This window comes from Myxine glutinosa, chromosome 8 (assembly GCF_964187855.1).
Source record: "Myxine glutinosa chromosome 8, kmMyxGlut1.1, whole genome shotgun sequence".
Taxonomy (NCBI): Eukaryota; Metazoa; Chordata; class Myxini; order Myxiniformes; family Myxinidae; genus Myxine; species Myxine glutinosa.
The window spans coordinates 35,552,386-35,687,342 of record NC_136268.1 but is presented as its reverse complement, the minus strand read 5'-3'; the positions used below and the strand labels follow the sequence as shown (position 1 = coordinate 35,687,342).

Here is a 134,957-nt window from a genome sequence, read left to right as displayed (position 1 = left end):
TGAACCCCGCAAAGTGCCGGTTCGGCGCCGCCACAATCGATTTTCTGGGGCACCGTGTCACCAGGCATGGAGCCGTCCCCCTGCCGGCCAAGGTGGAGGCGGTGAAGGGGTTTCCGCGCCCCCGCACGATCAGAGGGCTGCAGGAGTTCCTGGGCATGGTGAACTTTTACCATCGGTTCCTGCCCCGTATCGCCCAGCTCCTGCGCCCCCTGCATGAAGCTCTCCGAGGTAAGCCGGGCAAAGGCGACGTTACCTGGACCGAGCAGATGGACACGGCGTTCACGGGCGCGAAGCTCGCCTTGGCTAACGCCACCATGCTCGCGCACCCGGCGCCCGATGCACCGATCGCCCTCACCACCGATGCCTCGGACTACGCGGTGGGCGCGGTGCACGAGCAATGGGTGCGTGGAGCTTGGCAACCGCTGGCGTTCTTTAGCCGGCAGCTTCGCCCGCCCGAACGCCGTTACAGTACCTTCGACCGCGAGTTGCTCGGACTTCACTTGGCGGTCAGGCACTTCCGCCATCTGCTCGAGGGCCGGGCGTTCACTGCCTTCGTCGACCACAAGCCGCTGATCTTCGCGATGGGCAAGGTCACCGAGCCCTGGTCGGCCCGGCAGCAGCGTCACCTCTCGGCCGTGTCCGAGTACACGACGGACATCCAGCACGTCGCGGGGAAGGACAACCCGGTGGCGGATTGCCTTTCCCGGGCCGTCGCCCACGCAGTCCACCTCGGCATCGACTATGCCCGGATGGCAGCGGACCAGGCCGCTGACCCCGACGTCCAGGCCTTGCGGACCGCCGTCACGGGCCTCCGCGTCACCGAGGTGCCGTTCGACGGCGCGGGCGCGGCCCTCTTGTGCGACGTCTCCCTCGGGCGTCCTCGCCCCATTGTGCCCGCGGGCTGGCAGCGCCAGGTGTTTGACGCCATCCACGGCCTGTCCCACCCGGGCGCAAGGGCCTCCCAAAGGCTGATCGCCGACAAGTTCGTCTGGCATGGCCTCCGGAAGGCCGTCCGCGGCTGGGCCAGGACGTGCCTCGCGTGCCAGCGCGCCAAGGTGCACCGGCACACCCAGGCCCCGTTGGCCCCGTTCACGGTGCCGGAACGCCGGTTTGACCACGTCCACGTGGACCTGGTGGGACCTCTGCCCCCCTCGCGGGGTTTCACCTACGTCCTCACCATGGTGGACCGCACCACACGGTGGCCGGAGGCCGTGCCCTTGGTGTCGACAACGGCGGCCGATGTCGCGCAGGCTTTCATCGCCACCTGGGTCGCCCGGTTCGGCGCCCCCTCAGACATCTCATCCGACCGCGGCCCCCAGTTCACCTCGGAGCTCTGGGGGGCGGTTGCGCAGGGGCTCGGGGTCTGGCTGCACCGAACCACGGCCTACCACCCCCAGGCTAACGGCCTGTGTGAGCGATTTCACCGCTCATTGAAGGCCGCGCTCCGGGCCACCCTCCGCGACGGCGGCTGGGTCGACAGGCTCCCCTGGGTCCTGCTGGGCCTCCGGACGGCGCCCAAGGAGGACCTGCGCGCATCCGCGGCGGAGTTGGTCTTCGGGCAACCGCTGCGGGTGCCGGGCGAGTTCCTCCCCGACTCCACGGCACCATGGTCCGCGGCACAGCAGCGCTCCGCTCTGCAAGAGACCGCCCAGAGGTTCGCCCCGGTGCCAACGGCATGCCACGGGCACCCACCGACGCACGTCGCCCCGGAGCTTCGCACGGCGGAGTACGTCTTCGTCCGCCACGATGCCCATCGGACACCACTGCGGCCCCCGTACGACGGGCCTTTCCGCGTGCTGGAGACCGGGGCGAAGCACTTCACCCTGGACATCGGCGGTACTCCTGACCACGTTTCGGTAGACCGCCTCAAGCCGGCCCACCTCGATGTGGACCATCCACCGCCAGTGGCCCGACCCCTACGTCGGGGCCGCCCTCCTGCGGGCGGACCCCCGGCACCGCCCAGCCCCGCCGCCACGGCGCCCCCCGGTCCTGCACCCATCCCAGGGGCATCCCACCTGGTATCCCTGCACCCCGGACGCCGCCGATCGCCAGGGGGCGCTTCGGCCGGGTCATTCGTCTGCCCCGCAAACTGGCCCTCCAGGTGCGCGGGAATTCTGGGGGGGGCGCGTGTGGCGGACACAAAAGCCCACTGGCGTGGTGACATCATTCCACGCACCAAGTGGGCGGTGGCCACGCCCGAGGGGTAGGCGTGGCCTCATGATATACACCGGGCGACCAGCCCGGAGGAGTTCAGTGTTACAGTGTAGTCTTACAATAAAGACGTTTATATGTTACCGCTTGTCCGCTTCCTCCTTGCTCACAAGCAGCGCGCGTAACGCCGCGCTTTAATACTATGTAGTTATGACTAACCCTTCCATATAAGCATACCTATGTCTCCAAATGTCGATAAGTGTGGAATAAAAGCTGAAAATCAGTGAAAAGTTTGGAATAACCCGCGCCATTTTGTTTTACGCACAGTGAGACGCTGCACTTGATACCGAGGAGAAGAAGAAGACGTCCCGATGTGTGCCGGACGCGCAGCGACTCGAGAGGCATGCTATGCCTTTTAATACAAATATAAATGCGATCAGAAATGTAAAGTGGATACTTACCAGTAACCACACTATAAGAGACAATACTGCAGTTGAATACAAAGCGATATTCAGGAGATCCGCCAGAATGAATGTTGGTGCCAACTGACACAATTGTTTTGAAGGGAAGCGGAAAGGAAGAGGAAGGGCAAGTTAGTTTGTATGAACATAAACACTATTTATGCCCGTGATTTTCACGGGTTACCGCTAGTTGAACATTGTTTTCTTAAATTTTAATGTTTCATGTATTATTGTGTTCCATCTGCTGATGATTAGACAAACTTTTGGTGACTTTATTCATTGGATCAAAGGGGGAACTTTCCAAGTACATCTTATTGACTCTGGTCAACCATCCCATTTCATGGCATATTACTTGCAAAATCGAAGATTTTTCAAGGATATTGGTCGGTTGCGTTTGTGGTTCTGTCTGTCTGTCTGTTTGTCTGTTTGTTACTTGCAAAATCGAAGATTTTTCAAGTATATTGGTCGGTTCCGTTTATGCTTCTGTCTATCTGTTTGTCTGTTTGTCTGTTTGTTTGTCACCGGCCTACAGGTCACAATTTTCAGCCGATCTTCACGAAACTTCACCAAATGGTAGAGTTGGTCAAAAGCAAGAAGCCTATTGTTTTTGGGGTTAATAGGTCAAAAGGTCAACATAGGCTAAAGGTCACCAACTTTGCTAAATTTCTAAAATCCTCAATTTTCTTCCAATTGACTTGTAATTTGAAGAGGACTTGCATATCTGGTCACTGAATTCAACCACCAAGTGTATTTGACGTCAACATAGGCCAAAAGGTCAACATAGGCAAAATTTCTAAAATCCTCAATTTTCATCTGATTGACTTGAAATTTGAAGAGGACTTGCATATCTGGTCACTGAATTCAACCACCAAGTGTATTTGACGTCAACATAGGCCAAAAGGTCAACATAGGCAAAATTTCTAAAATCCTCAATTTTCATCCGATTGACTTGAAATTTGAAGAGGACTTGCATATCTCGTCACTGAATTCAACCACATAATATATTTTAGGTAAACAGAGGCCAAAAGGTCAACATAGGCCAAATTTCGAAAATCACCAATTTTCATTTGATTGACTTGAACTTCTAAGAGGATTTACATATATGGTCACTGAATTCAACCACCATCTATTTTTGAGGTCAACATAGGCCAAAAGGTCAACATAGGCCAAAAATTTTAAGTCCTCAATTTTCATCCGATTGACTTGAAAATTGAACAGCATTTGCACATTGAGTCACTAAATAGGGAAACCAACTATTTTTGAGGTCAAAAGGTCAACTCAAGGTCAACCTTCCAAAATCATCATTTTTCATCTGAAAAATCATCACTTTTCTTCCTATTGACCCGAGCTTTGATCAACATTGTCAATTATAATCTTGATGAAATGGACAATTTGCTGTATCAATGGAATTTTTTCCTTGAGGGGGGGGGGGGGGGGCGATTTTGCAAGTATCGTGCTTCGCATGACGTCTTCTTGTTTGTCTGTTTGTTTGTCACCGGCCGACAGGTCACAATTCGAAACCGATCATCAGGAAACTTCACCAAGTTGTATAGGTCGTCCCAATTGAGAAGCCTATTGTTTTTGGGGTCAAAAGGTCAACATAACGTCAACATAACGTCAAAAGGTCAACAAGTAAAAAGGTCAAAAGGTCAATATATGTCAAAAGGTCAACGTTGGCCAAAGGTCACCAACTTTGCCAAATTTCTAAAATCTTCAATTTTCATCCAATTGACTTGAAATTTGAAGAGGACTTGCATATCTGGTCACTGAATTCAACCACCAAGTATATTTGAGGTCAACATAGGCCAAAAGGTCAACATGGGCCAAATTTCCAAAATCCTCAATTTTCATCCGATTTACTTGAAATTTGAAGAGAACTTGCATATCTGGTCACTGAATTCAACCACCAAGTGTATTTGACGTCAACATAGGCCAAAAGGTCAACATAGGCCAAATTTCTAAAATCCTCAATTTTCACCCAATTGACTTGAAATTTGAAGATGACTTGCATGTCTGGTCACTGAATTCAACCACAAATTATATTTTACGTGAACATAGGCCAAAAGGTCAACATAGGCCGAATTTCTAAAATCACAAATTTTCATTTCATTGACTTGAAGTTCTAAGAGGATTTACATATATGGTCACTGACTTCAACCACGAAATATTTTTGAGGTCAACATCGGCCAAAAGTTCAACATATGCCAAGTTTTTAAAATCCTCAATTTTCATCCGATTGACTTGAAAATTGAACAGCATTTGCACATTGAGTCACTAAATAGGGAAACTAAGTATTTTTGAGGTAAAAAGGTCAAAGGTCAACTCAAGGTCAACCTTACAAAATCATTTTTCATCTGAAAAATCGTCACTTTTCTTCCTGTTGACCCGAGCTTTGATCAAGATTGTCAATTTTAATCTTGATGAAATGGACAATTTGCTGTATCAATGGAATTTTTTTTCTTGGGTGTAGGGGGTGGATTTTGCAAGTATCGTGCTCTGCATGACGTCTTCTTGTACAATTGTTCGGTCTTTACGCAAGACCAATGTGAGAGTTACAATGTTTGTACAACACAAAACTGTTTTCAGTCACATTTTTGGTATGCCCATTATACTCACAGACAGCATTATTATGTGATGGCATCACAAACTCAAATAATATTCCAACAAATATCACACACACCACCTAGTGGTAGCCAGTAGTACATGTTATCTTTTTTCGACTGAGTACCTCTATAAAGTGTGTACAATTAGAATGTGAGTACATCTATAAAATATGTACAATTAGAATGTGAATATGTCTATAATATATGTACAATTAGAATGTGAGTACCTCTATAAAGTGTGTACAATTAGAATGTGAGTACGTCTATAAAATATGTATAATTCGAATGTTAGTACATCTATAATATTGTTACGGTTCGCGGTTAAGGATGTAATGTTTGCCGAGCGGAGGCACCGCGACCTAACAGTTTCCCCGATTCACCCAAACGTTGGCCGTATCGCGCCACAGATATTCAATGTGGAAAACTCTAAAGCGACCGAATGTAAAGAGGAAGAAGAAGAAGACGTACTGAGGAATAACAGGTTTTATTAATTATTTTCACAAGCCAAAGCAACGAGAGCAGTTAGTTATATACAGAAAATGGAAGGAGCAGACACACAGTGAAATCATTAGCTTACCTATACAAGCTTAATTAATAAACCCCAGGACAACGTTAAAGACAGACGGACGATCACACTTACACGGGGAAATGCAGGCAGGAAGGAATGGCTTGGAGATGGGTGGCTTTTAGAGGCAAGGAAGGTTCAGCGGGTACTGGGCACGGTCGGGCCAGAAGGCACCGCCGTCAAGAAGCCGAGCTTTGGTCCCAAACTGCGCGGGCGAAGTTCCTTTCTCCGTACTGCTGCCTCGTGCGCTCCTTGCGTTGCCCCGGTCCGCTTTTCCTGCAGCGCGGCACGTCTCACGGCGGCTCGGTCACACCTGCTCGTTTCCAGCGCATCTCCTGGACCCAGAACTCATCCCTCCTCTCAGCTCATCTCCTTTTGGGAGCGTCCCGTGGCGGGTTATATAGGCCCCGCCCTTCACCCTTTTCGAACCTTCCCCAAACGTTCTCTCTCCGCCCTCTCAAGCCAAACCCCTCGTTCTGGGTTGGATGAGCGGGGCCGCCTTACTCCTCCCCTCTATGACGAGGTGGAGACCCGCCTTTCTTCTTCGGCGTTACCTCGTGCGTAATGGAGTCAAATGCAGCAAAGTGGACGGCAGCTGAAAATGCAGCAAAGTGCCTAAAGAGCCAATTGCAGCAAAATGCAAACCTGGCACTTGGAAGCTGCCATGGGGCGTCGGAGGGCCTACTCTTATTTAATTCGGTGCAATGAAGAGTCAAACTAGTGGGAAACATCCTTAGCCTACACAGAGAATAAGGGACTAACTATTTAAAAGGATATATCGTGTCCTGTGTGTAGGTTTATGGAATTAACTAAGAGGACGAGCTGCGACCATTATTTACATTACGAGGGTCAGTTACACACAACAAAACCATACTTTTCACATTCGTTACACTTTCTCAAAATTGTTACACTTCTCAAATCCGTTACAATATATTGTTGCGGTTTTGAGAACCCACACAGGTAACATCATTAAAGGTTAAAGGTTGCAACCCATAGTTAGGCCACATGCAACACGTAGGTCACCTTAGAACGTTAGTTATTTCATAGTATGTGTTTAGGATAAGGCCATTTCCAATAGTTGCATCTGCGTTGTGTAAAACAAATAGGAGTAGGCCCCGTCCATTTTGCAGCCTCCCTCCAACCGACTCCATTGCGCCTATCCTGTCTGCACCCCATTGCCCCTCACAGTTTGTTACGCTTTGGCTGCCAGCAGCGTTTGCTGCTCTTGCTCGCTCAAACCAGCCCAAAGGCCACGAGGTAAGGCCTGAAAAGGGGGCGAAGCGCAAGGGTGGGGGTGTGGCCACGTCAAGCAGCCGTCAAGGGCGGAGCCGGTAAGACCTCAACAGCCAATCAGGGCTGAGGCGACATCGCCTGACAGGGTGTGGCTGGACATTCGAGAGGGTTCGCTGGGCGTGGCAATAAAACCCTTCACGCGAGGCCCCCACCTCAGTTCAGTTATGAGGAGAGAGCTCGAGTTATGAGACGTGAGTTCGCTTGTTGAGTTATGAGCCGGGGTCCTCTGCTGAATGAGTTTGAGGAGAGACGCGCTGTGGCAAGCATTTGGAAAGGATTGATTGCGCTTCACAAAGGGCTGGCGAAGGACTGCAGCGCTGTGAAGGACTTGTGAGGGGAGCCAAGCCTTGGCATTCGGGCAGAAGGACGTTGGTGGAAGGCGCTTTGGTAACATCATTGGGGAGCGGCGCATTGTACATAGTGATACCGGGAGCGCGTATAAAGGCGCCGGTACACCTATTGCGTACGCAATATAATCGCCAGCCAACCGACCTTTCCCCTGTATATAATTGTCCGCCTCGCGCCTACGCCACGCGGAGAGCTGCCTGCCGTCTTCCATCGCCTGCACGGTACGAGTCGGGGACCGGACGAGCTGTGGACCCTTGGACCCTCAACCCGACCATCTACAAACCCCGTGTGAGTGAGTCTGAGTGTGAACGGGCCCGTGTCCAGGGAATAAGTATAAGACTGTATAAGGCTGCCTTGTGTATCTGCTTCTTCCTCTTCACTGTACATTACTTTTCTTCCTCTTCTTCTTAGTGTACAAATTGTTAATAAACCAATCTGTTTTTCCTGTCTTTCCTGATTCGACCGTCTTAGTGATTTCTCCATTGGGTAAGCGTGGCACGATTGACAACCGCTCGAATCAGGTTTAGTACCTGTTAACGGGCCGAATCGCGGCTCGCTTCGCTCGGCGTGTCCACTAACGCCGTGGTTCGGGTGGGGTTATTTCCTTCCTTCACGGCCGGTTGTAGTACTTAGGTAATAGGACTAATTCGACCAACAACCCTATTTAACACCAACCGGAAGGAACGTGATAGCCAAGGGATCGCGTCGGCCAGTAAAAGGACAAGGGGATTCATCCCCCCTTGATAAGGGGGAGGCCGACGTTGGAGATCCGCAACAATATGTACAATTAGAATGTGAGTACGTCTATAATATATGTACAATTAGAATGTGAGTATGTCTATAATATATGTACAATTAGAATTTGAGTATGTCTATAATATATGTACAATTAGAATGTGAGTACATCTTCAATATTGTTACGGATTCGTCACTTCCGTTGTTGTGGTTTTCCTCCACTTTAAACATTTCTGATTCTATGTACTATTATTGTCTTCAAAAGGTTTATTGTTCATAAACTGCTTGCAAAGGATAAAAGCGTTAATGTTAAAAAGAGACAGGAAGCCGGATCGGGAGCCGGAAGACGAAGAAGAAGGCGTGGCGAGTGAAGTCAGACAAGACAAGACGCGTGGCTTCCAGCTCCGTAGCGAGCGTTATCGAACGAAAGTCGCGAGTAAACTTTGAGTTTCCTTGAAAGGAATTTCCTGCGATAGGTGTTATCGCTGGAGGATTGAGAAACCTGCGTAGTCAGGTTTAGGCGTGGAGATTCTGAAGAATCCTCGCCGGGTCGCTTCATCTCAAGTAAGAGCCGTCGGCCATTTTGACCCTCGCGCTTCATTCACCGAAAAAGGTTTTGCTACGCGTCAGCTTTTCTCACCATCCTGTCGTCTGTCGGGGATGTGTGTGCGCAAACGCTGCGTTTGAAGATTACGCTGCGGTTCGCTGATTGAACTGTGAACGTGCACATCGAGTTTGCCTTTGGTTTTGGACCACGTGACTTGCTACGCTTTGCCTACGCTTACGCCTCGTCAGCATCAACGGGGTGCGGGTCTCGATTCGATCTCGCTCTGACACTCGCTGGAGGGGATCACCTTTGAGTTATAGAGACATTGAGGAGTGTTCTTTTTCACTCACGTGGAGCTCAGTGAGTTACCTTACTTTAGCTGATGGTACCATCATAAAATGTATTGAGTGTACTTTTGATTGCCATTGGTTGTATCGTTATTCCTGTGTGATTTTTAATACAATATTTGTTCGTTTATAATCATTGGTGTGGTTTCACTATTGATTTCTGATACAGAATAATATATTTTTCTGCCGTGGCTCCTCTCGGGACTCGGAGCTACATCGCGACCAGGGGGTCGGGGAGGAGCACGTCACAGAAATTGGGGGCTCGTCCGGGATAAAATTCCCTAATAACATCCGTTCGGGATTGACCCAGATTGAAATTGGGGGCTCGGCTTTGCTGATTAAATTCCCCAAATCTCGTACTGTGGATTAAATTCCCTAAATTTCGTCTGGGAAAGAATTCCCTAACATTCCCAAAATTCCCAAATTTGGAATTTTTTCCAACATTCCCAAGTAAAAAAAAAAAAGATTGGAAATTTTTTGTGTGAAGGTTACCAGGTGTTAACTGATCGTCACCATGGTGTTTGACGCAGGAAAGTTTGCAGCGTCCCCTAGTGAGGCACAGTTCCAAGCGTTAAAGAAATCGGAACTCTTGATATTGGCCAGACATTTTAACTTGGAGGTCCGAGCTAATATGAAGAAAGCAGAGATGCAGACATTGGTGATAGAATCTCTGGTGGGGCAAGGAACATGGAAAGAGGTAGCCTTGGATTGGTTACCCGAGGAACAAGAAAATGTGGAGCTCCACATTTGGAAAATGGAGATGCAATTGCAGAGCCAGGAAAGGGTAAAAGCACAGGAAAGATAACTCGAGGAAAGAAGAGCAGCCCAGGAAAGAGAATTCGAGGAAAGAAGAATAAAACAGGAACGAGAACTCGAGGAGAGAAGAACAAAGGAAAGGCAAGTGGAAAGAGAACTCGAGGAAAAAAGAGCAGAACAGGAAAGGGAACTCGAAGAGAGAAGAGAAAAGGGAAAAGCAGAGGAGAGAAAAGCCGAAAGGGAGTTAAGGGAACGTGACATGGAGCTTCAGAAGGAAATTAAATGCAAAGAGCTGGAGTTAATGAGAGAACGGGGAGAGGTACCATCCATGCCGGCTAGTTCGACAACTAGTCAGAACACCTGGGATGTTGGTAGACATGTGAGGCTGGTTCCACTCTTCAATGAAAAGGTGGTAGCCAAGTTTTTTTTACACTTTGAGTAAGTGGTTCGAATGCTAAAATGGCCTGAGGAGTCCTGGACCATGTTAGTGCAACGTGTTCTGGAGGGTAAAGCTCAAGATATATTTTTGGCTCTACCGGTTGACCAATGTGCAGATTATGAGATAGTGAAGAAAACCATTCTCAAAGCCTATGAATTGGTCCCTGAAGCTTACCGGCAAAAATTCTGGAATGCCAGGAAGAGGGAGAGTGAGATCCATGTGGAGTTTGCCAGAATGAAAGAAACCATGTTTGATCGGTGGTGTGATTCAAAAGGGGTTGGGAAAGACTTAGAACTATTGCGACAATTGATCCTGGTGGAGGAATTCCAACAGTGTTTCCACGAGGACATTAAAGTACATCTGGAGGAAAGGAAAGTACCAAAGTTGTATGAGGCAGCAACCATGGCAGATGACTATGCCTTAACACACAGGATGAGGTTCCATAAACCTAACTTCCCGCCTAGAGTTCGCCCGGAGAGTTATGATACATCCGGTGCGGAGAACGAAGATTCATGGGGATGGCCTAGAGATGACTATGAGGACAGATCTGATACCGCGACTCTGAGGGATCAGAGGTCTACCGTTCCAAGACAGTCTTATCCTCCGGGGGGCTCGAGACAAACCACGAGTTTCTCCTCCGGGCCTACTTGCTCGTTTTGCAAGAAAACTGGACACTTGATGTCCCGATGTTATGCTACGGAAAGGCAAAATCAGGAGCGGAGTCAGACTAGTACAACTCCGAATGCAATGGCAAATGTGAGAAATCGCCCTCAAAAGGGTTACCAACCATTTATTTCAGAGGTGTTTGTGTCACTGGATTGAGACTCGACTAACCAGAAACCGGTTAGGGTATTGAGGGACACAGGAGCACATCAATCTTTGATGCTTGAAGGCATTTTGCCATTGTCAGAGAAGACGGCAACTTGTGTTAGTGTTCGTTTACAGGGGGTTGGTGGCTGTGTTAAAGCTCCACTTCATGTCATCCATTTAGAGTCTGATTTGGTGTCAGGACCGGTCACCGTAGGTCTACAAGCCACTCTTCCTGTAGAGGGAGTATCTTTTGTTATCGGGAATGATTTGGCCGGTGGTCAAGTTTCTGGTAATGTTTGTTAAAAAGCCGACTATGGAAAATAACACTACCCAAGTCAGGGATGGAGGCAATGTTGGCAAGCTCTTTGTAGGTGGACTGAACTTCAAAACAAGGAAAGATGTTCTGGCCTCTGTCTTCGGCAAATATGGCCCGCTTTTGGAAGTGCTGCTGATAAAAGACAGGGAGACACAAAAGTCAAGAGGGTTTGGCTTTGTTACGTTTGAAAACACAAAGGACGCCAGAGAGGCAGAAAAGGATCTGAATAACAAGGAGTTGGAGGGTCGGACCATAACAGTAGAGAAGGCATTTCATAGGTGTTGAGGGGGCTACAGAGGAGGACAACGTGGAAGTAGTGGATTTGGTGGTGGCCACAGTCGATATTACTATGGAGGCTCCCAAAGTTACGGCAGCTCCCGAAGGAATGATTACATCAGAGTAGTGGCCGAGTAGGAGACCGCTATTCATGTGACTACAGTGACAAGCGGTCCAACCGTGATTATTATGAAAGTTCGGAAGAGTTGAAGCACTGAATGCTGCGGAGCAGCAGAGCCAAGATTCCTACACGGATTAACCGTGAACGCCACGTTCCTAAAGGCGTCCATGTAGTGAACGTTCCTACACGGATTAACCGTGAACTCCACGTTCCTAAAGGTGTCCATGTAGTGAACTTTCCTACATGGATTAACCGTGAACTCCACATTCCTAAAGGTGTCCATGTAGTGAATACTTCCAGGCCTCACCACCCAACCACCATGGAACCTGGCTCTCAGCTCGGCCTCCCGGAAAAAGTGCTGTAGATTTGCTTGACTTTGGATTTTTGATCACCATCCCTTAACCTTCATTCAAAAGAAACTAAAAGTAAAAAATCAGAGGGTGCTGAGATGGAGTTTGGCTTTGCAGGAGTCCAACTGGGAAATTGAACATGTAAAGGGCAGGGACAATGTCGTTGTTGATGCTTTGTCCAGAGTGAATTAACTTTGGAAATCTCTGTGGGTTGTTCGAAGTTTTGTTGCTTTATTTTTGGGGAATATTGAGTATTGTTGCCCACGGGAATTGTTGATTTGGGTTGTGAGTTTACTTTTGTTTGTTTAAAGAGTTTGCCTGCAAAGAAAGTTTTCGCTGTGTTCAAACTTTCTTTCTTGTGGGGGGGTAGTGTTACGGATTCGTCACTTACGTTGTTGTGGTTTTCCTCCACTTGAAACATTTCTGATTCTATGTACTATTATTGTCTTCAAAAGGTTTATTGTTCATAAACTGCTTGCAAAGGATAAAAGCGTTAATGTTAAAAAGAGACAGGAAGCCGGATCGGGAGCCGGAAGACGAAGAAGAATAAGAAGGCGTGGCGAGTGAAGTCAGACAAGACGCGTGGCTTCCAGCTCCGTAGCGAGCATTATCGAACGAAAGTCGGGAGTGAACTTTGAGTTTCCTTGAAAGGAATTTCCTGCGATAGGTGTTATCGCTGGAGGATTGAGAAACCTGCGTAGTCAGGTTTAGGCGTGGAGATTCTGAAGAATCCTCGCCGGGTCACTTCTTCTCAAGTAAGAGCCGTCGGCCATTTTGACCCTCGCGCTTCATTCACCGAAAAAGGTTTTGCTATGCGTCAGCTTTTCTCACCATCTGTCGTCTGTCGGGGATGTGTGTGCGCAAACGCTGTGTTTGAAGATTACGCTGCGGTTCACTGATTGAACTGTGAACGTTCACATCGAGTTTGCCTTTGGTTTTGGACCACGTGACTTGCTACGCTTTGCCTACTGTTACGGATTTATGTGAATTTATGTGAATTACTATTCAGGTCATTGCTTATCTATCTATAATTCCAGTAATCTCTGTCTGTCTGTCTGTACGTCTGTACGTTTGTCTGTGACCGCTGTTTCTCGACAACCACGGGTCCGATATACTTTTAACTTGCCAGGTATATTGCTGGGGACCCGAGGATGTGCCTTTTCAAGGTTTCATATTAATCGGACAATTACTTACCGAGCTATGTCCAAAAAACGATTCAACCAATCAGAGAGCAGCGAACGATCGCGTGTGCCGAACGTGGCGGGCACACTCTGCCTCGGATGGCACATTTGAGAGCGTATTCATTTATTTCACGTTTGCAAACTATGTTGGCGTTAAACTATGTTTTACAACTAATAAAAACGAATTTGCGATTCATTCGCTTTCCTGCGCGTTTGTGCACGCGATGGCGATTGCTTTACCAAACTCCGGAAGCCGTTCGCTTTGGACCAAACCATTGCATGTAAATAGAGGGGGGGGATTGTCACCACTCGCAAGCCGTTCGCTTTGGACCAAACCATTTCATGTAAATAGAGGGGGGGGATATAATTTTAGATATATATATAGTACGGGCATGCCCTAGTTAATGTTTATTCTATTAAAGGTTGTTGTGGTTAAATGGTTAGAGGCGCTCTGGATAACAGGAGACCGGAAATGGGATGGGGAAACCGGAAGAAAAGAAGAAGACAAGGTCCGGGAGAAGCGGCCATCTTCTTCTCATCGCCCAGCTCAGACGTGAGCGGTGTCGATATTGAGCAGCGTGGGGAACGCTGCGTTTGAAAGCCCGTCTGGCGAGAGGAGTTACCTGTGCGGGGTAATTACCGGTTACATGTCAAGTTGCCGTAGGTTCGTGCACGGAACCAAGCGTCCGGCACAGTTCGCCTCCACGTCTACAAGGACGCGTACGGGTCGCACCTTGGGCCTCGCGCGCTTTGCGAGCCGCGCTTTGCTTTGCCCGCTTTGCTTTGCAAGGAGGTGTGCGCTGCAGCAGCTGTTCCCGGTACGCGACGTACACGTTTGGAGCACGTCAGCCAGGGGCTCGTTCAACCGCCCGTGTGCGGAGAAGTCGACCTTCACCTTGGTCTGGAGGGGCCCAGAGACATTGTGAGGGACAGTGACCATTGAGGGGTCGTGAGTGGGGAAAGGGGGGAAATATATGAGATGGCCATCTTAGTAATATTGGTGATTGATTGTTGATGGTTGTTGATTGATTGGGGAATATATTATTGAGTAAGCCGGATCCTTGGTGTGGGGTTTCTTATTGACTTGAATTATTGTGTCTTTCATATTGATTGCGCTACGAAAGCGTATAAATCAGAGATCTTTCTGGCGGGGTCCTCCCACGGTCCGGGGGTCACCAAGACCAGGTAGTTACCGGGAGGACCACGTAACACTACGCTTACGCCTCGTCAGCATCAACGGGGTGCGGGTCTCGATTCGATCTCGCTCTGACACTCGCTGGAGGGGGTCACCTTTGAGTTATAGAGACATTGAGGAGTGTTCTTTTTCACTCACGTGGAGTGCAGTGAGTTATCTTACTTTAGCTGATGGTACCATCATAAAATGTATTGAGTGTACTTTTGATTGCCATTGGTTGTATCGTTATTCCTGTGTGATTTTTAATTCAATATTTGTTCATTTATAATCATTGGTGTGGTTTCACTATTGATTTCTGATACAGAATAATATATTTTTCTGCCGTGGCTCCTCTCAGAACTCGGAGGTACATCGCGACCAGTGGGTCGGGGAGGAGCACGTAACAATATGTGTACAATTATAATGTGATTATGTCTATAATATATGTGCAATTAGAATGTGAGTATGTCTATTAATATATGTACAATTAGAATGTGAGTCCGTCTATAATATATTGTAACGAATTTGAGAAGTGTAACGGTTTTGAGAAGTGTAACAATTTTGGAGGAAGTGTAACGAATGTGAAAAGTATGGTTTTGTTGTGTGTAACACCCTCGTAATGTAAATAATGGTCGCAGCCGTCCTCCTAGTTAATTCCATGAAACTTACACACAGGCCACGATATATCTTTTTAAATAGTTTATTTCCTTATTCTATGTAGGCTAAATATGTGTTTCCCACTAGATTGACTCTGCATTGCATCAAACGAAATAAAGCGTAGGCCCCTCCGATGATCCATGGCAGCTCAAGTGCCAGGGATTCCCCCACTTGAGCTTTCACAGCAAACGTTTATTGCAGTACTGAACTGCTGTGCAACGTGACGGCGCAGTACCTGCAGCTGCTGACCGGTTTTCGCCATTTGCGGCCATTACGAACAAGGGGAGTGGCTAGAGAAGACGGGTCGCCCCCCTTGTCATAGGGGGGAGGAGTAAGTCGGCCCCGCTCATCCAACCCAGAACAAGGGGTTTGGCTAAGAGAGGGTGGAGCGGGAACCCCCGAGAAAGTGCGCGAAGGTTCAGTGAGGAAACCAATATAAGTCGCCGCGGGACGCACTCCACTGGCTTGCTCTTGCTCCTCTTGCCCGTGCTCTTGCTCTGACCCCGTCATCTTGCTTGCTGTCCCTCGTTGTTGCTGGGGAGAAGGAAGACGCCTGAACAAGCAGGTGTGTGCGAGCCATCGTGCGACCAGCTGCGCTGCAGCTAAGGGGGCAGCTAAGGGGCCGCAGGCCACGAAAAGGACGCGCCAGGCAGCAATCCACGCTGGACCCTCCATTGCCTCCCAAAAACAACCATCCATCCTCAAGCCATACCTGCCTGCAATATCCCCCGTGTAAGTGTGAACGTCGTCTGTCCTAATCGTTGTCCTGGGGTTAAGTAAATTGACTAGTATAAGCTAACAATTCACTGTGTGACTGCTTCTTCCATCCATTGCTTGTAAATAATTTTGATCGCTCCTTCTTTTTGCTTGTGTGTATAATAAATCCTGTTATTCCTCCGTACTCTGTCTTCTTCTCTCTTCCTTCTCTTTCGGTCGCTTTAGAGGTTTCCAAATTGAATATCTGTGGTGCGATCTGGTCAACGTTGGGGGAGTCGGGCCAATCGGGGATCCTGTAACGGTCGCGGTGGACCATCCGCTCGGCCCAAAGTAACATCTAAACCGCGTCCGTAACAATATGTACAATTATAATGTGATTACGTCTATAATATATGTACAATTAGAATGTGAGTACGTCCATCATTTATGTGCAATTAGAATGTGAGTACGTCTATAATATATGTACAATTAGAATGTGAGTACGTCTATAATATATGTACAATTAGAATGAGAATACATCTATAAAATCGAGTGAGCCTTGAGCCGAGGGGCCTCCGAGCTTGGATGTGTCTCACGAGTTTAAAACAGGTAAAATACAACATAAATGTAGATTTTAAAATAGATGCAATACCGCATAAATGTAATTTGTGAAACCTATCCATGAAACAGATCATCGTGCAGGATCATCATGCATGATGCAGGGCGAATGGCCCCACAAAGATCAATATCATTGATGATGATGAGATCCAGTCGTTGAGGACGCCAGAACTGAAAGTCGAACTCTGAGATTCTCAAACGTTCACAACATTGGGACAAGAAATAGAAAGTGAATTAACAAGAGAAAGTTATATGTAACAAGCATTCTGAGTATTGCGCTGCAATACATGTCCCCTACCGGCAGTCTGTCGTCCGGAAAACTGTTGGGGAAATTACAAAGGGTTATTTATCCGCAGGTTCTGAATCGTTCCCAATCGCTAATTACCTCAGGACGGGCTCACCTGTGATTCGCACTCGGGACTTCGATTTATACACCTTGCAGACAGGTCAGCAGAAGCACGAGAAAATAAGTTGTTGATAAAGAACCTTTCGAGTTGCTAAATATCTGTAATTTATTATATTTTCCGGTTCACGATCAATGATCGATGTGTGTATATATGTTGCTCGGTTTGGCTCCGCCCCTGCTGTGTCGCGCTGTTGACGTTCGCGAGACGAGGCTGAGGGAGCGCGGTGCAGCTTGAGGAGAACTCTAGAATAAATAAGAGATATCCATTTAAAATATACACAAAGAATTAAGTTAAGCACCCCTACACAACGAATTAAGGTAAGCACCCCCTAATATATATTCTTTGTGTATATGTATACATTGGCATATATTCTAAGGTATGTGAGATCAAATAATGATTGGTATGACATTAGCAATTATCCATTGATGAAATTGAGTGATCAAAGTGAAAAAAAGTGATTGGTTGAGTCAGTGATCCGATCACGTGGGTCCTACACACGTTATTGACGCAAAGATCGCGAGAGGTCTTCTCAGAACAATGACTGTACGTTAGAAAACATAAACGTCATCCACACTGTCCGTGATGGACCTATAGCTCCATACTTAAATTGAGGTGAAAATATGCCTAAAATTCCCAAAAAATTTCACCTTAAATTATTCAGAATAAAATATTGAAAACGGCATGATTGTTATGTTTTTATGTGACCATAATATCACTTCTCCAGAAAATATAGCAATATCATGGGTATATTACACTGTTTTGACGACAACAAACTTGTAATGTGCGAGGTTGTAAAAAAACGGGGGGGGGTGCTTAACTTAATTCTTTGTGTATATATATATTTTCGTTTAATTAACGATATCTGCCCAACCACGTGCCCTATCGCAAATTCCAAAAGGACATTTTAGTAGATTGACATGCTGAACAGATGTGTGAAGTTTCCCCTTGATGGGATCAAAAATGAGGGAGGGGCTCGGTTTTAAAGGTTCATGCTTAAAAAGGTCATAACTCTGAAACCATGTGACGCATGACGTCACGCTCGCTGACGTTTTTGTTGGTCATGGGTATGCGATTCTGCCTGCAAAGTTTGGCCTCGATCTGTTCAGCCGTTGCAGAGAAAAAGGGGTTTCGTGTTTTCACGAAAAACAATATGGCGACCGAACCACGTGACCCGTGACGTCATAATTACCATTAAAATATTCTACAGACTGAGTCCATCATATGGTGAAAATTTGATCTCAATCGGTCCAATTATTGCAGAGAAAATGGTTTTTAAAGGAAATTAAAACTTAAAATGGCACTGAGTTAAGGATCATCAGAATTATCAGAATTACCAAAGTTCAAAGTGCCATAACTTTGACAAAAATGATCGAAACGTCGTGAAGTTCGAACTCGATCTGTAACTTATCATGAGGAAACGATGTGCCAAGTTTGAAATCATTAGCATTAAGAGTTTAGAAAAAAAGTCCGGAAAACTGTTCTTTGCGTGACGGACTGACTGACGGACTGACAGACTGACAGACTGACAGGCTGACGGACGGAGGGAGGGCGTGCAAACCTATAGTCCCCTCCGGTGTACACCGGTAGGGGACTAATAAACAGAGAGATGGAGGGTACAAGAACTGAAATTTTGGGAATAAGCGAACTTGGATTGGTTTGGAGCAGTTTCAATGTGGCAATTGCAAGGTGTTATTTTCTGGTCACGAAACCTGCGAAAGAAATGGAATGGCGGTGATTTGCACTATTTGTTGCGGCCGTTTGCAGCGCTTCCGCACATCAGCCTGGATTTGATCCTGCCACGACTCACGTGTCTTGAGTCGTTACTTTGGCTGCTGCTGTGACACGGCAGTACTTGATGATCTGTAAACTGCCTATTCACATTTGCTGTTTCGCGGAGCTGCTATATGTCACGTGTTTCCCTTAGCCAATCATCCCGTTTCTTATGACCCTCCGCCATCTTGGTAATGAACTCCTTCAGGGTTTAACCTGTTTGCACTTCATCCCTCGGGACAGGGGGAACGCAAGGTTAGGGCAGCAATTTGGGATTTTTTTTTTGGCCATGGTGCTGGTGATTGCTCGCATACTCTTCACGAAGGACACTGTGGGATCCTTAACGTCCACAATCTAATGCTGGCAGATTGGACGCCCACTTAACGTCCCGTCCTTCCGTGGGACGACACACACACTGATGGATCATCTGCCTGTGAATCACCAAGATGACAGTTTATATCTGAGTCGAGATTCAGGCTACATATCTCAGAGGTGAGCGTGTGTACCTTAATGCATTCTTGCCAGCCCATTAATAGAGACTGGAATGCAAGAATTGGAGAAGCAGGAGCACCAGGGATTGCAGGAAAACACAGACTTGATATCTGAAATGAGCCAGGGGAGCATATGCTCGAATTATGTGTCGAGAATTATCTTGCAATTCAAAACACATGGTTCAAACATCTCAAGCGCAGACTCTACACATGGACTTCATCTGATGGCAACATAGAAATCAGATTGACTACATTATAATCAATAGAAGATGAAGAAGTGTTGTTCAATCTGCCAATACTTTGCCAGGTGCATGCATGACAGATGAAGGCCTCCTTCTGGCAAAGCTATGAGTCAAACTGAGAAATGTGAAGAAAAAAAAAAAATGACCACATTTGATCTTGAAATCATATCTAAACAAGAAAGAGCAATCAGAGATTGCAGACCCTCGCCTGGACGTGTTTTTAGTGGGTTTAAGGCTTTTATATTAAAACAAAGAAGTCGGCTAAACCACGTGACTGATGACGCCATCATTATTTTTCTTTCTCCACCAATTTATCTTGATCAGACGAAGTTTTGTACTTGTCAAATTATGACGTCATAACGGAGGCACCTATGACATCATCATTCACATATTTTATTCCCCATGGATAATTTTTTGCAATGAGCCATGTCTCAAATTTTTTCTTTGCAGTGCTTTCGGAGATATAGAGGTGCAAAGTTTTTTGTTTTTTCCAAGATGGCGCCCGTCCCACGTGACTTATGAAGTCATAATTATCACTAAAAAAAATTGCAGCAGGAGGCACATCTATGGTGACAATTTCCTGTCAATCGGACCAACGGTTGCAGAGAAAATCATGTTTATTCTGTGCGGACAAACACAGACAAACAGACAAACAAACAAATGAAAAATCGGTCACAGACCGAGGACTTGCCGGAATGTACTTTTTTATCGGCCATTTTGGATCAAGTTTTTCGGTTTTTCCAAGATGGCGGCCGAACCACGTGACCGATGACGTCATCATTATTTGTTTTATAAACTAATTTATTCCTAGATTATGCTCAATAAATTTCATCTTGATCGGATGAAGTTTTGTACTTGCCGAATTATGACGTCATAATGCAGGCACCTATGACATCATCATTAACATATTTTATTCCCCATGGAGAGTTATTTACAATGAGCCATGTCTCCATTTTTTATATTCAGGACTTTTGGAGATATAGAGGTGCAAATTTTTTCGGTTTTCCAAGGTGGCGGCTGAACCACTTGACTGATGACGTCATCATTATTTTTTTTCTCAACCAGTTTATGCCGACATGGCGCTCAAGAAATTGCATCTTGATTGGATGAAGTTTTGTACTTGTCGAATTATCGAATTATGACGTCATAATGGAGGTCTTGGGCCAAGAGAGTTAAAAATTGGGCACAGTCTATTCCAGGGCAAGGCAAATATGTGTGTAAAGTATGGCGATGTTATGTGCAATGATGTAGACGTAGTACTGCGCACAGACAGACAGACCAACCAAACAACATACTTGCCGGAATTTTTTCCAGCAAGTAACAAACAGACAGACTAGAAATCGGTCAGAGACTGAGGACTTGCCAGAATGTACTTTTTTTTATTGGCCATTTTGGATCAAAATGGTGGGAAATCTATATCTATACATGTATACTCTTGAAATCTATACATGTATACTCTTGCCGGCGGTGTATAACTAGCAGCATAGCCAGCATAGCTATTTGGGCGGTGTATAAGCTAACATCACTTCCGTTTCCGGTCTTGCTGGCGAGGGTTCGTTTATTCTCAGCTCTCCATGCTATCCATCGAAATCGAAGTTAAGTAATTGTTCCCATTTGTATTTTCGTTATAACTATTTATTTTATGGTGTATATATTGTCTCCCGACGAAGATTTTCGGTGCAAATCTTTCATACCTGTATTGAAAATCGTGTTAATTCGGGTCGTGTTTTGAGGCCTTGTAGTTGTACAGTGAACACTGTACAACCTTGAGGCTTTGTTTTTCTCTCAGCGGTCCGTGTTTTTGTGATCCAATAACTTTCGTTCTCTGTTTTCCCAATCTTTTCACCCCATAGCCCTCTTCCTTGTGTAAATCACAACTCAAAAAAATCCAAAAAAAAAACATTTCCTTCTCTGTTCTCATTCGTTTATTCATTCTTATTAGTTCGTTCGTTCGTTCTTCGACCACGTGTTTCTCCCCCATTTCCCCAGATAGATTGTCAAATTTCAACTCGTTATTTTATCGTCCATGCGTTATTGTTTTGATTATAGTTACTTTTGGTTTGAATTTCCTGTAACTTGTAATTATTTAATCGTGTGCGGCCTTGTAGTTGTACCCCAGTCGGTGTTTGTTATCTTAATCGTGTTTTGCTTGGCTCTTAGTTTTTTTCCCTTCTACCCCGAACATAATACTCTGTCTAACGTTCTAAATCCCCACCTCCCCCCCCCCCACCCCCAAAAACCAACCAAACAAACAAACAAACAAAAAAAAACATTTATTTTCCTTTCTCCACGTGTACTGTTGACTCATCCTGTATTTTCTGTCCAGGTGTGCTGTTCGCCCCGCCCCCATTAACTCCTTGCCATCCACCGTTTGCCCTTCACGTGACTCGTGGTGGTCCCTCTCGGCTCTCCCCCCGTTGGTATTTTTGTGCACATAAGATTGTTCACGGTTCTGTTTAAATATTATTTAAATATGTATAACCTTTCCCCTTCTGTGTTTTACTCAGTGGTATTTTACAACACGCTGTTTTTCTTCCTATTTAAAAGGCTTTTCTCAATTTCCTCTCCAACTCATTCCACCTCAAAAAAAAGAAATTCAATATCTTATACGTCTCCCTCACTACATGGTCTAAATTCACATTCATTCCATCCCTCCTCCATCATTCTGAACCGGATTGCTAACTTGAAAATCACAACAAACCCAATTTGTTTTCAATGTTCGTCTTTCATTAATCATCCACTTTCTAAACTCCCCTCTTGCCCCTCCCATCCAAATCCCTCCCCTTGCACCTACACTCCTAAACTCCCCCCTTGCCCTGCCACTCTTAAACTCCCCCCCTACCCCTCCACTCCTGAACTCCCCCCTTGCCCTTCCACTCCTGAACTCCCCCCTTGCCCTTCCCCTCCTAAACTCCCCCCTCACTCCTCCCCTTCAAAACTCCCCCCCAACCCCTCCCATTCAAATCTCCCCCCATACCATTCCTCTCCAATTCTCCCTCCTCCCCCCTCCTCCTCAAAGCTGCCTCCTCCCCACTTCGTCTCCCTTCTATCTCATACCTCCACCCCCCCAACCTTCTTCTTTCCTCTGCCCCCCCTCAAACAACCCCTCTCTGTGCCTCATCCCTTCACCTTCAAACCTTTCATCCTCCTCATCCTTCCCTTTCTTGGAACTCTTCTGCAATCGCTGACACACTAACAACTGCTCTCCCTACCTCCCCCTCTCATCCTTCATCTTACCCTACTCCTCCCCTCCCCTGTCCTGTACCCGATGCTCCTCCTCTCTCTTCATTAACGGTATGGACCTCAAACATCCGGGGCCTTCGCTCAAACCTGACTGATCTCTCCATACAGGTTGCTTCTGACAATCCAGACTTGATCTGCTTAACAGAGACTTTCCTCCTTCAAGATGTCTCTGATTCCTTAATATCTCTTCCTGGTTACTCCCTCCTCTGGTATGATAGACCTGAGCCTCGGCCTGGTGGTGGGGTGGCTATCTTTATCAAAAACTCTCTTCCTCACTCTCCTTGCACTGCCCTCTCTCCTCCTCACCCCCAGGAGTACCTTTGGCTACGGCTTCCTCTCCGCTCCCACCTTTTGTTCATATGTGTTCTGTACCGTCCCCCAAACAGTGATGACTCCATCTACATTTCACTGTCTGACAACATGGACCAACTTCTATCCACTCATCCCAACTCTCTCTTCCTCATATGTGGTGACTTCAATTGTCATCATGCCACCTGGTTGGGTGTGGGTTCCTCTCTCACCAGTCATGGCACCTCAGCAAAGGACTTCTGTGACTCACTGGGATTGACACAATCTGTCAATTTCCCGACCCGGATCTCAGCCAATGGAGTATCTTCTCTTCTAGACTTGGTTATGACTAACTTCCCTGCTAATGTCTGCTGCTCTTCTTCTGCTCCAATCGGTTCTTCTGATCATGTGCTTGTCAAAGTGGACATCTCTCTGGCCATTCTCAGAGAGCCTCCTCAGCGTCGACGAGTCTGGCATTTCACTCAGGCCGACTGGGACGGTCTTCAAGCAGCCATCAATCGTCTGGATTGGTCTCCCATCTCCACTGCCTCTGACATCAATTCTTCCTGGGAATTCTTCCAAAGCAAACTGATCTCTCTCATGCACAGATTTATCCCATCTCGCCTTCAGTTGTCTTACCCTTCCTCCCGTCCATGGTACACTGAATCTTGTGGTGAGGCAGTTGCCCTGAAACAACTTGCCTTTGCCTCTTGGAAGGCTAATCCAACTGAAGGAAATCTCAGTTCCTTCCACCAAGCTCGGAACAAGTGTGTGTCTACCCTCAGGAGTGCCAGGAAGCACTATCTCTCCTCACTCAAGAATGAACTCTCAAACCTGTCTCCTTCCTCCAAATCCTGGTGGCGTCTGGTCAAATCCGTTTCTGGTGTTTGTTCCCCCTCCATCCCCTCCCTTACCTCAAATGGCCACACAGTTGACATCGCACGTGACAAAGCCGAATGCCTCAACTCTGTGTTTGCCTCAAAATCCTTAGTCCCAAACCCATCTCTCTCTGTTCCCACCTTTCCCAGTCGAACCAAACTGCTACTGGACTCTGTGACCTTCTCTCCTGACAAGGTGGAGGAGTTTTTGTCAAACCTCGACTCTGATTCTGCAACTGGACCAGATGGCATCAGCCCACGGGTCCTAAAATCCTGCTCTGCCGCTCTATCTCACCCTCTCTCTGTTCTTTTCACCCTATCCTTTGCTCAAGGTCATCTGCCAGCATCCTGGAAATCAGCAAACATTACCGCTTTACACAAAAAAGGTGCAAAAACAGATCCTTGCAACTACAGACCAATCAGCCTGCTCCCAATTATCAGCAAAGTCATGGAATCCATCATTGCTTCGGATATGAAATCTTTCCTCTTCTCCAATGGCTTGATCTCTGATCATCAATTTGGTTTCAGACCAGGTCACTCTACTCTGGACATGCTGCTTCTGCTGTCTCAACAATGGATGGAGGTCCTCAATGCCAAACAGGAAATCAGAGCTGTCTCCCTTGACATATCACGTGCCTTCGATACGGTCTGGCACCCAGCTCTGCTCACCAAACTCTCCTCCTATGGTATCCATGGAAATCTCCATGCATGGCTTGCGGACTTCCTCTCTGGTCGTAGTCAACGTGTGGCCCTGAATGGATTTCTCTCATCTCCCCTTCCCGTTCAGGCTGGAGTTCCCCAAGGCAGTGTCCTGGGCCCTGTGCTTTTTCTGGTCTTTATCAATGATCTCTCCGACTCTCTGGAAAATCCTCTGTATCTCTTTGCTGATGACTCCACTCTCTGCCGCTCCATTCCTCTTCCCTCAGATCGGCAGTCTGCAGCCTCCTCACTCTCTTAAGACCTGGACAAAATCACAGACTGGTCAAACATGTGGAACATGTCTTTCAATCCTGACTAATCTCACACTCTTACTATGTCTCTCCGAAAAGATCGACTGGACAACCCTCCCATCTACTTTCTCAACAATCCTCTCCAAGAAGTTCTGTCGCTCAAGCTTTTGGGTCTCACCATCTGCCATGATCTTTCTTGGGAAAACACATTTCCAAGCTGGCCTCCAAAGCCAGTCGCCGACTGGGCATCCTCCGTCGTGCGAAGTCCTTCCTAGGCACACCTGAGCTCCTCACCACATACAAGGCTTTCATCCGCAGCTCAATGGAATACTGTTCTCCCCTATGGGCTGGTGCTCCTGCCTCACACCTGGCTCGGCTTCACGCTGTTGAATCCAAAGCTTTCAGAATCATTGGAATCTCCCGCGATGAAGCTATCTCTGAGGGCCTTTCACTCACTCACCGCAGGCAGGTAGGTGGTCTTTCTGTCTTCTACCGACTCCTCTCCGGCCTTGCTCCCCCAGCTCTCTCTGTGCTCTGTCCCCCAAATATTCCTACAGGTCGCACAAGATCTGCCAGCCACCCTCTGATGGTTAAACTGCCGAAATCTCGGCTCTCTGCTCACCTTCACTCTTTCATTCCTCTTTTCTCCCGCCTCGGGAACAAACTCCCACACTCACTTCAATCACACTCCTCCCTCCAGGTCTTCAAAACAGCTGTTCACCACCATCTCTTATCTTCCCCCATCCAAAACCTTGATCTTTTCTACCCCCACTAATTCACCCCAGATCCACCTTGTTTGAAATTCCAACTTCTTTCCTGGAAGTCTTGGCAGTGTCCATATGTTTTATACCTCTCCCACCCCCCCCCCTTCCCATGCCTCCCCCCCAAAGCCCTCTCCCTCCCACAGTTCTCTCGATGTCTCCATGTCTCTCGGTCCCTGCTCTCAAATGTTGTGTTTGTGTCCTTCCCCCTCTCTCCCCATCTTGTCTACTGCTCCCGATGTTATTTGTTTTGTGTGTCTGTTTGTCTTTCTGTGTGATTAATGTTCGCTCTTTCACGAGCCTCCATCTTGTATACAAAACAAAACAAAACAAAACAAAAAAAACAACAAAAAAAACAAAAAAAAAACAGATCGCTGTCTCCATCGATCTTGCCAAGTCCGTAACACCTATCGGCTCAAAATCCTTTTAACTGTTGGCTTGGTAGTTTTTACAATGAAGGAAACACGTATCGGGAGTACATACGACACAGCAATTGTGAATGTGACAGCTCTGAGGCGTGTTTCGCTTCACATCGCAGTGACGGCGATGTGTAACTGCAATGTGTAACTGCGTGAGCATCCGTTGCCTCGTAACCAATGACAGTTTCCACGATTTTCACGTTTTGGGTGACCTTGAGCTTGACCTTGGGCCTAGAGAGTTAAAAATCGGGCACAGTCTATTCCAGGGCAAGGCAAATATGTGTGTAGAATACGAATATACCCTCCTCTGCAAATCTGCAAATACGAATGCAGAGCCAATCAAACGGACTCACATGCAATACCCTCCTCTCTGGCGAGGTTAACAAGAGAGTTAAAAATTGGGCACAGTCTATTCCAGGGCAAGGCACATATGTGTGTAAAGTATGGCGATGCTATGTGCAACGATGTAGATGTAGTACTGCGCCCAAACAGACAGACAGACAGACAAACCAACCAACATACTTGCCGGAATCTTTTCCGGCAAGTAACAAACAGACAAACAAACGGACTCACATGCAATACCCTCCTCTCTGGCGAGGTTAAGAAGAGAGTTCATAGAACACGATACCCCACGCAGTGTTTAAGTATATGTCTACTTCAATTTTAATAAAATAATTATTTTTGAGATTGTTAAAAAATCTTGAAGTATAGTGCTATGAAGCAGTATTATACACCACTCTTATACACCACCCCATAGAGCATGTCCATATACTGCAAAACTGGAGGTTATTGGAAGTATTATGAAGGTGACGCGTGTTCTACAGTGTTACACTGTATCATTCAACTTGGATAAAGATTTTAAAAGGTTCAAAGGCATATGAATAAATTAATTCTGGGTTTTACCGCCGTTTTACGCAGTGTTTATTACACCAACCTCTCCAACACATTTGTTTAGTTATTTGTTACTGTTTGTGTCCTTTAAGACATCCTGCAAAAACAGTAAGTTTCCTGTTTGGAATTACTTTAAATTTTATTTGACTGCCAGACAGGTAGACAAACTAAAAAAAAAAAGAATGGTAAAATGTCAAAATTGTCTTCTGATTCATGTTCCGATTCGTGATGAAAATATAACATTCGATTTAAACAAGATGTTCCTCGATCATAACTGATGATCATACATTGATAAGACAGACGGCTAGGCGGACGGACCTGAGCTAATTGCTTAACGCCACTTTTGGCTGTGCGTGCGCAGTGCAACAATATGCAATTTTTTAATTAATTTTTGTATACAAGATCGAGGCTCGTGTAAGAGCTAACATTAATCACCAAAAGACAAACTGACACATAAAACATATGATAAAGGGAGCGGGAGAACAAAATGGAGAGCAGGGACATCGGGAGATCTGTGGGAGGGAGATTGCTTTGGGGGAGGAGGCATGGGTAGGGGGGGGAGGGGTGGGGGTGGGAGAGGTAAAAAAAAAACACGGACACTGCGAGGACTTCCAGGAAAGAAGTTGGTATTTCAAAAAAGTGGATCTAAGGTGAATTAACGGGGGTAGAAAAGATCAAGGTTTTGGATGGGGGACCTACATGGTGATACATAAGAGATGGTGGTGAACAGCTGTTTTAAAGACCTGGAGGGAGGAGTGGGATTGAAGAGAGTGAGGGAGTTTGTTCCAGAGGTGGGAGAAAAGAGGAATGAAAGAGTGAAGGTGAGAAGAGAGTCTTGATTTTGTCAGTTTCACCGTAAGAGGGTTGCTGGCAGATCTTGTGCGACCTGTAGGAATAATTGGGGGACAGAGCACAGATAGAGCTGGGGGAGCAAGGCCGGAGAGGAGTCGGTAGAAGACAGAAAGACCACCAACCTGTCTGCGGTGAGTGAGTGAAAGGCCCTCGGAGTTAGCTTCATCGCATTTTTTTTTCATTATTTTCAATTCATGCATACAGAAAACAAAAGTCTTGTGAAGTCAACCATGCTATATATTGGCGAAGGAAGAAGAACAAGAGGTAAAGCTTGTATAAGCTAGATCAGTGGTGACCAATCTGAAGCCCATCAGGCTTGAGTGTGGCCACGAGACGTTTTGTTAACCGTTAACCACACACATGATGAAACAACCCAACCAAAAGTTACCAAAGTTGTTCCGTTAGATTGACGTCAGCAGGGCGTCCGTTTCGTCCTTGTCTGTACTTAGTAATCGGAAAAATCTTATGTTTTGCAGCTCAATAACATTTACAACTCATTTAACTAAATTCCTTAATTTAATTCACCATACAGTACTTATTTTTAAAATATGGTAATACTGGATGTTGTCATTGTGCGTTGGGCCCTACTTCAACCAATCAGATTGCTTATCGCCATCACGAACACCACAGCAGAAACATAGTGTGCTGACTCCCTCACAGCAAAGCATGGCAGGGGCCTCTGCCGGTGGTCGTGGGAGGTTATCCTTACCTACATCGTTTGTCCCCATTGGAGACAATGGAGAATCAAGTGCACAATCAAAATTAGGCACACAAGAAAAATTCGCCAAAAAGGTGAAAATTTGTGACGAGGGCGAAACGGTAAAAGAGTGCTGCGAGCTGTCTTATTACTTGATAAATCAAAGATTTGTCAAGTACAGACTTGGCATTTAATATGGAATATATTTTTTTTCTTGACTTGGGTTTACTTTCTGAACTCGGTATATCAATCTGGTGAGTTTCTTTTACGCTTCGTTGATTTCTTTGTTAAAAGAACCATGTCACTGATTGTCTGTCATAGCAAGAAGTCAATAACAGGATTATATCACAGGTGACGTGACAAAATGTAAAGACAGGTACATTTGACCATTGGCTTCACAATCGGGTATATAAGGGTTGTTGCGTTCTGTATTAGTGGAAAACAACTGCTGCACGTCTACAAAAGTTATTGCCGCTTCCTCTGGAGATGGTCCGTCAACTCGACAATGCTGTTTGTCATGGAGTGGTGGCTTTACGAAATTCTGGCATGAAACAGCGTGCTATTGCTCGGCAGTATGGCATCACTCATGCCATACTGCCTGTATCCAGAAGGCTAGTCAACCAACGACTGGTTCAAGCAGGCTATCGTGCCAGGCGTCCCCTGAGAAAGCCATGCCTGACCAGACAACACCGCCAGCGCCGATTGCAGTGGGCCAGAGAGCACCGTCAATGGCAGCCAGGACACTGGAATCACGTCATCTACAGTGATGCGTCTAGATTTCTGGTCTATCGTCAAGATGGCCGCATCTGAGTGTGCAGACAAGTGCATGAAGCCTACAACAAAGATTGTATAGTGCCAAGAGTCCAAGCTGGAGGTGGTGGGGTGACCGTTTGGGTTGCTTTTCATGCAGGGGGCAAAACTTACCTGGTTGTTCTGAATGGAAACCTGAACCATTTCAAGTACAGGGTCATTCTGGAAGAAACATTGCTTCCATTTGCTCGTGCAGCCTTTCGAGGAAACTTTGTCTTCCAAGATGACAATGCACGGCCTCATCGTGCTCACATGATCCAACACTTTCTTGCTGACCGTGGTGTAGAGCATATGGAGTGGCCTGCCATGTCCCCTGATATGAATCCGATAGAGAACTTGTGGGCAGAATTAACGCATCAAATCGACAACTTGGACCAGCAGGCTACCTCTGGGCGTGAATTGCAGCAGGCTATTGTCACCGCAATGTGGCAAGCGATTCCTGTCCAAACCTTGGCAAATCTCGTGAACAGCATGCCTCCACGTGTACGTGCTCTCCTGAATGCTCGTGGGGGTTACACAAAGTACTGAACTGTAATTTTACTGTCCGTAATCCCAGATGTAGTTTAACTTTTGTTTTTGTTAAAAAAAAATTTGGCTAATGTGCAAAATAAAGAGATAATTCTGGAAAACGTACAGAAGTTTAACACAGTACTGTCCGTGAATTGAGTTCGATATCAGTTTACATCACTTTCAAGGATCAATTCATTTGCTTCGAAATGTCAAATGTGGTTTTTGTTTCTTTTAAAGGTCACATTAACAAAATCTAGAATAATTTCAACATAATTCCAATGAACTTTTGGTTCTAAGTCATCTTGAAAAGTAAGTTCAAACCCACAAAAAAAATATTCCTTATTAAATGCCGTCTTTATATTGGTCGGTTGCGTTTGTGGTTCTGTCTGTTTGTTTGTCTGTTTGTCACCGGCCTCCAGGTTGTACCAAGTTGTACAAGTCGTCCCAATTGAGAAGCCTATTGTTTTTGGGGTCAACAGGTCAACATAGGCCAAAGGTCACCAACTTTGCCAAATTTCTAAAATCCTCAATTTTCATCCGATTGACTTGAAATTTGAAGAGGACTTGCATATCTGGTCACTGAATTCAACCACAAATTATATATTCGGTGAACTTAGGCCAAAAGGTCAACATAGGCCAAATTTCTAAAATCCTCAATTTTCATCCAATTGACTTGAAATTTGAAGATGACTTGCATATCTAGTCACAGAATTCAACCACAAATTATATTTTAGGTGAACATAGGCCAAAAGGTCAACATAGGCCCGAATTTCTAGAATCATCAATTTTCATTTGATTGACTTGAAATTCTAAGAGGATTCACATATGTGGTCACTGAATTCAACCACCAACTATTTTTAAGGTCAACATAGGCCAAAGGGTCAACATAGGCCAAGTTTTTTTTAATCCTCAATTTTCATCCGATTGACTTGAATATTGAACAGCATTTGCATATTGAGTAGGGAAACTAAATAGGGAAACTAACTATTTTTGAGGTCAAAAGGTCAAAGGTCAACTCAAGGTCAACCTTACAAAATCATCATTTTTCATCTGAAAAATCGTCACTTTTCTTTCTATTGACCTGAGCTTTGATCAAGATATATATTTTTTTGTGTACAGAGTCGAGGCTCGTGAAAGAGCTAACATTTATCAAACAAACATTTATCAAAAGATTGTCAATTTTAATCTTGATGAAATGGACAATTTGCCGTATCAATGGAATTTTTTGGGGGGAGGGGTGGGTGGTGGATTTTGCAAGTATCGTGATCCGCATGGTCTTCTTGTTTTGTTATTGAACAAAAATGGGAGACCATATTGATTACTTTACAACGAGGTGATATCAGTTCCCAAAAAAATACAAAGTTCAGAGACATTATGAAAAACACCATTCCTTCCTCTTACGTCAGTCACATTGAGTATGATGTATTATAATGTAAGCGTAAATAAATATCTTCTGCTTTTTACTATTTGAAGTTGATGACAAATATATTAATTTATGAATTAATTATAGCATTTTATGTCTTGTTATGAAATAATGGGCCTGTATTTAACACCAGGTTAATAATGTATTGCCAGGTGATGTTATAATCCTGTTGGTATTTTGAAGAAATCCTTTTTTTTTTTTTCATTTCTTGTGGAGGCCTAAAACACATTCCTACACCCACTCGCCAATGGGGTCGGGGATCATTTAATATTACCTTTCACATAACTACAAAGGCTTAGGCACTAAAGAGCGATTTTATATTTAAAAAGATCCAACGATTTTTTTTCAAAAATTGTTTTTGTCAAAACCACTCCCAGGCACTCAATGATGAACCTCTAAAAGTTTGACAAAGATCCGTTTGGCCATTTCTGAGAAAATGGCGACACGCAGACAGACAGATCTCTTATACGAGTAGTATAGATACTGTATTTAAGGTTATTTGTGGGGTCGTGGTTGGTGCACATGCTCGATTTCAATACTGCGGCCTACTAAGATGAAGGAGGGTCAATCATGCGGCCCACTCACTAGCCTAGGTTGCCCACCACTGTGCTAGTTCGATGGGCGTAGGCTGCAACCAAGTTGTCTCTGTCAGAGCTTCAGGAAGCAGTGCAGGATGGGGATGCTTCAAGAAATCTGATCATGAATGTCAACAGAGGTCAGACACCACTTGACAGAACTAGATAAATAGAAAACTCCACACCCACATCCTCTTCCCCTAGTGAATTTAATTTTATAACCTGTTCCATTGAATTAATGTGGTGTCGATGTAGCTTGATGGGGAAATTGCCTCCTCGTGTGCCCAAGATCTTTGTATATCCCACACAAGGTTACAGAAGGATCATGTACGTCCTTCGCGAAGAGTAGACGAGTTATGGCCGACACCCTGGCTCAATTCCAAATTCCCGCTAGATACCTTAAGTAGAACGACAGGCATGGCCAGCTGGTTTGTGAGACTTGGGCCAAAAGTAATGTTACTATGCAAGAAGGTGGGAATTGTTGTGGCTGCTAAAGAAAGTAGCAGTAGTAGTCGTACTGTAGTAGTATCTGTGTCTCACAGCCTCGAACCATATAAAGGAAAATCACAGATAATAGTCTAATTGCAGCAGTTACTGGACAATCTTTGAACAACAAATGTCATCTGCCCCACAAAACGCATTGCTATCGCACAGCTACAGATCTACAACTTGCAGTTGTGAATTTATATGTTGAGGGTGTAATGGGGTTGTTTCACCTAAGTAAAAGTAAATAGCCATGGTAATTGCACCCACACCAATTAGTGATGGTGTAAGGGATTTCATTCAAATCTCAGGCTAATCTGGGGGCAATATGACCCATTTGGCTCCCAAGCATCCGACTGTCTGGTTTTGAATATCTGTTGACAAAATCTTTGTTTGACCTTGCGTCAACATGCTTTACTTATGAGCAGCTCCCCGCCTGCCCTTGCCTTTCTCTGAAGCCCAGCTTGGAAAACTGGGGAACTGTTTTGACTTCCTTGTCCTTTGAAGAAAAGTATATGAAGCAGAATACAAATGGTGATTCCTTGAGATGTTATTGGTTGCTGGCTGTGTGAGGACCAAAAGGTGCTACTAGCTTCTGCGCCCATATCTATCTCCCATGCATGTTATCCTTATCCCTCAATAAACCCCTTGTACAGTGTCCGAGTTTGAGGTGCTTATTCCAGAACTGGAAGGGGTTAGGGAATCCACGACAATGGAACCGAACATAAAATACTGCTCCCATATACATGCAGACATGTTATACAAAATTATTTGACATGGATAGACATGTTATTAAAAAAATCAGAAACAGCACCAATGATGTTATTTTATTCACTTGTTCCAATACAGATTTTATTAACATGTGGTCATTCTGCACATTCCCTTGATATTTAAATGAATTGATCTCCATGAGGATACAACACCAAAGCAAACCAGCAGAAATACCAGTCCAGTATCGATTATCCCAAATATATTACTTGTGATAATAAATGAATTACTGGAAGAAATAATCCACGCCATTTGTTTTTTGTGTTATGTGATACCTTTTTGGAAGTTCTCAAACTTTCTCTTTAACGTAAGTAACTTTTATTGTATTTCATGGCTCTAACAATGTCACTCAGGTGGCTTTTCATTGGAGAGGAAGTTATCAGAAGTATTTCTTTTTTCCCAACTTTTGAATCAAGTGTAAATAATGTAAGAATGTTCAGCATACCCAAAGTTGGAAGAGCAGGAGACCGGGGTCATATATAATTTATATGCCGATAAAGAAGTGTGGTTATTTCATGGTTTTTGTTCAGGAAATGTTCTTGGGATTGATGATGACTTTGCGAATGCATTATTAGTCATCTTCTCTTGTATTATACAATATTATTGGTATTACCAATATTGGTATTACCAATACCAATATTGGTATTATACAACTAGTGGAGAGATGTGTGTTTACATGTCTGTTGCACCTTGTGATCTTTTGACCACCATCAGTGGGCATCAACGAGTCTGTAGCACATTGCCCCGGTTAATCAGCCAGCATGACTTTCAGCCATGGCTTTGCCGTCCTGGCCCGGCTGATCTATCGTCTCTCCTTTCCTCCTCTGTTGCTCACGCCCATGGCATCACGAAGGCCAAGGGGTGGCACCCCACAATCACGGGCCTCACACAATCCCCGTCCACCAGGCAATCCTGGTTGTCCTGGAGGTCCAGCTGCCCCAGTATAACCGGGAGAACCATTCGGACCAGGAATTCCATCCTTTGCATAACCTGGGATGCCAGAACTGCCTAGAATGGGATGACAAAGAAGTAGAGAGGAATGAATTATGCATGGTATACCCACATCATAATAAAATACGCCATTTGTGTCTGTCTGATGAATTTTTGATGCTAATACATGCCGTCATTACTTATCCAATCTCAACCGTACTTGACAGGATGATCAAGGGTTACATAATGAAGCTTGTAGTGTATTCATTTCCCCCCTTCCCCAAGGGGGGTTTCTCCCCCGAGCGGGTTTTCCTTGCCATTGCTGTGAATGGTGTTGTATGTTGAGGTGTATATAAATGTTAAATTAGCTTTATCGTGGCGTTTGTCCAAAGAAGAAGATTTATCGTGGCATTTTTCCAAAGATGCTTTTTATAACAAAATTAATGATAATCGCATATTGTTAATGTTATTACAAAACAATATTAATAGCCGGTGAAGCCGGTGTTGTCAATGAACGCGTACGTATTATGTTGAAAACCTGATTATGCCTTGGCTCGAGAATTCCGAAGCGCAGTGGAGGCCGCCATCTTGCGGATGCGGAAGTATCCATAACAAATTTAAAACGTTCATTAGGAGTTTCTTTCACCCGTCATTGTTTGATTCACAATCTTATGCACCTCCAATGTATTATTAAAATACTTGAAGACCAACATCAGCCCGCACGGGCCTGGTTATCTTCAATGAAACGCGTCACCAAACACCGGACCCAATGAGAGTCGAGCATTTGCAAAAATATTTCTAAAATGAAATCACTCAATGGTGGCCGCCATCGACCGGATGCGGAAGTTTACATAAAACAATTGCAAAAGAGTTCAATAGGAGTTTGTTTCACCCGTCGTTCTTTGATTCACAATCTAATGAACCTCTAATTAGTAATTAAAATACGTTAAGACCAACCTCGTTATCTTCAACGAAAATCGTCATCAAACACCAGAACCAATGAGATTCGAGCATTTGGAAAAATATTTTTTTAAAGCTTATTACGCGTTTCGGAGGGTGAAAACGGCGTAAAATATTCTAACATTGACGAAGAATTATTTTTTAGAAATCTCGCGGCCGTATGGGATAGTTTTTCACGGCCAGAAATACGGTATAAGCGGTTTACATATTTAGTTTCGAAATACGGATAGTTTTTCACGGCCGGAAATATCCGAAGTTGAGACGGAATTCACCGAATTAATCACTGCAAGCTAACTTCTTCTGGTGGAGGAAGCCGCAGTGCCCGGAGAGAACCAGCCCTGACACCGACTGAAGTTAGAAGACTACACACATACTGTGAAAACGTATGTTAAGCCCAGTTAAAATTTCTTAAAATAGGCCTTAAGCTAGCACATCGTATAGTTACTTCCTTAAGCTTCTTGTGACATTTATTGTATGCAGGTATTACTATTGGGGAGGACTGTCTGCTCTTCTCTTTTACCAAGTCTTACCAGGTACGGTACCTACTACAGTCTACACCTACCAACTACCTAACCTACTGATGCCATAGTGATGGGTAAAATAGTGGCAAGAGGCTTTGGCTTCGCCGGCTCATTGCGGCTTTGCAGTCGGGTACTAGTAGCCGGCGAAGCCGGTGTTGTCAATGAACGCGTACGTATTATGTTGAAAACCTGATTATGCCTTGGCTCGAGAATTCCGAAGCGCAGTGGAGGCCGCCATCTTGCGGATGCGGAGGTATGCATAACAAATTTAAAACGTTCATTAGGAGTTTCTTTCACCCGTCATTGTTTGATTCACAATCTAATGCACCTCCAATGTATTATTAAAATACTTTAAGACCAACATCGGCCCGCACGGGCCTGGTTATCTTCAACGAAACGCGTCACCAAACACCGGACCCAATGAGAGTCGAGCATTTGCAAAAATATTTCTAAAATGAAATCACTCAATGGTGGCCGCCATCGACCGGATGCGGAAGTTTGCATAAAACAATTGCGAAAAGTTCAATAGGAGTTTGTTTCACCCGTCGTTCTTTGATTCACAATCTAATGAACCTCTAATTAGTAATTAAAATACGTTGAGACCTACCTCGTTATCTTCAACGAAAATCGTCATCAAATACCAGAACCAATGAGATTCGAGCATTTGAAAAAATATTTTTTTAAAGCTTATTACGCGTTTCGGAGGGTGAAAACGGCGTCAAATATTCTAACATTGACGAAGATTTATTTTTTAGAAATCTCGCGGCCGTCGGGGATAGTTTTTCACGGCCAGAAATACGGTATAAGCGGTTTACATATTTAGTTTAGAAATACGGATAGTTTTTCATGGCCGGAAATATCCGAAGTTGAGACGGAATTCACCAAATTAATCACTGCAAGCTAACTTCTTCTGGTGGAGGAAGCCGCAGTGCCCGGAGAGAACCAGCCCTGACAGCGACTGAAGTTAGAAGACTACACACATACTGTGAAAACGTATGTTAAGCCCAGTTAAAATTTCTTAAAATAGGCCTTAAGCTAGCACATCGTATAGTTACTTCCTTAAGCTTCTTGTGACATAGGCAGGTATTGGGGACGACTGTCTGCTCTTCTCTTTTACCAAGTCTTACCAGGTACGGTACCTACTACATCTACCTACTACCAACTACCTAACCTACTGATGCCATAGTGATGGGTAAAATAGTGGCAAGAGGCTTTGGCTTCGCCGGCTCATTGCGGCTTTGCAGTCGGTACTAGTACTAATAATATCCCACTTCCCCAAAGCGTTTTTCCTGCAGTGATAACGTGGATAAATAGCTTATAGTTATAATGGCGTCTCCGTGGGAGCAACGGCTTCTACAGGAAGTAAAAATATTATAAATCACAAACACGTATGCTTAGCTTTTTTTAACAGTCGCTAATGCTCTTCATAACACTAAATGAAGAAATTTGGAGGAATCCCGACATCCGTGAAGTAAGGTTTACTTAGAGAACTGAGCGAAGATCTACTGTACTCTATACAACCCACAAATGTTGGGTTAACAACATGGCCCTTTCTGCCGCTACCGTGGCATTTTTCGTAGCGAACTTTTAAAACTCGCTCCTGCTGTTTGATACGAAACTGAAAGGGAGAAGCTCGGGTTGTGCTCCTTTACCAAGTAGCTAGCTAGCGCTTGCCAAGCTGGCCGTTCCTTAATGGTTTTGAATGGAGTGCTTGCTCAAATGCTTAAACCACTTGGCGATCTCTTCACAAGAAACTTGGTAAATTAACACACACCCAATGTTCTTGAGACCCGACCCTAGATCGACTGTAATCTATATACCCCAAAGAGGAATGGCCCTTCCAGCCCCTCCCAGAGTCTGCGGGTGTACTAGTATATTAAACTAACAATTCAAGTAAAAACAAGAAATATAAATGGAGACATAGTTAGTGTTTTCAAAAAACATATATAGTTTGCAAAAGTAAGAGGTGTAAGTTAATTTTTGCAGACTGGCTGTGTAAACAATTATATTATTGGATAATAACAGCTGGTCCCCTTAAACTACTTTCCTCCTGAGTAGATGAAATTATTCCAACATTCTTGTAAGTCTGGAAATCCCTTTTGTGGTCTTTATTTTTTTGGATCCCTCGCAGAACTGTCATACTTTGAATACTCAGAAAATCATCATCAAAATGGTCTTCTTTTCGTGAATTCAGTATTGTGAATATAAAAATTCCATTCGAGCAACATCTGTTGAGTGTGATTCGTTGTTGACAACTGGAATGGTATACTTAGTCGGAATGTTGTGCACAGGCATCACAATGGGCACTTGGACGTTGTAGTGCATCAGAAGCAATTACCGGATGTGAATAACTCCATATTACACAAGCAATTTGCACCCGATGAATGTGTTAAACCGACGTGGAACACACACCTCATTGTCTGTCATTTAGGCATGACTTGATGACATACTAATCCCATGTGAAAAAACGTCATTTCACACGATTTCTGCAAGCGTCCATGGTTCCATCTTTGGAAACGATCAAAATAATAAAAACGCATTCACCCTGTTTGTCTGTGACCCAGATATCTCCAAAAAAAGTTGAATTTTGATAGATTAGGATGAAGGTCTGTGGACAGGTTGGGTGTGTGACAAGGACAAATTGATTTGATTTTGATGAACATCTGAATCCGATATTTTTAAAGTGATTCTTTAATATTGAGAGACTAGTAAAAAGCCCATCAAAAATGACGGGCTGGAACAGTTTATTCGAAGGAGCAGCCTCATGAGCGCGCCAAAGTCTGAAACCTCGGCCTAGTGTCAGGTGTGCTTATATCTTCTTTATTTATTAGACATCCTACGGATGTAAATGAACACTCCTTTTACTCTGAGTGTGTTGCACATCACGTGCAGTGAATTTCACCGCTCTGCACCTTGTATTTATTGTTATTTTTAAAAAACGCTTCTGTACACCACCCTTGACGCTCGATTTGCAAGCGACCGTCTACAATTCCAATAGAAGAGACATAATTACTCTTTTATGGAAAATGTTTTCCTAGTTTGCTTTATCCTCAAAAATAGACCGGAGTGAACACACATTTGTGTTAAAAGATTGCTTTTTAAAACTTACCCTTATGAAGGGGACAGACATCTGTACAACCACACAAACTGACATTGTGTTTTATCTTACTATAATTCACCAAATGTCCGTCCGTCCGTCTGTCTGTCTGTCTGTTCGAAGGTACCGTAAAAACTGCTGAACCGATCGCAAAGATATTTTGGGTGGATAATCCTGGGATCTCCAGGAGTAAAATAGGCTATTTAGTTTTCCCAATTTCAGCTTTAGTCTCCAGCATTCTCAGGTTTGGACTCCCGCATAACATTCGCGTTCGCATGACGTTCATTGTTCTCATTGTGATGACGCACAAACGGCTGCACCCGGGAAAGCAACATGTCTCCATCGATCGCTAACAGATCGCTGTCTCCATCGATTTCGCCAAGGCCGTAACAGCTGTCGGCTCAAAATCCTTTTAACTGTTGATTTGGTACAATTACACGTATCGGGAATTTGGTACACGTATCGGGAGTACATACGACATAGCGATTGTGAACACGATTATCGATCACGATTCACGATCACGATCATCACGATCATAGTGTATCGATCACGATTTGAAACATGATGGAATAATATTTACCGATATGAACAGTGATGTGGATTTTATTGAAATTCTAAAGATACTGTTTAGATTTTGATGATTTGCGTGTAATATGATTCAACGGATGTTTATATAAATCGTTTAAAATTAAAAAAAAACCCTTCAATTTCTGATATTTTGCCTTTTCATTTGGGCTTCCCAATTGAAGCCTCGCCCGTAGGGCGGGTACCGTTGCTGGTATGGTAAATTGAGCGAAAACCGATATAAAGCATGCTATCTCAAAACGTTGTGGACGGGTTATGACAAAGCTTGGTGGACAAGAACAAGCCGATTAGATTTTGGCTCAAGTCTGGATATTTTTATGGATGCAGATCCAATGTGGGACACGCACCTCATTGGGATAGAAAACGTAAACTGCTCAGCGTGGGGGAGGTATGCCCTCTACAGAGTTCCGTTGTAGTTTCAGCCTGTGACATGTTTCTGTAGTTATCTTTCCAAGTTTAAAAGGATCTGTGATTTTCACTTTTTGCCGACTCACAGAAGTTGTGTTGAAATCAAGTTCACAGTGTGAATACCCGTCCATTAATACGCACTGTCCAGTGTTATTCTGGAAATGTGTTGTAATAGTGTTGAGTGTATTGAAATCATCACATTCTAGCATAGTGTTCAGAAGACGAGTCAAAATGATAAAAGAGCAGACAAAATACCTTATGAACGTACCTCATTAAAAAATAAATGCATTTTGATTATTTCAAAGATTTCTGTTTCCATTCAAGTGTTAGACTGTTTTGTGCTCCTTGTCTGAACCCGTTGCTCATGATGCGAAGATTCCAGGTTCAGATCTCCAAAGGTTTATTGGTTATATCCGTTGTGTACTAATGTCCTTGTATGTTATTCAAACGTACACTAATGTCTACTAATGTGTATGTGCTGCATGTAGATATGTACAAACTATGTCTATATCTGAAATAGTGATGTCCAGGCTCATCCCTGTGTCGAAGAGAAATAAGAAATATATTTCAAAGATGGGAGGATAGATTGGCAGTAAGTATGGTGCTCTCCTCTGACCCATGTGATTGTAGGGTCATTTTTCTTAGATCCGACATGCTCCAAAACTACCAATCAAATGTCCACATAAGGTTATGTTTTTGCATGGAAAAGGATGCCACTTTTTTCAAAGAAAGAGGACAAAAAGTTATCGATTACCACAATGAAACGAGTATAACGATGTCTACTGAAAGCGGGGCTCAAGCTCTCTGCAAGGTTAACCTCCTGGGTATCCCAGTAGTGTCCTAGTAGTAGTAGTGAGTTATGTTGTGTCCTGAGGGGTCACTGAGACCGGTTTTTTTATTTTCAATTCCTAGATCTCAAAATGGGATTTCAGGAGTTTCATTTGAATGTAACCCAGAATTAATTTGTGAGGTCCAATGAACAGTATTTAAAATATTTACTGCCAGCACTTCCTACTCTTCATCTTCAAGCATTTGGTGTCAAAATTCAGACCATTTTCAAATCACATCATTAACAGCACTTTCTATCAATAATTTATTTATTTTTTTGTATACAGAGTCGAGGCTCGTGAAAGAGCTATTTAAATTTTTGTTATCAAATACTGTATATTGGGCAAGCAATCGATCTTCAAATTGTTAGCGGGTGACTTCCGTAAATATCGGATTTATGAACTCCCTTTTAAAATGAAATCAAATGAAATTCACATGTGTCAATATCAATGCAAAGGGCGCTGCATTGTGGAGTATGCCATTATAATTACGGCGGCTGCTCTGTCTGAAACTTGGACGGTAAAGATCTAACGGCTTCCTCTGTTAGGCGAGATCTTTGGGCTGGCATCTCAACAAAATCATAATTTTCCTGTATGGCTTGATATGACTTGACCACCTTGCCTCAGTAGGCACCTGCTCATCTATAACTATGAAAAGCTCAAATGAAGCAGCATGAATGACGAACCTGAAATAAAAAATCCCATTAAGTATTGTCAAGATTTCTTTCTTACCTGGTATTCCCTGGGGCCCCATGACACCAGCTAGGCCTAAGCCTTGCTCACCCTTGCCTCCTGCAACACCAGTTTCTCCTGTAAAAGAAGTATTGACATCATGTTTGATTTGGTACATGCAACCATTGCAACAACCACACTTCCACCACTGTTGGATCAAAATGTTCAACAATGCAGATAATCCTCAGTATATACATTTAGATCAACACCTCCTCATATCCTACAAGCACCCAAAATCAAAGCAAAATAGTACCTCTTGGACCAACATCACCCTCAGGACCTTGCTCTGCTGTGAGGCCTCGCACACCTGGCTGTCCATCAAATCCAACCAGGCCTGGCTCACCCTGGCAGATGTCAAAAAGGAAGGAACACAGTATAAGATGTCTCATGTGATGCTGAGTTACCCCCCCCCCCCCCCCCCATTGAAATGCCATTGCTGTGTTTTGCCCATTGTCTCCTTATACCCCAATGTAATGTCAAAGCACGTACTGATGTTTACCAGTCTATATTATAAACATAGGGGCAATACCCCTGGCGCTCACCTGGTAGAATAAACAGTATCCTGCACCGACTAAAGGTATTTTAAACCAATTTCAATGGTTGCTAGAAGACAGGGCAGCATGTAGAATCATACTAACATAATCATAAGACTTTAAACAAACAAAGAAAAAAAATACCTAGTTTGGGGGGCAACTCCCCTCCCCCATCCCCAAACACCTCCTCAGACCCCAATTTTTATAATGCCCTGAACAAACATTGGCACATCATGGGTGATGAAGGTTGTGGTGAAATTTCATCGAAATTGCGTGTGTAGCTTCTGAGAAGTAGGCAAATACCTATTTGGGGGTCTATGGGGGGCAACCCCCCATAGACCCCCAAAGGGGCAGAATTTTTTTTAATGCTTTGAACAAATTTTAGTCACAACAAATATCATTTGTACCAAATTTGGTCGCAATCCCATCAGCGGTTTCGGAGAAGAAGTTTCAAGTGTTTACGGATGGACGGTCTGACTGACGGACAATTTGCCATCGCATAAGCTCCCCTGAACTTCATTCCAGGTGAGCGAAAAAGCAGGAGTCTGTCTATCCATCCCTTCCTGAACTACTCCCTCAGTTTTGGGGCTAGCCCCACCAAACTTTATGTGGAACCTTTTGGGGTCCCAGCAGGTGCCCTATGTTGGGTGGGAGGTTTAATCAATCTCTCATAGAGGGGTCAATATATGGTTGAACCCCCAAAAAATTGATACAAAAGGTTTTTCAATGGATTCTGGTACCATTGGGCATGCTAAATAACATACTAAAAATCTAGTAACATCTGACTTCCGGAAAGGGGTCATTTTCAAGATGGCGTCCAAGATGGCCGCCGGGAGCTTAAAATGGCCATATCTCAATTATTATTCAACCTAGAAAGGTGGTTTTGGTGTCTAACCCTAGGTTTTAGGGCCCAAGGAATCCAATTCAATCAATAAAATTACCATCAGTTAATTATTTATTGACAAGTCCAAGATGGCATCCCAAGGTGACATCCTGATCCACTAAAATGGCTCTGTCGAATAGTAGTCAACCTAGAGAGATTTTTTCAGTGTGTATACCTAGGTTTAAGGCACCCAGGAAATCATCAAAAGTACTAAAATAAACACAAAGTAATCAGGTAATCCAGTAAGCCAGGTTTACCAGCCCATTAGGCATTAGCTGTCTTATACAGTTAGTCGCTATTCATCGTCATCCTCGACTCACCAGATAATGAACCAAGTGTGTGTTTCAGATTGGAGATAAGAGTGTAATGTGTCTACACCACTACCACCTGTGACTCCAGTCCACAGTATTCAGTGATCATTACAGACAAAGGTTTGTACAATGCTTGAGAGGTTATGGCAAAGAACAGACTATTTTATATTGGGGAGGGGGGGGGGGGGGGACTGAAAAATCTGACAAACAATTTATTTTCATCTCAAAAGGAATAAGTATATTATTTGGTACATGTATGCAAAAACAAAATCCATATTATCAGCCTTCAAAATGACATTCAGTTGAAACTTAAGGCAATCTGTCACAAATTTCTGGAGTCTCGTGGATACCGAAAAGTATAGAGGGGTCAATATATGGTTGAACCCCAAAAAAAATTGATACAAAAGGTTTTTCAATGGATTCTGGCACCATTGGGCATGCTAAGGAAGAATGTGACAATCCACATAACAAGTTTCTTCCAGAGGAGTCGGAGGATGACGATGAATAGCGACTAACTGTATAAGACAACAAATGCCTAATGGGCTGGTAAACCTGGCTTACTGGATTACCTGATTACTTTGTGCTTATTTAAGTAATTTTGATGATTTCCTGGGTGCCTTAAACATAGGTATACACACTGAAAATATCTCTCTAGGTTGACTACTATTCGACAGAGCCATTTTAGTGGATCAGGATGTCACCTTGGGATGCCATCTTTGACTTGTCAATAAATAATTAACTGATGGTAATTTTATTGATTCAATTGGATTCCTTGGGCCCTAAAACCTAGGGTTAGACACCAAAACCACCTTTCTAGGTTGAATAATAATTGAGATATGGCCATTTTAAGCTCCCGGCGGCCATCTTGGACGCTATCTTGAAAATGACCCCTTTCCGGAAGTCAGATGTTACTAGATTTTTAGTATGTTATTTATCATGCCCAATGGTACCAGAATCCATTGAAAAACCTTTTGTATCAATTTATTTGGGGTTAGGTGAGTTTTTTTCGTATATTGACCCTACTATCAATACAATTATGATTTTGAGTTTCCACCTGCACTAAACTGCTACCTTTCCGCATGTAAACACATTCAAGGATTCGGCATTCGCAGTTTCACCATTTACTGCATGCAGAAACATTCGCTTGTTTCATATACAACTAGAACGCCACTCAGTAGAGCGCATACTCCCGCCGTGGGTCAAGTTGGAATAATACGTTTTGTTTAACATCCCCTCTCCCCAAAACAATAAATGAAAACGAAAGTAGGCCCTAACTGTCAGAGAATTTATTTTGATATATCTCGGAATTAGAGGAGAAAAAAAACATTTAAGAATAAGAATAAAAGCTTTAATGCAGTAGAACAGGAAAAAAAATCCCCAAAAAAACTTCCTGGATCTTGAATAATATCCTGAGCTTCACCAAAAACTAATCAATTCTTCCTTATCCCAAGGGCAATCATCCCACCAACTTTCATCTAAATCCGTTCAGAACTTTTCCAGATATCTTGTTCACAAACACACGAACACACACACGGACGGACACGATCGAATGCATTACTCCCTGGCGGGAGTATACTTTTAGGTAGTGGTTTTTAAGGCTTTCGTGTTAAAACAAATATGGCACCGAACTACGTCACCGATGACGTCATCATCATTTTTTCTCCACCAAATTATCCCGAGATGACGCTCAAGAAATTTCATCTTGATCGGATGAAGTTTTGTACTTGTTGAATTAGGACGTCATAATGGAGGCACCGATGTCATCATCATTACCCTGTGCTCGCAAAGCGAAAAGCAGGGTTAAGCATTCAGTTGCGTACGTTTGCCGTGTGCCATACGTGTCTGCATTTTAAAAATTCATTTTCTCGGCAACCATTGGTCCGATTGACACGAAATTTTACCATAGAAGTGCCTCCACCTGTAGAATTATTTTATTCATAATTATGACGTCATAGGTCACGTGGTACGGACGCCATCTTGGAAAAACGTTACACCTCTATATCTCTGAAACCACTCCATGGAAAAAATTGAGACCTGGCTCATTGTCAAGTACTCACCATGGGGAATAAGATGTGTTGATGGTGACGTCATCGGTGCCTTAATTATGATGTCATAATTCGACAAGTAAAACACTTGATCTGATCAGTACGAATAAAACAAAAATTCCTCTGCAACTGTCACGAAATTTGGACACGAAATTTTCAGAACATGTGCAGCTCCTGTATACTTTTTCAATGATAATTATAACATCATAGGTCATGTGGTACAGACGCCGTCTTGGAAAAAAATCGAAAAAAGGTTGCATCTCTATATGTCCGAAACCGTTCCCTGGAAAAAATTGAAACATGGCTCATTGTCAAGCACTCCCCTTGGGGAATAAGATATGTTAATGATGATGCCATCTAGTCAGGGCCCTTAGGGATATTTTGGTTCAAATTCTTCCAAAAGCATCAAATTTGGCGCAGATGTTGCCCATGCCATACTCTTTCGATTTTTGACGGGCGCCAAGGGCGGTATGATCCGGGGACCGTACCGGTCCATCCCGCCATGTCACCTGACCTATGACGTCATAATTAGGATATGCATCCAATCACATGGCGTACTATAAGTGGTCAAAGTTCAAAATGAATCGATCGAAAAATGAAGGCAGGGATCCATTTTTAAGGTTTTCATAAAATCCAATATGGCCGCCAGGTCACATGACCTATGACATCATATTTATGACATGTATACAATCATGTATACATGAACCCGGATCATGATCGCACAAAAATTAAACACAAGGATATGGCATACGGTTCATAAAACATCAAAATCCGTACCTTTGTAATTAGACTGATGAACTGCATATGCCTGAAAATTAGGAAATAGACATGTAAATATTTCCTCTAATTGTCAAAAATAAGGTCAGAGTTCGATTACCCAACCCAGAAACATAAAATGGTGAACCTCGCGTAAATCTTGACAAAAAACTCAAAAACCGACATGTTTGACTCAAAAATGACCTTTAAGATGACCTTGAGGGTTGACCTTGACAAAGAATCATCAAAATAACATCATAATTGGATTCCTCGACCTCGAAAACCCCTGAAAAGTGGTATCATACATGATTCCAACCCTTTTGTGGTTATTTAACTGATTTTCCTCTAATCCAGGTGGTGGCCATTTAGTATTTCGCCAATATGTGCCCCCGGGGGGGGGGGGGGGGCGCCCTTTTTGGCGCCCGTCAAAAATCGAAAGAGTATGGCATGGGCAACATCTGGGCCAAATTTGGTGCTTTTGGAAGAATTTGAACCAAACGGCCCCAAAATATCCCTAAGGGCCCTGACTAATCGGTGCCTTTGTTATGACGTCATAATTCGACGAGTGCAACAGGTATCCGATCATTGTGAATTTTTTTTCTCAGCAACTGTTGGTCTGATGGGCTCAAAATTTTCACCATAGGAGCGGCTCCTCATGTAGAATATTTTAATGATAATCATGACGTCATAGGTCATGTGGTACAGGCGCCATCTTGGAAAAACTTCACACCTCTATATCAATGAAACCACTCCATGGAAAAAATTGAGACCTGGCTCATTGTCAACTACTCCCCATCGTAAGATATGTTAATGATGATGTCATCGGTGCCTTCGTTATGAGGTCATAATTCGACAAATACAACACTTATCCATCCGTTCATTGTGATTTTTTTTTCAGCAACTGTTGATCTGATGGACACTAAATTTTCACCATAGGAGCGCCTCCTCCTTTGGAATATTTTAATGATAATCATGACGTCATAGGTCATTTGGTACAGGCGCTATCTTGGAAAAACCGAAAAATGTTGCACCTCCATATCTCCAAAACTGCTGCTTGGAAAAAATTGAAACGTGGCGCATTGTAAAGTACTCCATATGGGGAATAGGTGTTGTTAACGATGACGTCATTGGTGCCATAATTATGACGTCATAATTCGACAGGGACAACGCTTAGTCTGATCAGTTTGAAATGTATTGAGCGTGATCTATGCAACAATTATATTAGAGAATATAAATATATGATGTCATCGCTCACGTGGTCTGGCAGCCATATTGGATCAAAGAAAAACAATGTTCAAAAACAGAAGAGTTGGCTCACAACAAGTGGACTGCGCAGGGTAAGTATTCTATGAATACCATCTAGTTAGCACAGGTTATTCCCCATGGAGAGTTCTTTCCAATGAGCCATGACTTAATTTTTTCTATGCAGCGCTTTCGGAGATATAGAGGTGCAATTTTTTTCAGTTTTCCCAAGATGACATCCACACCAGATGACCTATGATGTCATAATTATCATTAAAAATTTCTGCAGGAGGAGGTGCACCTATGGTGAAAATTTTTCCTTTCAATCGGACCAACGATTGCAGAGAAAATCATGCCTATTCTATGCGGACAAACAGACAGATAGACAAATGAAAAATCACTCATAGAGCGACAATTGGCAAAACAGAACAAAGTAGAATGGCACTCAGTAGAGCATCCTTTTGACCTCAAAAATAATTTGTGGTACAATTCAGTTAGCTGATATGCAAATCGTCTTCAAAGTTTAAGTTAATCGGATGAAAATTGACAATTTTAGAAATTTGGCCTATGTTGACCTTTTGGCCGATGTTGACCTCAAAAATAGTTGGTGGTTGGTTTCAGTAAGCCGATATGAAAATCCTTTTCACATTTCAAGCCAATTGGATGAAAATTGAGGATTTTAGAAATTCGAAAAAAGTGGTTGACCTTTGGCCTATGTTGACCTTTTGGCCCATGTTGATCTCAAAAATAGTTGGTGGTTGAATTCAGTTGGCTGATATGAAAATCCCATTCAAATTTCAAGTGAATCGGATGAGTTTAACCCTTCATATCTATTCAGATGTAACCAACGATTACAAATTGCCTTTTTACAAGTTAGACAAAATACCCAGACAAAGCTGAAAGCACGAATTTGGCAAATATCACACAATGCAAGGAGACCTACCACGTTGCCTGGAAGACCAGGATCTCCCGGAGCACCCGTCACTCCGATCGGGCCTTGCCCACCAAGTCCGCAGGCATCGGAACACGTACGGCGCAGAGCTTCAGCATGACGGGCTACCTGATCGGTCACAACTCGTCGGCAAAGTTCCTCCACGACAGAATCATCCATAGGTGGACCCTTTGGGTAAATGGGTAAGAGATTTAATTGTGATTAGGAAATCTGATAAAAGCCTCATTATTGAATATGTGCTTTCATCAAGATCTCCCATGAGCCTTCTCCTTCCTGTAAAAAATTATTTACTGTAGGTAATACATACAGATATCAACTGGAGCCATCACAATACCTTTAACTATACGTACTGTATTTGTTATTTATCAGCAGATTTATCCCAATTTCTTTCCGTTTTTCCCTGTCCCTTGAGCAATCCACAAAGGAATCACAATTGACATTTCTATACATCTCACCAAAGGATGTCTTCAGTGGACTTCCTCAAGTTATTATATTGGTGTGCATCCTTACAGTCAGCGTATTGGATGCTGCAAAGACATTCTTCTTTTTTCTTTATCATCGCACTGCTAACCCAGACAAGGCCTGAACCACAGCTCGCTACAATTTCCTATATTGGACGAGATGTTGTGATTCTTCCATATCAATTCCAGCTTCTGTTGGATCCTTCTCCACCGTTTTGCTTTCGTCTGGGTATTGGTCTACTCACCTGGCATCAATGTGTGTGCCGTCCCTCGAAATGACGTTAGGCTACGTGTCTACGTCTGCCAACGTGAGTCGGTAGACTTTAAAGACCCCATGATGTCCTTTGAGAAGAGCAGGCGAGCTATCTTGGGGGGCACCATAGCCAAATTCCTGAACTTGCAGGGGGGCACTGCATCAGCGACACTTTCTAGGCCTACTAAGGGGCCATATACACATTACAAATGCAACTGGGAAATTAGGAAAAGGTAATAAAAGGGAAAGGAGATTTAATGGAATGATGGAATTATTTAAATCTTTGGTGTACAAATTAATGTTGCACTCCCAGCATTCTCAAGAAGTTTCACTTTCTTTTAGAACTTTCTCCTATTCCTTCTCAGAATTAAGGCCATTTCAGATTTGGTCCCTTTTATCAAGCTGGATCTCTTTGGGAAGCTCATTATCCATTGCACCGCATGGCCTGGCATGGTGATTGGCCTATAGATCAGGAAGGGACATCATTTGGCAAGGTCAGTTTTACACTATTTTTAAAGTAGCAAAAAAAAACGTTTTTTATATTCACAGCAATTTTAACATCAGGATTAGGGTGTTTCAATATTCCGAAGTTGCTATTTTCGTGTCACTTTTCTCGTCCCCTTGGTTCTATTCATCTCAGTGACCCGTATGCCAAATTTTAGACAAATTGAATAATATTTAGAGGTTGCACACTTATAGTCTGCACTGCTTATATTCATTGCATTGTGCACACATTGCACACACACTGCATTGCACACACTGCTTATATTCATTGCATTGTGTTCTGTTCAATGTTTTACAATTCTTTCGATGTCTTATTAATTTTTATTTTGCAAATAAATCTTCTTCTTTTTCTTAAATGAACTGGAGTAAGATTTCAAAAGTGCGCAGCCTGTGCAACCTCTAAATATTACCTGATCTTTCTCAAAATTGGCAGACAACCTTTGCATATAAATAGGAATGAGGGCATGAGCAAAGTCAACAAAAATGTCATGTTTTAATTTTAAACCTATAATATGAAACACCCTACCGGATGCCCTTCCTGACGCCAACCCTTAGTCGCCTCTTACGATGTGCAGGGATACGGTGTACCTATTCTAAACCGGGGTAAGAATCACTTGGAAATTAAATAACCCTGTATTAATGGGTGTTTCATATTATAGGTTTAAAATTAAAACATGACATTTTTGTTGACTTTGCTCATGCCCTCATTCCTATTTATATGCAAAGGTTGTCTGCCAATTTTGAGAAAGATCAGGTAATATTTAGAGGTTGCACAGGCTGCACACTTTTGAAATCTTACTCCAGTTCATTTAAGAAAAAGAAGAAGATTTATTTGCAAAATAAAAATTAATAAGACATCGAAAGAATTGTAAAACATTGAACAGAACACAATGAAATGAATATAAGCAGTGTGTGCAATGCAGTGTGTGTGCAATGTGTGTGCAATGCAATGAATATAAGCAGTGCAGACTATAAGTGTGCAACCTCTAAATATTATTCAATTTGTCTAAAATTTGGCATACGGGTCACTTAGATGAATAGAACCAAGGGGACGAGAAAAGTGACACGAAAATAGCAACTTCGGAAAATTGAAACACCCTAATCAGGATGGCAATAGAGAAAGTGTCGATGATCTCGTTAAGTGATCATAATATGGCAGTAGGGGTGAATATTTACTGGGAAATAGTAAACTTGGATATTTGGCTTCAATCATACAACTCACAGGAGGTCCAAGACGTCCACGTTCTCCTCGCGCTCCCCTTTTCCCAGTACCACCTTGCTGCCCCATGTCACCCCTCTTCCCTGGTGATCCAGGCCCACCTCCGGCCCCAAACTGGCCAGATGGACCGGATCGGCTGCGTTGTCCCGTCTGTGGTTGAGAATTTGGGAATGGGGGTAGTCGATGGAGGGAATGTGCAGATATCAGGGTCAAAGGTTACATATGTGTTTTAAACAATTATTGAGGCAGAAAAACTATGAGTAGGTTAATCACTATGTTATTTATTTATTTACACTGTGAACCAAAAATGAGCTGTTCTGAAGCAATGAAAGGTAGCTTCTTCATACAATCTACCTTACCTTTCCTTTGTCTCCTTCTGATCCCATCTCTCCCTGCAGACACATCGGTACAACAGCATTATGAAATGAAATAAAGGGCATGACAACATGTACTGAAACAAAGAAAAATCAAAATAATAATGCCAATCACAGCCCAGCTGCCTCCAAAGCGATACGCAGCCGGTATGATCTCACCTGTGGTCCTGTATGCCCCTTTATCCCAACCAGTCCAATATCACCCTACGCAAACAATCCGGGAGATGAAAAGTCACAACCTGAGTCAAAGTACAACTATCACCTTATTTTACAAAGCAAAAGGATAGTCATTTGATCGTACATAACTGTCAGTAATCATATTGAGCAACTCTTCCATTTACTCAAAATGATTACTTTTGTGACCATCCCCACATGTTTTCCCAACGATTTCCTTCGCTTTTCCCCTTCTTCCTAATTCTTCCCGACCTCCCTTTTTACCCTCTCGTACTACTCCTTTTCTTTTCTGAATACATTTCTTCAAGTTATTCAGCACTGATGTAATTTGTAGATAGATAGCCATGAAAACAAACATTTTCTGAATGAAATATTGAGATGAATGAAGATTTTATGAATGAAAATATATGAAAAATCCAAAACAAGGATTTTATCAATGAAAGTCTGTTCAGGCCTATTCTTTCCTCCAGGGCTTCAAGACGGCTACCACTACATCAGGTCACCCCACCCCTCCCCGCCGCTCCCCAATCCATACTCATGATCTTATCGACCACAAGTGACCCCATTCCCAAGCACTCCCTTTTTCCAGGTTATTGTTAATTCCTGCCCCTCCCCTCTCCCTCACCCCCTTTTCATTTGTTAGTTTTTGGTAGGTTTGTTCCTTTTCTGTTTCATCAACACCTCCGCTTCCTCTTCTTTCTGTGTTTCATTTATCTTCCAGGAATCCTTTTTATTTTTATTTTTTCTTCCCCCATAGATTAGCCATCAGCCTGGCTTAGCGGTTAGGGTGCCAGCTTGGGATCCGAGGATCCTGGGTTCGAATCCTGGTCAATCACTGAATTAACGCCAGGGGGGTTGACTCAGCCTGTCATCCTTCCGAGGTCGGCAATTTGAGTACCAGTTCACTGGTAATTCCCTGTGCGTTGCAAGAGGTGACCAACAGGTTTGGTGGCAGGAAGGGCATCCGGCCATAAAACATTGCTTCAAAAAGTGGGCCACGGTGACCGAAAAAGGCCAAACCCTGCTCTGCAGGGAAAAATGGCTTCTAAAGGTGGTTCTTCTACTTAGATTGTTCACCCCCACTTGTCCCCTTACCCTTCCCCATTATCTCACTCTCATTTCTACTCTGCTGCTGATGTTCCCCCCCTTTCCATTTTGTTATTTTCCATTCTGCTATAACTCTTCCATCGATCATGTATCTAAAAAAGGAGAAGAGGTAACCACATATCTGTGATAAAGCGATCACCAAAGGTAAGCCTTCCCCGGCTTACCGGTACCCTTGACGATCGCCCGCGACCTACCCTTGGCGCACGATCCAATGATGACCATATTTTTTTCGGACCGCCATATGACCTTGACCTTCAACATTTATGGATATAATGTGAATTAAGAAAATGTGTACCCATCTACAATCCATCCATAAAACTCAACATCATGGAAATCGGAGGAAGATTATTCTAGTTATGATGAAAAAGGTGATTTTTGTTAATTAGGTCAAGGGCACGAATCAAATATCAGGTGCACAAAGTTCAGGTACAATATTATGATGCAAGAACATCTTGGAAGGCCAAGCGGTCTGGGCTTCCACATTGGCAAAATTGAGTGATGACAAATAAGAGTATTTTTTTCAGATCGGCATTTGACCTTGACCCCAGACAGATATGCTGCAAAAACTTTAAATTTGGGGAAGCAAGAAATGCACATTGAGATGAGAACACAGTAACATATGACATGTGACTTTAAAAGTTCACTCTATGCAGCAAGTCTGAGCAATGTTTAGTGTTTAAAAATATATAAATATGATATATCTCACCACATCACCAATGCCTCCAATGTCACCAAAGGCTCCCTGTCAAGAGAAGGCACTATTTCTAGAATTCCATCTTTTTAAGCAGAAAATAAAGGTTATAAAGGTTCCAAATTTGCTTGATTTCATGGAGTTTCGTTGTGTATTTATCGTAATGCAATTGCTCACACACGCTGTAGCTCACCGGCAATCCAGGAGGCCCAGGACGTCCTATCTTCCCCTTTCGACCCCACAAGCCTCGGTCCCCAACTTCGCCCTGTCCACGTACACCAATACAATGATCTGAATATGAAAAAGAACGTTACTCTCTTATTCCACTAGATGCAACACCATCTTAATGATGTTTCTATGCTGTGCCGGACATATCAACTTAAAACTGAAAAGGGTGGTTGCAATAGAGGCGATTCCGTAACGTGGAAGACGACTGTCTGCATTTTGGGAGGGTTCTGTTCACTTTGTATTTGGACAGGCCATTGCTTATTTCACACAGCCATCTGCAGAAATGTGATGAAATATGGAAAAAGTAGGAAATCATTCATCGAGTCATCAAGGTCTCTAAAGTCTAAAGAGTGACAAATGTGAGAGGTTTTGTTTTTAAATAATAATTCTTCTCTTGAGAAACGAGTTCCATTGAGCTTATTTCTGTTCATCAAGGAATTCAAACGAGGATGATGTAGGTGCGACCAAAAGTATGCTGACACCCGTTCTAATTAGTGGATTTGGCTGCTTCAGCCACACCTATTGCTGACAGGTATATATATCATCAAGCACACAGCCATGCATTTCCATAGACAAACATTGGCAGTAGAATGGGCCGTACTGAAGAGCTCAGTGACTTTCAACGTGGCACCGTCATAGGATGCCACCTTTCCAACAAGTCAGTTCATCAAATTTCTGCCCTGCTCGAGCTGCCCCGGTCAACGGTAAGTGCTGTTATTGTGAAGTGGAAACGTCTAGGAGCAACAACAGCTCAGCCACGAAGTGGTGGGCTACACAAGCTCACAGAACGGGACCGCCGAGTGCTGAAGTGCATAGCGTGTAAAAATCGTCTGTCCTCGTTAGCAACACTCACTACCAAGTTCCAAACTGCCTCTCGAAGCAACGTCAGCACAACAATTGTTCGTCGGGAGCTTCATGAAATGGGTTTCCATGACGGAGCAGCCGCACACAAGCCTAAGATCACCATGCGCAATGCCAAGCGTCGGCAAGCGTGGTGTAAAGCTCGCCACCATTCGACTCTTGAGCAGTGGAAACACGTTCTCTGGAGTGATGAATCGAGCTTCAGCATCTGGCAGTCCAACGGACTAATCTGGTTTTGGCGGATGCCAGGAGAACGCTACCTGCCCGAATGCATAGTACCCACTGTAAAGTTTGGTGGAAGAGGAATAATGGTCTGCGGCTGTTTTTCATGGTTCGTGCTAGGCCCCTTAGTTCCAGTAAAGTATGTACAATTAGAAAGGGAGTACGTCAATAAAGTATGTACAATTACAATGTGAGTACATCCATAAAGTATGTCCAATTAGAAAGCAAGTACGTCTATAAAGTATGTACAATTAGAATGTGAGTATGTTTACAAAGTATGTGCAATTATATAAAGTGAGTACGTTTATAACATATGTGCAATTATATACAGCAAGTACACAACCGGTCAAAAGTTTTAGAACACCTCAATTTATCGAGTTTTTATTGAAATTTACGCAGTTTAATGTCTCAATGTACTCTGAAATTAAGCATAGAACAAACAAGCATTCTGAGTATTGCGCTGCAATACATGTCCCCCTACCGGAAGTCTGTCGTCCGGAAAACTGTTGGGGAAATTACCAATGGTTATTTACCCACAGGTTCTGAATCGTTCCCAATCGCTAATTACCTCAGGACAGGCTCACCTGTGATTCGCACTTGGGACTTCGATTTATACACCTTGCAGACAGGTCAGCAGAAGCACGAGAAAATAAGTTGTTGATAAAGAACCTTTCGAGTCGCTAAATATCAGTAATTTATTATATTTTCCGGTTCACGATCAATGATCGATGTGTATATATATGTTGCTTGGCTTGGCTTCGCCACTCCCGAAAGCGTGCGCTGTGTCGCGCTTTTGACATTCGCGAGACGAGGCTGAGGGTGCGCGGTGCGGCTTGAGGAGAACTCTAGAATAAACAGTGCCATAACTTTGTCAAAAATGATCGAAACGTCGTGAAGTTCGAACTTGATCTGTAACTTATCATGAGGAAACCATGTACCAAGTTTGAAATCATTAGCATTAAGAGTTTAGAAAAAAGGCCGGAAAACTGTTCTTTGCGTGACGGACTGACAGACTGACAGACAGACTGACGGACTGACAGACGGAGGGACGGCGTGCAAACCTATAGTCCCCTCCGGTGTACACCGGTAGGGGACTAATAAACAATTGTAGATAAAAAAGAAATCATGGAATCATTGTGTTTAGCAAAATTAAATTTAAATTTTTGACTCAGCAAAGTCGCCACCTTTTGAAGATATAACCGCAGAACACACTCGTGGCATTCTTTCTACAATGGAAATCAAATATTGTTCGGGAAGTTCTTCCCAACACTGTTGCAGAAGTTCCCACAAATGTGTTGCACTTGTAGGTTGCTTTGCTTTCACCCTTCTGTCGAGTTCATCCCAAACCAGCTCGATGGGGTTTAAGTCTGGAGACTGTGTTGGCCATTCCATGATTTGAAGCCTACCGTCTTGTTCTTTTCCTCAAGGTAGTTTTGACATAGCCTGGAGGTGTGTTTGGGGTCATTATCTTGCTGTAGGATGAACCCCTGACCAACTAGGTGTATACCAGAGGTTATTGCATGACGCTGCAAAATGCTGTGGTAGCCCTTTTGGTTCAGGGTGCCAGTCACTCTGTGCAAGTCGCCGACTCTGGATCCAGCAAAAGAGCCCCAGATTATCATGCTTCCTCCTTCATGTTTGACAGTTGGTGTCACACACTGAGGAGCCATCCTTTCGCCTGCTCGACGGTGTACAAAAACCCTGCGTGATGAACCAAAGATTTCAAATTTTGATTCATCGGACCGGTCCATAAGACCTTCTTCCAGTCTTCAGTAGTCCACTGGCGGTGCTTCATGGCCCAGGCAAGCCTCTTTTTCTTATTTTGCCATCTTAGCAATGGCTTTCTTACTGCCACTCGACCTGTCAAACCTGCAGCTCGAAGTCTTCTCTTCATAGTTGAAACTGAGACTTGCTTACTTCGACCAATGTTAAGCTGTGCTTGAAGCTGTTGTCCTGTGAGCCACCTATCACGCAAGCTGTTTACTCTCAGGAACTTGTCTTCTGATTCTGTTGTGGCTTTGGGTCTGCCAGACCTCTTCCTGTCAGAGTTTCCTCCAGTTTCCAATATACTACTTCCTGCAGTGCAATATTGTGCAAATAATGCTTCAGAGGGTGCAATAACAGTCTGTTCCAATACTGCTTTTATACAGACAGGGGGTTTGTAATCAAGTAATCAGCATAGGTTGGGACACCTGTAGGAATTGTTTGCATCAACTTTCTAGGCTTAATTTACTTACATTGCTGCAGAACAGCTATAAGTTGTTAACCCATTACTTGTTCCCTGAAGAAGGCCTTTTTTTTTTTTACAATATAACTGTGTAATTTACATTATTTTCCCATTTTTGCTAACCTAACCTTTTTTTAACCTCCAGTAGTTTACTGCTTACCTTTGTACCATTTCAGGTTATTCACTGGACATTAAACTGCGTAAATTTCAATAATAACTGGAAAAATTGAGGTGTTCTAAAACTTTTGACCGGTAGTGTACATCTATAAAATACATACTGTAAAACCACACAAAACAAGTCTAGGCGAGGGTATCCAATATTTGATTGCTCCTTCTCGTTAATTATTGTAAGTATTGCACAATAAAACCTGTACTGTATATTAAAAGAATTTAAGAATAAAACCCGCTTTACTGGTGAGCGAGGTAAAGAGACTTTCAGGCCATGTACATATATATATATATATATATATATATATATATATATATATATGTATGTAAATGAAGAATTAAAGATGAAGTTTTAAATTGTCCACCTTTAATATGAATGGACAGGGAATGTGATTATTTGATCCTTCATCGACCAATTCAGAGGCAAAAAGTATAATTTTGTGAAGTTGGGGAAGTCCCACGTAATATGACTTCAATCACTTAGAATACAAATCCAAAACAATATTTGCAGCTTCTACCATTGATATTAATCAGATTAACCCAGCAGTGATGTTAATAAACTAACTTTGCATCCTCATGGGCTGGCACTCACCGAAGGCCCTGGAAGACCTTGTGGACCAATATTTCCTTGCTCTCCATGATCACCCTGAAAAAAAGTGACAAAGGTAATGACGACATCACAGGAATCTCCTTGTGTAACTTAAAGCAATACCTGGCAGTATGGGCCAAGTCTTACCAACACCAAAGAAAAAAAAATGATCCCACCTGTGGGTCAATTATGACCCATTTATTAGTTGCATGTTAACGGTAGCAAAGCACACACTTCATTTGCTTTGCAAATACCTTCATGAAACAGATAAACAAGTTAATCAAAATTACTACTTTTAATTATGGACAAGCAACTTGCTTCCATTTTGTAGGCCTATTGTTTGTGTATTGGTGTAAGTAGATCTACATTTGATGAAGGTGTTTGAAATCATGCAGTGTCTCCACATGACAAGAATGATGCAGTGTTTTCATGTGACAAGAATGGCCTCTGTGGTTTTTTTTTGGTTTTTTTTTTTATCGCCTCACCTTTGGTCTAACTGTTCTCTCACGCCTCCGACCCTCCCCAGCAACTCTGGGCACAATTTTTTCCAGTAACCTCCTAGTGGGTAAACTCCCCAAATTAGCCTTACTGCACGTTCGTACCGCCTCCCTATGGCTTTTCAATCCCACTAATCCCTCAAGGGCTTCCAGATGCAGATACAATCAATCTTGTATATAAAATAATCTAAATGATAAAGTCCTACACAAATAAATTGAGGGCCAAGTTCCCCGTTATAGTATAGTGTTTCAAGTGCATTTTCATGTATGTCACATCTCCCAGGAAAATTATATCATACAAACATTCATGCATCACTGTCCCAGACATTATTTGCCTCCAAGCCTTCACCAGATCGAAGAGGAGTGGCGAGGCTCAAGTCACAAGCTTGTGACAAGACAAACATACATTGACGACACAGAAAACCACATACCTGTGAGCCTTGAGGTCCCATTGGGCCAGTCAACCCAGGCAGGCCCAGCAAGCCCTGTGTGGAGAGCAGCAGGTAAATATGTATGTGCTATCACACATATAGGTATCGCCAGCTAACAAAGGTCACTAGTTGCACTTTTATACGCATTTAATTAACTAACCATGTGAATAACTCCCAGGTAAGTTAAACATCTCTTCGTAATAACGCCAACTATTGAAAGAATAATTTTAGAGGTAGTAGTAATAATTAATTATCATTCCTCCGCCCACCTTTCCTCACCTTTGCCTACAAGATTATTCTGTAAGAGATTGGATGTTGGATTGATTGGATGTGTTGACTAGAGTGTGTTTAACCTTCGGCCTTTTCCTTAATGTCTTCTGCCCATACACTTTCAAAAGCTTCACTACTCATACCCTTCTGTGTTAAAGCATGGGCGGCGTATGGGTTGGTTAAGCATGCAGACGTTCAGTTATCACAAAGCATTCATGTGATGAAGGTAGACAGACACACCAGCTGTCTGCAGAAATCAAATAAGTGCGATACTTCCATGTCGATAAATAGGAACAAAAAGGAAACAATCCCTTGATAGATTTTTCAACTACTGTATTCAAACATTCTTTGCGAACACTCAAAGCATGTAGTGCATCATTTATCCAAAAAATGAATCAACATCAGTAGGTTTCGTGAAATAATTCCTCCAGGTAAATGAATGCAGAGTCCAAAACTATGATACCTACATCCTTTCCAAAGGCCCCGTCCACACCTGGTGCTCCTGCTGGCCCAGGATGATTCTAAAAGAACAGATAAACTCAGATAATACAGTATTGCATTTATAGTTCATTTTCATTCATTATTAACAAACTCATTTCTCATGGTACATCCATATCTATAGCATAAGAGATGTCTGTCTGTCTGTCGCTATTTTTCTACGAGATAGCCAAGCGGGTCTTCGTCAAACCTTCAAAGGTTCATGAGTGAATGCCGGGGAGTATTTTAGGCAAATAATGTTTTTGAAAGTTTAGAAAAGACAAAGTTGGAATTTTTTAAAATCCCTCCGTAGTGCCTAAGCCTTTGTAGCTATGTGAACGGTACTATTAAATGATCCCCAACCCCATTCCTTAGTGGATGTACGTAAGTGTTTTAGGCCAACACAAAAATAAAATAGAAAAAAAACTTCTTTTTTTTTTCCAAAATACCAACAACATTAGAACAGCACCGGGCAGCGCCGGGTGCCTCTGCTAGTCTTACATATAAACAGACTTTATCGATTAATACATCATGCCTAGGTGCTGACTTTAATAATACAATGTTATTCCATAAATGTACATTAATGACATTTTTGGTTTTCTCTGCAAAAATGTCTTGATTAGTGAGAACAGTATTGCATTTTGAGAAGGCCAAACTGAATTGAGTGGAGTTAAAAATAAATTAAGACCCACGGATATTTAAAAAAGAAAAAAAATCCTGAATTAAATCATACTAGTACACCCGCTCACTACAGGAGGGGCAGGAAGGGTCATTCCTCTTTGGGGTATATATATTACAGTCGATCTATTGTTGGGTCTCAAGAACATTGGGTGTGTGTTTATTTACAAAGTTTCTTGTGGAGAGATCGCCAAGTGGTTTAAGCATTCGAGCAAGCACTCCATTCAAAACCGTTAAGGAACGGCTGGCTTGGCAAGCGCTAGCTAGCTGCTTGGTAAATGAGCACACCCCGATCTTCCTTCCTTTCAGTTTCATGTTAAACAGCAGGAGCGAGTTTCAATAGTTCACAACGAAAAACGCCATGTTAGCGGCAGGAAGGGTCATGTGATTAACCCAACCCTTGTGGTGCATATAGATCTTCGCTCTTTGCTCAGTAGAACGTAGATCTTCGCTCGGAGATCATAGCTCGTAGATCGTAGCTCAGTTCTGCAAGTAAAACTTACCTCACAGATGTTGGGATTCCTCCAAATTTCTTCATTTAGTGTTATAAACAGCATTAGCGACTGCTTAAACAGCTAATCATACGTGTTTGTGGTTTCTAATATTTTTAATTCCAGTAGAGGCCGTTGCTCCCACCTAAACGCCATGATAAGCTATTTATAATCGTTGACTGGACGTTTGTTCAAGGAGGAAAAACCCCTTGGAGAGGTGGGATATTATTACTCCCGTCAGGGAGTAATGCATTCACTCGTGTTTACTCCCGCCAGGGAGTAATGCATTCACTCGTGTCCGTGTGTGTGTGTGTGTGTGTTAGTGTGTTTGTGAACAAGATATCTGGAAAAGTTCTGAACGGATTTGGATGAACGTTGGTGGGATGATTGCCCTTGGGATAAGGAAGAATTGATTAGTTTTTGGTGAAGCTCAGGATATTATTCCCGATCCAGGAATTTTTTGAAGGATTTTTTTACCATTGGAAGATAGGGCTCATTTTTTTTTAACATTATCTTCTATATATTCTATATTTAACATTGTGATATGAAAATAGTTTTCATATTTGTTGTAAATGTAGTTTAAACTCGTGGTTATGCGTTAGAGCGGTGTATTTTTTTAGCAGCGTCGTCTTCAATGTTCTTTTTTTTTTCTTTCTAATAAAGACATATTCTGTCATTTTAAAACCACCAAAGTGTGTATTAGGTTTCCCTGTTCATAAAATGTATCGTTTGATACGTATAATGCTTTAAAACTGTTTTATATTTTTATTTTTTTTACCTCAGAAGAGATATCAACATTTAGCTCAGCGAATGTCATTCGCGGTGTCAGTATTTGATGAACTTATAAAGACTTAGTTCCAGATTTGTCAATGGCTGAGGTATATTAACAAACGAATGAAACAGATTTGGCAAAATTCCAACTTTTAAAAAAAGATCGCATATTCACCCAGGGTTGTAAGAGGCTGAAGAAGAAGAAACCTCGCATGGCTTCCCAGACCAAATAAATAATTCTGGTTCTGGCTCAGTGATTTTCAGGTTTATTACTCCCGCCAGGGAGTAACGCATTCGATCGTGTCCGTCCGTGTGTGTGTGTGTGTGTGTTCGTATGTCCGTGTGTTCGTGTGTTTGTGAACAAGATATCTGGAAAAGTTCTGAACGGATTTGGATGAAAGTTGGTGGGATGATTGCCCTTGGGATAAGGAAGAATTGATTCGTTTTTGGTGAAGCTCTGGATATTATTCCCGATCCAGGAATTTTTTTTGAACATTTTTTTGGGAAAGATTTTTTCTGTTTTACTGCATTAAAGCTTTTATTCTTGTTCTTAAATGATGTTTTTCTCCTCTAATTCCGAGATATATCAAAATAAATTCTCTGACAGTTAGGGCTTACCTTCTTTTTCATTTATTGTTTTGGGGAGAGGGGATTATTTTTTTTTTTTTTTTTTATTTTTTTTGTATACTGAATCGAGGCTCGTGAAAGAGCTAACATTTCTTTCACAAACAAATCAACCAGACAAACAAAATATATAAAAAGAGGGAGCGGAAGACAAGATGGGGAGAGAAGGGGAAGCACACAAACACAACATTTGAGAGCAGGGAGAAGTGTGGGAGGGAGAGGGCTTGGGGGGAGGAGGCGTGGGAAGGGGTGGGGGGGGGCGGGGGCGGGGAGAGGTATAAAACACAAGGGGACCGAAATTAGCGGGGGTAGAAAAGATCAAGGTTTTGGATGGGGGAAGATAAGAGATGGTGGTGAACAGCTGTTTTAAAGACCTAGAGGGTGGAGTGGGATTGAAGAGACTGAGGGAGTTTGTTCCAGAGGCGGGGGAAAAGAGGAATGAAGGAGTGAAGGTGAGCAGAGAGTCTTGATTTTGGCAGTTTAACCATAAGAGGGTTGCAGGCAGATCTTGTACGACCTGTAGGAATATTTGGGGGACAGAGCCCAGAGAGAGCTGGGGGGGGCAAGGCCAGAGAGGAGTCGGCAGCAGACGGAAAGACCACCAACCTGCCTGCGGTGAGTGAGTAAAAGGCAATTGGAGTTTGCTTCATCGCGGGAGATTCCAAAGATTCTGAACGCTTTGGTTTCAACAGCGTGAAGACGAGCTAGGTGGGAGGCAGGAGCACCAGACCAGAGGGGAGAGCAGTATTCCATAGAGCTGCGGATGAAAGCCTTGTAGGTGGTGAGGAGCTCAGGTGTACCAAGGAAGGACTTCGCACGACGGAGGATGCCCAGTCGGCGACTGGCTTTGGAGGCCAGATTTGAAATGTGGGTTTCCCAGGAAAGATCATGGCAGATAGTGAGACCCAAAAGATTGAGTGACAGAACTTTTTGGAGAGGATTATTCAGAAAGTGGATGGGAGGGTTGTCCAGTCGGTCTTTTCGGAGAGACATCGTAAGAGTGTGAGATTTGTCAGGATTGAAAGACATGTTCCATTTGTTTGCCCAGTCTGTGATTTTGTCAAGGTCTGCAGAGAGTGAGGAGGCTGCAGACTTCCGATCTGAGGGATGAGGAATGGAGCGACAGAGAGTAGAGTCATCAGCAAAGAGATAGAGGGGATTTTCAAGAGAGTCAGAGAGATCATTGATGAAGACCAGAAAAAGCACAGGGCCAAGAACACTGCCTTGGGGAACTCCAGCCTGAACAGGAAGAGGAGATGAGAGAAACCCATTCAGGGCCACCCGTTGACTATGACCAGAGAGGAAGTCCGCCAGCCATGCGTGGAGATTTCCATGGATACCAAAGGAGGAGAGTTTGGTGAGCAGAGCGGGGTGCCAGACCGTATCGAAGGCACGTGAAATGTCAAGGGAGACAGCTCTAATTTCCTGTTTGGCGTTGAGGACCTCCATCCATTGTTGAGAAAGCAGAAGCAGCATGTCCAGAGTAGAGTGACCAGGTCTGAAACCAAATTGATGGTCAGAGATCAAGCCATTGGAGAAGAGGAAAGATTTCATATCTGAAGCAATGATGGATTCCATGACTTTGCTGATAATTGGGAGACGGCTGATTGGTCTGTAGTTGCTAGGATCTGTTTTTGCACCTTTTTTGTGCATAGCGGTGATGTTGGCTGATTTCCAAGCAGATGGCAGATGACCTTGAGCAAAACAGAGGGTGAAGAGAACAGAAAGAGGGAGTGAAAGAGCGGAATAACATGATTTTAGAACCCGTGGGCTGATGCCGTCAGGACCAGTTGCAGAATCAGAGTCGAGGGTTGACAGAAAACTTTTCCACCTTGTCAGGAGGAAAGCACACAGAGTCGGGGAGCAGCTGGGTACGACTGGGTACGGTGGGTACAGAGAGGGATGGGGTTGGGACACAAGATTTAGAGGCAAACACAGAGTTGAGGCATTCAGCTTTTTCATGTGCGGACTCAGCCGTGTAGCCGTTTGAGGTGAGGGAGGGGATGGAGGGGGAACAAACACCAGAAACAGATTTGACCAGATGCCACCAGGATTTGGAAGAGGGAGACAGTAAGAGAGTTCGATCTTGAGAACGGTGAGATATTGTTTCCTGGCTCTCCTGAGGGTGGACACACACTTGTTTCGGGCTTTGTTAAAGGAAATGAGATTTCCTTCCATTGGATTTGCTTTCCAGGAGACGAAAGCAAGTTGTTTCTGGGCAACAGCCTCACCACAAGATTCCGTGTACCATGGACGGGAGGAAGGGTATGACAACTGAAGACGAGATGGGATAAATCTGTGCATGAGAGAGAGCAATTTACTTTGGAAGAATTCCCAGGATGAGTTGATGTCAGAGGCGGTAGAGATGGGAGACCAGTCCAGATGATTGATGGCTGCTTGAAGACCGTGCCAGTTGGCCTGAGTGAAATGCCAGACTCGTCGACGCTGAGGAGGCTCTCTGAGAATGGTCAGAGATGTCCACAAGTTATCACAATGTTAAAACACAATGTTAAATGATGATGATGATAATGATGTTAAATGATGTCCACAATGTTAAACAAAACGTATTATTCCAACTAAAGCCATGGCGGGAGTATGCGCTCTACTGAGTGGCGTTCTAGTTGGTGTTAATATTGTTTTGTAATAACATTAATATTATGCTATTATCGTTAGTTTTGTTATTAGAAGCAGCCTTGAATAAACGCCACGATAAAGCTAACTTAACATGGATATACACCTCAACATGCACCCCATTGACGGCAATGGCAGGGAAAACCCGCTTGGGGGAGAAAAACGTCTTGGGGTGGGGGGAAATGAATGCGCTACAACCTTCATTATTTAACCCTTAGTCATTCTCTCAAGTTTGGTTGAGATTGGATAATTAACGACAGAATGTATCGCGGTCAAAAAATCAGACAGACAGACAGACGCCAAATTGCGTATTTTAGTATGATGATGTACATATGTTGGAGTAATAATCCCCTGTGTCTGCAGCAGGGGTCAGTAAACCACTTGCACTGTAGCATGTGTGCAGGCAAAAAATCGTAAGTGGCCTTTCCCTCTCCTCCTCGTCGGGGGGAGAGGAGGAGGGTGAGTTTTCACCCATGACCGAACCTTGGGTACTACCAACACCTATGCAAAATTTGGGATCAGCCCGGCCCTATTTTTTTTCTATGATTTTTAGATGTACATACGAAGAGTTCATTTGCAAAAGCCGATAAACGCCATTCCTGTCAAAACTGAACTAAGCATGCCATGATGCAGCTCACAGTGCCGTCTTTGCAATTACCAAATTGTTGTTCTGCAAAACTCAATATAACCTATATAATTATGTACTGCTATTCAACACTTCATTTCAGAAACGGATAAGCACCGTGCGCGCTTTTTAACAAAACTCGATATTGTTACGGATTCGTCACTTCCGTTGTGGTGGTTTTCATCCACTGTAAATATTTCTGATTCCAGGTACTACTATTGTTTTCAAAAGGTTTATTGTTCATGAACTGTTTTCAAAAGGTAAAAAAGTTAATGTTAAAAGAAACAGGAAACCTGATCGGGAACCGAACGACGAAGAGGAAAAAGAGGGAGAAAAGAAGGCGGAGCGAGTGAGTCAGACAAGAAGGAGCCGAGCTACTTGCGGTATGGAGCGAACGTTGGCGAGCAAGAGTCACGAATGAACTTTTGGGTTTTCCAGGAAAGGGATTCCTGCGACAGAGTGGTTATCGCTGTGACAGATTAACCTGCGTGTCAGGTTTTGCGATCGATTCAGGAGAGAATCATCGTTGTGCCGTTGCGCCACGAGACCGGGCCGTCGGCCATTTTGACTCGCGCAGGACTTGCGCTTCGCTCACGGTTTCGTCTCGTTTCGACCATTTTCACCGCCTTCAGACGTCGATCTGGGGTGTGTGTGTGTGACGTGGCTTTTGAGTGGAAAGCCTGCGTGTCACCGACTGTGAGCTGTGGAACGTCCATACCCGAGGGTGTGATCTCTCAGTCGCCTGGAGGGCGCCTTTGGATTTCCCAGACGCCTTGAGGGCACCTTTGCCCCGCTTTGGCAGCGGGACTGTTCTTGCCATCCGAACGGGATTCTGGTCCCGATTGGACATCGTTCTGGCGATCGCTGGAGCGAAACAACTTTGTCTTGAAGCCGGGAATAAGAGACATTGGGGATGTTCTTGTTTCACTCACTTGGAGCACAGTGCGTTATATATTACAAAACTGATGGTACCATCATAGGAGATATTGATTGTACTTTTGAATACTATTATTGTTGTACTGTTATTCTTGTGTGATCTTAATACAATATTTGTTTGTGAGTAACAATTGGGGTGGCTTCTCCATTGATCTTTGACATACAGAATAACACATTTTTCTGCCGTGACTCCTCTCGGGGCTCGGAGGTACACCGTGACCAGGGGGTCGGGGAGGAGCACGTAACAATATGTCCATTTAACGAATCAGTGCACATCATCATAGTCATGTGATGCAATACGTCAGTGCCCATGTTCTGACCAAATAAGCAAATTTCTCTCGAAATAATGTACAGTTTTGACAATATTGAAGAGCATGTGGTGCTCTCACCATTGGGACATAAAAGGAAGCGGCATCCAGGCAATTCTGATGAAGCTTTGGCAAAGAGAGCTCAACATAGTGGTCACAGTAAAAATCCGGCTATTTCATGTGCGCACCATGTACGTGATATGTGCATGGCATCTTCCCTGTCTGTTGATGATCTTTCACTAAAATCCTACATCAATGGGCAGCTTTATTATATGGAAAATAAAGTCAAACAGGATGCTACTACATTTCAAACAGGACGCCATCAAACAATAATTGTATTTTGAGAAATTTAAAAAGGCGTTTCCTGCACTAGTTGAAACGGAATGTTCTCCAGACTATAACGTCGGTCACGTTGGATGGGTCTTCGAAAGAAAATGGATGCGCGTAGTCTCCCAAAGCACTCATTTAAACGTGTTTTAAAGTATTTTCGGAAGCACCTTTTTTTGGAAGAAAATATTTGGATGGAGAAGAAGATTTATTTATTTTGGATTTTGTTTTTGGACCTTTAGGTATTTTTGGAAGCTATTTTTCAGCATCACCACTCATTTATATCTTGGCTTCCATAGGTTTATGTACATTGCAATAAGTGAAGAACCACAAGCTCGTTTTTCCTTACAGAAAGCTGCACACCCAATTTCCATCCACTTGGTTTTCCCTTGGAATTGAGCACTTCGAGACTGCATCTTGAGTTGTAATGTCCCCAGTTGATGCATTCGTGACATTAACACCACACACGTCACATCGTCATCCACGTGCATCAGGCATGATTTCAGACCTTAACTACCTCGGTTTTTTTGTGAGCACGATATTTTAACTCATTACCCTGCGCTCGCAAAGTGAAAAGCAGGGTTAAGCATTCAGTTGCATACGTGCTTACGTGTGGCGAACGTGCGTGCGTACGTACGTGTCTGCATTTTTAAAATCGATTTTCTCGGCAGGCAACCGTTTGTCAGATTGGCACGAAATTTTACCATAGGAGTGCTTCCACCTGTATAATTTTTTAAATCATAATTATGACGTCATAGGTCACGTGGTACGGACGCCATCTTGGAAAAAGGTTACACCTATATATCTCACAAACCAATCAATGGAAAAAATTTAAACATTGCTCATTGTCAAGTACTCCCCATGGGGAATAAGATATGTTAATGATGATGTCATCAGTGCCTTCGTTATGACATCATATTTTGACAAGTACAACACTTGACCTGAACAGTATGGAAAAAAAATTCCTCTGCAACTGATAGTCCGACGGACACGAAATTTTCAGAATATGAGCGTCTCCTTCTGTATACTTTTTTATGATAATTATGACGTCATGGGTCACGTGGTTCAGGCACCATCTTGGAAAAAAAAAAAAGGTGCACCTCTAAATCTCGGAAACCGCTCCATGGAAAAAATTGAAACATGGCTCATTGTCAAGTACTCCCCGTGGGGAATAAGATATGTTAATGATGATGTCATCACTGCCTTCATTATAACGTCATAATTCGACAAATACAACACTTATCCGATCATTATGATTTTTTTTCTCAGCAACTGTTGATCTGATGGACACAAAATTGTCACCAGAGGAGCGCCTCCTCCTTTAGAATATTTTAATGATAATCATGATGTCATAGGTCATGTGGTACAAGCGCCATCTTGGAAAAACCAAAAACCGTTGCACCTGTACATCTCCAAAACCACTCCATGGAAAAAATTGAAACGTGGCTCATTGTAAATAACTCCATATGGGGAATAGGTGCTGTTAACGATGACGTCATTGGTGCCATAATTATGACGTCATAATTCGACAGGGACAATGCTTAGTCTGATGAGTTTGAAATTTATTGAGCGTGATCTATGAAACAATTGTATTGGAGAATATAAATTTATGATGTCATCGCTCACATGGTCTGGCAGCCATATTGGATTTTTAAAATGTTCAAAAAGAGAAGAGTTGGCTCGCACCAAGTTGACTGCGCAGGGTAAGTATTCCATGAATACCATCTAGTTCATTTTCGAGTTTAATTTACGATTATAAATCGAGTTGAATTTGGGATGATAATAACAATAATAATAACCACATATAGCAAAGCATAGACATTAATCTTAATATTGTAAATCTGATGAACATTTCACCTTTTCACCTTTTCCTCCCTGTATCCCCGGTGGACCAGGAAATCCCTATAAAAGAAGAATGAAAATGCAATGTAAGTGAAAGACACTAAGTGGTAAGTACCACAATCACCATGCATCCATTTATCAGCCAGTAACTGCACCAAACAAAGTACAGTATAACTTTCCAGGAGTTGTGTCGAGATGAAGACAAATAAGCAGCCATATATATATATATATATATACATATATATATATATATATATATATATATTTTCTCCCTGTAATCCCCATAATCCTACATTCCTTTTATTCGTCTTTCCCTTACTTGCCTGTAGATCCTCTAAACCTCTTTCACAATTCTCCTCCCATTTTCCTCCCTTTTGTCATTTCATTCATTATCTATCAATGTAGAAGCTTCATTCATTATCTATGTCATTATCATTATCACATTATCTATGTCATTATCTATGTAGAAGCTTCAAATGATGCATCATTTAGAAGTAAATTATATCAGGGAGCTAAATCTGAAGATTATAGAATATTGGAGATAATAAATGTCTATTAATCTTTTAAACGATTATACATGTGTATATATACAGTCACGTGAAAAAGTAAGCACACCCCATGTAAAGTTTTGACATTTTCAACATACTTCAACGTACAGCAATTTGATCTTCATTTCAACAATATTGATAGATAAAGGTGATATAATATAACAAATATCATGAAACATTTACATTTTGTAGTCCATTGTATAATTTCAATAAACATAAATGCAAATTTCGCATGTGGAAAAAGTAAGTACACCCCTACATTTATCACTACTTCAAATACCTAAAATTAGAATCAGGTGCACCAGCTCAGGTGCAAATGATTAGAACATCGTTAGAGAGGATCTTGGAGGAACCAGTCTTATTTAAACCTCAGACATTTAGTTTGGTTTGCTCTTTGTTGTTGAAGTGTGTGGCGTCACCATGCCTAGATCAAAATAGCTCTCTGAGGCCTTCAGAAAGAAGGTTATAGATGCCTACGAGTCTTGGAAGGGATTTAAAAAGATCTCCAAACAATTTGAAATCAATCATTCGACTGTCCAGAAGATCATCTACAAGTGGAGAAGATTCCAAGCAACAGCCAACTTGTTCAGGCCAGGCCGCCCCAGCAAGTTCAGCCCGAGAGCAGACCGCAAGATGCTGAAATAAGTCTCTAAGAACCCCCAGAATGTCATCACGGGACCTACAGGTAGCACTTGCCACTGTTGATGTCAAAGTGCACGAGTCTACCATGAGAAAGAGGCTGCACAAATTTGATTTGCATGGCAGGTGTGCCAGGAGGAAACCTTTGCTGTCCAGAAAGAACATCAGGGCAAGACTGAAGTTTGCCAATGAACACCTAGGCAAAGACCAGCACTTCTGGAACAATGTGCTCTGGACAGATGAGTCAAAGGTAGAGCTATTTGGCCACAGTACCAGAAGACATGTTTGGCGAAAACCAAAGACAGCATTTGACCACAAGAACCTGATACCAACTGTAAAGCATGATGGAGGAAATACTATGGTTTGGGGCAGCTTTGCTGCATCAGGGCCTGGGCAGCTCACAATCATGGAATCCACTATGAATTCTTCATTGTACCAGAGGGTGCTTGAGGATAATGTGAGGCCATCTGTCGGAAAGTTGAAGCTCAACCGAAGGTGGACCTTGCAACATGACAATGACCCTAAACATACCAGTAAATCCACCAAGGAATGGCTGAAAAGAAAGAAATGGAGGGTTCTGGAATGGCCAAGTCAAAGCCCGGATCTAAATCCCATCGAGATGTTGTGGGGGGATTTGAAACGAGCTGTGCATGCAAGAAACCCCTCAAACATCGCACAGCTGAAAGAATTCTGCATGGAGGAGTGGGCAAAAATTTCTCCCAGTCGAAGTCAGAGACAGGTAGACAGTTATAAGAAACGCCTACTTGAGGTTGTTTCTGCTAAAGGGGGCAACAACAACAACAACAACATGCATTTTAAAGGCCATTTTCCCTGCTAGAGCGGGGGTTAGCCTTGCGGTCCCCATGACAATCTTCTCCATTTTGCCCTATTTTCTGCATCTCTCCTTGTTAACCCCCTTGCCCGCATTTCTTCTTCCACCATCTTTAGCCAAGTCTTTTTCGGTCTTCCCCGTCCTCTGCTTCCTTCTACATTCATTTCCATCACTCTTCTCAACCAGTCACTTTCATCCTTCCTCAACACATGACCAAACCATCTCAACCTGTTCCTCTTCACAGCATCAATCACAGGCTCTATTCCCATCATCTTTCGCAATTCATCATTTGTCTTCCTCTCTCTCAACGATACTCCACACATCCACCGAACCATTCGCATTTCCACCCTTTCCAACCTTCGTTGCTGCTCTATGTTTATTACCCATGTCTCGCTCCCATAAATCATAACACTTCTCACACATGCAGCATACACCTTTCCCTTCAGCTTCAACGACACTCCCCTCATCATCAGCACGCCCCCCAGTTCCCGAAACTTCTTCCATGCACATCTCACTCGAGCAACCGTTGCCGAGTCTGATCCACCTTCTCCATTCAGCATGTCTCCGAGGTAGCAAAATGTTTTCACACCTTCCAGCTTCACGCCATCTCCAAGATCCAACTCAACATTTCCTCCATCTGCAGCTCCCTCTGTGCACACCTTACATTTGAATGTAGCTGCCACACTGGTTAATGACCCTCTCAGACCACTACATTTTTGATGAACCCACTCAGCGCACATTGTACATTGAATGGAGTTCACTCCGACACCCTTCCTACACACAGCACAGGGCCACTTCCCAGTTCTTTCCACCTCACCACATGCTTTACCACTTGCCATCACCTTCGTCTTTCCGATATTCACCTTCAGACCTTTTGTCTCCATACATTCCTTCCACGTGGTCATCTTTTCCTTCAGTCCATCCATACTTTCCGCAATCAACACCAGATCATCTGCATACAACAACTCCCATGGTAAACCCTCCTTTACGTTCTGAGCCAGCACCTCCATCACAGCTACAAATAGTAATGGACTTAGTACCGACCCCTGATGCACTCCCACCTTCACCTCAAACTCACCACTGTTCCCGTCCTTCGTCCTTACAGCTGTGCGCGCTCTTTTGTACATTGCCATCACTACTCTGATCAACCATTCCTCCACTCCTAACTTCCTCAATGCCCATGTCAATACTTTGCGTGGTACCCTATTGAATGCTTTCTCCAGATCAACAAACCCAAGAAACAACTTCTTCCTCTTCTCCATGTACTTCTCCTGCAACTGCCTCACAATGAAAAGCGCGTCTGTCGTTCCTCTTCCTGGCATGAATCCAAACTGCATTTCGTCGATCTTCACTTTCTTCCTTATCCTCCTCTCCAACACCCTTTCCAATACCTTCATTCCATGCTCCAATAACTTTATCGCTCGGTACGAGCCACACTCCAGAGGGTCACCTTTCCCCTTGTATAGAGGGACGAGGGTACTCAGTTCCCAATCCACTGGAATGCGGCCTTCTTTCACCACCAGATTACAGATCTCTGTCATTCTCTTCACACCCCAACTTCCCGCTGCCTTCAACATATCTCCCACAACTCCCGTCGGCCCTCCCGCTTTTCTACCCTTCATTGCTTTTATCGCTTCCTCAACTTCCTTCTCAGTTATCTTCTCTGCCGGTCCTAAAACAGGGTTACTCTCTATGTTGCCATCCCATTCATTCTCTGTATTCAACAGCATTTCCATATATCTTTTCCATCTTCCTTTAATTCCATCTGGGTCGACAACGATTTGTCCCACTTCATCCTTCAAGCAACTCACCCCCATCACATCACACCTCTCTTTCGCTATCTGCTTTGCAATCCTGAATACTGCTTTCTGACCCTCTTCCGAATCCAAGCGTTCTCCAAACATTTTCCTACATGCCTCCTGTGCCTTTGCTACCTCTTTCTTTGCAGCCTTCCTGGCTGCCTTATAACTTTCATGCTCTGCTGTTTCTGCTCCCGTACCCTTCGCCTTCTGCCACTCCTTGAACTTCTTCCTCTTCACGTCAATCCTCTTTCCAACTTCATCATCCCACCACCATGTTTCCGAGTGCCTCGGTGGTCCTTTTGTCCATCCACATACCTCACCAACGGCTCCCAACAGACGAGCTTTCATTGACATCCAACCACTTTCAAGCTCAACCACATCATCCTCGACCCTACTCAGCCTCTCTTTTAATGCCTCCCTTACTGTCACCTCTTTCAACCTCCACACCTTCATTCTCGGTTGGTACTTCACCCGCCGAGCTCTCCTCGCACCTTTCACTCTTACGTCGCAGACAACCAAGTGGTGCTGTGAAACAGCCTCCTCCCCCGGGATCACCTTTGTGTCCTGGAGGTGCCCCCTATCTCGCCTACGCAACATCAGGTAGTCAACGGTTGTCGTCGACCCACCTGACGTGTATGTAACAAGCTTATTATCCTCTTTCTGGAACTGAGTTTTACAAATCAACAAATCAGCTCCATCAGCAAACTCCAAAATCCTTTCACCTTCTCCATTTCTCACACCATATCCGTAACCCCCATGAACTCCGTCAAAACCATCCATACTCCTTCCCACATGTCCATTTAGGTCTCCTCCTACCACAACAACTTCCTCATCTTTCACGTTTTCCATCAGCTTCTCTATCGCACACCAGAACGTGTCCTTTTCTTCATCGCTTCGACCAACCTGCGGAGCATATCCCGAGATGACGTTCACCAAGAGCTTTCCAATCATCATTTTCACCATCATCAACCTATCACTCACTCTAGTCACACTCACCACACTGTCTACAAACTCCTCAGAAAACAGGACACCAACACCATTCACGCCCTCCGGGCAGCCTTGCCACACAAACTTGTATTTCTGTCCCTGCCTACCCTTCACCATTCTCACACCACTTCCCTTCCATCTCGTCTCTTGCACACAACATATGTCCACTCTTCTTCTGACCAATACTTCCACCACTTCTCCTGATCTCCCTGTCATTGTCCCTACATTCCATGTCCCAAACCTCAGAAACCGATCTCCACTTCGGGCTGTACCCTGCCCATATGTAGTTGTAATTGTCATGGTTCCCTTTTTTTTTGAGGCAATGTTTTTATGGCCGGATGCCCTTCCTGACGCCAACCCTCTTAGTCGTCTCTTACGACACGCAGGGATACGGTGTACCTATTCTTATCCAGGGTACACACCGGGAAACGTTTAAAACATGGAAATTCTGGGGAGTGGGGGGTGGGGGGGGGGTGGGGGGTGGTGTCAAGGGAAAGATAAAATGAAAATAAACCCCTTCAGCCGGCACTTAGCTTGGCTTCCCAAAGAGTACTTTCAGGAGCTTGGCGGCTGTTGAAACTGGGGTAGCCACTCATGCGGGAAGTGGTCCTGACATAACGATGGATTGAATCTGGGAAACAAAGCTCCGAAGAATTGCTGAAACACGAACCCGTTCGGGCATTTACCGGGTGAGAGTCGTCCATGCTAAAGGGGGCAATACCACCTATTAGAGCCAAGGGTGTACTTACTTTGTCCACATGCGAAATTTGCATTTATGTTTATTTAAATTATACAATGGACTACAAAATGTAAATGTTTCATGATATTTGTTATATTATATCACCTTTATCTATCAATATTGTTGAAATGAAGATCAAATAGCTGTATGTTGAAATATGTTGAAAAAGTCAAAACTTTACATGGGGTGTACTTTCTTTTTCACGTGACTGTATATATATGTGGGAGCGTACAGCTGGATCAGCACATCGCTGCGTCCTCGGACGACTCCTCAGCACCATCCCAACACACACCACTGTGTGTGCTATGGAATGAGGTGTCGGATTGCAAATCCTGCCACCAACCTCCTTGAGTGAGGACCTAGTACACTGGTACTCATTTACGCCAACCTCGGAAAGGATGAGCACAGGCTGAGTCAACCCCACCTGGTATTAATTCAACAGCTGAACAGGATTCAGAACTTAGGACCTTAGGATCCCAAGCCCACCAACCTAACCAATAGGCCAACACCAGGTATATCATAGTTAGAGATTGAAAGTTAGATGTCGGCAAGAAACCAAACTAATTTAGAGGAGTTAACTGATGGTGAAAGGAATGAGGCACGAGAACCAATATTAGAAATGGTGGAAGTGACAAAATGTGTCCTTAATATCCACTTCAAGAAAATAAAATAAAAACTCATAACTTTTACAAGTGTAGTTGCAAAGAGTCAGATTGATTATATCTATTTGTGCGAAGGATTTTTAACAGAAAGGTATAAGCAATGTGAAAGTAATAGTCAGTAAAAAAATGTTTGACTCTGCATCGATGGTAGTTGGAGATTTTCATATCACAAATGAAAAGAAAAACAAGGGCCTCAAACAAATTATGTGTGCAAAAGTTTGGAAGCTTAACGATGCAAAAAGAAGTGAAAAATTTCAAGACGAACAGAAAAATAAGATGAAGTTTATAACTTCTAAAGATGTAGATGGGATGTGGACTCAAAATGAAAAATGCTTGGATGAAGACAGGAAGAAATGTTTGTGGAAAAACCAACCACAAGTGGGCTTCCAAAGAAATGAGAAACATGGTGGTGGAATATTAGAGTTCAAGAAGTGCTCCAACCAAAGAAAGAAGTTTTTTTTAAAGTGGCAAAAGAATAAAGATCCTCAAGATAAAGAAGATTATAAACGTTTGAAGAAGGAAATAGTGATAGGAAAGAACACAGCGTAGGAACAATGGGGAAAAAGATCAAGCACATCAGAAAGCAAGAATACATTTTTCGAAAAAAGTCTGAAACATGGTAAATGATGGAAGATATGTGATAGAAGTTAATTGTTTGAAAAACAAAAATGGAGATCTGGTGAAAAAAGATGATATCGATAGGGAATGGAAAAGTTACTTTGAAAGGCTCTGGAATGCAGAAAATGAATGGGAGAATGACGTGGATTGTAATAAAGTTGAAGGTGCAGAAGAAGAGGCATGTGAAGAGGAAGTTGAATTAACTATTAAAAGATTAAATAAACGAAAGACAGCAGGTCCAATTGGATTCATAATCTAAATGATGGAGTTGGTTGGAGATGTAGGAATCAAATGGATGAGGAAGTTTTGTGGAATAGAAAGGTCGCTGGGAAGAAGGAGTGATTGTTGAAGATTGGCCAATAGCACAAGTGTGCCCTTGTTGAAGATGAAAGGAGACTGACAGCCCATCATTATGGTTTTTGAAAAGGTAGTTGATAAAAGAGCAAAAAGGTTTGAAATATCGACAACAACCAGTTTGGTTTTAAGTCAGGAAGAGCAAACAAAATAAACAATTTTTTTATTTGGAGGCATCGTCAAGAGAAGTATGAGAGAGCCACCTTTAGAGGCCCTTTTTCCCGCAAAGCGGGGGTTGGGCTTTTTTGGGCACAATGGTCCCCTTGTTGAATCACTGTTTTACGGCCGGATGCACTTCCTGCCGCCAACCCTGTTAGTCGCCTCTTGCGACACACAGGGAATTACCAGTGAACTGGTACTCAATTTGCCGACCTCAGGAGGAAGACAGGCTGAGTCAACCCTCTGTCGTTAATTCAGCGATCGACCGGGATTACGAATCCAGGATCCTAGGATCCCAAGCCGGCACCCTAACCGCTAAGCCAACACCAGTCAAGATAAGTATATGGTAAGGAAAAGGAAACTAAATGACGTTTTCATTAACGTAAACAAATCATATGATTCAGTACCAAGAGCAGTTGTTGAATGGGCTCTCAGACAGCAACTCGTGCCTGAAGAAATGGTACCATGAAATGGGGTGAATAGGGACAGCAAGGTGAATAGGGACACAAACTGAAAAAAAGTTCGGAAACTTTTTTCGCTGAAAATTGATAACCATGCTGATTTGTTGATATTTGGGTTGAAAGTGTTCTCTTGTTTTAAAAAAAAGCAACTTATAGTCCCTATTAACCCCATATATGGGTTAAATAGGAATAAATAGGATTTTTATGGCTGTCCCTATTCACCCCGTTTAATGGGTGAATAGAGACAGTCACTAATACAAAAAAATAATAATCAAGAAACAATCCTGAGTTTCCAACTTATTGCTAAATTGATAGCTCAAATGGATGCACATAATATGCACCCATAATATAAACCACGGTGCCAATGAAAAAGAAAAATGGGATAAAAAGTTTCTCCAAACTGTCCCTATTTCTTGATTATTATTTTTTTGTATTAGTGACTGTCCCTATTCACCCGTAAAACGGGATGAATAGGGACAGCCATAAAAATCCTATTTATTCCTATTTAACCCATATATGGGGTTAATAGGGACTAAAAGTTGCTTTTTAAAAAAACAAGAGAACACTTTCAACCCAAATATCAACAAATCAGTATGGTTAGCAATTTTCAGTGAAAAAAGTTTCCGAACTTTTTTTCAGTTTGTGTCCCTATTCACCTTGCTGTCCCTATTCAACCCATTTCACGGTAATAGTAGACATGGGAATGTATTTTTAAAAAACAATCAAGAACTATGGCAAAGACCAGCTTGGGATGCACTGAAATATTTGAAGTCAAGGTAAGATTAAGATTACATCAGGGATCAGTTTTAAATCTTCTACTGTTTGAAATAGTGATGGAAGAATTGGTGAAGAATGAAAGGTTGTGATTCCCCTTCGAGTTATTCTACACTGGTGACTTGGTATTGAATCTTCAAAGTGAAAAAGAAACAAAGTAGTGAATAGGAAAAGATAAATAAATAAAAATTCCAGTGAAGAATAACTTAGGAAGAGAAGACTTGGTCGGTGTGGTCATGTGCAACGAAGATCAGAAGATGAAGATGTAAAGAAAACAATAAAGCACCTGGAAGAAGGAAAGAAGGACGTACTAAAAATACATGAATTGAAAATGTCAAGAAAAAAACAAAAAAAAAACACCTTTAGAGGCCATTTTTCCCTGCAAGCGGGGGTTGGCCTTTTTCGGGGACCGTGGTTGTTGTTGTTTTGGTCCCCTTTGATATGGAATATTTGTGTTTGCATGAAACTGATACAATGGATAGATCCGTATCAAGGAATGCCATCATTCGACCAATCCCCTGAAAATGGGGAAATGCACATAAAACTGGTGGTGTTGTTGTTGTTGTTTATTGATCTTAACTTCTTGAACCAAATCGTATTTCAGTGAAATGATTCGGCATGTGCTTATAATCCATATCAAAGGTAGAGTACTTAAAATAAGCTTCTTAGAATCAATTTACCATACCAATCTAGGAAAGAAGCCAAAATTAGATTTATGAATGAGGCAATATTGTGAAAAAGAAAGAACAAAATATCAAACAAAGATTAAAACTCACAGGATATCCACGATCTCCAACTAGGCCTGCGAGGCCTGACTTCCCCTCTGTACCCTGAGCAACAATATGGCATCAGATTCAGAACTGGGATAGATATGAAAAAATAATTAACAGGAAAAAACAATGTATACATTAACCTGAGAATGGCACCCATTGCGACCTATTCAATCTCCAAGAGATTTACACTTAGCCAGGTATGTCTTGGCAATGGGGCCCCTGATTGGCTGTAAGATGCACGTGACCATGCTTTATATTCCCAACAAATCATGGACCCAAAAAAGGGAATACATGACAGCCTCCACAGAAATGATGGGAATTCCTTTTTGTTGCATTTGCTGATTAATTTATACGTTTTTTCCCGTTGAACTCAAAATGAAAAATTCAATTGGGTTTGAATAATTCTCAGTTTTTCTTGAGTGTTGAGTTTAATTTCTCCTTTAAGTTCCATAAATATGGAACAGTTTCTCCTTTAAGTTCCAGAACTTTCCATTCCATAAATAGGTGCAAAACAGCGATTTATACCAAGATTAACAATCAACACGTGTCAGCCAACACTACTGTCACTTAGGGAAGGTTGATTAGGTTTACCCTTCACTTTTTGGTTTAAATTATATAAACACAAACAGCAGCTCCGAGGGACAAAATAGATGGAGATGGACAAGGGATGCTGGTAAGAATGAGGCATAGAGGGGATGCAGGGGGTGGATGGGATGGATAAACTGAGGGATCAGAAGTAACAATACCTGGGAGAAAAGGAGTGAAAGATAAGCATGTGAGGTCAGAAATGGAGACAGAAACAACAACCCGAGTAGATCAGCCCTACACGAGGAGAGGCCAGATTTTATCACGGACACAAATTTGACAATTTCAAACAAGGCACGATTTGTCACATGGAAAATTGGACGAAAACACGACCAGCAACCCAAAAAGGAAAAGAAAACAGTAAACACAACGTATCTGGCCTGGGAACCTTGCTTTGTTGAGCTGGAGGGAGGAACTCACAAATCGACCCCGGAACGTAAAGGGCCGCGTTTCATTGGATGTGATGCCATACGATAAGATGACGTGTGATAAGATGTGATGACATCATATGAGGTGCGATGCGATGAGATGTGATGATATGAGATGACATGACATGTGATGTGATATCGCATGAGATGAGAGGTGATGTGATATCAGATGAAATGAGATGTCATGACATGACATGTGAAGTGAAAACGTGATGACAACATACGAGATGAGATGTGATGACATAGTTTGAGATGAGAGGAGATTAAATGAGTTGGGATGATACGAATTGTGATGAGATGAGATGACATGACATTGCATCTGATGACATCATATAGGATGTAATGAGATTACATATGTAATGAGATGTGATTGTATCCTTTGAGATTAGAGGAGATTGTATGAGTTGTGATGAGATGATATGTGATGTGATGACATCATAAGAGATGTGATGACATCAGATGAGGTGCGATGGGATGAGATGTGATGATATGAGATGACATGACATGTGGTGTGATATCAGATGAGATGTGATGTGATGATATGACATGTGAAGTGAAGACATGTGATGACAACATACGAGATGAGATGTGATGACATCGTTTGAGATGAGAGGAGATTAACTGAGTTGGGATGATACGAATTGTGATGAGATCAGATGAGATGACATGACAATGCATGTGCTGACATCATGGAGGATGTAATGAGATGAGATATGTAATGAGATGTGATTATATCCTTTGAGATTAGAGGAGATGTTATGAGTTGTGATATGACATGTGATGTGATGACATCATAGGAGATGTGATGACATCAGATGAGATGTGATGATATCAGATGAGATGGGATGACATGACATGTGATGTGATAACATCATATGAGATGAGATGACATGTGATAAGATGTGATGACATCATATGAGGTGCGATGGGATGAAATGTGATGATATGAGATGACATGACATGTGATGTGATATCGGATGAGATGAGAGATGATGTGATGACAACATATGAGATGGGATGACATAGTTTGAGATAAGAGGAGATTAAATGAGTTGGGATGATATGAATTGTGATGAGATCAGATGAGATGACATGACAATGCATGTGCTGACATCATAGAGGATGTAATGAGATGAGCTATCTAATGAGATGTGATTATATCCTTTGAGATTAGAGGAGATGTTATGAGTTGTGATATGACATGTGATGTGATGACAACATAGGAGATGTGATGACATCAGATGAGATGTGATGATATCAGATGAGATGGGATGACATGACATGTGATGTGATAACATCATATGAGATGAGATGACATGTGATAAGATGTGATGACATCATATGAGGTACGATGGGATGAAATGTGATGATATGAGATGACATGACATGTGATGTGATATCGGATGAGATGAGAGATGATGTCATGACAACATACGAGATGAGATGTGATGACATAGTTTGAGATGAGAGGAGATTAAATGAGTTGGGATGATACGAATTGTGATGAGATCAGATGAGATGACATGACATTGATTGTGATGACATCATATACTATGTAATGAGATGAGATATGTAATGAGATGTGATTATATCCTTTGAGATTAGAGGAGATGGTATGAGTTGTGATGAGATGACATGTGATGTGATGACATCATAAGAGATGTGATGACATCAGATGAGATGTGATGATATCAGATGAGATGGGATGACATGACATGTGATGTGATAACATCATACGAGATGAGATGACATGTGATGACAGCATATGAGATGAGATCATACAAGATGAGATGAGAGTTTGGTAAAAGTATCTCTCACACAAAGGTATACTTGATTTGTGAAAATAAAATGGACGTGAAACATTGATGGATGATGAAAATGCTTGCATGCAACCAAGTGTTGCGACTCTCGAAAATATGAACAGTGGCTTTTGGGCAATCACTGAATCTATGTGCATGACATTGCAGCAGATGTGTGCACTTTTGAAGTGTGGAATTCATCATTCATTTGCACCTGGAAATCGTTAAAGTAAGCATTAAAAGGCTTCGCAAAGAACTGTCCTTTGATCAGAAAGCAGTCACGACGGGGGAGTACCAAACCGTTCCCCATATATAGTCTAGATTTGTGACTGTGAGGTTTGACAACACAAGGAATATCTTGCAGGTGATGTAGAGTTTCCAAGTGATGAGGATGTCCCAAAACGGCTGCGGAACCACCTTAAAAACATCTTCACCTTTGTCATTAAGATGTCATCACCATGGGACTAATGCAGATATGTGTAGTAAGGGACAATGTCTCGGAAAATAACGTTTCATTCACTTAATCTTACTTTCAAATTTTGGAAATCAACAAGTACAGCTTAATCTTGAATTAGCCCCATATTATTTGGATTTAAACGAATTTTCATCCAATTGAGTCACAATAATTGTTGATATTTTGATTTGAGTTCATTCAAAATTTCAGAATGAAAGTTTATAGTTGCAATATTAGTAAATTTAGAGGTGCAATAAAAATTTGCTCGAGCTTGATTACACTCAGTCATTCTTAACAAGTACGACAGCTTAATGGAGTTGTGCTGCGACATATTGCCGATAATCGTATTGACCCGAGATTATTTCTAGTTGAGATGAGGAGCACCAAAAACCCACCACACTTCACAAAAACACACCTCTTTATGAAAAACAACAAACTACAGTCACTTTTAAATGCATTGCCTTCACAGAGAGCTCGTCAAGCTCGATGATATTACCTTTTCTCCTTGTCGACCATCAGGACCATCTTCACCCATAACTCCAATATCACCCTGACGATGGGACAGGTATAAATTGATATTGAAATCAATGCTCAAACAATGCCTGGATTTTAATGGTCTGATTAACTGGATCCATTCAAGAACTCTTTGGTTACTTTTGTGAGAGCAATCTATTTTGTGAGTTAGCTAAATTAAGAAAGGGGATTTGCATGTCAGAAAGGTGAAGGTCAACATTACATATATTTTGTAACTTCAATGGAGATTTTACCAGCTTTCCTGGTGGACCATTTTTGCCATCCTGACCCCTCATGCCTGGGTGTCCCTGAAGAAGAAGAAGAAACATTGCAAAACATAATAATAATGTGCATTATTAAGGGAATAAATAATATGACATTAAATTTTATCATATTTTGATTATACCACCAAACTCTGAAATCATTTAATTTCACAACGATTTTCGTTTTATTTATTTAATTGTATTTACTAGATTTACTAGAAGCACACACTCTCTACGGGAGTGGCCAGGGGTCACGTGGTCATATTATTATGTTTATGATTATTAATACCATAGCGGAGTACCCACCCGATGGGCGATGATCTTGTTCCAAATGTGCAACACGTTCTTCTGACACATCCCTTATTTTGGGCGGTGTATTGGCAACAGACCGCTGCCTCAATCGCTCCCAAAAATAAAACGAACCTGGGTTACATATATGATGCAACCACATGCATACTGCTTATGTGCATAGCGCATACATAATACATTATGGTTATGTGTTTCGAAACTCTTCCATGACTTTTCAAAATTGTATTTTTGGCTGATTGGGAAAAATTGTGACCTTGGAAATGTTTAATATTTATACAACCCACGCATGGGCCTTATAAAGCCAGGACAATAACAACAGGACAATAGGCAAGGACGAGCAATAAGACAGAGCTGCAAGATACAGTCAGGGTTACGCAAGACAATATATCAACATGTGCAGTGTTTGACTTTGCTGACGAAGATATCTTGGCACTTTTGCTCCAAAATTGGGTATCCTCTGAGGTACCATATATTGGGTACCATATACCATTGTGTTATTCCACATTGCAAAAAATTACAGAAACAAGTGAATAAAAAGATTTATGCTAAATTAAAAAGGCAATGTAGGGATGACAAACTACAGTCTAAAAAAGGTCCTAAACAAGATAGGGATGATGTTGGTTTAGACTTAGAGAGTAGCTAAGAGTATTGCCATCACATAACAATCCCTACATCACTGCCTCCAGACTATTGTCTCGGGCTAGGCCTAGCTAGAAGTATTAGAAGCTCCTATATTTCATTTCTGCATAAGTATAAGAAGCTCCTGTATAATTCCAGGGACTTCTTGCAGCTTCAGTTGTCTTTCCTACTTTTCTTTTTTTATCAACTTAGAGTAACCAATCACAAATGGAGATAATTATAGAATGTTGTTATTAGAGATGTTCATGCAGTTTGTAAGAAGTTGATGATCATGTCCTGATATAACATTATACTCGGACTGCTAATTTGTACAGTCTCATTATGTGGCTACACTACAAGAGTAATCAAGTACTGTCGTAACCAGTGAAATGTTTGTCGAAGCTTGAAGCAATAACTGATGAAGTGTAAATGAGGCAGTGATGTAGGGATTATGTGATGGCAATACTGTTAGCTATTCTCTAAACCAACATAATCCCTATCTTGTTTAGGACCTTTTTAGACTATAATTTGTCATCCCTACATTGCCTTTTTAATTTAGCATACATTTTTTTATTCACTTGTATTTATACAACCCATGCATGGGCCTTATAAAGCCAGGGTAAGCAATGACATGAAAAGTAATTGTGTTTTCTTTGGTAAACAATTGAGTTGTACAATTGTCTAACATAATGGTACAGACATAGCGGATGTGCATTTCAGCTGCCTAGTTTGATCCTCAGCATAATTATGAAACAAAGTGTGCTCTCCGTTATGTCAATGCCAATCTATGGACATGTCTACGATAGTATTAGATGGTGGATGGCATTAAGATTTTACAGAGTCTTTAAAAAAAAAGAAGAGTAGGTGAGTTACCACCGGCACATAGACAAATTCCAAATTCCTGCCAGCTTCAGTCAAACATCAGACTTGGACAGCCGATTCGTGAAAGGCTTGGACCAAACATACAAGCTCGATGAGCCACCAACCCCGACTTATTGGGAAAAGATCATACAGAGGAGAGTTTATAGTCAAGCAACTCCCAAAGAGGTTTCCTTCATATAGCATTCCTTCACACACCAAGGAATTCATACCGGGTCTCCGTCAAGTCCTTTGTCACCTTTTGGTCCGATAAGTCCATCAGATCCCTGTGGGGAAAAAAAAAATTACATTTTTCCCGAAGAGAAACTTTGTTGCAAATTGAAATTAGTCATGGTAGTGACTCCAGCCAAGTTATTTCCTGACTTTGCAAACAAATTACAATGAACAACAATCAGCATCATATTACTCCAACAAATGTATATACCTGCACAGGACTGGACAAAGGAGCTATTACTACAACTGTCTAGAGGTGTATTAGTGAGCGCTGGGTTATTTTACATTTCATTTTTTAAAATCCAACTGGAGGTCAGCAGTTCAAACTCCAGCTGAGTCATACCAAAGAATTTAAAAAATGGTACGTGCTGTTTCCTTGCTTGATACTTGGCATTTAAAATCGTAGAGCACTGACAAACAACCACATGTTGGCAATATTTAACACAGGCTTTGATGGACCTAATGGCCTCCTGTATTATTGATGTTTCTTCAGAGGAACTATTATTATTAGCCTGATCCCCCAGGCAGCAGCAGATGGGGTTATGCAAGCGTGTGTTTGTGTGTGTGTGTGTTTGTGTGTGTGTGTGTGTGTGTGTGTGTGTGCGTGTGTGTGTGTGTGTGTGTGTGTGTGCGTGCGTGCATCCGTCCGTCCGAGCCATAACTTTTTTACCATTTGAGCTTTTCTCATTAAATTTTCAACAAAGCTTTATTATGAGAATATGGAGAAGCCAAATTAATAATCTGGTCAAAAGGTCAAAGGTCAATGTCACATAACATCATCACATAAACATTTTAAGAATTTGCAGATTGGGTTACTGAATTGGTTCACCGATCAAAAGCTAGAAGCCAATTGCTTCTTCTTTTTTTTTTAAGATAAAAAGGTCAAAGGTCAAGGTTGCATAAAATATCGATGTCAGTGACCCAATATGACCCAATTCATCGAGTGTAACCAATGTTCTGTCAATAAAGTCAAAGTTCAAGTTCACAAAATCATCAATTTCCTATTTCTTTTAAATTTTAGCAGGGTTTGCATATTGGGTCAACAACAACACAACAACATGCATTTTAAGGCCATTTTCCCTGCTAGAGCGGGGGTTAGCCTACATATTGGGTATTGGGTCATTGGAAGCTAATTGCTTTTGAGGTCATGGTCGCCTAAAATCGTCAATATTTTTGTCTTTTTTTACCTGTTTTAGTCATGTCTAGCATCCAGAAAAAGAAGAAGCCTGAATATAAAGTGGACATGGACGGGCATTGCATTTTTAGATGCTTTCTCGTTATTATTATTATTATTATTATTATTATTATTATTATTGAGTAAAGGCAGATTCTGATCCATCTTTCTATTCCCTATCTGGCTGGTGGTGATAACAGATGCAGGGGAAGGGGATGGATAGGGGAGGGGGCTAAGGGATGGGTGGTGGAGAGGGCTAAGCAGACAGCACAGTGCCAGGTATCTATATGCATTCACTAAATATATCCAACTGACTAACAGGGTTTCAGGTTTCATTTGTAGGGGGATCAATTATAAATCAAAAGAGGTAGAATTAATTCTGTACAGGAAGTCAATGAGGCATAATATGGAATATTGTGTTCAGTTTTAGTCACCACATCTGCGTAAAGATGTAGTTGCCCCAGATATGATCCCACATAGAGCAACCAGAGTGATCCCGGGCCTAGCTAGACTAAGCCATGAGGAGCAGCTGAGAAAGACAGGATTTTCTCAATTAGGAAAGAGACGATTATGAGGGGATCTGATAGAGATTTCTAAGGTAACGAAGGGAAGCGACAAAATAGGTGTAGAATAATTTTTCAGCGGAATAGGTGATAGGACAAGGGGTGACTGTTTAAGAGTTAAGAAGAAGAGATTGAAGACAGTAGTAAGGCAGGGAGGGGTATTCACTCTGAATGGGAAATGTATGGAATGGTCTCTCTGCAAAGGTCGTGAAAGTATAGTCAGTCAATAGCTTCTTGTAAATTATTGCCAATCTCTATTAACCCATTGCACCGATATATGGAATCTACATTGCAATGGCCTATGGGATTTTTATACAAACACAACAAACAACGCTTTGAATTACACCAGAAATGTTTCAAACGTTTGAAAACAAATCAAACTGTCCAATTAAACAATTACCTTTTCTCCTTCATGTCCCTGAATACCTTGCGGGCCCAACTTTCCCAGAAAACCCTGGTAATAAATTGGGGGTCAGGGATGAAAGGATAAAAGGATGAAAAATATCAATACTCAAAGGATGAAAAATAGAAATATATCAAAAATAGAAATATATCAAAAATAGAAATATATCAAAAATAGAAATATATCAAAAATAGAAATACTGTATATCAAAAATAGAAATATATCAAAAATAGAAATATATCAAAAATAGAAATATATCAAAAATAGAAATATATCAAAAATAGAAATATATCAAAAATAGAAATATATCAAAAATAGAAATATATCAAAAATAGAAATATATCAAAAATAGAAATATATCAAAAATAGAAATATATCAAAAATAGAAATATATCAAAAATAGAAATATATCAAAAATAGAAATATATCAAAAATATAAATACTGTATATCAAAAATAGAAATATATCAAAAATAGAAATATATCAAAAATAGAAATATATCAAAAATAGAAATATATCAAAAATAGAAATATATCAAAAATAGAAATATATCAAAAATAGAAATATATCAAAAATAGAAATACTGTATATCAAAAATAGAAATATATCAAAAATAGAAATATATCAAAAATAGAAATACTGTATATCAAAAATAGAAATATATCAAAAATAGAAATATATCAAAAATAGAAATATATCAAAAATAGAAATATATCAAAAATAGAAATATATCAAAAATAGAAATATATCAAAAATAGAAATATATCAAAAATAGAAATATATCAAAAATAGAAATATATCAAAAATAGAAATATATCAAAAATAGAAATATATCAAAAATAGAAATATATCAAAAATAGAAATATATCAAAAATATAAATACTGTATATCAAAAATAGAAATATATCAAAAATAGAAATATATCAAAAATAGAAATATATCAAAAATAGAAATATATCAAAAATAGAAATATATCAAAAATAGAAATATATCAAAAATAGAAATATATCAAAAATAGAAATACTGTATATCAAAAATAGAAATATATCAAAAATAGAAATATATCAAAAATAGAAATACTGTATATCAAAAATAGAAATATATCAAAAATAGAAATATATCAAAAATAGAAATATATCAAAAATAGAAATATATCAAAAATAGAAATATATCAAAAATAGAAATATATCAAAAATAGAAATATATCAAAAATAGAAATATATCAAAAATAGAAATATATCAAAAATAGAAATATATCAAAAATAGAAATACTGTATATCAAAAATAGAAATATATCAAAAATAGAAATATATCAAAAATAGAAATACTGTATATCAAAAATAGAAATATATCAAAAATAGAAATATATCAAAAATAGAAATATATCAAAAATAGAAATATATCAAAAATAGAAATATATCAAAAATAGAAATATATCAAAAATAGAAATATATCAAAAATAGAAATATATCAAAAATAGAAATATATCAAAAATAGAAATATATCAAAAATAGAAATATATCAAAAATAGAAATATATCAAAAATAGAAATATATCAAAAATAGAAATATATCAAAAATAGAAATACTGTATATCAAAAATAGAAATATATCAAAAATAGAAATATATCAAAAATAGAAATATATCAAAAATAGAAATATATCAAAAATAGAAATATATCAAAAATAGAAATACTGTATATCAAAAATAGAAATATATCAAAAATAGAAATATATCAAAAATAGAAATATATCAAAAATAGAAATATATCAAAAATAGAAATATATCAAAAATAGGAATATATCAAAAATAGAAATACTGTATATCAAAAATAGAAATATATCAAAAATAGAAATATATCAAAAATAGAAATACTGTATATCAAAAATAGAAATATATCAAAAATAGAAATATATCAAAAATAGAAATATATCAAAAATAGAAATATATCAAAAATAGAAATATATCAAAAATAGAAATATATCAAAAATAGAAATATATCAAAAATAGAAATATATCAAAAATAGAAATATATCAAAAATAGGAATATATCAAAAATAGAAATACTGTATATCAAAAATAGAAATATATCAAAAATAGAAATATATCAAAAATAGAAATACTGTATATCAAAAATAGAAATATATCAAAAATAGAAATATATCAAAAATAGAAATATATCAAAAATAGAAATATATCAAAAATATAAATACTGTATATCAAAAATAGAAATATATCAAAAATAGAAATATATCAAAAATAGAAATATATCAAAAATAGAAATATATCAAAAATAGAAATATATCAAAAATAGAAATATATCAAAAATATAAATATATCAAAAATAGAAATATATCAAAAATAGAAATACTGTATATCAAAAATAGAAATATATCAAAAATAGAAATATATCAAAAATAGAAATATATCAAAAATAGAAATATATCAAAAATAGAAATACTGTATATCAAAAATAGAAATATATCAAAAATAGAAATATATCAAAAATAGAAATATATCAAAAATAGAAATACTGTATATCAAAAATAGAAATATATCAAAAATAGAAATATATCAAAAATAGAAATATATCAAAAATAGAAATATATCAAAAATAGAAATATATCAAAAATAGAAATATATCAAAAATAGAAATATATCAAAAATAGAAATATATCAAAAATAGAAATATATCAACGACTGCCCATCAGCATTTTGACAAAATACCGATATATACATTATACATATATATATATATATATATATATACATATCAGCACCAAAGAACAACATATATTTCACTGTATATCTTATACCTATTAGTTTTGCTGATTGTTTAAATGTAAATTTGTACTTATAGTAGTTATAGTTAGTAGTTATAGTGATAAATAAATGCTGAAATTGTAGCTTCCTACTTTTGAAGAATTATCATCATCCGTGGCATTTATATAATCTAGTACACAACAAAATGTGCCATATATCAAGCAAATTGAAAGAAATTCTATTGGTAGAGATTCTATCATTACCTTAGGACCGACAAAACCAGGGTCTCCGGTAGCACCATGATCTCCAGTGTCTCCCTACAAAATGAAAAAAAGTGCCTTAAATCCATATCAGATTGATCAGTTACATGAAATTCCGTTGTAATCCATCAATAACCAAAACTAATACCAACCAGAGAAGGCTACTTACCTCCACCACCGAAGGTGGATGAGGGTTATTTTTTCACCCCTGTTTGTTTGTGTTTGTCTATGCGCAGCAGGATATCTCAAAAAGTTGTTCATGGATTTGGACGAAACTTGGACAACTTGTGTGTGTGACAAGGACAAATAGATTCGATTTTGGTGAAGATCCAGATCTTAATCCAGATACGAGAATTCTTTAAAGTGATTCTTCAAAATTGAGAGATGGGGCCAAAAGCGATATATCTCAGATGATATCTCAAAAAGTTGAGTTGGTTCGGTGACAAGAACAAGCCGATTCGATTTTGGTTCATATCCAGATCCAGATCCGGCCTATCAGTAGGATAAAGAAACATAAAATGTTGAGTCTGGTGGAGGTATGCGCTCTACTGAGTGCCGTTCTTGTTTGTCAATTTTTTGTTGCACATCAAGCTTAGAAATTCAGGTGTACGAGTTAGACGTTACCTGGTATGCAAATAAACCCTGAGTTAGTCGCACCAAAGGCTTTAAAAACATACGTGCCGCTTCCTTGCTTCATGTACGAGCAAATCTGCCTTATTCATTTATATTACATCTTTTTCAATATTGTTTCTTTTCACTCTCTCTAGCAACTGTATTATTATTTTTTTGGGATACAAGATCGAGGCTCGTGTGAGAGCTAACATTAATGACAAAAAAAACCAAACGGACACATAAGACTAAATAAAGGGAGTGGGAGACAAGATGTGGAGAGAGGGGGAAGCACACAAGTACAACATTTGAGAGCAGGGACACCGGGAGATCTGTGGGAGGAGAGGGCTTGGGGTAAGGATGCGTGGGAAGGGGCGGGGGGTGGGAGAGGTAAAAAAAAAAACACATGGACATTGCTAGGACTTCCAGGAAAGAAGTCGGTATTTCAGAAAAGTGGATCTGGGGTGAATCAACGGGGGTAGAAAAGATCAAGGTTTTGGATGGGGGAAGATAAGAGATGGTGGTGGACAGCTGTTTTAAAGACCTGGAGGGAGGAGTGGGATTGAAGAGAGTGAGGGAGTTTGTTCCAGGGGCAGAAGAAAAGAGGAATGAAAGAGTGAAGGTGAGCAGAGAGTCTTGATTTTATCAGTTTCACCATAAGAGGGTTGCTGGCAGATCTTGTGCGTCCTGCAGGAATATTTGGGGGACAGAGCACAGAGAGAGCTGGGGGAGCAAGGCCGGAGAGGAGTCGGTAGAAGACAGAAAGACCACCAACCTGCCTGCGGTGAGTGAGTGAAAGACCCTCAGAATGAGCTTCATCGCGGGAGATTATCACGGTATTATCCTAATTTGAAAAAAATAATTATTTATCAAAGATGGCTGCCAACATCAAAGGGTTAAACTTCATACAGCGACTCAAGTTGTCACTATACGATCATTGTGGTTCCGACAATCTCAATGGACTTCAAGTTATGGGCTCATCACCTTTAAGAGAAGGTTCTTTTCATAACGCAAATGCTATGAATACAATAGGAAGGGAGTTCAAGGTTTTTGCAGACATAAAATTTTATAAAATGAACAAGTACAGTACATGATAATGAGGCAACTTCATGGATTCTCAAGGTCTTCCCCTGCGACATGTGCACGTGTCCCATCCAGGTGGTTGCACCTTGATGTTATCTTTACGGAAATCATCGAAAACAGGCAGCACAGCCATTTCAGAACACATGCTTTGACGTTTTGATCGCTCAATAGCTCAATGCAATCCAGGTGTTCCTTGAGTGGTCCAAACAAGTGAAATATCACAATATGAAAAGTGTGGAATGATTTTAAACTTTCCAACGACTCGCTGGAGTCGTAGTCACATTTGCCATGTGACGGTGAGTGTTGCCATGCTGTAAAGTTATACTACCTGACTATCTTCTGTGTATCGACTTCTCAATTCATTCATTGTGTAACTGTGCATTGATCGTTTTCCCACATTCAAGAAATTCCACGTGGATTAAATCGTTAAGGTCCCGAAACACTGTTGCCATGAACCGTCTGGCCGATGGCTGAACCTCGAATGATTTTTTGTGTTCGGGAACGACGATTTCTCTCTCCGCTCGGTTCTGGCTCGCTTTGACTTTGGCAGGAATTGAAGGACCTGTCACATCACAATATTCTTCAACAAATCATCTCCCTCCTATCTGGTAGCATTCCAAGAGCCAAATTGTATTGGAAACGCTAGTTGCTTTTTTAAATCAAATTTTCTGGCACCCACATTGTGTTAACGTTTTTGAATTTTAAGTGACAAAAAGCGATTGTTTCCATATTATCAATCTTCACGTCTGCAATTTGTCGTATAGTGATTTGGCGATTATTCAAAACTAGCCATTCAACACGTTTCATGTCTAGTCCAATGACAGCAGAGGTTATGGCTTCCACCATGACTGCTTGTCAGTCTGTCTGTTTGTCTGTGAACAGGATATCTCAAAAATTTATTGACGGATTCAGACAAAATTTGGTGGACAAGTTGGGAATGTAACAATGACGAATTGGTTCGATTTTAGTGAAGATCCGGATCCAGATACTAGAATTGTTTAAGTGATTCTTCACCATTGAGGGATCGGGCCAAAAACGATATCGAGCACGATATCTCAAAATGTTATGGACGGATTTGGACGAAGCTTGTTGGACAGGTTTTGTGTCTTCCAAAGACGAATTGATTCGATTTTGGTGAAGATGCGATAATGTTATAATTTTAAGTGATTCTTCACCATTGAGAGATGCGTCAAAAACGGTATATTGCATGGTATATATCATTATATTACAAAACGTTATGGATGGGTTATTACAAAACTTGGGGGATGAGTTGGTTAGGTGACAAGAACAAGTCAATTATATTTTGGTTTAGGCCCGAATCCAGATCCGACCTAATAGTGGGATACAACACGTAAACTGTTCAGCCTGGTGGAGGTATGCACTCTACCTGGTACTGTTCTAGTTTATTCAGTTTTATTCAGATACAACAACAACAACAGGCATTTTAACACCATTTTCCCTGCAAGAGCGGGGGTTAGCCTTGCGGTCCCCATGACAATCTTCTCCATATTCAGATGAGTAATCAAAACATCCAATTCCTCTGCTGCTTTTATTGCATGTGTGTATATATATATATTATATATATATATATATATATATATATACATATATATATATATATATATATATATATATATATGTATATATATATATATATGTATATATATATATATATATATATATATATATATATATATATATATATATATATATATATAACTTATATAAGTTTTATATATATATATATATATATATATATAAATAAATAAATATATAAAAGTTATATTTATATATATATATATATACTGGTCACTGGATATATATATATCTCTCTCTCTCTCTATTGAACACATGCACGTTTCCATTGATTCTATAAAACTGGAAGTTCGCACGTGGAAATTCTACTGAAATTATCAGTACCTGCAAAAGATGATGACATCAACACGATAATGGAATGATATTTCATGACAATAATTCAAACTGTGAAATCTGATGGAAAAAAATGGTCATTTAGATACATACATGATCTTGAACCAACCCTAGTTTGGAGTATGAGCTTTTCAAATCCAGAGGATGGTTAATCAAAATGTCAAAATCAATATAACAGAATTTGAATTATCATCATTATTCCAACAACTTATTCAGTGTAAAAGGGTCATGAAGAGCATACTGCATGACAGTAAACACATGATCATTTGAAGGAATTTGTAGTGTTTTCAAGGCAGATTTCCAGATTTTTTTATATTTCTGGAAGACAACTTTGGAGAATCATGTATTTTGATAGTGAAAAGATATCAACTTGATTTTGGTAGAACTTACAAAACGTATTACTTTGGCTTTCATAATCATATCGCACGGTATTCAGACTTGAGCCATTCCATGTTTTTCATTCTCTTTCTGTGCGCTTTTGGCGGGCTCTGCTGTTAAACATTCACCTTATCTGATCCTGGCCATTTAATACACAAGATGGCAATGTGACTCCCTTCTCTCATGCTTTACGAACCTGTATATTGCTTTTTTTCCAGTTTGTGTAGGGCATACACTCGCTGACAAAATGCATCTTCCAACTTACCTGTTTATTTATATTCCTATTTTTTTTACATGATACAAGGATCATAGTGGAGCTAATACACACACGAGACACAACACAGGACTGTTGGACGAGACAAACACAGCCACTGAGTTTGGGGTAAGTGTCCTCACTTTCTGGGGAGCTCTGGGTATCAGCAACGTCACAACAATGGAGCTGCCTTAACTCACCGTACCCAACAGGACATATCCTAAGGAGGAATTTTCGCCCCTTCCCTCCCCTTCCCTTCCCTCCCCTCCCCTCCCCTTCCCTCCCCCTTCCCTTCCCTTCCATCCTCTTCCCTCCTTTTCCCTTCCCTTCCCTCCCCTTCCCTTCCCTTATCTCCCCTTCCCTCCCCTTCCTTTCCCTTCCCTCCCCTTCCCTCCGCTTCCCTCCCCTTCCCTTCCCTTCCATCCTCTTCCCTCCTTTTCCCTTCCCTTCCCTCCGCTTCCCTTCCATTATCTCCCCTTCCCTTCCCTTCCTTACCCTGCTCTTCCCTACTCTTCCCTCCCTTTCCCTCCTCTTCCCTCCCCTTCCCTCCCCTTATCTCCCCTTCCCTCCCACCACTGATGTCTGTTGCAGACACTCTCCAAAGTTGTGGCTGTCGGCTGTCACCAAACATGACAAAATACAACCCTATGTCTATGGGCTACCTCACTACCCCATTTAATTCAGGGATAAGTCTTAAACCATTTTACCGAAATGTCCTGCGCCATTATTATCTTGCCTGAACTCGCACATTGCTGGCTTGTGGGGTGGGGTGTGTGTGTAGATAAGTCAAGTACAGTATCTGCACTTGCAAACGTCATTTTCTAATGAGGGTGTTTTCTCAACATCCTTAGATTTGATCTCTTCATTAATTGCAGCTGATTCAGGAACTTGTGTCGACGAAGATCCAGGTTCAGCTGGGCCACAGCTTCTATCAGAGCTTGATCCTATTCTTCTGAAACAGTGTCTTTGGATGTGCCACTGCCATCTGGTGTTGCATTTTTTTTTGCTGAACAGAGTAAAGAGTGAGTAATGTTTTTTTTTTGTTTTTTTTTTGACACTCCGATACTGATCGTCTATTCTGAATATGGAGGTGCTAACTGACGCAATTGTTTTTCTTTGAAGAAGTCATGGTTGTTTTGTGATTTGATTTGATGCACTACTATAAAAAATTTAGAAGTGATCTAACTCTGTATGTAAGACGCCTCAGTTAGCGTGTATATTTCCTTTCCTCTTTCATTCCCTTTCCTTCCCCACCCTCTTTATTCCTGGGGGAGGGGAAGGGGATTTCACATTCCCCCCCCCCCCTTATATTTTTATCTCCTTGGGTAGGGGCAATGTCATTTCTTTAACAACACTAAAAACACCAGCTCTCTATGTGAGTCACCAGGGGGGGGGGGGGGGTGGGGGGGGGGGGGAGGAAGTCATGTTATTATCTTTATGATTATGATTATTAATACCATAGCACAAAACCCATTCTGCGGGTGACACATTATACTGACACATCCATTATTTGGGCGGTGTATAGGCAACAGACCGCTGCCTCTATTGCTCCCGAAAATATAATTAACCCAGGTTATGTATATGAAGTGAAAACATGTGCATTGTGGCTATATAGCTCGAATAATTCCAATTGCACCCCCCCCCCCCCCACCCCCTTCCTCCCCTCCAATGGAATAAAATGCCAATATGGGTGAAAATGTTTTTTTCCCAAAACTTTATGGAATCAAAGAAGCTTGCACATGCACACTTCAGGGTTCCCTCATTAATTCCTGAAAGTTTCAGCTTGCTAGCTCAGATCCTCTCGGAGGAGTAGTTTAAACATCCATATATAAACTTGCTCCATTATATTGTAGATTATATGGAGATGCCCACTAAATTCCATGAAATCTAAAGTAAAACAGGAAACACTTACTCTGGTGCCCGGTTGCCCTGGCATGCCTTGGACTCCCTGCAACCCTTGAACACCCTAAAACAAACAAAAAACAACACCTTAAACACACTGAGAGCTTCACAAATACTATACTTTCTTAAATTGGAAGCAAAATTAATGCTTGAAATATCAATAACTCAATTTCCAGCTTGTTGCTCCAACCCAATGTTGCCAGGCATCTGCAAGCGACACATTCTTCCTTGGAAGATAGAATATAAAAACAGACTTTGAAAAACATCTGCTCTATTGACCTGCCCAGCATGGTCTTGGATTATGCAGGTGCAGAGGTTGTGCCTGACATTTTATAGATGCAATTATTTAGGGGAAATGTTCTGCTGACTGCCTGGTTGTGAAGAGCTATAAAAACATACATTTCCAATTTTGTGACATGGAACTTAATAGCAAGAACATTTGTCAAAAGGGTAATCTGTGTTGCTCACCGACATGCATTCTGATTGTTAGTTTTCAACTTCTCACCATTAATGTTTCACCCTGAACGGGCCTGCCTACCTTGCGTCCTTGCTTTCCTGAAGGGCCGGCTTGACCTTTGTTTCCTTTCTGACCCTGTGCGGCATAGATGTAAAAATAAACATAACTGCACATCATAGAAATACTTAACGATTCATTTATGCACGACTATGAGGTTTGTAGTGAAAAGTAGGTGACATTTGAGATAGCGAATATTGACGAAATGTATTAATAATAATAATAATAATAATAATAATAATGATAATATCAATAATGTGAAAATAATAATATTTTGTAGTATTTGCAATTGTGATTGCACCTTCATGTTTCAGGTATTCTACTATTTCCCTGCCAAAAAATCAATGTCATGGTTATGTGGTTATCACCAAGTATGTGATTTATCCGGAATGTGCAAGAAAAGGGTGGATGTTTTGAAATGCAATGATACGACAATATAAGAATATTGTTGATTTCTGTTCAATCTTGCACATGGAAAGTACCCGTGAATGAGAGGAGTCGGGCTCCTATCATTTCCTGTTAATACAATTAGCTAGTGGTAGCTTGCTATGGCGAAACAAAGACACACGGACGCTTCTCCTTTTACGAATAGATGCAAAAATCTCGTAAAACTTATCTTGTGGCCCGGAACCAAACAATATGTATATATATATATATATATATATATATATATATATATATATATATATATATATATATATATATGTCTACAGTCACGTGAAAAAGTAAGTACACCCCATGTAAAGTTTTGACTTTTTCAACATATTTCAACATACAGCTACTTGATCTTCATTTCAACAATATTGATAGATAAAGGTGATATAATATAACAAATATCATGAAACATTTACATTTTGTAGTGCATTGTATAATTTAAATAAACATAAATGCAAATTTCACATGTGGAAAAAGTAAGTACACCCTTGGCTCTAATAGGTGGTATTGCCCCCTTTGGCAGAAACAACCTCAAGTAGGCGTTTCTTATAACTGTCTACCAGTCTCTGACATCGACTGGGAGAAATTTTTGCCCACTCCTCCATGCAGATTTCTTTCAGCTGTGCTATGTTTGAGGGGTTTCTTGCATGCACAGCTCGTTTCAAATCACCCCACAACATCTCGATGGGATTTAGATCCGGGCTTTGACTTGGCCATTCCAGAACCCTCCATTTCTTTCTTTTCAGCCATTCCTTGGTGGATTTACTGGTATGTTTAGGGTCATTGTCATGTTGCAAGGTCCACCTTCGGTTGAGCTTCAACTTTCCGACAGATGGCCTCACATTAGCCTCAAGCACCCTCTGGTACAATGAAGAATTCATAGTGGATTATATGATGGTGAGCTGCCCAGGCCCTGATGCAGCAAAGCTGCCCCAAACCATAATATTTCCACCACCATGCTTTACAGTTTGTATCAGGTTATTGTGGTCAAATGCTGTCTTTGGATTTTGCCAAACATGTCTTCTGGTACTGTGGCCAAATAGCTCTACCTTTGACTCATCTGTTCAGAGCACATTGTTCCAGAAGTGGTGGTCTTTACCTAGGTGTTCATTGGCAAACGTTAGTCTTGCCCTGATGTTCTTTCTGGACAGCAAAGGTTTCCTCCTGGCACACCTCCCATGTAGATCAAATTTGTGCACCCTCTTTCTAATGGTAGACTCATGCACTTTGACATCAACAGTGGCAAGAGCTACCTGTAGGTCCCGTGATGACATTCTGGGGTTCTTAGAGACTCCTTTCAGCATCTTGCGGTCTGCTCTCGGGCTGAACTTGCTGGGGTGGCCTGGCCTGAACAAGTTGGCAGTTGTTTGGAATCTTCTCCACTTGTAGATGATCTTCTGGACAGTCGAATGATTGATATCAAATTGTTTGGATATCTTTTTAATCATTGCTTCTGATATGAAATCTTTCCTCTTCTCCAATGGCTTGATCTCTGATCATCAATTTGGTTTCAGACCAGGTCACTCTACTCTGGACATGCTGCTTCTGCTGTCTCAACAATGGATGGAGGTCCTCAATGCCAAACAGGAAATTAGAGCTGTCTCCCTCGACATATCACGTGCCTTCGACACGGTCTGGCACCCCGCTCTGCTCACCAAACTCTCCTCCTTTGGTATCCATGGAAATCTCCACGCATGGCTGGCGGACTTCCTCTCTAGTCGTCGTCAACGTGTGGCCCTGAATGGGTTTCTCTCATCTCCTCTTCCTGTTCAGGCTGGAGTTCCCCAAGGCAGTGTTCTGGGCCCCGTGCTTTTTCTGGTCTTCATCAATGATCTCTCTGACTCTCTCGAAAATCCTCTCTATCTCTTTGCTGATGACTCCACTCTCTGCCGCTCCATTCCTCTTCCCTCAGATCGGCAGTCTGCTGCCTCCTCACTCTCTGAAGACCTGGACAAAATCACAGACTGGTCAAACAAGTGGAACATGTCTTTCAATCCTGACAAATCTCACACTCTTACTATGTCTCTCCGAAAAGATCGACTGGACAACCCTCCCATCTACTTTCTCAACAATCCTCTCCAAGAAGTTCTGTCGCTCAAGATTTTGGGTCTCACTATCTGCCATGATCTTTCTTGGGAAAACCACATTTCCAAGCTGGCCTCCAAAGCCAGTCGCCGACTGGGCATCCTCCGTCGTGCGAAGTCCTTCCTCGGCACACCTGAGCTCCTCACCACATACAAGGCTTTCATCCGCAGCTCAATGGAATACTGTTCTCCCCTATGGGCCGGTGCTCCTGCCTCACACCTAGCTCGGCTTCACGCTGTTGAAACCAAAGCTTTCAGAATTATTGGAATCTCCCGCGATGAAGCTATCTCTGAGGGCCTTTCACTCACTCACCGCAGGCAGGTAGGTGGTCTTTCTGTCTTCTACCGACTCCTCTCCGGCCTTGCACCCCCAGCTCTCTCTGTGCTCTGTCCCCCAAATATTCCTACAGGTCGCACAAGATCTGCCAGCAACCCTCTGATGGTTAAACTGCCGAAATCTCGGCTCTCCGCTCACCTTCACTCTTTCATTCCTCTTTTCTCCCGCCTCTGGAACAAACTACCTCACTCCCTTCAATCCCACTCCTCCCTCCAGGTCTTTAAAACAGCTGTTCACCACCATCTCTTATCTTCCCCCATCCAAAACCTTGATCTTTTCTACCCCCGCTAATTCACCCCAGATCCACCTTGTTTGAAATTCCAACTTCTTTCCTGTAAGTCCTGGCAGGGTCCATATGTTTTATACCTCTCCCACTGCCCCCTTCCCACGCCCCCCCCCCCCCCCCCAAAGCCCTCGCCCTCTCTCAGATCTCTCGATGTCTCCATGTCTCTCGGTCCCTGCTCTCAAATGTTGTGTTTGTGTCCTTCCCCCTCTCTCCCCATCTTGTCTACCGCTCCCTATGTTATATGTTTTATGTGTCGGTTTGTCTTTCTGTGTGATTAATGTTCGCTCTTTCACGAGCCTCGAACTTGTATACAAAAAAAAAAAAAAAAAAAAAAAAAAAAAAATCCCTTCCCAGACTCGTAGGCATTTTTTACCTTCTTTCTGAAGGCCTCAGAGAGCTCTTTTGATCTAGGCATGGTGACGCCGCACACTTCAACAACAACAACGAGCAAACCAAACTAAATGTCTGAGGTTTAAATAAGACAGGTTCCTCCAAGATTCTCTCTAACGATGTTGTAATAACTTGCACCTGAGCTGGTGCACCTGATTCTAATTTTAGGTATTTGAAGTAGTGATAAATGTAGGGTTGTACTTACTTTTTCCACATGCGAAATTTGCATTTATGTGTATTTAAATTATACAATGGACTACAAAATGTAAATGTTTCATGATATTTGTTACATTATATCACCTTTATCTATCAATATTTTTGAAATGAAGATCAAATAGCTGTATGTTGAAATATGTTGAAAAAGTCAAAACTTTACATGGGGTGTACTTACTTTTTCACATGACTGTATATAAGGTACTCACAGCCCACACAGCTCCACACCCACCCCCAGCCACCCATCCTTCCAAATGTGATTAATAATAAATATCATTTAAAACTTGTCATTTGCAATCACAAGCCCCAGATATGACCTCCCCTCCGATGTTAAGAAGCAACGAAACCAGAAACGGTGTTTCCCTCTGGGAAGTCTGCCAGAATGTTGGTGATGGCGGCATCATCTTTCCAATAGCAGACGTCCATTAAATAAAACACCAAGCCTGCCAGGTTCATGTGAGGTAATCCCATAAGGTTCAAAGTCCGATCACTGACAGGGATGATTAAGTAGAACACATCCATCCACAGCCCATCCGTAGGCCTTGCACGGGCCCACATCGTCTGGAGTTTTTGCAGTACCGGCTGAAAGATATCAACTTTTTGGGTGAATTAATCAGAAAGTTCTCCAAATCTTTCTTTTTGCAGAGGCATACCCCTTTCTCACAGGTACTTTTCCAAGTATTTCTGGCTTCTTTTAGAAACTTTGTGAGGCATTTAATGTTACAATCCATAAATGGCATGCATGATATAGGTTTGGCCGCTCGGATGAAACTCGTTGCTCGGGGTTTCTGCACAACGCCCCAGAATTTTCTACGGCGGTTTCGGTCATTTTAAAAGTTGTGTATTGACAGACACGAAAATGTGTAATCAATTTGCAACAACATTAAATGTCTTCAAGAACAGCTTCATTATGACCTTTAAAAGAGTCTGCATGTGTTGTGAAGAATTGATACTCCTTAAAGTATTAAGATTTATACTCAGAACATCCATTATTATTGGCTTACTTGAGAATGGTTCAATTCCTTCAATTGCAGATTCTTGCTTTTTTTTTGTTTTGCATCAAGAGACCTGAATTTCATTGTTGGTGAAAATACTCACATTGACTGATAGCCACTTACTTAGCAATTGTCCATCGTGATGGCACAGAAGTAGTATGCAGTACTAGTCTCTGATCGATCGGTCTAGTCGAGGGTTCGGTTATTAGCCTGAGTATAGTTTCCTGGTTGATTATGCAAATTGAAAAATTAGTCCTTACTTCGGTGGTTGATTGATCAACAGGAAGTGCACCACACAGGAAGTGCACCTCATGGTTACATCACAGAACTGCTCTTTTGCCATATATGGTGCAGTGACTATTTCCATATATTTAGTGTGGGTGACCAACTGACATGATCACCTATTTTTTTTTCATTCACTCGTGATGTCTACTTTAAACGTAAATTTAACATTACTCACACCACTCAACATTTGTTTCACCAAAGATTTTATAAAATAGACCAAAACTCAAATAACAGGCTTTGAACACCCGGTTCACAAATGAAACAAACCTTAATTCCGGGGAAACCAGGGAGACCCGTGCAGCCGACTTTGCACTCGCAGGGACCCTCTGGAGGTGCTGCCTGCTCCCGGGAAGTGCACTGCTTTATGTAGAAGAGGAAGTAGTAAGTTAGAGGATGAAGCTGAATATTATCAGCACAATGGACATTTATATATTTATTATTTCCCATGTTATCTTTTAAAAAAAACGTTAAGCCAGAGTAAACTTGAAAAAATGTGAATCCATGGTGTTGTTAAATATATTGAAAATGTCCACAATCATGGTAAAGTTAGGCTTTTGTTTGGCCTATTTATAGTTAGGCCTATTTATAAAGAAAAGTTTTCATTTTATTTTAGAAAAAAAAAGTAAACAAATGTTGGCTTTTCTTGGACTATTGCGAGTATCTTGTCCGTATAACTTTTTGAATGCCCCTCGGAAATAATGCTGGATTACATGACCACTTGAAGTTATTAAAAGGAACAGAATGAAACTGCCAGTAAGACGTTAAAATATCACGTTCACCTTCCCAGGAAGCTCACAGCACGTCTCTCGCCCAGCCCGCTCGGGGTTACAGAAGAACTCAAACTGCTGCAGCTGAACCTGGCAGAAAAAAAAAGGGAATTATGCTATTTCGTCTTAATAACTATATATTATAGCACGACAATATCTTCCTTCACAGACCTGATAATAATACTTTAATTTTTAAAATGCATCTTAATCGTCCACATTGCAAATTGCAAAATTGGCTTAAAATCCCTCATATAGGACTATATGTTCCAAACAAAAACAACACCTGCAAAAACGGGGTCACCCAAATAAATCATATTATTTTCATACACGTTTGCATATGGACTATTTCATGTTTTATGTAATGAGATGACTTTCAATATGTCTTTTACACCCATTTTAAATTACATTTGTGGAATGTTTCTTAAGAGGTCTCCTCCATTACTCATCTTTGTCCATACATCTGTTCATTGAAGTCTTAGGCACATGAAGCTGGAATTTTGTACTCTATACTGACAAAGAATGCCACAAAATCTCCCACTCACATTCTGTCTCTTCCGAAAAGACCGTCTGGTCAACCATCCCATTTACTTCCTCAACAATCCTCTTGAAGAAGTTCAGTCACTAACTTTTGGGCCTCACTATCAGCCATGATATCTCTTGGGCAAAACCACATTTCTAAGTTTGTCTCCAAAGCTAGTCGGCGACTGGGCATCCTGCATCCTACAAAGTCTTTCCTTTGAACACCTGAGCTTATATCTACCTATAAGACCTTCACCCTAAGCTTGATGGAGTACTGTTCTCCCCACTATGCTGGCTCCCCTGCCTCATGCCTCGCTCATCTTAGTGCGGTGGAAACCAAAGCCTTAAAATAGGACTGTGGAGAACTGCCGGTTATTTCCCCATGGTTTCTGAGAAGATTTAAAAATATTACCTGAATTTGAGGGGAAACCCCCCTTTTCACCCTTTTATACGTTGCAGATCCAGATGGGTAGTACAACCCCATGAGACTTTTAATGTTTTGATGTATTGTACCAAATTTGGTCCATGTCGTTGATGTAGTTTGCGAGGAAAATATGTTTTAGTGAATATGAGGCATTAGGGCAGGGAGACTGTGGTCCCATTTCATGGGGAGATATGGCCATGGGGAGCACAACTTAAGGTTAGGGCATGGTCATGATGCCTTATGGCCAGTTTAGTCTGTATCCGGTTGTGGGTTTCTGAGAAGAATATGATTGAATGAAATACCAATGTTTGGGCCAAAACCCAACTTTTACCACTTTTATAAGGGGAGCATCTGAATGGCGACCTTACTGTCCCCATGAGATGGATCACAACCCCATGAGACCTGACTGTCCCCATGAGATGGATCACAACCCCATGAGACCTTACTGTCCCCATGAGATGGATCACAACCCCATGAGACCTTACTGTCCCCATGAGATGGATCACAACCCCATGAGACCTTTCTGTCCCCATGAGATGGATCACAACCCCATGAGACCTTACTGTCCCCATGAGATGGATCACAACCCTATGAGACCTTACTGTCCCCATGAGATGGATCACAACCCCATGAGACCTTACTGTCCCCATGAGATGGATCACAACCCCATGAGACCTTTCTGTCCCCATGAGATGGATCACAACCCCATGAGACCTTACTGTCCCCATGAGATGGATCACAACCCTATGAGACCTTACTGTCCCCATGAGATGGATCACAACCCCATGAGACCTGACTGTCCCCAGGAGATGGATCACAACCCAATGAGACCTTACTGTCCTGATGCATCACACCAAATTTGGTCCATAAATCGGTCAGTAGTTTGTGAGGAGATAATGTTTTAGTCAAATGTTCATGTATGTACGTACGAACGGACAGCCGGACACTGGGACCCACTGTATGTGGTTATTTTTGAGAAATAACCTGAAAATCAAACGGTAAAAACTCTTGCTTTGACTTTCACACAAAAGAGTGAATTAATCAAATGGTTTTCTCCACAGCATGTCTTAAATGACGTCATCAAGGAAACTATATTCCCGATTTCTAGAAGTTGTATAGCTTTGTAATGAACAGGCATAGAAAGTTGAAAATATCAGATCATCCTTAGATGGACATTTAGCAGTAAAAAGAATTCAAAACCATAACTCTATCCAGAATAACTCCACAAAGCAAAGTCCAATTTATGGAAAATCTGATGAAACTTTAAATAACTAGCATGGAACCCGGTAGAGAGCATTCCTCCGCTAGGCTGAATAGTTTACGTTTTGTGTCCTAACAATAGGCCGGATCGGAATTCAGACTTGAACCAAAATCGAATTGGCTTGTTCTCATCACCAAATCAACTCATCCACCAAGTTTTGTGATAATCTATCCATAAGTTTGTGAAATATCTTTCTCACAGACAGACAGACAGACATAGTTATGGATGGATTATGACGAAACTTGGTGGACAGGTTGGGTGGGTAGCAAGGACTTTACCTAGCTCCATTATAGTTGTTTAATGGTGTTCCCAGGTTTGAGTGTGCAAGTATCAGTAGTCATTCAATGATTGACCCTTTCATCAAATTTTTCCACTTTTTTTTACAAACAACAATATAATTGAGGAAAAAACACATTAAGATTCTACTTATAAAGTGGAAATTGACCTTTGTGACCTATCTTTGGGTAAACAAAAATGAATAAATACATTATTCAAGATGAAAACGAGGTGGTTGACGTCTCACCGGTGCACTGCCTTTGCCAGATCCTCTTAGAGCGATGTCCATGAATCCGCTGCGACCATGAATCATCTGCAGAGCCTCTGTGCCCTCCTCGTGACAATCCACAAACAGAGAGACACGTCCATCCCGTACAGCCAGCGCCAGCTTGTGCCAATTCCCATCAAAAAGAGAGTCAAAGCCACGGAACACGTGCGATTCACTGCTACCGCTCGGGGTTTCTGAGGAGATCTCAATAGAGCGTGCTGTGCCATCGACACGCAATGCGAGCCCATCTCGAACACCGTCGAAGCGTGCCCGCCAAAGGGTCCAGGTGGGTTCCGGGGTGGGACCGGGACCGGGCAGCTGTAACGTGACGATGAGTGAAAACTGAGTGGGAAGGCCGTGAGGCAAGACGTGTCTGCAATTGATTGGAAGGAAATATTTAATTGAAGTGTGTCGATGACGGATGAACAATGCATAAAAATATGATTACAAAGAAAAACTTGATAAAACGGATTGAATGATGATGATGATATACAGTCGGACCCCGCGATTCGCGGATCCGCTATTTTGTGAGTTCTGCGTATTCGCGGTTGATAAATTGCGACCTGCTTCTCTATTCGCGGCCCTATGTCCCGTGTATTCGCGGTTTTTCGCTGACACTCCACCGTATCTATTAGTACAATTAGCTGTCTCCATTTTCCCCAATGAAACAATGGCATGGCATGCATTCGTGGATTTTCATCGACATTCGCGGATTTTCATCGACATATGTGAGATTTTCATCGACATTTGTGGGATTTTTATCGACATTCGTGGGATTTTCATCGACATTTGTGGGATTTTCATCGACATTCGTGGGATTTTCATCGACATTTGTGGGATTTTCATCGACATTCGTGGGATTTACATCGACATTCGTGAGATTTTCATCGACATTCATGGGATTTTCATCGACATTCGTGGATTTTCATCGACATTCATGGGATTTTCAGCAACATACGTGAGATTTTCATTGACATTCTTGAGATTTTCATCGACATTCGCGGATTTTCATCGACATTCGTGGGATTTTCAGCAACATACGTGAGATTTTCATCGACATTCTTGGGAATTTCATCGACATTTGTGGGATTTTCATCGACATTCACGGATTTTCATCGACATTCACGGATTTTCATCGACATTCGTGGGATTTTCAGCGACATTCGTGGGATTTTCATCGATATTCGTGGGATTTTCATCGATATTCGAGGGATTTTCATCGACATTCGTGGGATTTTCAGTGACATTCGTGGGATTTTCATTGACATTCATCGGATTTTCAGTGACATTCGTGGGATTTTCAGTGACATTCGTGGGATTTTCAGTGACATTCATGGGATTTTCATTGACATTCGTGGGATTTCCATCGACATTCGTGGGATTTTCATCGGCATTCCTTTGGATTTTCATCGACATTCGTGGGATTTTCATCGACATTCGTGGGATTTTCATCGACATTCGTGGGATTTTCAGTGACATACGTGGGATTTTCATCGACATTCATGGGATTTTCATCGACATTCGTGGGATTTTCATCGGCATTCATGGGATTTTCATCGACATTCGTGGGATTTTCATCGACATTCGTGGGATTTTCATCGACATTTGTGGGATTTTCATCGACATTCGTGGTATTTTCATCGACATACGTGAGATTTACATCGACATTCGTGGGATTTTCATCGACATTCGTGGGATTTTCATCGACATTCGCAGATTTTCATTGACATTCGTGGGATTTTCAGCAACATACGTGAACTTTTCATTGACATTCTTGGGATTTTCATCGACATTCGTGGATTTTCATCGACATTCGTGGGATTTTCAGCAACATACGTGAGATTTTCATCGACATTCTTGGGATTTTCATCGACATTTGTGGGATTTTCATCGACATTCACGGATTTTCATCAACATTCACGGATTTTCATCGACATTCTTGGGATTTTCAGCGACATTCGTGGGATTTTCATCGATATTCGTGGGATTTTCATCGATATTCGTGGGATTTTCATCGACATTCGTGGGATTTTCCTTGACATTCGAGAATTTTTGACTTAACAGTTGCGAATTTTGCTTCGCCATTCGTGGAAATTCGTGATTTGGGAACCAATCCACCCTTTTTCCAAGGAAACAATGCCCCGCCATTCACAGTTTTGCAATTCGCAGCACTTTCCAGGAACATGTCCCCCACGAATAACGAGGTCCGACAGTACACATTTCTCCACTGAAGGTTTACAGCATGATCTGAGCAAGATCATGCCCTAGCGACAAAACTACATCCTCTGGGATCTGTCATTGATCTGACTTGGGCATTGCCTCGAACTGCATCACATTTAGATCGGTGTTATTGCAATATGTTGAATTGACTTGCAATCATGCTAAACACAATAACTTTTGTAAGGGAATGAGAGGAACAGTTGTGCATATACTGAAGCACAGATTGTATACAAACTCACTACCTCATGTCATGTGTGAGTCTGGCTGTTGATTGAACATGAAATGCAGTCCTGTCAGGTGTGCTGCCCTCAGACACATCGACCCCAGTTGCAAAGTCCAGGCCAAAACGTTCGAGTAAGTCCACACCTGAAAAATGAAACAATTAGTTTTACAAAGCCTTACTGCAGAATGTAACATCATGGAAACATTGTAAGAAACATGACTGTCTAGCCATCAATGAGGACGCACTCAATGTGACTTGAACTATTGGTTGTACTGTAGTCATATACTAAGTTTTTATTACCTCCATCACTGATGGTGGACAGAGGTTGCGTTTTCACCCATGTTTGTCTGTCTGTCTGTTTGACTGTGAGCAGGACATCTCAAAAGGTTGTGAATAGATTCGGATGAAATTTGGTGGACAGGTTGGGTGTGTGACATGGGCGAAATTATTCAATTTTGGTGAAGATCTGGATACGATAATTTTAAAAGGGATTCTTCACCTTTGAGAGGTAGTGACAAAAACAATATATAGCACAATATCTCAAACATTTATGGATGCATTCTGGTGAAACTTGGTGGACATGTTGGGTAGATGACAAGAAGAAGCCGATTAGATTTTGGTTCAGGCCCGAATCCAGCTCCGGCCTATCAGTGGAATACAAAACCTAAACTGTAAGTACTGGTGGAGGTATGCGCTCTACCGAGTGCCATTCTAGTGTTTCCTATGATACTTACAATACTTTTCAAATTCGGGAAAAATTATTGCTCCGATTTTTTATTTGGAAAGATCCATACATTCAAAATTGAAGTAATCGCCAATTAGTCAGGCATGGCTTCGACGTTTCGACCACTGAGTTTGGTCTTCATCTGGGACTGCAGGAATCCTGTACCAGGTGTTCAGTACCCTCCCAAATGGGGAGGAATGGGGCCTCACGTGACCACAACATGTAGGTATTCAAACCTAACATCATTTTCATCATTGGCTTGTTGTTTAAAGAAAAACCAATAGCATCTATTGTCCGTTGGTAACTAGTTACCTTTTAGTGATTTCAAGGTTGTGAGGTAACTCATCTGATTTCACAGTTAACAACACTTTCTCAATTTTTTGGGGTTCCTGAAAGGTGTGCTTAACGATTTTAGCTCAAGGAAAGGCAAATATTTGCGGATTTTAAAAGGAAACTATTTGTAATGGCGAAATTCCTGAACCTGGAAAGAGTCCTGATTGCTCAGAATAGTTCTTTCCACACCTTTTTTTTTTTTTTTTTTTTTTGTATACAAGATCGAGGCTCGTGAAAGAGCTAACATTAATCACACAAAAAGACAAACCGACACACAAAACACAAAAAACAAGGGGAGCGGCAGACAAGATGGGGAGAGAGGGGGAAGGACACAAAAGAGAGGGGGAAGAGGGGGAAGGACACAAACACAACATTTGAGAGCAGGGACATCGGGAGGACTTGGGGGGAGGTGGGAGAGGAATAAAACATATGAACACTGCAAGGACTCTGGGGTGAATTACCGGGGGTAGAAAAGATCATGGCCATCTCCATAAGAGATGGTGGTGAACAGCTGTTTTAAAGACCTGGAGGGAGGAGTGGGATTGAAGGGAGTGGGGGAGTTTGTTCCAGAGGCGGGAGAAAAGGGGAATGAAAGAGTGAAGGTGAGCAGAGAGCCTAGACTTTGGCAGTTTAACCATAAGAGGGTTGCAGGCAGATCTTGTGCGACCTGAAGGAATATTGGGGGGACAGAGCACAGAGAGAGCTGGGGGAGCAAGGCCGGAGAGGAGTCGGTAGAAGACAGAAAGACCAGCAACCTGCCTGCGGTGAGTGAGTGAAAGGCCCTCGGCGTTGACTACATCGCAGGAGATTCCAATGATTCTGAAAGCTTTGGCCTCAACAGCGTGAAGCCAAGCAAGGTGTGAGGCAGGAGCACCAGCCCAGAGGGGGGAACAGTATTCCATTGAGCTGCAGATGAAAGCCTTGTATGTGGTGAGGAGCTCAGGTGTGCCAAGGAAGGACTTCGCACGACGGAGGATGCCCAGTCGGCGACTGGCTTTGGAGGCCAGCTTGGAAATGTGGTTTTGCCAAGAAAGATCATGGCAGATAGTGAGACCCAAAAGCTTGAGCGACAGAACTTCTTGGAGAGGATTGTTGAGAAAGTAGATGGGAGGGTTGTCCAGTCGGTCCTTTCGGAGAGACATTGTGAGATTTGTCAGGATTGAAAGACATGTTCCACTTGTTTGACCAGTCTGTGATTTTGTCCAGGTCTGCAGAGAGTGAGGAGGCTGCAGACTGCCGATCTGAGGGATGAGGAATGGAGCGACAGAGAGTAGAGTCGTCAGCAAAGAGATAGAGAGGATTTTCAAGAGAGTCAGAGAGATCATTGATGAAGACCAGAAAAAGCACAGGGCCCAGAACACTACCTTGGGGAACTCCAGCCTGAACAGGAAGAGGAGATGAGAGAAATCCATTCAGAGCCACACGTTGACTCCGACCAGAGAGGAAGTCTGCCAGCCATGCGTGGAGATTTCCATGGATACCAAAGGAGGAGAGTTTGGAGAGCAGAGCAGGGTGCCAGACCGTATCGAAGGCACGTGAAATGTCAAGGGAGACAGCTCTAATTTCCTGTTTGGCGTTGAGGACGTCCATCCATTGTTGAGAAAGCAGAAGCAGCATGTCCAGAGTAGAGTGACCAGGTCTGAAACCAAATTGATGATCAGAGATCAAGCCATTGGAGAAGAGGAAAGATTTAATATCTGAAGCAATGATGGATTCCATGACTTTGCTGATAATTGGGAGAAGGCTGATTGGTCTGTAGTTGCTGGGATCTGTTTTTGCACCTTTTTTGTGCAAAGCGGTGATGTTGGCTGATTTCCAAGCAGATGGCAGATGACCTTGAGCAAAAGAGAGGGTGAAGAGAACAGAAAGAGGGAGTGAAAGAGCAGAAGAACATGATTTTAGGACCCGTGGGCTGATGCCGTCAGGACCAGTTGCAGAATCAGAGTCGAGGGTTGACAGAAACTTTTCCACCTTGTCAGGAGGAAAGGACACAGAGTCCAGGAGCAGCTGGGTACGACTGGGTACGGTGGGTACAGAGAGGGATGGGTTTGGGACACAAGATTTAGAGGCAAACACAGAGTTGAGGCATTCAGCTTTTTCACGTGCGGAGTCAGCCGTTAAGCCGTTTGAGGTGAGGGAGGGGATGGAGGGGGAACAAACACCAGAAACAGATTTGACCAAACGCCACCAGGATTTGGAAGAGGGAGACAGATAAGAGAGTTCGGTCTTGAGAATGGTGAGATATTGTTTCCTGGCTCTCCTGAGGGTGGACACACACTTGTTTCGGGCTTTGTGAAAGGAAATGAGATTTCCTTCCGTTGGATTTGCTTTCCAGGAGACGAAAGCAAGTTGTTTCAGGGCAACAGCCTCACCACAAGATTCCGTGTACCATGGACGGGAGGAAGGGTATGACAACTGAAGACGAGATGGTATAAATCTGTGCATGAGAGAGAGCAATTTACTTTGAAAGAATTCCCAGGATGAGTTGATGTCAGAGGCGGTAGAGATGGGAGACCAGTCCAGATGATTGATGGCTGCTTGAAGACCGTGCCAGTTGGCCTGAGTGAAATGCCAGACTAGTCGACGCTGAGGAGGCTCTCTGAGAATGGTCAGAGAGATGTCCACTTTGACAAGCACATGATCAGATGAGCCGATTGGAGCAGAAGAAGAGCAGCAGACATTTTCAGGGAAGTTTGTCATAACCAAATTCAGAAGAGAAGATGCTCCGTTGACTGAGATCCGGGTCGGGAAATTGACAGATTGTGTCAGTCCCAGTGAGTCGCAGAAGTCCTTTGCTGAAGAGCCATGGCTGGTGAGAGAGGTACCCACACCCAGCCAACTGGCATGGTGACAATTGAAATCACCACATATGAGGAAGAGAGAGTTGGGATGGGTAGATAGAAGTTGGTCCATATTATCAGACAGTGAGATGTACATAGATGGAGTCATCGCTGATTGGTGGACGGTACAACACACATATGAACAAAAGGTGGGAGCGAAGGGGAAGCCGTAGCCAAAGGTATTCCTGGGGGTGAGGTGGAGAGAGGGCAGTGGAGGGCGAGTGAGGAAGAGAGTTTTTTATAAAGATAGCAACCCCACCTCCAGGACGAGGCTCAGGTCTATCATACCGGAGGAGGGAGTAACCTGGGAGAGATACCAAGGCATCAGAGACATCATGAAGGAGGAAAGTTTCTGTTAAGCAGATCACATCTGGTTTGTCAGAAGCAACCTGTATGGAGAGGTTAGTCACGTTTGAGCGAAGGCCCCGGATGTTTGAGGTCCATACCGTTAATGAAGAGGAAGGGGGAGCATCGGGTCCAGAACAGGGGGGGGGGGGAGGGGTTGGGTAAGATGTGGAAGAGGAGGAAGAGGTAGGGAGAGCTGTTGAAGGTGTGTCAGAGATTTCAGAATAGCTTGGAGAAAGGGAAGAATGGGGCGGACAAAAGGTTTGATGGAGATTGGGTGAGGCACAGTGAGGTGTTATTTGAGGAGGGGGAAGAGCAAGGCAGAAGGTTTGGGGAGATGAAGGTGAAAGTTGGAAGGAGGAAGAAGCAGGGAGGATGCTTTGAGGAGGAGGGGTGAGAGGGGAGTCTAGGAGGGGTGGAGCGAGGGAGAGTCTCGGAGGGGAGGGGTGTGGGAGGAGTTTAGGAGGGAGGGGAGTGGGAGGAGTTTAGGAGGGAGGGGAGGGAAGGGGCAAGGGGGGAGATTTGAAAGGGATGGGTGATGGGGAGGATTTGGAGGGGAGGGGTGAGATTGGATTTTGAAAAGTGTACGATTCATGGGAAACGAACATTTTTTGCAAAATGAGTTTGAGACCTTCGAGTCAAAAATACGTTTGAGGACACTGGAGGAGGGATGGAGTTCTGGATAGTTTAGGGAATGTAGAAAGGAGGAACTGTAAGAGATGGTATTATATATATTTTTTGGAATGAATAGATTTAAATACTTTTTATTTTGTGCGGAGGCACAAATCATTTTTTGCGGAGGCACCTGCTCTAAAATGGCTGAAGCAGTGGATATAAAATAATAAAAAGTGATATCACACATAGTGGCTGCGTACATCAAGGTTTGTTAAATGAGTAAGCGATACACTTCCGGAACATGCACCAAGTTACAATAAAATTGCATCTGTCTGGATGTAATGTATGTATGAAGATTAAATTCATTCATTCATTCATTCATACATTTTGTATGCAGGAAGTACAGCTGTGCTGCTGATACAGTGCCCCCTGTAGGTTAGAGCAGGGATTACAAATTTGTTCAAGGTGCCAGCGATAGCTCGTCTACGCTTCAGAAAGGACACCATTGGGTCTTTAATGTCCAGCAACTAATGCCAGGAGTTGGGACACCCAGTTTATCATCCATCCAATGGATGGCGCACACATCGCTCTGTCCGCGAGACCCCAGGCCCACGGTGACGGTTTATAGCTGGGCCGAAATTCAAACCCAGGCATACTTCTAGGTCTAGGCCATCCTGCCAGCCTTAAAGATACCGTATGATATTCTTCTGTAAGGCCGCATTGCTTGAGAAGACGGTAGTGATGTCATCCATGATAAGAAAAGTTGGAGTCGTCAACCAAAGGGAGGGCTCAACCAACAGGAATAATGGATGAATCCTAGTTCTGCCTGTTCATTGAATGGTGCTTCCGGGGTTCATGGGACATTTTGAAAGCTCACATAAAGGATTTTAAAACCCATTAGTGGAGAGAGATCTCCTTCTTAGGAACTCTGCCTGAAATTATTGCGCTACGCTACTGATTTTTGAGCTCTTCATGTAGAGACTACCTTTGGAGGCCATTTTTCCCCACAGAGCAGGGGTTGGCCTTTTTCGGGCACCGTGGTCCCCTTTCTGAAGCAATGTTTTATGGCCGGATGCCCTTCCTGCCACCAACCCTGTTGGTCGCCTCTTGTGACACACAGGGAATTACCAGGAGACTGGTACGCAATTTGCTGACCTCAGAAGGATGAGCAGGCTGAGTCAACCCCCCTGCCGTTAAATTCAGCGATCGACCAGGATTCGAGCCCAGGATCCTAGGATCCCAAGCCGGCACCCTAACCGCTAAGCCAACACCAGGCGCCGAGATTCAAACTCAGGATCCTAGGATCCCAAGCCGGCACCCTAACCGCTAAGCCAACACCAGGCTCTTCGTGTAAACATTTCAAATTGACTCTTCAAATTTCACTCAACATACAAGGCCTATAATGACGTACCAGGGGCGCTGTCCTTGCCAGCTTTTCCAGGGCACATGACCCCTTCGCATATCTTTGGAAGTAGGCGGCCAGGGTTGCCGATGCTGTGCACGAACACGCAAGGTGGTTTGGAGGCAACCTCGTGCATCATTGACTCGCGAGCGCCGTCCACAGCCACAGCGTACAGGAGCACACCCGCACGGTGCACGTCCCTCGCTGGACCAACGACATCGTCGATGGATCTTCCTGATGATAGAAGCACGACCAGGCGGCGAATTCCCAGCCCCGAGGGTCGAGCCCCTTCTAGTGAACTGAAGCTCCGCTCGACCAGGTGGCGCAAAGCACGGCCCGTCGCTGCATGGCCTCGCATTGATCTTAGCTCCTTGATGGCATTCTATAAAAACAAGTTAATAAAACCGACAATTAAAGGGATGCATGGTTGCTCAAAAATATACTTTGGGCCCAAATTGCATTTTCAGATCTCGTACAAACCCGCTAACTACGGGAGGGGCAGAAAGGGTCATTCCTCTTTGGGGTACATAGATTGCAGTCGATCTATGGTCAGGTCTCAAGAACATTGGGTGTGTGTTCATTTACCACGTTTCTTGTGGAGAGATCGCCAAGTGGTTTAAGCATTCGAGCAAGCACTCCATTTAAAACCGTTAAGGAACGGCTGGCTTGGCAAGCGCTAGCTAGCTGCTTTGTAAATGAGCACAACCCGAGCTTCCTCCCTTTCAGTTTCGTTTTAAAGAGAAGGAGCGAGTTTCAAAAGTTCACTACGAAAAACGCCATGTTAGCGGCAGGAAGGGTCATGTGAATAACTCAACACTTATGGGGGGTACATAGAGTACAGTAGATCTTCGCTCAGTTCTGTAAGTAAAACTTACCTGACGTATGTCGGGATTCCTCCAAATTTCTTCATTTTGTGTTTGAATTGAATTGAATTGTCTTCAAATGGACAGACAACTTTTTGAAAGTCCAACTATCAATTCAAAAGTGAAATAGGCTGTTTCCACATCTAAGCATTGATAAATAGGCATCTGTAATAAGTTGACATTTTAGGTCTGATTGAAAAAAATTTCCGCATGTTGATAATAAAGTTGCACATCCACCATGGAGCTTCACGGAACTGCTCGTTTGAGCCTGGTCGGTCATCATGGACCCCGAAAACTGGCGAAAACTGTCCGTCCGTCCGTCCGTCCATCTGTCTGTTTGTCGTCGATCCGAAACGCGGCCTCATAAATGACTCGGCAGATTTCTTTCATATTTGGCACATGTATGCAACAACATCTGGGCATGAGGCATGCCAAATGATGTTGAGCTCGGAGCCAAAAGTCAAGGGACACGTGATTTTATTTCTGAATTCTGTAAAAAAAAAAAGCATTTTACGGAAGAGAATAGTGCAGGAATAGTACATGCTTTCGTGAACCATTATTTATTTATATACATTTTACCATCACTACAAACACACAACTTTGATTTATTTATTTATGCATACTCTTACCATATCCACACTACCGACTTATCACCTTGAGTTATTTATTTATTGATATATACAGTCACGTGAAAAAGTAAGTACACCCCATGTAAAGTTTTGACTTTTTCAACATATTTCAACATACAGCGATTTGATCTTCATTTCAACAATATTGATAGATAAAGGTGATAAAATATAACAAATATCATGAAACATTTACATTTTGTAATCCATTGTATAATTTAAATAAACAGAAATGCAAATTTTGCATGTGGAAAAAGTAAGTACACCCCTACATTTATCACGACTTCAAATACCTAAAATTAGAATCAGGTGCACCAGCTCAGGTGCAAATGATTCGAACATCGTTAGAAAGAATCTTGGAGGAACCTGTCTTATTTAAACCTCAGACATTTCGTTTGGTTTGCTCTTTGTTGTTGACGTGTGCGGCGTCACCATGCCTAGATCAAAAGAGCTCTCTGATGCCTTCAGAAAGAAGGTTATAGATGCCTACGAGTCTGGGAAGGGATTGAAAAAGATATCCAAACAATTTGAAATCAATCATTCGACTGTCCGGAAGATCATCTACAAGTGGAGAAGATTCCAAACAACTGCCAACTTGTTCAGACCAGGCCGCCCCAGCAAGTTCAGCCCGAGAGCAGACCACAAGATGCTGAAAGGAGTCTCTAAGAACCCCAGAATATCATCACGGGACCTACAGGTAGCTCTTGCCACTGTTGATGTCAAAGTGCACGAGTCTACCATTAGAAAGAGGCTGCACAAATTTGATCTACATGGGAGGTGTGCCAGGAGGAAACCTTTGCTGTCCAGAAAGAACATTATGGCAAGACTAAAGTTTGCCAATGAACACCTTGGCAAAGACCAGCACTTCTGGAACAATGTGCTCTGGACAGATGAGTCAAAGGTAGAGCTATTTGGCCACAGTACTAGAAGACATGTTTGGCGAAAACCAAAGACAGCATTTGACCACAAGAACCTGATACCAACTGTAAAGCATGGTGGTGGAAATATTATGGTTTGGGGCAGCTTTGCTGCATCAGGGCCTGGGCAGCTCACCATCATAGAATCCACTATGATTTCTTCATTGTACCAGAGGGTGCTTGAGGATAATGTGAGGCCATCTGTCGGAAGTGGAAGCTCAACCGAAGGTGGACCTTGCAACATGACAAAGATCCTAAACATACCAGTAAATCCACCAAGGAATGGCTGAAAAGAAGGAAATGGAGGGTTCTGGAATGGCCAAGTCAAAGCCCGGATCTAAATCCCATCGAGATGTTGTGGGTGGATTTGAAACGAGCTGTGCATGCAAGAAACCCCTCAAACATCGCACAGCTGAAAGAATTCTGCATGGAGGAGTGGGCAAAAATTTCTCCCATTCGATTTCAGAGACTGTTAGACAGTTATAAGAAACGCCTACTTGAGGTTGTTTCTGCCAAAGGGGGCAATACCACCTATTAGAGCCATGGGTGTACTTACTTTTTCCACATGCGAAATTTGCATTTATGTTTATTTAAATTATACAATGGACTACAAAATGTAAATGTTTCATGATATTTGTTATATTATATCACCTTTATCTATCAATATTGCTGAAATGAAGATCAAATAGCTGTATGTTGAAATATGTTGAGAAAGTCAAAACTTTACATGGGGTGTACTTACTTTTTTTACGTGACTGTACTTTGCCATCTCTACCACCTACATACCATCTTGAATTATATAATTATTTAGATATACTTTATCATCTTCACTACCTACATTCCATCTTGAATCATTCCTTTACCTATTTACACTTTCGCATCTCCACTACTTACATATTCATTTGTTTATTCAAATGTAAAATTGACATGTCCCATTTTAAGGTGCTGTGTTTTTGATGAGGTTAATTTTTTAAAATTTAATCTTCATAAACTAACTCTTTATAATTCAAGTGGTTCCTGGAATGCTGGGTGCAAGGTGATCGCCACAATTAACACATACACAACATGACCAAAATTATGCGGACACCCGGACATCTAACATCTCATTCCAAAATCATGGGCATTAATATGGAGTTGGTCCCCCCCCCTTTGCTGCTATAACAGCCTGCACTCTTCCGGGAAGGCTTTCCACTAGATGTTGGAACATTGCTGCGGGGATTTGCTTCCATTCAGCCACAAGAGCATCACTGAGGTCGGGCACTGATGTTGGGTGATTAGGCCTGGCTCGCAGTCGGCGTTCCAATTCATCCCAAAGGTGTTCGATGGTGTTGAGGTGAGGGCTCTGTGCAAGCCAGTCAAGTTCGTCCACACTGATCTCGATAAACCATTTCTGTATGGACCTCGCTTTGTGCATGGGGGCATCATCATGCTGAAACAGGAAAGGGCCTTCCCCAAGCTGTTGCCACAAAGTTGGAAGCACACAATTGTCTAGAATGTCATTGTATGCTGTAGCGTTAAGATTTCCCTTTCTGGAACTAAGGGGCCGAGCCCGAACCATGAAAAACAGCCCCACACCATTATTCCTCCTCCAGCAAACTTTACAGTTGGCACTGTGCATTCGGGTAGGTAGCGTTATCCTGGCATCCCCCAAACGCAGATTAGTCCGTCAGAATGCCAGCTGGTGAAGCGTGATTCATCACTCCAGAGAACGCGTTTCCACTGCTCCAAAGTCCAATGGCGGCGAGCTTTGCACCACTGCAGCCGACACTTGGCATTGCGCATGGTGATCTAAGGCTTGTATGCGGCTGCTCGGCCATGGAAACCCACTTGATGAAGCTCCAGACGAACAGTTGTTGTGCTGACGTTGCTTCCAGAAGCAGTTTGGAACTCGGTAGTGAGTGTTGCAACCAAGGACAAACGATTTTTGTGCACTACACACTTCAGAACTTGGCAGTCCTGTTCTGTGAGCTTGTGTGGCCTACCACCTCGCGGCTGAGCTGTTGTTGCTCCTAGATGTTTCCACTTCAGAATAACAGCACTTACAGTTGATCGGGGCAGCTCTAGCAGGGCAGAAATTTGACGAACTGACTTGTTGGAAGGTGGCATCCTATGACGGTGCCATGTTTTTTTTTTTGTTTTTTTTTTTGTTTTTTTTTTGTATACAATATCGAGGCTCGTGAAAGAGCGAACATTAATCACACAGAAAGACAAACCGACACATAAAACATATAACATAGGGAGCGGTAGACAAGATGGGGAGAGAGGGGGAAGGACACAAACACAACATTTGAGAGCAGGGACCGAGAGACATGGAGACATCGAGAGATCTGAGAGAGGGCGAGGGCTTTGGGGGGGGGGCGTGGGAAGGGGGCAGTGGGAGAGGTATAAAACATATGGACACTGCCAGGACTTCCAGGAAAGAAGTTGGAATTTCAAACAAGGTGGATCTGGGGTGAATTAGCGGGGGTAGAAAAGATCAAGGTTTTGGATGGGGGAAGATAAGAGATGGTGGTGAACAGCTGTTTTAAAGACCTGGAGGGAGGAGTGGGATTGAAGGGAGTGAGGGAGTTTGTTCCAGAGGCGGGAGAAAAGAGGAATGAAAGAGTGAAGGTGAGCGGAGAGCCGAGATTTCGGCAGTTTAACCATCAGAGGGTTGCTGGCAGATCTTGTGCGACCTGTAGGAATATTTGGGGGACAGAGCACAGAGAGAGCTGGGGGTGCAAGGCCGGAGAGGAGTCGGTAGAAGACAGAAAGACCACCTACCTGCCTGCGGTGAGTGAGTGAAAGGCCCTCAGAGATAGCTTCATCGCGGGAGATTCCAATAATTCTGAAAGCTTTGGTTTCAACAGCGTGAAGCCGAGCTAGGTGTGAGGCAGGAGCACCGGCCCATAGGGGAGAACAGTATTCCATTGAGCTGCGGATGAAAGCCTTGTATGTGGTGAGGAGCTCAGGTGTGCCGAGGAAGGACTTCGCACGACGGAGGATGCCCAGTCGGCGACTGGCTTTGGAGGCCAGCTTGGAAATGTGGTTTTCCCAAGAAAGATCATGGCAGATAGTGAGACCCAAAATCTTGAGCGACAGAACTTCTTGGAGAGGATTGTTGAGAAAGTAGATGGGAGGGTTGTCCAGTCGATCTTTTCGGAGAGACATAGTAAGAGTGTGAGATTTGTCAGGATTGAAAGACATGTTCCACTTGTTTGACCAGTCTGTGATTTTGTCCAGGTCTTCAGAGAGTGAGGAGGCAGCAGACTGCCGATCTGAGGGAAGAGGAATGGAGCGGCAGAGAGTGGAGTCATCAGCAAAGAGATAGAGAGGATTTTCGAGAGAGTCAGAGAGATCATTGATGAAGACCAGAAAAAGCACGGGGCCCAGAACACTGCCTTGGGGAACTCCAGCCTGAACAGGAAGAGGAGATGAGAGAAACCCATTCAGGGCCACACGTTGACGACGACTAGAGAGGAAGTCCGCCAGCCATGCGTGGAGATTTCCATGGATACCAAAGGAGGAGAGTTTGGTGAGCAGAGCGGGGTGCCAGACCGTGTCGAAGGCACGTGATATGTCGAGGGAGACAGCTCTAATTTCCTGTTTGGCATTGAGGACCTCCATCCATTGTTGAGACAGCAGAAGCAGCATGTCCAGAGTAGAGTGACCTGGTCTGAAACCAAATTGATGATCAGAGATCAAGCCATTGGAGAAGAGGAAAGATTTCATATCAGAAGCAATGATGGATTCCATGACTTTGCTGATAATTGGGAGAAGGCTGATTGGTCTGTAGTTGCTAGGATCTGTTTTTGCACCTTTTTTGTGCAAAGCGGTGATGTTGGCTGATTTCCAAGCAGATGGCAGTTGACCTTGAGCAAAAGAGAGGGTGAAGAGAACAGAGAGAGGGTGAGATAGAGCAGCAGAGCAGGATTTTAGGACCCGTGGGCTGATGCCGTCGGGTCCAGTTGCAGAATCAGAGTCGAGGGTTGACAGAAACTTTTCCACCTTGTCAGGAGGAAAGGACACGGAGTCCAGGAGCAGCAGGGTACGACTGGGTATGGTGGGTACAGAGAGGGATGGGTTTGGGACACAAGATTTAGAGGCAAACACAGAGTTGAGGCATTCAGCTTTTTCACGTGCGGAGTCAGCTGTGTAGCCGTTTGAGGTAAGGGAGGGGATGGAGGGGGAACAAACACCAGAAACGGATTTGACCAGACGCCACCAGGATTTGGAAGAGGGAGACAGATAAGAGAGTTCGGTCTTGAGAACGGAGAGATATTGTTTCCTGGCTCTCCTGAGGGTGGACACACACTTGTTTCGGGCTTTGTGAAAGGAAATGAGATTTCCTTCCGTTGGATTTGCTTTCCAGGAGACGAAGGCAAGTTGTTTCTGGGCAACAGCCTCACCACAAGATTCCGTGTACCATGGACGGGAGGAAGGGTATGACAACTGAAGACGAGATGGGATAAATCTGTGCATGAGAGAGAGCAATTTACTTTGGAAGAATTCCCAGGATGAGTTGATGTCAGAGGTGGTAGAGATGGGAGACCAGTCCAGATGATTGATGGCTGCTTGAAGACCGTGCCAGTTGGCCTGAGTGAAATGCCAGACTCGTCGATGCTGAGCAGGCTCCCTGAGGATGGTCAGAGAGATGTCCACTTTAACAAGGACATGATCAGATGATCCGATCGGAGCAGAAGAAGAGCAGCAGACATTTTCAGGGAAGTTAGTCATAACCAAGTCCAGAAGAGAAGATGTTCCGTTGACTGAGATCCGGGTCGGGAAATTGACAGATTGTGTCAGTCCCAGTGAGTCGCAGAAGTCCTTTGCTGAGGAGCCATGGCTGGTGAGAGAGGTACCCACACCCAGCCAACTGGCATGATGACAGTTGAAATCACCACATATGAGGAAGAGAGAGTTGGGATGAGTAGATAGAAGTTGGTCCATATCATCAAACAGCGAGATGTAGATGGAGTCATCACTGTTTGGTGGACGGTACAACACACATATGAACAAGAGGTGGGAGCGAAGGGGAAGCCGTAGCCAGAGGTATTCCTGGGGGTGAGGTGGAGAGAGTGCAGTGCAGGGCGAGTGAGGAAGAGAGTTTTTGATAAAGATAGCAACCCCGCCTCCAGGACGAGGCTCAGGTCTATCATACCGGAGGAGGGAGTAGCCCGGGAGAGATACTATGGAATCAGAGACATCATAAAGGAGGAAAGTTTCTGTTAAGCAGATCACGTCTGGTTTGACAGAAGCAACCTGTATGGAGAGATCAGTTAAGTTTGAACGAAGGCCCCGGATGTTTGAGGTCCATACCGTTAATGAAGAGGAAGGGGGAGCATCAGATACAGAACAGGGGGGAGGAGGGGTAGGGTAAGATGTGGAAGAGGTGGAAGAGATAGGGAGAGCTGTTGAAGGTGTGTCAGAGATTTCAGAATAGCTCGGAGAAAGGGAAGGATGGGGCGGACAAAAGGTTTGATGGTGATTGGGTGAGCCACAATGAGGTGTTATTTGAGGAGGGGGAAGAGCGAGGCAGAAGGTTGGGGGAGATGGAGGTGAGAGTTTGAAGGGGGAAGAAGCGGGGAGGATGCTTTGAGGAGGGGGAGTGAGCGGGGGGAAATTGAGAAGCAATGAGGGTGGGGAGATTTGAAGGGGAGGGGTGAGGGGGGAGTTTGGGAGGGAAGGGACAAGGGGAGGGATTTGAAAGGGATGGGATATGGGGGAGATTTGGAGGGGAGGGGTGAGGCAGGAGTCTAGGAGGGGAGGGGCGAGGGGGCGTCTTGGCGGGGAGGGGTGAGGGAGTAGTTTAGGAGGGAGGGGGCAAGGGGGGAGATTTGAAAGGGATGGGTGATGGGGAAGATTTGGAGGGGAGGGGTGATGGGGAAGATTTGGAGGGGAGGGGTTATGGGGAAGATTTGGAGGGGAGGGGTGAGATTGGATTTTTGAAAGTGTACGATTTATGGGAAACGAACATTTATTGCAAAATGAGTTTCTTGTGACCTTCGAGTTAAAAATACGTTTAAGGACGCTGGATGGAGGATGGAGTGCAGGAGAGTTTAGGGAATGTAGAACAAAGGCACTATAGGAGATGGATATTTTTTTTGGGATGAATTGATTTGGTGAGCAAGTCGAAAGCAGCCTTTTAAAGAAGAAGAAGAAAAAGGTGTTATAAAATATGACGGAATACATAACTTGAGGGGAAAGTGTAAACATTGAAGGTTAATGAGTGAAAACTATCTGGGGAAATGGGGGAGAAACACGTGGTCGAAGAACGAACGAACGAATAAGAATGAATAAACGAATGAGAACAGAGAAGGAAATGTTTTTTTTTTTTTTTTTTTTTTTTTTTGAGTTGAGATTTACACAAGGAAGTAGGCTATGGGTGAAAAGACTGGGAATACAGAGAACGAAAGTTATTGGATCACAAACGACGGACCACTGAGAGAAAAACAAAGCCTCAAGGTTGTACAGTGCACACTGTACAAGGCCTTGCTCGCGACACGGCAAACAGACGATCAATTTATGAAAGATAAACACCGAGAAACAACCAAAGTTGCACACAATAACTTCACACACCGAAAGATAAATACAGTTTCGACAAAATACAATTGTGAACAGACTTAACTTCGAAAAACGTGGAGACCGTGTGGAGCTTCGAAAATCCCTGCCGCCGTCTCCAAGATCTCGCGAGATCTAACGAGACGTTGAAAGTCATTGAGCTCTTCAGTACGGCCCATTCTACTGCCAACGTTTGTCTATGGATATTGCATGGCTGTTTGCTTGATTATATATATATATATACCTGTCAGCAATAGTTGTGGCTGAAGCAGCCGAATCCACTCGTTAGAAGGGGTGTCCGCATACTTTTGGTCATGTAGTGTAAGACTGGTGAGGCTTTAATCCTGCAATTTAGCGTGATATCACTTACCCAACTCATCTTCCAAGTTTGTTATTTTATTGATCACAGAGGATGCTCTGGAAATTTATTAAGTTTTTTTTTTGGAAATATGTGGCATTTGGGAGAAACCTGATCATTTAAAAAGCCTCATGAAATATATGGAAAAAGGCAAACTTCAGATAAGGTATGTATTGAAATTAAATAATATTCACACAAAGTATTAGCATAAAAAACAAAACCCTTAAGAGAGGAAACACGGAAATATTAAAGGTATTCCCCCGACTGCTGTCCAAGGTAATGATGCAAATGGTGCGTCATCACTAACACTTCTGCTCCAGCCAATCGGAGCCAGGGACAGTGGTGACTGAGTCAACCAATGGGCGTTTATGCTAATGAATACACACCAATGACATCATGACTGAAGAACCAATCGGTGTCGTGGTTACTTAGACATGCTTAATATGACCCTACGGCAAAGCCGCAATGAGCCGGCGAACAATTTACTTCTTGATAATAATTCGGTGAATTCTGTCTCAACTTCGGATATTTCCGGCCGTGAAAAACTATGCCCTACGGCCGCGAGGTTTCTAACAAAGAATTCTTCGTCAATATTAGAATATTTGACGCCGTTTTCAGCCTCCGAAACGCGGTAATAAGCGTTTTTGAAATATTTGTTCAAATGCTCGAATCTCATTGGTTCCGGTAATTGGTGACGATTTTCGTTGAAGATAACCAGGGCCCGTGCGGGCCCGGGGAACGAGGTTGGTCTTAAAGTATTTTAATTACAAATTAGAGGTGCATAAGATTGTGAATCAAAAAAAGACGACTGAAACAAACTCCTGTTGAACTTTTTCGCAATTTTTTATGCATACTTCCGCATCCGCAAGATGGCGGCCTCCATGGAGCGATTTGGTGCGTCACAGCGTCGTAATTCTCAAAGGATCCAGCAAAATCTGGCTTTTCAACAAAATACGTACGCGTTCATTCACAACACCGGCTTCGCCAGCTATAAATGCACTAGTTCTCATCTCTTCCGGTCTCTTTTCTGTGAATCGTCTTGAAATGTCCAGCACGAAAAGCTTCTGTGTTATTGTCATTATGTCGTGTTTGTTTTCCTGTATATTACAGTTCTGTCGTACCAAACGTCTGTTTAATCAATAATATGACCCTACTGCAAAGCCGCAATGAGCCGGCGAAGCCAAAGCCTCTTGCCACTATTTTACCCATCACTATGGCATCAGTAAGTTCGGTAGTTGGTAGTAGGTAGGTGTAGTAGGTACCGTACCTGGTATGACTTGGTAAAAGAGAAGAGCAGACAGTCCTCCCCAATACCTACATACAATAAATGTCACAAGAAGCTTAAGGAAGTAACTATACGATGTGCTAGCTCAGGGCCTATTTTAAGAAATTTTATAATCTTTTTTGAAATATTATTTCAAATGCTCGAATCTCATTGGTTTTGGTGTTTGGTGAAGATTTTCGTTGAAGATAACGAGGTTGGTCTTGAAGTATTTTAATTACACATTAGAGGTGCATAAGATTGTGAATCAAACAAAGACGGCAAACAAACAAAGGGTGAAACAAACTCCGATTGAACTTTTTCGCAATATTGTTTATGCATACTTCCGCATCCGCAAGATGGCGGCCTCCATGGAGCGATTTGGTGCGTCAAAGCTTCGAAATTCTCAAAGGATCCAGCAAAATCTGGCTTTTCAACATAATACGCGTTCATTCACAACACCGGCTTCGCCAGTTATGATTACATTATTTGAGTGAACACAACTCACCTGTAACGCTTCTTTGGTGGCGTGCTTATCAAGCGGAAACTCAGTTCGGGGTTGATCTGCATATTGAACCAGTCCAACCCTTGTTGCTTGTGGGCCCACGTCGAAGTTGCTTACAAGGTTCAAAACAAGGAGCTGAACAGCACTAAACGCTTCATCCGAGATGGATCCATCCAATGCAAACACCACATCCATGGGAGCCTTCTGGCATGCTCGGTCTAAGCAGAGGACATGAGGAACACAAGAGAATGTGGATGGGACCAGCACATCCTAGGATTGATATGTTGAGGAATATATACCGACATATGCGAGTTTCGGGGATAGTTCCATCACATTAATACGCGGTCACATTGAAGCAACAAATCAAATCATCCAATGTAGATTAGAAATCGACCAGTTAAGCTCATAAGACTTTTATCATAAGAAACTAGAATGACACTCAGTCGAGAGCATACCTCTGCCAGGTGAACAGTTTACGTTTTGTATCCCAATTATAGGCCGAACCTGCAATCCAGACCTGAACCAAAATTGAATCGGTTTGTTCTTGTCGCATATCCAACTCATCCACCAAGTTTCGTCCGAATCCATCCATAGTTTTTTGAGATATCGTGCTACATACATACATACATACATACATACATACATACATACATACATACATACATACATGCATACATACATACATACACACATACATGAATACATACATACATACATACATACATATATACATACATACATACATACATACATACACACGTGCATACATACATACATACATATACACACATACATACAAACATACATCCATACATACATATACATACATATAAACATACATACACACATACATGCATACATACATACATACATACATGCATGCATGCATGCATACATACATACATACATACATACATGCATACATACATACATACATACAAACATATACACATACATACACACATACATATACATACATATACATACATATACACATACATACACACATACATGAATACATACATACATACATACATATATATATACATACATACATACATACATACATACATACACACGTGCATACATACATACATACATACATATACACACATACATACAAACATACATCCATACATACATATACATACATATAAACATACATACACACATACATGCATACATACATGCATGCATGCATACATACATACATACATACATGCATGCATGCATGCATACATACATACATACATACATGCATGCATACATACATACATACATACATACATACATACATACACATATCGTTTTAGCTGTTCGCATCTGTATTCGGATCTTCACCAAAATCGAATTGATGCGTCCTTGGCAAATGGTACACACCCAACCTGTCCACCACGTTTTGTCGGAATCCATCCATAACCTTTTGAGATATCCTGTTCACAGACAGACAAACAGGGGTGAAAAAACCAAATATATATTTGGAGTATTGAGTGGGGTGTGAATGTTGAGTGATGATAATTGTTTGTGCTTCAGTTTTTCTTGCTTGCTTTGCAGATATTCGTCATTGATTTGCATCGTGCCCATTAGCTGACATTCCGTAAGTTTTCCTAAACTTTTTTTTTGCTGTATACAAGATCGAGGCTCGTGTAAGAGCTAACATTAATGGCAAAAAAACAAAACGGACACAATAAAACGAAAAAAACAAAACGGACAAATTCACCAAATGTCCGTCTGTCCGTCTGTTCCCAGGTATCGCAAAAACGGCTGAACCAATCGTAACGAAATTTTGGGTGGGTAATCCTGGGACCCCCTGGAGTAAAATAGGCTATATTGTTTTTCCAATTTTCCCCCAATTTTTCCAATTTTCCCCCAATTTTTCAAATGTTCCAGTTTTTCCAAACACAATGGAATAATATTTACCGATATGAACAGTGATGTGGCTTTTATTGAAATTCTACAAATACTGTTTCGATTTTGATGATTTGCATGTGATATGATTTAACGGATGCTTATATAAATCGTTTAAAATAAAAAAGCCTTCAATTTCTGATATTCTGCCTTTTCATTTGGGCCTCCCAATTGAAGCCCCGCCCATGGGGCTGGTACCGTTGCTCGTCTTACTATAATTCACCAAATGTCTGCCTGTCTGTCCGTCTGTTCCCAGGTACCACAAAACGGCTGAACCGATCGCAACGAAATTTTGGGTGGGTAATCCTGGGACCCCCTGGAGTAAAATAGGCTATATTTTTTTCCAATTTTTCCAATTTCCAATTTTTCAAATTTTCCAGTTTTCCAAACACGATGGAATAGTATTTACCGATATGAACAGTGATGTGGCTTTCATTGAAATTCTACAAATACTGTTTAGATTTTGATGATTTGCGTGTGATATGATTTAACGGATGTTTCTATAAATCGTTTAAAATAAAATAAAAAGCCTTCAATTTCTGATATTCTGCCTTTTCATTTGGGCCTCCCAATTGAAGCCCCACCCGTTGTTAGTAAGACATAATATAGGGAGCGGGAGACAAAATGGGTAGAGAGGGGGAAGCACACAAGTACAACATTTGAGAGCAGGGACATCGGGAGATCTGTGGGAGGGAAAGGGCAATTCAATAAGAATTCAACAAGAAACTTGCATTCAGTAAGTGAGTATGGTTTATGACAAAAGTGCAATCGTGGGTTGGTGCCAATTAGCAAGCAAATGGCAGTTTTAACGTCACTATTTAGCCATGGATGATCAAGGATATGTTTGTATTGTCGATCCCACATTCTGTCGATAGTGTATTCACACAACTCAGCTGTCACAGATTCTCAAAAATTGTAGCCTTTAATTAAATGATTGAATTGCAAATCATGTATGAGTAAGTATGTATGATTGGGTTGAAGAATTTTACAGAAATTATATTGTCTGAAAATTAAATTGGGGGCCTTCTATGTAACGCATTTGCAGAAATTATGAAATGCTTCTTGATTGCAAAGGCAAGTAGTGGGGCGGCTTAGCCCAAATATTCAAAAGAATTGTGCATTTTGTGAAACAAGCACCAAATTTGGCACAAATGTACATTAATATGTTGCGAACATTTTCAGATATTGGGCCACTTGAAATTCCGTAATTTTTTTTTTCAAATTTTTTCAAATTTCGTAATTTCAAATTTTTCGGGTGACACCGTCACAATTTCGGTCTTCGAGGCCGGCCGATAGGCAAAGTGTGACCGGAAGGGACGAGGTTCTCCTGACCACGTGGCCCTCGATCTGGGAAGCGAGAGGCGTTCCATTAGTGGACGCGCCCCTCACGCCCGACTTTTGGGCGGCCCCGGCAGGCCGTTTGTTTTGACGTCCCGTGACAGGCCCCGCACCCCCACCTCCGGGCCGACCGGAAGCTTGTGCTGAGTACATCATACCTGAACAACTCAGTGAGGCAGAACACAGCAGTGCACACCAGGGTGACCCCTTCAGTGCATAAACCAATTAACCTGTCCACTGCAGGGCATATAGAAATGAAGTTATTTTCTGCATATAATAATAATATAAGTTCAGTTCTATATAACAATTTCTGTTATCACCACTACCACTACAACTACCACTACTACAAGCTTTGTCTGGAATTTTGTAGACTAACAGACAAACAGACATACAGACAAGCTGGGATCAAAACATTACCTCCTTCCACCATTGAGTGTAGAGGTAAACATCATGGAAATTATATCATGCCCTAGATTTAATTCATGCTTACCCGTGTATTTGCTTCACTGGTTCACAAGGTCTTTTGCATACATGTAATTCAGACTCTCGTCTTCATTGCTGACCACACAATGTTCGCAACATATTAATGTACATTTGTGCCAAATTTGGTGCTTGTATCACAAAATGCACAATTCTTTTGAATATTTGGGCTAAGCCGCCCCACTATATCGGCCGGCCTCGAAGACCGAAATTGTGACGGTGTCACCCGAAAAATTTGAAATTACGAAATTTGAAAAAATTTGAAAAAAAAAATTACGGAATTTCAAGTGGCCCAATATCTGAAAATGTTCGCAACATATTAATGTACATTTGTGCCAAATTTGGTGCTTGTATCACAAAATGCACAACAGGTTTGCTATGCTGCTACACTAAAGTGAAATGGGTCTTGGTATCTAGTTACCTGTGTTGGGGATACATCCACCTGATGGTTGAGCGAAGAGTGCTCTCTCTAAAGTATTCAGCAGCTCAGATAGGCAAAATCCTTTGGTTTTTTTTCACACTTTTAATTTATCTTTCTGACAGGGAATTTGTCTTGTTGACAACACACCTTAATTAGAGAATAAAAATCCACCTTTAGGGGCCATTTTTCCCCGCAGAGCAGGGGTTGGTCTTCTTCGGGCACCGTTGTCCCCTTTTTGAAGCAATGTTTTAACGCCAGATGCCTTTCCTGCCACCAACCCTGTTAGTTGCCTCTTGCAGCACACAGGGAATTACCAGGAACTGGTACTCAATTTGCCGACCTCGGAAGGATGACAGGCCGAGTCGACCCCCCTGGCGTTAATTCAGCGATCGACCGGGATTTGAACCCAGGATCCTAGGATCCCAAGCCGGCACCCTAACCGCTAAGCCAACACCAGGCTGATCTTAATTCGAGAATATTGCACCAAAAAAGTATTTCTGGAGTAGGCCTGCACTCCTTATAAAAAATGTGGTGTTCAATGGTATGTGTGATATGTCAGCCATGTCAAGAACAAATGCTGTATGGTAGGGAAAAAGTAAATGTGTCTCATTGGTATAATGATTTCCCATGGTAATTACCCCGTGCCCAAAGTGGGGTTGAGCAATTGATTCAATCTGTCTGTCTACAGACGTCAGTCTATGATCGAGGAACTACTTAAATACCTCTGCCACGAAGGTGAATGGAGGTGATGTTTTCACCCCTGTTTGTCTGTCTGTCTGTCTGTCTGTTTGTCTGTGAACAAGATATCTCAAAATGTTGTGGATGGATTCGGACCAAATATGGCGGAGAGGTAGTGCGTGTGACAAGCACGAGTTGGTTCAATTGTGGTGAAGATCCGGATCCGGATCAGAGAATTTTTAAAGTGATTCTTCCCCCATTGACTGATAGGGCTAAAACCGATACATAGCACAATATCTCAGAAAGTTCTGGACGGATTTGGATGAAACTTGGTGGACAGGTTGGTTGTGTGTTAAGGACGGATTGATTCGATTTTGTTGAAGATCTGAATATGGATTCCGATACGAGAGATATTTAATTTTTAAGTGATTCTTCACCATTGAGATGAGACGAGTTGATTTGGTGACAAGAACAAGCGGATTAGATTTTTGGTTCAGGTCCGAATCCAGATCCGGCCTATCAGTGGGATACAAAACATAAACTGTTCAGCGTGGTGGAGGTATGTGCTCTACCGAGTGTCGTTCTAGTTTCAATTGAATTTATATATTTTGAACACTGTAGAATACAAATCAGAACATGAGCCTGCAGTTTAGCGGTACTTTGGTTCGGAATTTGGCAAATTCCGATTTGGTTCGGAGGTCAAATCAAGACTCTCTGCTCACCTTCACTCCTTCATTCCTCTTTTCTCCCTCCTCTGGAACAAACTCCCTCACTCTCTTCAATCCCACTCCACCCTCCAGGTCTTTAAAACAGCTGTTCACCACCATCTCTTATCTTCCCCCATCCAAAACCTTGATCTTTTCTACCCCCGCTAATTTCACCCCAATTCCACTTTTTTGAAATACCAACTTCTGTCCTGGAAGTCCTTGGTGTCCTTGTGATTTATACTTCTCCCACCCCCCCCCCTCCCCCCTTCCCACGTCTCCACCCCCCAAGCCCTCTCACTCCCACCTCCCACACATCTCCCTGCTCTCAAATGTTGTGTGCTCTCAAGTGTTTGTGTGCTTCCCCTTCTCTCCCCATCTTGTCTTCCGCTCCCTCTTTTTATATATTTTGTTTGTCTGGTTGATTTGTCTGTGAAGTAAATGTTAGCTCTTTCACGAGCCTCGATTCAATATACAAAAAAAAAAAAAAAAATTGGACAGGAATGTCCTCCCGAGCACACATGCGTCCAATTATTTTTAGTCCGTCTGCCTACCTGGCAGGTAAACAGAATTGAAAATCATTCCAAACAGGAAATTTACTGTTTTTAAGGACGTCATAAAGGACACAAACAGCAAACAAAAATAACTAATATAAGGTGTTAAATAAGGTGATGTAAAAGATGGTAGGTACATCGGTATTTTTTTTCTTCTTCCAAAAAAAATAAACTTCCGAAAGAAGTTTTTTCTTATCGGCTTTTACAACTTTTCTTTTATTTCCATTTAATTATATACTGAACACTGCAGAACACAAGTTCCCTTGTTGGCTTGGTCGTATTTGGGAGAAAATATTACGCCTTCTCGACCAATTAAATGCGCAGCTCGTGCTCTGAACTTTGAGGAATATCGAGATTCAGACAAAATTGTTGGTCTTCGGAAATATAGATTGTGCTCGGAAACGCCAAACAAGTGTTGAAAAGAGCCTTCCCGTGACCTTCACCTCAAGACTGCATGGGGTAAGGTGTTCTATGAGGTCTGTAGTTATTTATTATCGTGAGATGCGATGGTCTTTTGATAGACCAATCCACAGTGGCAGGAACGAGACTTCCAACTGTGAATTGAAATTTGTTCAGCAAATCAAATACACCAAGGGACACACAGACACAGTAACTCAGGACTCTGCAGCCCCATCCATCCTCACTCCCTTCTTCCCATATATATATACCCCCTAGACCCCTACGGATAACCTCCGCGAAGGTTGCCCCTGATATAAGCAAGTCGTGTTTTATAGCAAAGCAAGACCCAGAAGTAACTGGAAAGTTCTCGCACCTCGTCGATCACATTTCACAATCATGTATTATAACCAGAAGGTTCTGTATCAAATTCAAGTGTACAAATGTTATAACTTCTCACTGTTCACAAACACTGCCCAACAGACACCCAAATAATTTCTGACCTTGAAGGAACACCACTCCGAGTAATACCTGCCCCCTCTTTAAAAATTCGACCTACTCTCCACCTGGCTTATTTGGTTGTATTGTTTTGTTTTTTCGCCCCTTCTTTTTGAACCTCTGTCACCCTCCTAGCCCCCCGGCCTCCATGTGCTTGTTTCGGTGAATACCCGCAGATGGTCTTCACGGTGCTCGAAAATGTTTCAACTTCCTCTTTCTCCCATGTTGAATTCTCCATTATATTATAATTCAATCCTCTTCTTCCTCTTCAATCGGCTGCTTTCAAATCGATCTTTCCAACATTCCGTTCCTAAAAATTCAAACTCTTACATCTCTTCCTTTCTCCAATCCCTTAACTCGACTTAATGTGACCATTCCTCTAGCGTTTTTAAACTTACCGGGTATCTCTGACTTGAAAATCTCAAGAACCCCAATTTTCCACGGCTGTTTGTATTTCATTAATCGTTCCTATTGTCCATCTTCAGTGTCAAACCCTTACCTGTGTGGCGTGTGCTCCCTCTGCTACTTATACTTGGCCGTAGAAAAATTGTATAAATACCCCCTCCCTCTTGTAGAAGTGAGGGGACAAACCACTTGCACTATTTCACATGTAAAGGCCAAAATTGCTATAGTCATCTCTCAACCCTCGGGAAAGGAGAGTGGCGGGGAGGGAAAGGGGAAGGCATGTGGGTGTGCAGAGGGGTATGTTTTGTGACGGTGACCTGACCAGGCATGTACATATGAAAGATTGTATGGACATCAGCCGGGCCGTTTCCGATTCCAATTACATACATACATATGTACATACACACATACAAATATACATATACATACACACATACATACACACGTGCACACATACATACATACATACATGCATACATACATACATACATACATACATACACACGTGCATACATACATACATACATACATATACATACATATACACATACATATACATACATATACACATACATACACACATACATGAATACATACATACATACATACATACATATAAACATACATACATACATACATATACACACATACATACAAACATACATACATACATATACACATACATATACACATACATACATACATACATACATACATACACACGTGCATACATACATACATACAGACATACATACATACAAACATACATCCATACATACATATACATATATATAAACATACATACACACATACATGCATACATACATACATACATACATATATACACACATACATACATACATATACACACATCCATACAAACATACATACATACATAGATATACACATACATATACACATACATACACACATACATGCATACATACATACATACATACATACACACGTGCATACATACATACATCATACATACATATAAACACATACATACAAACATACATCCATACATACATATACATACATATAAACATACATACACACATACATGCATACATACATACATACATACATACATACATACATATATACATACATACATGCACACACACCCTACATGATACATACATACAATTGGTATATTTTAGTACGTTGGCAAATATTTATGGTACGTATGTGAATGGTGCTTTTCGTACATGACAAGTGCCAAGGAGAAAGTTACGACTTGCAATGTGATATGAGTATGGAGCTGGACATAATCATATTGCTGAGATTTTAGGATGTATGGATCCCTCTTCAAAACCTGGACATCGACCTTTGAGCATCGACCAAAAATCCTCTATAGTATAGATCAGGTTTACTTATGGGATATGCAACATTATACGAGGCAGCACCTGATGGTTTCCTGCTCATGGTGAGAGTGTATGTCGGCACAGGGCTTGTGGTGAGAGCGAGTGAGGGTGGAGTGCGCAGGACATTTTCAGGGGGTGGAACCACGGTGACCCGAGGGTTGCGTTTCGCACCTGCAGGCCCGGTGTGCCACTGCGCTTTGGTGAGTTGTGCAGCGAGTAGAGTCATGATCAAGGCTGCAACTTGCTGGCACGCAGCTCCCTTCATCTGCCACATTATGGGAACGACCACTTCACCACCAGAGCCTTCAGGGACATGATCAGAGATAACGACCACATTAGTGGGAAGGTGGTGTAGGGTCGGGGTCTAAAATACATGTGTGTGTGTGTATATATATATATATATATATATATATATATATATATATATATATATGTATATATATATATATATGTGTGTGTGTTTGTGTGTGTATGTGTACAGCAATCACAATACAAACATTTCTTTTGCGTAAATGTATTCATAATATTCGTGATATTACATTTTATAACCAATTAAAGTTGAAGTTTTAAGTTGAAATTTTTTTTACACAAAAGTTTCAAAAACCAATTTTTTTTTCATTTTCTTTTGTAAAACATCTCTTAGGACATACGCATGGAAGAGGTGGGTGCAGACCGGTTATAAAACTTTGTTCCTTCATCAGTCATTCATTTCTTTGGTTTGCTTTTCATATATATCTTGATGCAAACATCTACGAGACTGATACCTGTTTATTTTTCAAAGGAACAACCCACACATAACCAACCTGTCTATTCGCACTGTCAGGGCCACACAGATGCCGAGGCGGTTTCATGAGCTCAGGAGCACAATCCTGGACGGTGGCCACTCCGATGCAGGATACTCGAATGGCTCCTTCTTCCAAGAGGTGGTACTCATTTTGCTAACTTCGGAAGGATGACAGGCCCACCTGGTTAGGGTATTCTCCGAAATAACCTCAGAGTGGGCCCCGGTTTGTCTCATAAACTACCTGACCGATATGGACCAAATTTGGTACGTTGCATCAGGACAGCAAGGTCTCATAGGGTTGTGCTCCCCATCAGGACGCGCCCCCTACAAGGGGTGTGAAAGGTGGTTTGCACCAAATATTGGTATTTCATTCAAAAAAATTCTCAAGAACCACCAGTCAGGTCCAGACCAAACTGGCCATGCGGCATCGTGACCATACCCTAACCTTTAGTAGTGTCCCCATGGTCGTGCATCCCCTGGAAAGGGGACCATTGGCTCCCTCCCTTTATCCCTCATATTCACTGAAATATATTTTCCTCACAAACTGCATGACCAATATAGACCAAATTTGGTATGATACATCAGAACATTAGGAAGCCTGGTGTTGGCTAAGAGGTTAGGGGGCCGGCTTGCGATCCTAGGATCCTGGGTTTGAATCCCGGTCTCCCGGTCGATCGCTGAAATAACACCTGGGGGGTTGACTCAGCCTGTCATCCTTCCGAGGTCGGCAAATTGAGTACCAGTTCACTGGTAATTCCCTGTGTGATGCAAGAGGCGACTAACAGGATTGGTGGCAAGAAGAGCATCCGGCCATAAACCATTGCTTCAAAAAAGGGGACCAGGGTGCACAAAAAAGGTCAACCCTTGCTCTGCGGGGAAATGGCCTCGAAATGTGGTTTTACATCAGAACATTAGGGTCCCTTGGGGCTGTGCTCCTCATCCAGATCTGCCCCTATAAGAGGCTGAAAAGAGGGGGTTTGCCTCAAATTCAACTAAATTATTTTAACAATATTTTCAGAAAAAGTGGGGAAATAACTGAGTCCCACACAAGGATATTTATTTTATTTATGGCACAGCCTCGGCTTGGACACAGGAGCTTGAGATCTTAAGCCAGCCACGTTAAGTGATAAGCCGTCAGCAGGCTTCACAACACATGCATAGTTTCACCAAAATAGAGGGAGACTTGGAGAAATAAGGGATGTTTTATCAGCAAAGTCATGGAATCCATCATTGCTTCGGATATCAAATCCTTCCTCTTGTCCAATGGCTTGATCTCTAATCATAAATTTGGTTTCAGACCTGGTCACTCGACTCTGGACATGCTGCTTCAGCTGTCTCAACAATGGATGGAGGTCTTCAATGCCAAACAGGAAATCAGAGCTGTCTCCCTTGACATATCACGTGCGTTCGATACGGTCTGGCACCCCGCTCTGCTCACCAAACTCTCCTCCTATGGTATCCATGGAAATCTCCACTCATGGCTTGCGGACCTCCTCTCTGGTCGGAGGCAACGTGTGGCCCTGAATGGATTTCTCTCATCTCCCCTTCCTGTTCTGGCTGGAGTTCCCCAAGACAGTGTTCTGGGCCTTGTGCTATTTCTGGTCTTCATCAATGATCTCTCCGACTCTCTGGAAAATCCTCTCTACCTCTTTGCTGATGACTCCACTCTCTGCCGCTCCATGCCTCTTCCCTCAGATCGGCAGTCTGCAGCCGCCTCACTCTCTGCAGACCTGGACAAAATCACAGACTGATCAAACAAGTGGAACATGTCTTTCAATCATGACAAATCTCACTCTCTTACTACGTCTCTCCGAAAAGACTGTCTGGACAACCCTCACATATACTTTCTCAACAATCCTCTCCAAGAAGTTCTGTCGCTCAAGCTTTTGGGTCTCACTATCTGCCATGATCTTTCTTGGGAAAACCATATTTCCAGGCTGGGCTCCAAAGCCAGTTGCCGACTAGGCATCCTCCGTCGTGTGACGTCCTTCCTTGGCACAACTGAGCTCCTCACCACATACAAGGCTTTTATCCGCAGCTCAATGGAATACTGTTCCCCCCTCTGGGCTGGTGCTCCTGTCTCACACCTCGCTCAGCTTCACGCTGTTGAAGCCAAAGCTTTCAGAATCATTGAATCTCCTGCGATGAAGCTAACTCCGAGGGCCTTTCACTCACTCACCGCAGGCAGTTTGGTGGTCT

At 42.3% G+C, this 134,957-nt stretch overlaps 1 protein-coding gene across 1 annotated transcript; it reads right to left on the bottom strand.

The window, feature by feature from the left end:
- Positions 1-32,946: 32,946 nt before the first annotated feature.
- On the bottom strand, positions 32,947-94,456 carry LOC137432052 (uncharacterized). The gene is made up of 20 exons (XM_078783184.1): positions 94,407-94,456; positions 88,246-88,299; positions 85,217-85,270; positions 83,079-83,132; positions 81,052-81,105; positions 80,781-80,834; positions 77,022-77,075; positions 67,686-67,730; positions 58,428-58,481; positions 57,691-57,744; positions 56,766-56,819; positions 52,661-52,732; positions 52,483-52,518; positions 50,655-50,699; positions 50,481-50,513; positions 50,125-50,271; positions 47,676-47,852; positions 41,216-41,306; positions 40,963-41,040; positions 32,947-33,910 (listed from the first exon to the last, which is right to left on the bottom strand). Exons 1-20 carry the CDS (start codon positions 94,428-94,430, stop codon positions 33,705-33,707), a joined length of 1,440 nt encoding a protein of 479 aa, XP_078639310.1. The 5' UTR covers positions 94,431-94,456; the 3' UTR covers positions 32,947-33,704.
- Between the last annotated feature and the right edge of the window lie 40,501 nt (positions 94,457-134,957).

Bases quoted from the DNA above. Each gene is read 5' to 3' on its own strand.
- LOC137432052 (XM_078783184.1), bottom strand. From the start codon at position 94,430: ATGCCAGGGCAACCGGGCACCAGA. The intron at 67,731-77,021 runs GTGAGTTTTAAT...CTTCTTTTATAG, and splicing joins TTGGAGATCGTGGATATCCT to GGATTTCCTGGTCCACCGGG. The intron at 41,307-47,675 runs GTAGGTCTCCTT...GACATCTGCCAG, and splicing joins CTGGTCTTCCAGGCAACGTG to GGTGAGCCAGGCCTGGTTGG.